Below are 131493 nucleotides of genomic sequence, written 5' to 3'. Positions count from 1 at the left end.
GGCGTAGCTCTCTCCGGTTATGTAAACCGGTCGGTGTTCGAAACCTTGGTTCTGCTCGATGAACTCCACGAGAGCTGCGTACAGCTGCTCTGCCACCTGTCTCTGATTTTTTGGTATGTCTTGTTTTGAAGCGGCGATGCTGAATCCTACTCCGATGGGGTTATCCAAGAAAAGTAAGCCGAATAAGCGGTTCCAGGCGCCAGGGTTGGGTTCTAGCTCGGTGGCGCGTGAAACTACTCGCCAAGGGCCAAGTTCGTAGAAGTTGCCAATCATGGAAGAGCAGCCTGGCCCACCTTGGAGCCAAATGAGAAGTGGAGTGTCGGTGAGAGTTGTAGTTGGCTTTTGGGCTTCGTAGAAGGTATAGAACATGGAGGAGCCTGGGGCGGGTTTAACCGGGAGGTAACCGGATTTAGTGGGTAGAGCTTCATCGGGAAAGAGTGGAGGCGGTAGAGACTCGACGGAGACGGCGAGGAGGAGAGTGGAGAGCAATAGGAAGAGTGTAGGGACGTGCTTCATTATTTGCCACTAGCTCGTGGCTTTACATAAAGATAGCTTTGTATTATTTGACTGCAATACTTACTTTTGTCGTTTTATGTGTGTCTTGTAACGTGGCTACCAACATTTTTAGTATTATTTTATAGCAACACGTGGTTACTGACCTTTTTTTTTTTTCCATCTGAAATTTAATCTCTACTAATAAAAGGGACCTTTTGAGGCTCCATAGAGAGTCCACATCAGCGGTAAAAACTTCTCCCAAAAAATGACACGTGGCATAAAATATAGTTTTATATTTTAATATTACTAATTTTCAAAAATTATAAATAACATGTAAACATACAGCATAAAAAATAGAAAAACTACATTAAACATATATAAGATTACCATTTTTCACTTAAAAAAAAACGGATTATCTTCATAATGTAACATTACCGTTTTATAAAAAAAAAAACATTATATATAATTTCAAAAATAATAAATATATGTAAACATACAACATAAAAAATGGAAATACTACATTAAACATATGTAAGATTACCATTTTACATTTTTATTTTAAAAAAATAATATGTAAACATTAAACATATGTAAGATTACCATCTTTCACTAAAAAAGACGGCTTATCTGCATAATGTAACATTACTATTTTGTAAAAAAAACATTATATATAATTTCGAAAATAATAAATAATATGTAAACATACATCATAAAAAATGGAAATACTACATTAAACATATGTATGATTACCATTTTACATTTAAAAATAAAATAATATGTAAACATACAACATGAAAAAAATGGAAAAACTACATTAAACATATGTAAAATTACTATTTTTCACTAAAAAAAAACAGTTTATCTCCATAATGTAACATTACCATTTTATAAAAAAAAAACATAAATATAACTATTTGACTATTTGTCCAAGTTTTTCTATAAAACATTGCCGTTTTACATTAAAAATGAAAAAATACATTAAGATTTAAACATCTATCTTAAAATATAAAATATAGATATTAATAAAATATAAAGTATAAGAAAGAGAAATACATAATATATAGAAAAATAAATAATAAGTAAATATTATAAATATATAAATATACGAATTATATATACAATAATAAGTAAATGCACAATTTTAAAAAAATGGAAAGAGTACATTAAATATTAAACATCTATCTTAAAATGTAAAATATAGATATTAAGTAAATAGAAAGTATAAGAAAAAGAAATACACAACTTAAAAACAATGGAAAAAATTATATTAAGATTTAAACATCTATCTTAAAATATAAAATATAGATATCACGCAAATAGAAAATATAACAAAAGGAAATACACAATTTAAAAAAATAGAAAAAGTACATTAGTATTTAAACATCTATCTTAAAATGTAAATCTATCTTAAAATATAAAATTATTAGTAAATAGAAAGTATAAGAAATAGAAATATACAATATAAATAAAAATAAATAATAAGTAAATATATAATATAAGTAAATACCCAATTTAAAAAAATGGAAAATTACATTAAGATTTAAAAATATATCTTAAAATTTAAAATATAGATATTACGTAAATAGAAAGTATAACAAATAGAAATATACTTTTTTTAAAAATGGAAAACGTACATTAAGATTTTAACATCTATCTTTAAAAGTAAAATAAAGATATTAAGTAAATAAAAAGTACAAGAAATGGAAATACATATACAGGAAAATAAATAATAAGTAAATATTTAAATCTATAATATATGAATTATATATATAATAATAAGTAAATACACAATTTTTTTTAAAAAAATGGAAAAAGTTTATTAAGCATTAAACATCTATCTTAAAATGTAAAATATATAATATAAGTAAATACACAATTTACAAAAAAATGAAAAAGTACATTAAGATTTAAATATCTATTTTAAAATATAAAATATAGATATTACGTAAATAAAAAATATAAGAAATGGAAATAAACATTTAAAAAAAATAGAAAAATACATTAAGATTTAAACATCTATCTTAAATGTACATATATCTTAAAATGGTAGTAAATTATATAAAAATGAAAATACCACATTAAACAAAACAAAAATTAAAATGTACTCCCTCCGTTTCAAAATAGATGATGTTTTAGAGAGTTTTTGATGTTTCAAAATAGATGATGTTTTCATATTTCAAGGTATCTTTTAACTTTATCAAAAACTGTGTAACCAATTATATTTTGTAGTATGTTTTGTGATTGGTTGAATAATTTTTAATTTATATTTTAGTGATACTTTTTAGATAAAAAACAAGTTTTTTAATATTTGTGTCCCAACCTAAAATTTCATGTATTTTGAAACAGAGGGAGTCAAGAAAGTCCATATAAAACTCATTATTCCATCAATATCAACCTCACACTATCAAAGAAAACTTCAAAGCACTCGAGCAAAAAAATGGTTCTACCATCAACTATTGCCGTCCCAAAAACCCTTAATGACTTTGAAGGAGATTTTTTATAACAACGAACTTTTTGTTAGGTGGATTCATTGTTGGAAAACCCACAACTTCCAAAAGCCAAACTTATTCATGGGAATTGAATTGCTTTTCATAGACTCAAAGGTATTCTTACAAATTTAAATTAATCTAATCCATCATTTTATTGTTAATATTCATACTAACTATTTCATGATCAAACTATTACAGTTAATAACCATTCAAGCATTTATCCCGAAACACTTCATTCCACGCCGAATCAGGTATTGGTTCATGTTGGTTTAGTATTGTTTTTGGTTTATTAACAGGTTTAGGATGGTCCTATTGTAAATATAATTTAAGTTAGTTTAGCATATATTATGCTTAAAATAACTTAAATTAAATAATAGTAATATTATGCTTAAAATATAATTTTAGAGAGTTTTCAAATATAGTTTATATAACATTATAGGTGATGAATTTAATTATTAAATTCGTTTATTACTTAAAACTAAGTTATTTTAAAAACATAGTGAGTTATAAATATCAATGATGGATTGGTGAGTATAACATGAAGACAAAAATATAAATATTTGATTTTCAAGATAAGAAATTCAGCTTTTACTCAGTTACTCAATATATAATATCTTAAATTATTTTTTAAAAAAATATACATAATTTATATATATAGATTAATCTTTCAAACTTAAACTATTATATTATATATGAATAATGTTTTTAAATAAAAATAATTTCTGATTTAAAAAAGAAAATAAAAAACAACAAATGGTTATTTTCAAATAATGGATATAATTTACATTATACTATCATTTAACAAGTATTAGATACGTTTTGATATATCATTATTTTCTATTTCCAGAAAACAATAAATTGTTAAACATCAATATCATCTAGATTAAGTATACGAACAACACAAATTCAAATATCACAAAAATATTTACATAAACATTATAATACAATAATTTGATCAAAAAATACAATTAAAACAATATTTAAAATAATAGTTATATACTTAATATCTGAAAATCAAAGATATTTTTGCTAAAATTGTACTTACATGGCCAAGGAGATCGACCATCTTTTTACGGATCGATTGATTGTTGAGCATGTGGTCGATCCGAAAATACTCTACAGTTTAATTTAATATCTAAAACATTTATGTTAACACTCAAGAGATAGTTTTGCTAAATATGATAATTAGATAGCCAACAAAATTACAAAAAATATTTAAATAGTAAAAAATATGTTAATTTAACATGTTAAAATTTAAAAATAAATTTTAATTATGACATGCATCTTAACATTTATATAAATATATATCATAACCTAAATATAAATAATTTAACAACTTAAATTAGAAAAAAATAAAAATCCCGGGCGTAGCCCGGGTTAATCCCTAGTAGATAACATAAGAAGGATACACTGAAGCCGGCGGAACAGAAAGACCTCCCCAGAAGCTAAACCCAAAAGACAGGGATCTAAAACCCAAACACATGGGTGACACATGAACAGCTGAGACATAAATTGGGTATGCTTTTCACAGTAAAAAATTAGTGACGCAATATAAAGAGGCTTCGTTAGGCCCACAAAGAAGCTGGACAAATAAAAGGCTTTACTAATTGTGATTGTGCTACTTTTAAGAATGTGATCACAACGTGTTCGATATAATACCTGAGAGAATTTCCACAGGTTACTTGGATGTGAGTTGGATTTTTCGAGGGTTAGGATGATGATTTTGGATGTATGCAATGAGATTCTAAAGATCCAGAAGCTACGACGGGTCGTCTCTTACGCTGGGTTCTACAGCTTCACTGCCGCTCTTACATTCTTCTATACAAACAACACGTAATAAACTTTTTCAAAGCGTAACCTCGGATCTCAATTTTCTTCATTTGGTTTGTTCTTTCTTTTAAATTTTGATTGTTTTGTAGGACAAGAGCAGGATTCTCAAGGGGCGATCAGTTCTATGCATCGTACCCTGCCGGTACCGAACTTCTGACCGACACAGCTAAGGTGAGTCCTCGTTTATTGACAGAGACATTTGACTTGTGTCTTTTCGAGTTGATTTGTTCTTAGTGATGGAAATTGATTTGCAATTGGTTTGGTGTTAAAGCTGTACAAAGCGGCGCTTGGGAACTGCTATGAATCTGAGGATTGGGGTCCTGTTGAGTTCCGTATAATGGCTAAGCATTTTGAGCGCCAGGGAAAGTCTCCATACGTTTACCACTCTGTATGTTTCTTAAATCTCTCTATGGTCTTAACTTGACTTCTTGACTTAGTTTATATAGTGCGGATGATGTTGTGTTTTGACTTTCTTGTGTGCCATGTGTTAATAGAAATGGTTGTTTGAATACAAAACCAAGTAAGTGATGAGTTCGTTGTTTGTAAATGCAGCAATACATGGCTCACCTTCTTTCTCAAGGCCAGCTCGATGGAAGTGGCTAGAGGGAGGCGCGTTGATGGATTATAAAACATCTCCGTTTTTCTGCTGTGTACGTAATCTTGTTATTGCAAAGTCCAACTCTTTTTCCTCTTTGAGTTTCCCACCAAGAAAGATAAGAATATGTCTTGGTGTATTGAGCATGGCATATACGCGCACCAATGTAATAAACACACTGTAAGATCAGACCTTGATTTGTTGTACAAGGCAAAAGCAGGCATACATTTTGATTGACTAAGAGTATACAATCCCCGACTGATTTTATATTTTCTTGTAGTAATTAGTACAAATCTAAAGGTTGTTTCTACTTATAAAATTATATACACAAGGAAAAAAGTTCATGTGCCAGCATTGAACTCCTGCCAACCAACTCCAACTCCATGATTAACTCCCTTTACTAAGTATTCCCCTCCCTTAATGATATTTCATCTATATCATCTAATCTGTTTATTTGCAAATGTTTCTATACATGATTCTGTCTCGTTGCCATTGATGGATTTCATCTCAACCAGATAATGTCTATAAATCCACATATAATTAGGAGTGGATTGAGCAAAAGGAGATGATAGTCGGAACTCAGGATTGAAACATAAATATCTTGAATCAGTGGGCATGATGGGCTTGCTGAGTCCGTTTTTATTTCATTCCATTACCAGTCATTGCAGCAATGGAAAGAACTTGGCTAGCAAGAAATGATCTAGGCCCATAAACTAATTACAGGCCCAAGAAGGTGCAAATAAACCCTAAACCCTTGGCTCTTTTTCTCCCAACCTGCTATCTAGAACATTCGGTCTTCCGTCTGCTTAAAAGCCCTAGAATTCCTCAGACTCAGCCCCAGAGAGAAGAAATGATGAAGCGTCTGATCCCAACGTTCAACCGCATCCTTGTGCAGAGAGTCATTCAGCCTGCTAAAACCGAGAGTGGCATCCTCCTCCCTGAGAAAGCCTCCAAGGTAATAATACTAGCGTTTATTTTTTTTTACCGATCTGATCTTCTGATTTTATTTGGATTTCAAGAGATGTTATAAACTATGAGCTTCTCTTGATGATTTACAGCTGAACTCAGGCAGGGTGATAGCAGTGGGACCTGGATCAAGGGATAAGGACGGGAAATTGATTCCGGTCTCTGTCAAGGAAGGTGACACTGTTCTTCTTCCAGAGTACGGCGGCACTCAGGTCAAGCTCGGCGAGAAGGAGTAAGTAAAAACAGCTTTCTTCTTAAATTGACATTGCAGATTGCTTTATCAGATCATTTTTAAATGTGATAACTGTTAAAAGCATCACTATGTCTGGTAGCTCAGTTGTCAGGGTAATTAGATATGAAAATATAGAGAATTTTCCAGTAACATCGTGAAAAATTTGGAAATTATGTTACTCGTATTGAGTAATTGAATGCCTGGTTAGTGGAAAATCTCGTGATCAGGAGAATAGAATGGCAATTACAGCTGCATATGTGCGAATTGAACTCAAAATTGTTGTTTCTTTGGGGATGGATGCAGGTACCATCTCTTCCGGGATGAGGACGTCTTGGGGACGCTGCACGAAGATTGAGAAAGGCTAAGCTAAGCTACGAGGGGGCGGTCTTGTCGGCGTTTTATGTTATGGGAAGAGAACAAACAAGTTATTTATAAGAGTTTAGTTTTATCTTTGAATGTGGTTGGACGTGTCATTGAAATTTTACCTTAAATGGACTATCTTAATCCCTTCCGAGTCTGTCGTTCCAGTTTTTTTCAACATTGTCGTCAATCTTAAGATGAATTAAACCTGACTGTTGCATCTTGTGATTCCAATCCTTTTGTGTTTTCTTCCGTGATCTGAATCTGATGATGGCTTACTTGATTGGGCCTCTATAAGGCTTATGTAATTGCTTGATTGTTTCTATAGCTTTCTTGCCGAGTTTACAAACTGGTGCCATTTGTGTTTTTTTTTACCTTCGCAAATCGCTTTCAAAAAGCAAAAGAATAGACAAAGGGTTTTGGTTGGTCATTTTGCTGTGTTATTGCTACAGTACGGAAATTATCTTTTGTCATTTGATGCATTAAATATGGACGTCTTTGTCCTAAGTGTTTTATTTTTTTTGGTTATGCAATACAAATTACCATAAGCAGAAAACCGATGCATTGAATTAGAGTTTTCCATTGAAAAGGAAATGAAAAGAATTGTAGAAAAAAAAGGAAAAAGAAGAGAATCGTAGAACTCAAAAACACAGATCAAAGTGCATGTGATTAAATCGACCACGCTTCCACCGCCCGAGTGTACATAAATAAATATATAAAAATAGTTAAATACAAGTCGATCAACATCACAGTTTCTCCCCCGCCGGAATGAATCTGCGTTTGCCACCTGGCCGCCATCGTTACAATGCAAGGATGTAAATGAGTGATTACAGCGTGACAAAGGAGGAGGGAAAGCTATGATCTCCCAGGCGGAGAGAGATCCGTCGATTCAAATCCGGCTCCCGGGAAGCGGCCGCTCTTCCCCTTCTCCGCCGCCGTCGCCTAGTCTCCTCCGGTCTAAATCGACCTCACAGGCGAATCAAACCTTCGTTCAACGAATCTCTTGGATCGTCTTATCGGTTATCCTCCGGCGTCGTCGGAGAATTCTACTCTTCGCTCCTGTAATATACATCTCCTGTATGCTCTTTCACATGCGCACGGCGTCGTTTGACGCGGGTCCCACCATCCATCGCCGTCCCGCCCCCGGATCTGTCTACAGGAGCCCTCAGGTTTACGCTAAGCTCCGCGCCGTGATTGACGCCGATAATGCCACGGCTGATGCGGTGAGGTTTGCCTCTGTTTTTTTTTTTGATTAGCTGATGTCTTCTCTGTTGCCATATTATTGTTATATATATAAGGTACTTGTTGTTATTGATATGCTATATCCCTTCCTAACTTTAGATGCCATTGTATTCATTCTAGATATCAACGATTTGGAAACGTTCGTATAAAGGCGTGGAGTGGAAGCCATGCGTGAACAAGTCTAATGGAGGTATTACATTGCTTTCCTTGTTCTATGTTATAATAAGTTTCAGCATTGAGAAGCATTTCATGTTATGGAAGACCTATATCACTGATGAAGCTCTGCCCGAAGAACAGAACTATACTGTCCTAATGAAGTTTTCTTCTTCTTTTTTTTTTTTTTGCGCCTGCTGGGGACAATTGTAGTTTTGCCTGAATCAAATGGTTTTATATTCATTGAGGCAAATGGAGGGTTGAATCAGCAGCGGACTTCGGTAGGTTTGTCTATCTTTTCATGTTATCAGTCAATCTGATTTGTTTCACCCTAGCCTTCTTGCATGTGTCTAGCGACCTTGTCTAAGGTAAAGTTATTGACTTAACTATGTTTTGCTTAGATATGCAATGCGGTTGCTGTGGCAGGCTACCTTAATGCGACCCTTGTGATTCCCAACTTTCACTATCACAGCATATGGAAAGATCCGAGGTTTCTGATATCAGTTTTTCTTATCTTCTCTTGGTCTTCTAAATTCAACAAAGTTGTCCCTTTTTCAACTACTTTCTGACAGAGGGCTTTTCTTGCAGTAAATTTGGGGACATCTACGATGAAGAATACTTTATCAGTACCTTAGCAAATGATGTCCGGGTGGTCGATTCGGTTCCTGAGTACTTAATGGAGCGTTTTGACTATAACTTGACAAATGTCTATAACTTCAGAGTTAAAGCTTGGGCACCCACTAGCTATTACCGGGACTCAGTCCTGCCAAAGCTGCTTGAAGAAAAGTGAGTCACACTGTGTTCTTCACTTATTAATGTTGGTTACTACCATAAGTCGCCTTGTTTTTTTTTGTGTAATATAGCTTTGATTCTGGTTTAGGACACAGGTTCTTGAAGTATTTGTTGTCTTTTCATGGCACAGGGTTATAAGGATTTCCCCATTTGCAAATAGACTTTCGTTTGATGCTCCAAGAGCTATTCAGAAATTTAGATGTTTGGCGAATAATGTAGCTTTGCGATTTGCAAAACCAATACTCACCCAAGGAGAAACACTGGTGAAGAAAATGAAGAAGCTTAGTGCAAACAACACTGGGAAGTACGTTTCTGTGCATCTTCGTTTTGAAGAGGTTTGTTACCTGTAAAGGAGAAACGCTTCATTATATCAAGTCTGTATATACTGAAAACAGATCTGTGTCTGAGGTGAAAGACTTGATATATCATAAGAACATGTTTGCAGGATATGGTAGCCTTCTCTTGCTGTGTATTTGATGGTGGCAACCAAGAAAAACAAGACATGATTGCTGCGAGAGAACGGGGTTGGAAAGGGAAATTCACAAAACCGGGCCGCGTCATACGACCAGGAGCTAACAGGCTCAATGGCAAATGCCCTTTAACTCCTTTAGAGGTAAGCATAAACTATACGAGAATATCACTGTATTCTTTCATCCCTAGAAACTACTGTGGAATAATCCGTAGATACCCTTGTGAGGAATGATGTGAGTAGTAGAGTAGCTTGTTCCTATTGGTTTAGTTGTCTTCCTTGTAAACCTATCAGGTGGGTTTGATACTTAGAGGAATGGGCTTCAACAAAAGCACATATATATACCTGGCCTCTGGGCCGATATATGGTGGGAACAGAACTATGGCTCCACTACTCGAGATGTTCCCTAATCTTCAGACGAAGGAGATGCTTGCGTCTGAAGAAGAACTGGCTCCTTTTAAGGTAGGCTTCTGGTTTCCATGATCTTCCATTGTTTGCTCATCCACGTGATGATTCTTTTCAGACTTATTAAATTATGTGTCTGCGTTCAGAGTTTCTCCTCGAGAATGGCTGCACTAGATTACACAGTGTGTCTCCACAGTGAGGTGTTTGTGACGACACAAGGAGGGAACTTCCCTCATTTCCTCATGGGGCATCGGAGGTATTTGTTTGGAGGACATTCAAAGACGATTCGGCCAGACAAGCGAAAGTTAGCAGTACTCTTTGACAATCCCAAGTTGAGGTAATGATGCTTACCTCTTCAACCTATACACATGCCTTTTGGTTTTATAATATCTTGTTGATCCCTCAATGACTCTTTCTGATCTCACCTTGCAGCTGGAGAAGTTTTAAACATCAAATGTTAAACATGAGGTCTCATAGCGACTCCAAGGGGTTTGAGCTGAAACGATCAAGTGACTCCATTTACATATTCCCTTGCCCTGACTGTATGTGCCGCAGGAACAAAACTACAGCAACCACCTGATACATTGTTGGTAGAGATTCTGGAATCTAGTCCCATTGTTTAGTTGCATTGTATTGGTAATTCTTTCAATTCTTTGGACACATCCGCATAACAGAGCGATAGAGAGAGGAGGACTAGCCTGCAACTTCAGGGCCTTCTCAAGCATTGTCCACGGGTGTGGGATTTTTTGACACGTTGAAGTCGATGTATCTAGACTGAGGAACTGAGACTAGCTCCCACCAAGAACCACCCCGTGCGTTTTGTACATTTAGTGTCTAGTGTTGGGTTGCCCACAAATAAATGTAGGTTAGGGGAGAACAAAGCTTTTGTACATTGACCGGTTCCTTTTTGTTTTATCTATTATAGATTCTTCGAAGTAAGCTTTTGAATTGTGCTGGGGGATTATAATGAGATACTTAATGGGATTGAGCATTCTAGTTTGGATTCATTTCATGACGCTATGGGGATGAGAGAGTTCCAGGAAGTGGTGCAGTATTGTTCCATGATAGATATGACATATCAGGGACTTCGTTTTACTTGGTGCAATAAAAGGGATAATGGAGTCATTTGTAAAAAGCTGGATCGCACATTGATGAATGAGGTATGGTGGAGAAAATATCCTCAATCATATTGTGTTTTTGAAGCGGGAGGTTGTTCGGATCATCAAAGGTGTAGGATCATTATAAAGAGTGAAGTTATGAAGCCAAGGAAGCCTTTTAAATTTGTCAACGCATTGGTGGAGATGCCAGAGTTTCTTAAGGTGATTGAAGATTTTTGGGCTGAGACAGAGCCTCTGTTTAACTCGACTTCAGCTTTATTCAGGTTGTCGAAGAAGCTTAAGGCCTTGAAACCGAGTTTGAAGAGATTGAGTAAGGAGAAAGTGGGTGATATAGTAAAGAAGACAAGAGAAGCTTATAAGACGCTTTGTGATAATCAGACGAGGACGTTAGAAGATCCCTCTCAGAGCAATATTGAAGCTGAATCTGTCTCGTATAGGCGATGGATTTTTCTTTCCGCAATAGAGGAAAAAGTCATCAGCCAAAGAGCAAAGATTCACTGGCTGGATGTGGGTGATGGTAACAATAAAAGTTTCCATACTGCAGCTAAAGTAAGGGAAATCAGGAACTCCATAAGAGAAATCAAACGTTCGGATGGAACTATTGCAGCTACTCAAGAGGATATAAAACAGGAAGCAGTGGATCATTTTCAAAAGTTTCTAACTCATATTCCCTCGGAGTATAGTGGGACAAATATAGAAGATATGAAAGCTCTTCTCAGTTTTGAGTGTTCTGAGGATGATAGAAGAATGCTTATGAAGGAAGTCACAGCAGAGGAAGTGAAGAAGGTTTTATTTTCTATGGCTGCGGATAAATCTCCTGGTCCAGATGAGTTTACGAGTGAGTTCTTTAAGGCTTCGTGGTCAGTTATTGGAGGAGATTTTGTGGTCGCCATTCAGTCTTTCTTCGATAAGGGATTTCTGCCAAAGGGGATTAATTCAACCATTTTAACACTTATTCCCAAGAAGAATGATGCAATCCTCATGAAAGACTATCGTCCAATCTCATGCTGCAATGTGTTATATAAGGTCATCTCAAAGCTTCTAGCAAACAGGATGAAAAGCTTACTTCCTCTCTTCATATCTTTGAATCAATCTGCCTTCGTCAAAGACAGATTACTTATGGAGAACGTTCTGTTGGCATCGGAGCTTGTGAAAAGTTACCATAAAGAATCAGTGACAGAGAGATGTGCAGTCAAGATAGATGTTTCAAAAGCTTTTGACTCTGTGCAGTGGTCTTTCCTGCTAACCGTGTTGGAAGCTTTAAATTTTCCGGTGAAGTTCATTGTGTGGATTCGAAAGTGCATTGAGCTCGCTTCTTTCTCAGTTCAGGTTAATGGAGAACTGGCGGGTTATTTTAATAGTAAGAGAGGTTTGCGCCAGGGATGTTCGCTATCTCCTTATTTGTTTGTAATCTGTATGCAAGTGCTCTCAACTCTTCTGGATAAAGCCGCTATTGAGAAGAAAATTGGTTATCATCCTTACTGTAAAGAGTTGCGCCTAACTCACATTTGTTTCGCTGATGATGTATTGGTCTTTACGGATGGGAGGAAGAGGTCTATTGAAGGGGTGCTGGAAGTGTTCAAGAAGTTTGCTGAAATTTCGGGACTCAATATTAGTCTTGAGAAATCTACTCTGTTTCTAGCAGGGGTTAAAGCAGAAGACAGTGAAGCTATTTTAGAGCAATTTCCCTTTGAAGCAGGGTCTCTCCCAGTTCGCTATCTTGGTCTCCCTCTTCTAACAAAGAAGATGAATGTACACGATTATAGCCCTCTAATTGCTAGAATCAGAAGCCGGATCTCTTCTTGGACAGTGAGACACTTAACTTTTGCGGGAAGGTTACAACTTGTTGGATCAGTCATCTACAGTATTACCAGTTTTTGGATGTCGGCTTATAGGCTTCCAAACAAGTGTATCCAGGAAATTAACAGCATATGTTCAGCTTTTCTGTGGTCGGGTCCTACCCTGTCAACTAGAAAAGCAAAGATTGCTTGGGATGATGTCTGTAAGCCAAAAGATGAAGGAGGTTTAGGCCTAAAAAACCTTGCCACTGCGAACAGAGTTTCAAGTTTAAAGCTCATATGGAGGATTTTATCAACTCGTGATTCTCTTTGGGTACGATGGATTTGGAAGTATCTCATTCGCAAAGGCTCTTTCTGGAGTGTGAAGGTGACAAGCAGTCTAGGTTCATGGATGTGGAAGAAATTGCTACGTCTCAGACCTTTGGCAATGCAGCTATCTAAAGTGGAGGTAAACAATGGCTCAAACTCTTCTTTTTGGTTTGATAAATGGTCGCCTTTGGGTAGATTGATCGAGATGACTGGAGACAGAGGAAGCATGGACCTTGGTATCCCTATACATACTACAGTTGAGAGAGCTATTCAGATATATAGGGCAAGGAGGCATAGAGTTAACACTCTACGGTTGATTGATCGAGAAATATTGGATTTAAGGAGTAGAGGTCTATCTGGAGGAGATGACATCTATCTATGGAAGCAGGAGAATGGGGATTTTAAGGAGATGTTCAGATCTTCTCAAACTTGGAATTTAATTCGGGATCGGTCCCTAAAGGTTCCTTGGGCAAAGGGGATTTGGTTTTCAGAAGCTACTCCAAAGTTTGCTTTTATTACTTGGTTGGCAATTCATAACAGGCTGGCTACAGGGGACAGGATTCTTAAATGGAATCCACAAGCTGAGTCAATTTGTTGGCTGTGTAAAGCAACAACAGAAACGAGGGATCACATATTTTTTTATTGTAGTTACTCTAAGGAAGTATGGTATGGGGTAGTGAAGGATTTGGCTGGCTCGAGGAGTGTTCACCAATGGGTTAATGCAGTTCAGCTGGTGATAACAGGGCTGCATGAAAAGAATTTGTCCATCCTGTTTCGATATTGTTTTCAAGCTGTGATATATGCACTTTGGTTTGAAAGGAATGTTAGGAGAGTGGGAGATCCAACAATGCCAGCTTTGTGTATGGTGAATCGACTTGATAAGCAAATCAGAAACAGGATAACCTCACTTAGAAGGAAAGGAAGTAAGTATGAGAAAACTATGGAGGTTTGGTTTGGAAGAAGATAACAGATTTTACACAGTTTGATATTCTTTTAAATGTTCCTTTGAATGAGTAGTCTTTGTATATGGTAGCAGTATAAACTCTGTACAAAGGTTTTTTTTTGAAATAAAATTTAAAATTTTTTCAAAAAAAAAAAAAGAAGTAAGCTTTTGAATTATTCTTTTTTTTTTTGCACAAATTCATTAAATCTTAAAAGAGGCCTCAGGCCCAAGATCCGGTCCGAACTGGGTCCAATACAAGAGAACAGCCTAAAGTGGTGCTGTTGGATATTTTTCACAATACCATAGATCTCTTTGCTCTGGTTGTCGTTGTTAATAGCTCTAACGAACGTTGAGTTGTCAGAGAGCATCTTGAGTGTTGGTAACTCAAGGTTCTCTGCGGTGATAAAGCCGGATTGAAGCGTTAGAGCCTCTGCTACCACCGGAGAGCGTACAGAGTCCTGCCGGGTTGATCCTCGGATGTATTGTCTTGTGAAGATCAAGGCCTTGGCTATGCTCCTAGAAAAGTTGGATTTGGCTATGCAGTCCATTAAATAAGCAAGACCAGCTGTAATACTGACAATGATAATCCGGGAGACTAGGTGAATCTCAACTGTGCCGGAAATCATATTGTTCAGCAAGGAAGACCGTGAGACGGTTGCATACGTGCGACTGAGGCTAGACAATGATGAGCTATGTATGCTGTCTTGGTTTGAAAGTTCCACGAGGGTGTCTTGGTCATAGAGAAATTCGCCCTGAACTCCAGTTCTAGAGCACTTGACTTCAATTCCCGGAGGTATATCTGATGGATAGGCGGTGGTTGAGTTCAAACAGGCACTCCATCCTCCAACATTACCTTGTCGGGTCCAGAGTTCTATGGCAACCAAACCTAGCCGCTTTTCATCATTCTTTATCAAGCTAGACATGAGAGACCAAGTACCTTGAAGTACAGAAGTTGCGGAGCTAAGGGCAGCGAAGTTGATGCGTTGTGTAGTGAAAGCTGAGGTCAGGCTGAGATAATTGCCACAATCATGGTAAGGTTGGAGCCATACGCTTCTGAATTATTCATTATAGATTGTTTTGGTTCCCCAGTGAATGTGATGCTTCTGCAAAATTTGGCTGGAGACTGATCTCTCTTTGTTTGGAAATGACTAACTCCTGAATTTGAATCTGTATAAGCTAACATTGTTACTATAACCATGATTTAGTAATCAGGACTTCAATAAAATACACTTCTTCTATCCTTTCCAGTGTGCTGTGTTGAAATACATCCACCACTTCAAAAGAATAATTTTATTGGACATCTTTGTTTGCTTTCTAAGCACATTTACATATGTGACTTTGGTGATCCTTTTGCATTCTACTGACTCATTGTTCAAAATCTCGTAGCTTGTTCCTAGAAATGCGGTCTAAAAAGTCTTGTTTATTAGTTGAAAATCTACAGTCTTTCTAATTCAAAAGTCAACTCCATATCACTATTTTCCCGAAAAAGTCGCATATAAGTTACTGAAGAATAAAAAGACAGTCTGTTGAACAAAAAAAAACCCCTGTTAATAACTCTAGCAGCCCACATCTAAATGTCCGGTTTAGCTCCATAATCAAGTCAAGGACGGCCTGATGGGCATGCCTGCACTGTATTCACCAGCACACATCTAAATGTCCTGTGCCGGTTTCGGTAATTGCCTGCGCAAGTCTTCATCCCATTCCAGCTTCATGTTCCAATTCGCGAGTAGCTTAGAAAGGAAAACTACATTCAACTTATTTATATTTTAAAATTATTATTATAACGATTGTCTACCATTGAACAGTTGACTTATCCTTTTAGGGAGATTTGTGTTAGTCAGCAAATGGCTGGCATCTTTTTCAATAAGATTTGGTGATATTGTAAACCGTCACTAATATCTTGGTTGATGTTTTTAAATGAATAATCAATTATTTATATCTTCGAACCACCTGGAGACAACGATTTGGGAAATGTTGTGAACGTATAGAAAGGACCGCATTATAGTTATGATAGAGTTACTTGGAAATTCGTAAGTGTTTAGAATAGTTACAACGTATAGAAAATGAAAAATTAAAATTGGTGATAAGATAGTTAGCTTTAATTTATTTTGAAGAAAAAATAATTTGATGTTTCTCCTCAATTACATGCTAGAAATTAAGTCAATCATATAGCACAATTATTAAAAGTGATGCACATATGCAGTGCTGTGCGAAGGCTATTAGGAGTCTAGGACAAAAATAATTTATTTTATATCAAATATGCGTATTAATTTTTTTAATACGAACCAAAAAATAAATTGTTTTCTTATTTTATATTTTAAAATTATTTTTAAGAAAAATTAATCTTATGAAAATTAATGACAAAATTTATATTTTGGTTACAACTGAAAATTATATATACAAACTCAAATTATACGTAGGAAAATGTTTTCGACATTCAAAATAAAAAGTATACAATAAAATTAATATTCACAACAACTAAGCAGAAATGATCATATTATTGAAAAATATTAAGAAATAATTATAGTTTTTTTATCATATTATCATATATTGATTATATGATTTATGAATATGAAGATCTTAAAATGTACTAATGTGGGAGGGGATGGGCCAATACTCCAAAATTGACAAGGTGAGCAGGGCTCTGCACATATGATATGATGACTATCTAATTTGAACCGTCAGACAATTTGAAAAGCCGTAAAAGAAAATCCTTATTAATGTCGTCGTTATTTGTTAATGCAATTATTAATGGTGTGTTTGTGTATATAAAAGGAAAGGGCGATAACAATCTCATCATCAAAATAAACAAAACACAGTTTAAAATAAAACAATCAAAAGCTAATCGATTCTCATCATTAATGGCGATGTCAGGAACATACGTGACAGATGTGCCTCTAAAGGGTACGGCAGAGAAACACTACAAGAGATGGAGGAGCGAGCATAACCTCTTCCCCGACGCCATTGGCCATCACATCCAAGGAGTCACCGTCCACGATGGCGATTGGGACTCTCACGGCACCATTAAAATCTGGAACTACACTCGTGGTTCGTATCTATACTCTCTTTCTCTATAGATAGGATTTGAATGCTGAACATATATAGGGCAAAGACTAAACTATACAGTTGTAATAATTAAAATACTAATCTATCTCACAACTAATTTTCTTGGAAGGATAAATACAACTATTAGTACATAAATTAAATCTTTGTTGCGTGTGTGACGAAGATGGGAAGGAGGAAATGTTCAAGGAGATGATAGAGATGGACGACGAAAAGATGGCCGTGACGATAAATGGGCTCGAGGGTCACGTGATGGAGGAGTTAAAGGTGTATGTTGTAACATTTCATTTCATCCCCGCGTCTGAGGAAGGTTGCATCTGCAAAGTCACTATGGTGTGGGAGAAGCGGAACGAAGACTCTCCTGAGCCTATCAACTACATGAAGTTCGTCGAGATGATGGTTGCTGACATGGATGACCACATCCTCCAGGACCAGGAATGATGATGCTTCATCATCATCACATCCTCTTTCGTTTATGTGTGTCAAATAAATTTGTGTGTTTGTTTCGTCCATGACACTTCCTACTATCATCATGGTGTTTTATGTCCAACTTTTATTTATATGAATAGTATTGTTCTTCGTTTATTGATATATCTGCTATATTGGATTGAAATATCATATAGGCTGCCACAATATCTGATCTGAGCCAAACGAAGTAGTCCAAACGTATATATGAATCCATACGAGTTTTTTCCCTTACAAATCAGTTTTAAGCAACACAAATATATTGTTATTTAAATCTTGGGAGAAATTTTACAAAAATTATAGCTTAATAGAGACTAAAAACTAAATCGTGTTAGGAATTGATCAACTATTTGACTCATTCTAGTTTTATATTATCAATAGTAATAATATAACACAAAATCACGCATAAATTTGCTTGAGAAGGTAAATGGGTTGCAAAGAAACCTTAAGTAAGGAGTGGAGATGATGACACATAGACCACATGTGTGGATTCACCAATACCACGCGATGACGTTGAGGAGCATTTTAAAAACCCTAAAACCCGTAGTTCCACCTACTTTTCCTCTCCATCTCTTTCGCCCAGGTATTTTTTTCTTTATGTTTTGAAGGTTACATTATTTAGACGTTACGTAAAAAAATATAATTAAAAGACAAACCAAATTCATCAGACCTCTACAATCAAAAACTTTACATCATAGTAAGATATTATTTAATAATCAAAAAATTGTTTCAATAATGAAATATATATACAAATTATATATGGTTTCTTGTAATCTTGTGAGGAGTTTATGTATATAAACGAAGGGCCATACTTTCATTTTTGCATCAACCATACAGAAAACAACAATTAAAAATACACTCTTACAAGGAAAAGTAACCAAAAGCTTTTTAGAAGCTTCAACATGGCGATGTCAGGAACATACTTGACAGAGGTTCCTCTTAAAGGGATCGGCTAAGAATCACTACGTTGTATATGAAGATGGGAAGCAAGAGGTGTTCAAGGAGGAGAGTTTGACGATGTGAAGATATACAAAATATTACTGATTAAATTTTAAAAATATTTAAACATTATGTAAATATAAATGGTAAATTTTTTTTTTGCCCGAGTCTGTTAAGCCGACCCTGCCTGGTTGAAATCTCAAAACATCAAGGAATCGTAAGCACATTACAACGTAGCCAAGATTTTATACATCTTACAAAGAGTGTTACAAACTCCACTACAACACAAGGAGACACTGACACACAAGCACACAGTACGTGGAAATACCTTATTCAATCCTTTCGCTTACCGTTTACACGTACAATGACAATTTCTAAAGTAGAGCCTTCTTTATTGACATATGACTATCTTTGTTACACTGGGACGTAGTAGAAGACATTATCAACTCACTTGGAGATAGGCTTGACATGGACTCCAACTTGGTGAAGTATGTCAGCACCTGCTTTGCCATGGAAACCAACGACCTTGTGACCGTCTTCTTTAAGTAGGACACTTTTAGCACCTTCAAGTCCAAAAGGTGGAGAGGTTCGCTTGTTTGTCATGAACTTAAGCATCGTTATGATCTCGGATTCAGTTCCAAATATGTTGTCGTAGTTAATCTCCACCGCAGTGATGTATTCGTTTGGATCAAGCACGAACTGCACAAAAGAAAGTAAACACAGATTTTTTTTTTTTTTGCTAACCGAAAGTAAACACAGATTTAACGTAAACAAGATATATATATTGCAATCTTTAGAGCTAACTGATTCTTATATTTATATATTTAACCTCTTCAGGTGCGAGTAGTGTCTTTTTTCCATGATCATTTCCAGGGACCTCCTTAGAGTCCTTCTCGTAGACAAACTTGACGTACGTTACACCAGATTCGCCTTGACCAACGTACACTTTCTTAACACCATCATGAGCACCATCGTCCCATGGGTTTCCCGCGTTACCACCTTTTGCCTCTAGTTTTTTGGCACTGGAAGCTGATCCAGCTGGTTGGCCACCAGCAGAAGCCGACGGTATGGGAGCAAAGTGGACGTCAATGGAGTTGAGAACATTGCTGCTAGTGCCTTGAAAACCAGCGACCTGGTTATCTTTGGGTGCCTGGATGGAGAACTGGTTCCCGGTCTTGTTTCCGAAAGGACCATATTCGGTTTTGTTGGTCCTAAAAGCCAACGCTGCTATAGCATCTTCGTTCCCCGTAGTTTTGTAGTAGCCAGTAACATCTGTTATGTACTCGTCAGGACTCAGGCTCACCTACAAAAATTAAAAATATTACAATTTATCAAAATAACACACTAAATAATAAAATATATGGTGAAAATGGTGAGTACTAACGCCGTCAGATTTTTTGCCAGGAGTGCCATGACGCTTAGGATTTTGGTCATCGTCATACACGGCCTCAATGGACTTGATAACATCTTCATATGTAAGCTGAACTCTCTTCACCCTCATGTGCTTCCCGTCGTCCCAAGACATTGTTGCGGCTGCCATTGTTGTATCTGACCATCATTATATACCAACAGTTATTTTTTCTTTATGGAAACATAACTTACGTACTTTTTACATATTTTTTTGTAAAAAAAAAGGTTAAATCCGGGTCTATTAAAGACACAGACCTAACCTCCGAGTGGGAGGTGCAATCCACAACAGGCCCTCTCCCGGGTTTTCATACGGACATATCCGCAGCCGTAGTGAGCAGCACAATGTGACTTAGTTTCTACAGCAGGAGAATCGAACCCGGAATGTGTTTACATCCAAATTCCATCCACTACCACTGGACCACAAGGCCCGCTCACTTTTTTTTTTTACATATCAGTTGGAACTTATATATAGTTTTCATAATAGTTAGAATTAACCAAAAACATGGACATTTACAAGCATTTGGAGAGAGAGAGAGAAATACCTCTGTTTTTTTATTTTATTTTTATAGATAACAGAAAGAGATAAGAGAGCTCGTGTGGTACTGATGAAGATGAATGCAAGTGCGTTTTATATACACAGAGATGCACATCTAGATAGGCGATAACTCAGAACCAAACTTGTGGTCCTAAGATCACACGTTACTCTATATGACAATTGTCCCACTTGTTGAAATGGGACACTAATAACCCTCCAGTGTCGAACACTTGGCCTTGATATCCACATGTGCTTCTAAAGATTCATACACTTAACCCTAACAGCCATATGTAAGAGACATTCGACATACACATATGAACTTACGCTGGAAAACGAGAAGACAGCAACAGACAAATGATCAGTCTGCGTGCAACAATGAGAGTGATAAGAGACATTTGGCCTTCCAAAACTCAATGTGCATGTAATAGTGTAACTAAGAAACTTAACGTCCACATGTACTTCTGAAGAATCATACACTTATCCTAACATCCAGCTGTAAGGAATATTCGACGTACACTTACTGACTTACGAATCTTACAGTCAGCTGAGAACAATCGAGAAGAAAACAATAGACAGGTGATCAATGTGCATGCAGTAGTAAGAGTAAAAAGGAGACATTTGGCCTTCAAAAACTCGTGTAATTAAGACACTTGGCGGCCTCCAAATACAATTTTCGGCTATAGATTTCATCACTCCATAGTTGCTACTTATATATGTGTGTATATTATAACGGCGATATTTCCCTTCTACCTATCGACTCCATTAACAATAGTGTTCCACTTATAGTTCTTAAACGTTTACCAAGAAACACACTCGTGAGGTTATACAAAAGATCAACAATGAAGATTCCTCTCTTGGGGTTACTTTTGCTCCTAAGTCTTGTTGGCTCTCCTACCAGGGCCGAGGAAGGACCTGTTTGCCCAAAAACTGAAACCCTTAGTCGTGCCAGTTTCCCGGAGGGCTTCATGTTTGGTACCGCAACCGCTTCCTATCAGGTATTTTGTTAGTGAAAACCTTCTGAAAGTCCATTATTTTTGTTAGGATTTTAGTTATTAGTTAGTGAAAATGTCACTTGAAATAAACATATAATAATAAAGCAACACTTACTTAGTTTATTATTTATAAGGGATTTATTCTTGGGTTCACCCCCTAGATTGAACCTCTAGGTTCACCAACCAATAGGATAATGTTATTTTAAATTTGATATCTTTTATAAAAGGAAACAAAATATTGTCAAGTTATATTATGTTTTTAAAATAAAAAAATAAAAAATATAAATAGTAGTAATTACAAAAAAAATATTTAGTTATTTCAAATCTGATATCTTTTAAAAAAGGAAACAAAATATAAATTATATTACGTTTTTAAAATTAAAAAAAAAGTATAAATAAATTAAAAAAAAAGTAGTTGCATAAAAAAAAGTTTTCAAAAAAAATTAATACGATAAACAAAACACTAAACTCTAAATCTAAACTCTAAACCCTAAACTCTTGGGTAAATCCTAAACCCTTGGGTAAACCCTAAACATTTGGATAAATCCGAAACTCTTGGATCAAATCTTAAATTTTAAGATTTATGATTTATTCAAGAGTTTAGGGTTTACCTAAAGATTTAGGGTTTAGAGTTTAATAATTGTTAGTAGCGTTAAAAATACTTTTGAAAAACAAATTCTTTTTTTTTGCGATTAAAATCTTCTTTTTTGATTAATACAATTTTTATTTTAAAAATATAATATAATTTGATAATATTTTGTTTCCTTTTTTAAAAGATACTAAATCTAAAATGACACAATCCTATTGGTTGGTGAACCTACAAATTCATCTAGGGGGTGAATCCAAAAATAAGTCATATTAAAAGCATGGGAGCATAAATACTATACGCTGCGCATGCTCAACTAATAAAAATAGACTTATTCTTAGGTCAACCCCCTAGGATGAACCTCTAGGTTCACCAACCAATAAGATTGTCTTATTTTATATTTGATATCTTTTAAAAAAGGAAACAAAATATTGTCAAATTATATTATGTTTTTAAAATTAAAAGGTAAAAAAAATAATAATAATTACAAAAAAAAAATTTTACGTCGTCAGCATAACATTAAACCCTAAACCCTAAATTCTAATCCCTAAACCTTTAATCATAAACCCTAAACCCTTGGATAAACCCTAAACTCTAGGATAAATCCTAAACTCTAGGATAAATCCTTAACTCTAAATCAAAATCACTATACACTAAAACATTCAAGCGTTTATGGTTTAGGGTTTTAGTCGTTTTTTATTTAGAGTTTAGGATTTATCCAAAGGTTTAGGGTTTACCCAATGGTTTAGGACTTACCCAAGGGTTTAGGGTTTACCCAGGAGTTTAGGGTTTAGGATTTAGAGTTTAGGGATTAGGATTTAGGGTTTAGTGTTTTGTTGACAACATTAAAAATATTTTTTTTTTAATTTTTTTTTCTGTAACTATTATCTTTTTTTACTTTTTTATTTTAAAAACATAATATAATTTGAGAATATTTTGTTTACTTTTTTAGAAGATATCGAATTTGAAATAATGAAATCCTATTGGTTGGTGAACCTCTAGGTTCACCTTACGGGGTGAACCCAAGAATGACTCATAAAAATATATACGTAGTCACTCTTTTCCGAAACACAAGTACTTATTAAAGATGTATTGTATCTGTGGTGAAAATAGGTTGAAGGCGCAGTAAATGAAGGTTGTAGAGGACCAAGCCTGTGGGATCTCTACACCAAGAAATTTCCACCTACGTCTCTCTCCTCTACCATTTATTTTTACTACGAAATATACAATATATAATACAATATATATTTTTTTTTTCTGCTTGGAGCCTGCCTAGTATTCAGAACTTGCTTTTGAGGGTTTTAATTAGAAAATAATGATATTTTTATTATATATTGTTAAATATTTAATTTTAGTTTTTTTTAGAAAAAACAACTTCACCATGAACATAAGGGCAACCCCAATGAAAAAACAAACAATTATGAAAAGTGGAAAGAAACAAAATAAAAAAGTTTTTTCAATATGAAACTGCAGATAGAGTTAAGAATCACATGAGGCCGTCGATTTCTACCATCGGTACAAGGTAATCTCTCTCTCTCTCTCTCTCTCTCTCTCTCTCTCTCTCTCTCTCTCTCTCTCTCTCTCTCTCTCTCTCTCTCTCTCTCTCTCTCTCTCTCTCTCTCTCTCTCTCTCTCCTTTGTAAATTCATTTATCGTAAAACTCAACAGGAGGATATCAAGTTGATGAAAAAGCTGAACACTGATGCTTTTAGACTATCCATTGCGTGGCCAAGAATATTTCCCCGTAAGTTAAAACTTAGAAGTTTTTAATACATAAAAATAGGGAGTAAAATTTTCCGAATTAGTTGTAATAACAGCTGGAAACTGATGAATATATAACAGATGGGAGGATGGAGAAAGGAATAAGCAAAGAAGGAGTTCAATTTTACCACGACCTTATAGACGAGCTCCTTAAAAATGGTCACATATGTTCTCACTATCTTGTTCATTTTGGTTTATTGTATCAACCTATAATGTAATTGGAAAAAACTAACTTTTCATTGTTGTTTTAGACATAACACCACTAGTAACGGTTTTCCACTGGGACATGCCCGCCGATTTGGAAGATGAGTATGGTGGCTTTTTGAGCGAGCGTGTAGTGTAAGCTTTTGTACCTAATTAGTATCTCAGTTACATTTACTTTTCTCTAATGTACGCAAACAACATCAGTTACGTAAACTCTTCTCCTAAATTGCAACTATATACAGGCCGGATTTTGTGGAGTACGCAAACTTCACGTTCCACGAATATGGGGGCAAAGTGAAAAACTGGATTACGTTCAACGAGCCATGGGTCTTTAGCCGTTCAGGCTACGACACTGGGAAGAAAGCACCGGGGCGTTGTTCTCCGTACATCAAAGATTTTGGACATCTTTGCCAAGATGGACGGTCAGGATTTGAGGCTTATGTCGTTAGTCACAATTTACTCATTAGTCACGCTGAAGCCGTTGACGCTTTCAGAAAGTGCGAAAAGGTAAAAGAGAAACCAAAAGTCCAAAACATAAAGAATGAGACAATTTGGTTGCATTTTGTTTTCTCATTTATTTTGGTTTATTCGATTCTTAAAAGTGCAAAGGTGGTAAAATTGGGATTGCTCATAGCCCGGCTTGGTTTGAACCAAAAGATGTGGAAGGAGGTCAACGTACTGTAGACCGTGTACTTGACTTCATCATGGGCTGGTAAAGGAACGATTGATTGTTTTATTCTCGATGTACATATTCATATTCATATTCGAATGGACGTATGAACTGCTCCGTAGGCATTTGGATCCTACCACGTACGGAGATTATCCTCAAAGTATGAAAGATGCGGTCGGAGCTCGATTGCCCAAATTTACAAAAGCCCAAAAGGCAAAACTGAAAGGCTCAGCAGACTTCGTGGGAATAAATTATTACAGTTCGTTCTATGCAAAGGCAAGCGAAAAGCCTGATTATCGGCAACCATCTTGGGCTACAGATTCTCTAGTGGAGTTTGAACGTAAGATTCATCATATTTATATACGTTCACGTATTCTAATTAATAGATTGCTATTTTGTGCTGTGTTCAAAAAAAAATTGCTATTTTGTGCTATATACTATCAACGTGTTAATAAATGTAACTGGAACAACGGATGTTATTAATCTATGGAGACCTATTTACGTATGTATGATTATTTTGTGAAAAATATATGCAGGTAAGAATAATATTCCTATTCTCATATAAATCAAGTGTAATGTTCATTCAACAAAAATAAATTAACATTTTGTTTGCTTTTCTTACATGTTTAGCCAAGACTGTTGATGGATCCGTTAAGATTGGTAGCCAGGTTACACAACTTCGTTCTTAATAACCTTAGTTAAATATCATGAATTGCGTTTTAATTGCTTTCGTCTTTCTTATTTTGTAGCCCAGCACTGCTAAGATGGCTGTATACGCAGCGGGTTTAAGGAAGCTTGTGAAATACATAAAAGACAGATATGGCAACCCTGAGATCATAATTACTGAGAATGGTTTGTCAATATTTAAAATGTTTTTCTCATAGTATAAATTTATTATTGTTTTTGTAATCCTTTTTTATAGGTTATGGGGAGGACCTTGGCGAGAAGGATACAGATCATAGCGTTGCTCTCAATGACCACAACAGAAAATACTATCACCAGAGGCATCTTCTGGCCCTGCATCAGGCTATTTGGTGAGATCAATTAAATCATTTGTGGTAGGCAATGATGTTTAATTAATTATACATGCTGTTCTCCCATTTACATATTATCCTTGTTGTATCTTGCAGTGAAGACAAGGTGAATGTTACATCTTATTTTGTGTGGTCATTAATGGACAACTTCGAGTGGCAAGACGGGTACACAGCTAGGTTTGGTCTCTACTACATCGATTTCAAGAACAACTTGACTCGTATGGAGAAAGAATCTGCAAAATGGTTCACTGAATTCCTCAAACCGGGCCTGAAGCAAAAATCATCCAAGTCGACGTTCAGCGAGGAGCTCTAAAGTCAAGTTTTCTACAAGATCTCAAGCTTTAGTCACGTGGGACAATAAAAGAAAGATGAGTTTGTGTTGAAGTTCTTCGTATTATGTTTAGTTTCTAGTGCAGTGTAGTTAGAAGTGTCTTCAATAAAAAAAAGGGTTACAATACCCAAATATGTGTGTACATGTAAAGCGCAGATGCTCTAAGTCCGAAATCTAACGTTTTTTCACGCTTACAAAAGTATATTGCTATTCCTCTCACTATCAGTACATCCACGTCTACTCACGTCATCTTATGATTCTCTATTTATCAATTATCATCATCTCTAACATATATTTTGTACTAATTACAAAATAAATTTGATTATGTGTCACTTGTTAGGATGTCAATTTGAGTAGCATAAGAACCAATTGAATAATTTGTAGGTCCAAAATTCAATTGCTAAGGAACATTATATTAACGCAAAATATAAGAAACGTGTTTCATTAAATTAAATCTCCAGTGTTAACTAATATGATTAACACAACTAATGATTATGAATAATAAAAATTTGATAACAATTTTTGTATCATTATTCATTTTTAAAAAAAAAATTATATTATTAAAAGATATTAAACAATCACATTAACCATATAATAAAAATTTTGATTTTTTTCTTATATGTTATATTATGAATTTTTTAAAACGACTTTAAATTACAAAAATAGTTCAAAATCCCTTTGAAAATTTTGTGATCAATGGCTTAATTATTTTTGTTATAACAAGATACAATGATCAAATATTGTATTAATATGATTTTTTTATTTAATAGTGTTTAAATTAAACTATGTACCATTTAAAAATACAAAAATATGTAATTTTGAAATTTGCCTTAAAAGATATCACATAAAAAAATTTGGGATTAATGGTTTAAATTTTTTTGTTACATCAAATGTACAAATATTAATAAAAACATATGAGTAGGAAGTCTCAATAATAACTATTTACATTAAATATACTATATATTTATGTCCATATCAGTGAAATATAATTATATATCATACAAAATAAATAAAATAATTGTTTTAATTTATTTACCATAAATATATTGAAAATAAACAAGAGTTATTTTATGTGATTACTCTAATCTCATATATATTAATTGAGAAACAATTCAGTATTAATTAATATTGTTCAAATTTTTTACAAGAGATCGATACAACAAAGATTTATTTAGAAGCTATTGAAATCACCTAGCGAGAACATGAATTGCACAAAAAATTATTTTCCTAACTCTAACCCTCTTTCTATCCGTCACAACACCGACATAGATTATTTAGAAGTGTTGATTGACAATTTGAAATGATAATTTTTTTAAGTTCAGCCAATTGTTTTCCTTAAATGAGCATAAAACAGTTTTTAATGATTAACAAAATGGGCCACATATATAGTAAAATGTTTTTGATTTAAAAATTATTGTATACCCAAAATCAATATGAACCATCATCAATTTCGTTAAAATTTTTGTCACAATAAAAATCTAGGGTTGGACAAAAAATGCGAATCCAAAAAAAGAACCAAAACCGATCAAAAAAATAGTACTGAACTTTAACCAAAATTGGTTAGATATCAAAATGGGTTCAAAATTTTGGTATCTAGAGAACTGGAACCGAACCCTATCTGAACCAAAATATTTCAGGTATCCGATTATATCTGAACCAAATTTATATACTTAATTATAGTAATTATTTTTCAATTTAATATCTAAAAGAATATACAAAATATAAAAAAAAATTTAAGTTGTCCAAAATACTTGGAAATATATACAAATAGTTATAAGTACATGTTTAAAATAGCTAAATGATACTTAAAATATTCATTGATTTTCTATCCAAGTATTAAAGGTAAACCAATTTTTCTGTTAAGTTTAAGTATTTTGGCATACATTATTAATATTTATATGTTATATATTATTTTTATTTTTAGATTTTGAAAATTTTAAATTAAATATGAACTTTAATTTTTGAAAAAATAAATAGGTTATCCGAATCCAAACCCGAACCAGATCTGCAAAGATTCGAACTGAACCAAACCAGCAAAGATCCGAATCGAACCAAATCAAATGGTACTCGAATACTCACCTCTAACCAAATATAAAAAAAATTATTGATAACAAAATGTATATTGTTTATGATATTTAAGTAAAATATATTTTTAAAAAATTCAACCGGAGCCATGTAGTATATTAAACTCACGGTACTAATCTTTCATAGAATATGCATCATGACCCATATTAATTTATATACCTAATTATTATTATTTTTACTTTTTCAAATTTTAATAGTATTTTACTTATTTTCTAATAATTTAATTCCCTATTAAAGGAGAAACACTTTTAAAACTTACTTTAAAAGCTTATTGGCAAGGAATGTGACATGGTGACGTGGCTTCACAAGAAGCTTTTATTTAGTTAAACGCTTAGGTGTCACGCATAGAACTTTTCTCACCAAAACTATGAATTTAATGCGTTCACACTAACATTCTTTTAAAAGAATTTCATACAATCTATACTTTTCTCGACGAACAGTATTACGTGATAAACCTTCAGCTTCAAGTTTAATTAGTTGATTTATCAATCCTCTCAATATAATCATAGCATCAATAAAGATTTCTTATTCCTCTATATGTTTCTATTAAAAATAGTAATCCATATGATATATCGCCATTAAGTCGACAGATCCGTAAAGACCACAAAGCGATGAAACTTTAGTAGGATGCCAAGTATTAATGAAAGAACCCTTTTTTCAATACATGCTTTCATATATTTAGCAGATCACTCACGTTCTTGAGAACCGCCTCTCATTGCTGAAAGATGACGTTGAAAATATATTTCTAGATAAATGTGACGTACTCGGTTTTGTTACTGCTCAATGAGGTGATCTTTGTTTCGAAGAGACTGAATCACTGTAAATCGTCTCGGTTTAGTGTATTAGTCTTCTCGAGCAAGCAATATAAACATGCGAGTGTCACCACCTTCGCCGTCATGAGAGCTATGCATTAGACGATCTTAAAGATGAGAAGAAACTTTCAGGAACGAACCACCAGCAAGTCTCACGTGCTGTTCGCATCTGGAACAATTAACTTTTACAATTAAGAGGGTCAAATAACTTCAATTTCTTTTATTATGCAACTATGTTTTCTGAATTTAAAGGAGCTATACTTTTTGTTTTTTTCACACAGTTATTATTTTGCTTATAATATGTTATTGATCCACTTTTTTCAATTTTATTTGTTAAACCTCTCAGTCCATAATTACTACAACATGATAGGCAAAATATAAAAAAAAAAGTTTCCAAAGCTTCCTCTGATAACTATCATACATTTAGTTCTATCTAACTATCTCTTAAAATTAGTGTTCTAAAATACGGTATAGGTGCCCGCCTAGACGGCGTTTAGGCGCTATACGGTAGCCAACCGTACTGTTTTATGTTATACAATATTTTATGCAGATTTATATAATTCGAGTGAATAACAGCGTTTTGGCGAACATTACGCGGTCTACACGGACACTTAGGCGGATTTTAAGCATTAATATTCAAAAATAAACTATTAATATTATTATTATATTTTATTAATGTTATTATTTTTATTATTTTTATTTATTTTATGTATCTATATGATTGTAGATATTAGTATAATTATTGCAAAATCATTTTAAATTTATCATCTTTATATATTTAAAATGGCTTTAATTTTTATAATTTTAAATTATTTATATATGTTAAACTATATACTTATACATAAAATTGGTTTTAAAATATATTTATGTTCAGTTTTTTTCAAAAATAATATATACATTAATCTTATACTTAAAAGTATATATCCATATATACCCCGTTTAGGCGTCTATCTATACGGCTAGGCGCTATACAATCATCTAACGCGTAATGAACGCATAGCGCGTTTTAGAACACTGCTTAAAATATATCTTATGTTATACATAATCATAATATATAACTTCAACATTAATATAGACATTTTATTCCGCGCAAAGCGCGGATTACTATCTAGTGCACTATTAAAGATCATTGAAACTCTTACAGAATCTCCAATGTATTACTTCATATTTTACTTTAAAATAGTGCAACAACAAAATGAAGTAAGATTTTACTCTAATGTATTACTCTATTTTTTATTCCAAAAATTAATATTTAAAATATTAAACTTTTATTTAATTAATAATTGTTGCTAACACCTTCCACTCACAAAAACTACCAATTAACCCTAAATATCTTATGTTTATAAAAGATCCACAATATATAATATATTGTATCAATAACACTGATATGGGAGAAACGCAACGAAGATACCCCAGAACCAGTCAACTATATGAAGTTTGTTAAGAGCTTTAGTTGCTGACATGGACGACCACATCCTCAAGAGCCAGAACGGTGTTTGAATACCATCCGTGGTCATCGTCGTACACCATCTTTATGCATATATGTGTCTGTTGTGTTTGTCTAGCTAGTACGTGCCTTATCAACCGCCTCTTTCTCCTTTGTACAATTTATGCTGATAATAATCGCGGTCTTATAGGCTTACGTATCATCTCTGTCCTTGATGTTTTTTTTTTTTTTTGTAAACTTAATCTCTCTGTCTTTGATGTTGTTGGTATGTTCGTAATATAATATGTATGTGTTTGTTAAAACTACGTAAGATATAAGAAATTTTTACCCTCAGAGACACATTTTATCTTTTCAATATCACTAAGAGACACATTGTGATACAACACACTTTCTTGTGGTCTTGAAAAGCCTAGGCCCGGCTCTGCCCTCAACTAGAGTCATCTTCACTTAGATAGAAATCATACCCAACTAGACCAATCTAGTTAACCAAAACCAAACAGATTCCTCATCTTTTACTTTTTACAAACCCTCCGTTTACCTTATCTTTTTCCTTTTTCACGGTTCTTGTTAATCTTCTCTTTCTCCAGGATACGCCGACGAACCCGATGAACCCTAATCCTGTCTCTTTCATTTTCTGACTCTCTTCTCCGATTACGCTTCTCTGTTTAACCCAATCATCGCGAGTTCGATTTCTCGACCCAGATGTTCTTGATTCATGTGTTCACATTTTCCAGTGTCCATAATTTTACCATCTACAATGTGTATGTTCATATCTAACTCGTCCACAACTTTTCGTGTCCACAAACACTTGACATGCAAGGTGCAATTTCTGCTTCAAAATCGAACCATTTTAGCTTTGTTTTGTTTCTAATGATATATCTCAACTTTCGTCTCTTTGTTCTAAAATTAGCAGAGAAGGAAGAAAAATAGTTTATTCCCTGTCAACTGTTCACCGTAATCACAACCATTGCGTCCATACATATCCATCTATAAGTATCTGTTAAGTGTCCACGTTTCTTGCGTCCACATTCTTTATGTCCATAAATTTTCTATTGATTGTGCTCGATGACTTTTCAGATTTACTTAATTTTTCTACTATATTTATGTACATATAACAAGTAAAAAGATAATTAAACAGATTTTAGTTTGCTTGTCCATAATTCTTGTTTCTACAACTTATTTGTAATTTACGTGTTCACAACTCATTAATCCACCTTTTTTTTTCTATCCACAATATAAATGTCCATCAATATAAATGTCCATATTTCATTTGTCCACAAATGCTTAATCCAAAAATCTGAGTTTACAACTATTTTTACTTTTTAGCTTCTTTCATTTATTCCAACCAGAAGGAATATTTGGTTTGGTTCTTTAAAGGGACATCCTCTTCTCATTCACGTTGGTTAACAAGCTGAGGGTATTTTTGTCCACCATAAAGACACATGTCCTAACAATGTGTGTCATATCCATTATGTATCTTTGAGCGTAAACAAAAGACACAAAGTGTCTCAGAGTGTAAACGTCTCAAGATATAAATCGCTATATGTTAGGATGTCCTCTCATTATCTATCACATACAATAAATTTCATAAAATTAATTAGAAGAAAAAACTCACAATGCAACAGATTGATTAACTAAAATCCTGCCTTACTTAAGAAATCAAATTATCAAAGACAAAGATGATTATTTGATGTTGTTATGGTCAGGCCTGGTTATGGTATTCGCAATATGCATATGATAATTCTGTGTCGGTTATACAATGTTTATGTAAAAGTGCATGGTGTTGTGATATTTAGTCTCATTATCTCCGACATAATTAAAATTTCAAGATCACGAGTTTAGTCCCATTTCCACCAGATGAACGTTGTTCAATATGTTAACTGTGAAGTCAACGAGATCTCATATATAAGGGTGTGCCGGTGTGCTTTGCACCAGACCAATAATTGGGCTTCAAAGATTTTAAGTCATCCCTAGGTAACGCCGACACTGCCAAAATTTATATTAAGATTTGGGGCAACAACTATTAATATAAGTTGGTTCATGATCCACTAGTTCTATATCTTGTTTTAAACATCTGAGGAATATTTCTCTCTCATGTTTTTGCTCTCACCGTTTCCTCTTTCTCATGTATAATCCTGTGTTTTCCCCATTCCCACCTCAAATTTGATCTCTTTTCTGCATTTGCCACACAACTTTCAATCATTTTTATTTGTTTCAATTTGAGTTTTCTGATTTATGTTTTTAAGTTGTACCAATGCCATCACATTTGATATTTAAGCTTTTTGACAGAATTGCATGTTTGTTCTATCAAATGTAATGAATTGTTCACTGAGGCCCATTAGCACTAGACTCAGCCCATTTTATGTTTGTTGTCACTTGTCACACCATGTTATGTATTAACGTTTTGAGTAACCAGAGCTTCACTACCCAACTCTGATCAATGTTTCTGTTCCCCACCAGTGTTGGTGGCGATGCTTTTCGACGACTTTTTTAGGGTAACATTAAGAAGCCTTTGCTTTTGAAAAAAGACAACCGTTAGGTCCCCTATTTAACACATATACATATATATATGTTTTTTTTTTTTTGTCAATACTTGTTTAGTATTGATCATGATATGATCTATGAGTAAAATTTTAAAATCAATGATATGCCACATTACTACCAAGTTTTTTTTTTTTAAAAAGGGTTAAAACCCGAGTCTATTAAAAACATATACATAACTTTCAGGTGGGAGGTGCAGACCACGACCGGCTTTCTCCCTAGTTTTCGTATCTGCAGCCGTAGTGAGCAGAACAATGTGACTTAGTTTCCGCGGCAGTAGAATCGAACCTATAATGTGTTTAGCATCCAAGATCCGTCCACTACCACTGAACGACAAGACCCGCTCAATTACTACCAACTTTTAATAGACGAATACATTTCCTCTTGTTGTTGATATTGTTAATAGCTTCCCATAAAACGTACAATTAATTAGTACAGTATTAATTCTAAATTTCACGATTTAAAATTGCAAGGAGTTATAAGAAGAAGAAAAAGTGTTGTCAGTTTATCACCGTTTTACGATTTTTGTAGACGTGAACATGCAAATATTATACAATTTAAATCTGGTTAAACGGAAAAATGCGTTGAAAAATCCTGACGGTACAATGTTATTCTAATAAGCTATTACAAAACATATCAAATCAGAAGCATCTGGTGAAATATTGCAAACATAGTTCTTAATAGTATTGATAGGATTTATGTTGCCAACGTTAAGATATGATTAATTCCGTTAGTTTAAGGTAGAATATTAGCAGAAAAGCAAGGTTTGAACCAGAAAATTAAACAATTCTAGTATATGTCATGAAGATGTACACATTGCTTTGACAATGATGAATTGCAGACCACCTAATAATAGAGAGAGGGACAAACTGATTCAAACTCGAGTTTCTATTAGTCTTCCTTCGCGTCTAAACTAATTTAAAACATTTTTTAAATCATGTGCATTAAGTAAAAAATGGATGATTATAAACATGATCAATTCAAATGTAAGTAAAAAGATAATCAAAAGACATATTAAAAATAAAAAGGATCACAAAATAAGCGGATTGATCAAACTATATTTTTAGCTGTCTTTGGTTTTTGATTATTTTGCGTTGTCTCTCTATAATTTTTTTCTATTTTCCAATTTATTTCGATCTACTTGACAATTTTTTTATATCTTTTTTGCCTTTGTTTTCTAATTGTTTTTGCTTTTAGATGGTTGTGGGCCTTGTGGCAAAGAGATTTTGGTCTCAGCTCCTTCATTTTTTCAAAATGTAGAGGTGTGTAGATATTAGAGGTCTCATCTAATAATATTTGGTGAGCCAAACTGCCAAAGGGTGCAGATATGTTTGGAGTTGGGCAATACGCTTTCTCACTTTGTTTCCAGCTTTTTTTTTTTGTTTTTTTGTTCGGAGCTCTTCGATGAAGTATTGTTTTGGATGCATGAATAAAGTATATTTTTTTTTTTATAAAGTATCTTAGTTTCGTTATTTGTCTTGGTTTTGTAGAAGGTTGCGTTTTCACATCCCCATGTTGGTTGGTTGGTTTGGGTTTCCATTCCCTGAGGTTCATCTTGTTTTAGCTTTCTTGTATCGAAGCATTGTATTTTTTGGGGTTTATGTCTCTCTAGAAGTTTAGAACCTGCCGGTTCCTCCATATTCCACCATGACAATTGTTATCAAAACAATGCTATTTTGTATTTTTTCCGTTTCATTAAGTGTTTTAGAAAAAAAAAATTGTTTCACAAAAATAACTTTTTTTTGTATTTTTTATGAAAAAAATTGTGATTTTCAAAAAAAAATTAATTAACTTTATTAAATTATTATTAATTAAAAATTAAAAATTACAGAAAACGATATATTTATTATAGTGGTTTAATATGTTTTTTAAATATTGAAAACAATTAAAAAGTCGTATCTTTGTGAAAAAAAAAGTATTTAGTTTTTATGATATTATATGAATGAAATTAAATGTTATAAAAAAGTATTTAGTTGATTATGTACGGAGAGAGAGGAAAGGATGGTTCCGGTATGATAAACGTTTATTTGAAAAGCCGGGTTTTGTGGAGACAGTTCATACAGTTTGGGAGCGCACTGGTACTATTGAGCTTTGGAATGAGAAACTGGCTTACTGTAGGGGGGAAATAGTCTGTTGGAAAAGGAGAAACCGTACTAACTCTTCAGTGATGATCCAAGAAATCAGGGATAAAATTGACAATGCTCTTCGAAACAGCTCTATATCCACTGAGCAGGTCAATGAATTCCGGCGAGATTTAAATAGAGCTTATTATGAGGAAGAGGAGTATTGGAGACTAAAGAGTCGGAATAGATGGCTAAACCTGGGTGATCGTAATTCCAGATTTTATCATGGATTAACAAAGGCTAAAAGGAAACATAGTACTATTAAAGGTATGTATGATCAGAATGGTATTCTTCATACAAAGGATGAAGCTATTGCTCACATAGCTGAAGATTACTTCAAAAATATGTTCTCCTCTTCGAATGTCATGATTGGTAATGATGTAATCCCACATATAAGGCGAAAAGTAACTCCGGAAATGAATCAAAGGTTGCTAGCTGTGGTATCAGAGGATGAGATTAAACGGGCAATGGATTTGATTGGTTCTGAACGAGCTCCGGGATCAGATGGTTTTACAGCTTCTTTTTACCACCAGTTTTGGGATGTGATGGGTCCAGAAGTATGCTGTATGGTAAAGCGTTTCTTTGAAACTGGAGTTATGGAGCCACGGATTAACCATACTAATATTTGTCTGATACTGAAGTTCCCGGGTGCATCTGATATGTGTAATTTTCGACCTATCAGTCTTTGTACAGTTGCGTATAAATTGATCTCTAAGATCATGTGTCTGAGACTTCAGCATTGTTTGAATGATATAATATCAGAATCTCAAGCTGCATTTGTTCCTGGAAGGCAAATATCTGATAATATTTTGGTAGCTCATGAATTGATCTCCGCGTTATCCTCGAAACAGGATTGCTCTCAGCAGTACATGGCGGTTAAAACTGATATAAGTAAGGCTTATGATCGAGTTGAATGGTCATTCCTTAAAGCTACTATGCTTCAGCTTGGTTTTGACCCTCAGTGGATAGAGCTGACTATGGAATGTGTGCAGACAGTTTCCTACTCAGTATTAATTAATGGTCTTCCGTATGGTAATTTTAGACCATCACGAGGCTTAAGACAGGGGGATGCGATGTCTCCTTATTTGTTCCTTTTATGTGTGGAGGTCCTAAGTCAGATGCTGGATAGAGCACAAGATTTGTGTAGGTTTCAAGGTATGCGATTGACTAGAAGATGCCCAAGGGTTTCGCATTTATTTTTGCGGATGACTCACTCTTTTTTGTCCGTGCAACTAAAGAAGATGTTGAGTGTCTAGCGTCTTTGTTTGCTCAGTATGAACAGATATCTGGTCAAAAGGTTAATTATGGAAAGTCTTCCATAATTTTTGGAAAATCGATTCCTGAAGAAGCACGATCACAGTTTCATCAAATTTTAAAAATTCATACGTTGGGTGGTGGTGGTAAATATTTGGGTCTCCCAGAGCAATTCAGTAGAAGTAAAGTATCGGATTTCCAAGGTGTTGTATCAATAGTCAAGAATCAAATATCTCCCTGGTATAACCAGTTTCTGTTGTCGGCTGGGAAGGAGGTTCTGATAAAGTCAGTTCTCCAGGCCAAACCTGTCTATCCAATGAGCTGTTTCTTGTTACCAAAATCTGTTTGTGATGATATTAATTCACAACTCTCAGGTTTTTGGTGGGGTCGAAATGATGGAAAACGCAAATTCTCATGGATCTCTTGGCAGAGATTATGCTTACCAAAGAATGAAGGAGGGATGGGTTTCTGTGATCTTCATGGTTTTAATGTTGCATTACTTGCAAAACAAGCCTGGAAGATTGAACAAAATCCTACGTCTTTACTGTCTAGAATCTACAAAGGAAGATACTACAACTCGTCGACATTCTTACAGTCGACAAGTTTAACAAGTTCATCTTATGGATGGAAATCTATCCAAGTGGGGAAAGATCTACTCAAGAAAGGTTTGGTAATGCAGATAGGGAATGGTCAGAATACTAATGTCTGGAATGATCAGTGGTTACAAACTAGTCTGCCAAGAAAGCTTATATCTCCTTGTTTATACCCAAATATGAAGGTTTCTGAGCTAATAAATCAATCATCTGCCAGTTGGAACGAAGCTATATTGGAGGAACTCTTTGTTCCTGAAGATATCATCGAGATCAAAAAAATCAGACTGTCAAGATTCAATCAATGTGATAGGTATGTTTGGCCTTTTACCTCTGATTGTAAATATTCTGTCAAGTCTGGCTACTGGACGAATACACATGTGTTCTCTGAAGATGATCCTATAGAGCCACCTCCTGGCTCGTTTCAGTTAAAGAATCAAATATGGGATTTGGAAATTCTCCCTAAAATTCAACATTTCTTTTGGAAGGCTGTGACTGGAGCTCTGGCTACCTTCGCTCAGTTGTGTTCTCGTGGTATAAATATAAATCCAATTTGTCAGCGTTGTGGTCTGGAGGAAGAAACTATTAACCATGTTCTCTTCTTATGTCCGCATGCATTAGCGACCTGGAGATGTTCTGGCTTACCATTAAATGGAATTCAATCTCATGATTTGGAACGGAACATCGCAGAATTGTTCTTTTTGCTTCACAGAAGAGATACTCCTAGTGCAGTCAGTAAACTTACATTTTGGTTACTTTGGTATATCTGGAAGTCAAGAAATGAGTTTTTGTTGGCGCAAAGAAACGTGCATCCTATGGAAGATGTGAAACGTGCTGTAGAAGGGAATGTCGAATGGAATAGTAATTTTGTGTCAGCTAAAGCAAATGGTGGGAGGCAGGTACGAAATTCAAAATGGGAACCTCCTCTGTTGGGTTGGCTAAAATGTAATTTCGATAGCAGTTTCCGAAAGGAGACTATGACTGCTGGAATAGGATGGATAGTGCGAGATGAAAATGGTCATTTTTTGAAAGCGGGCATGGTTATCCAAGAGAATGTTACGTCCCCTCTTCAGGCTGAGGCTCTTGCGTTTTTATATGCTTTACAGCAGGTTTGGATTAATGGATGGCGAAGGGTATGGTTTGAGGGAGATAGTTCCGAGCTTGCTAGAATCATTAATACGATGGAACAAGATCATGTTTCCTTGGGAAACATACTTTATGATATTCGACATTGGATGTCAAAGTTAACATGGTGCTCGCTGGAAAGTGTGCATAGGGAGCATAATATGGCTGCTGACGTTTTATCTAAAAACATAATGCGACTTAATGTGTCTGTAGTTGTTCTTAATTCACCACCTTGTTGGTTGGTTAACTATTTGTATTGGCCTTATACAGTTTAAACTTCAGTAATAAAATCTAGTTGATTAAAAAAAAAATTTTCTGTAAAAAAAAAACAAAATAAAAGTAATTAGTCAAACAACGAAAAAGAATAAAAAATAAAAAAAAAATATAAAAGGTGCCGAATCCAATCTTTCCTTTAATTTAGCTCCTTATCTTCCTTCTTCGAAGTTTCTTCTCTGTGCGTCAAAAGATTTTCTCTCAGAGGTTTTCTCGGGAAAGAAGTCATTAACATCTGATAAGATCCAAGAGAGAGAGAGATCTAAACCGCTTGGTCTCCGATGGGAACGCTTCAGTCATTCCGAAGAGCTTACGGAGCCCTAAAGGACACCACTAAAGTCGGCCTCGTCCGCGTCAACAGCGATTACGCCGTATCCACTCCTCTCACTCCTCCTTCGATTCTCGATTCAAATCTCTCATAGATTCGATTCTTTTTTTGCAGGATATAGAAGTGGCCATAGTCAAAGCCACTAACCACGTCGAGTGTCCTCCCAAGGATCGCCATCTCACGAGTTTGTGATTCCTTCTTTTTTTTTTTTCATTTAACTATTTTTATTTTTTACTTTTCCAGATCTGATTTATCTTCTGTTACCAGAGATCTTCATCGCCACGTCAGCAACTCGGCCTCGAGCAGATGTTGCTTACTGCATTCACACTCTCTCCCGGCGAGTGCACAAAACCAGAAACTGGACGGTATCGAAGAATCAACCTTATGATAATCTCACCGTTTAAATAATCAGATCGGTTACTGCTTTGTTTAGGTTTCTCAGATCTTTATATTTTGAATTACTCGTGATCCTTCACACAGGTTGCGTTAAAAGCATTGCTTGTTTTGCACCGGCTTGTAAGGGAAGGCGATCCCACGTTTAGAGAAGAGTTATTGAACTTTTCTAGAAAAGGACGTTTCTTGCAGCTTTCTAATTTCAAGGATGACTCATCCACCGCGGGTGAGTTCTTACTGTTACCTACAGCCATGGGTCTCCTAGAAGCAAATGAGATTCTTTTTAATGTTTCTGCAGAGAGAGTTATTTTGCTTTTTGCGTGTTACAGCATGGGATTGTTCTGTTTGGGTACGCGCTTATGCTTTGTTTCTCGAGGAACGGCTTCAATGCTTCAGAGTTTTGAAATATGATATCGAGGCTGAACGTCTTCCAAAAGTTTCCCCGGGGCAGGAGGAGAAGGTACCAACTTTTTTTGGTTTTTGTGGCCTCATGTACTTTAATGGTATTCTGTTTTGGGAATTTGATTGCCAGGGGTATAGCAAAACAAGGGATTTAGATGGTGAACAACTCTTGGAACAGTTGCCGGCTTTACAGCAGCTTCTGCATCGGCTCATGGGTTGTAAGGTGCTTCTTTGATGTCTTTTCTAGAGTCGTTCTTTAAAGTTTATTTTATTGTGAAATTGTATTGGAGCAGCTTTCTTTGACGAATGAACTGAGTTTTGCTATTTTGAGTTTTTTTTTCAGCCAGAAGGTGCTGCAAAGCACAATCATATCATACAGTATGCACTCGCTTTGGTATGTTAAACTAAGCCCGGCCACATAACTTCTATGTCGAGTATCTCATGTTATATCCGGAAAGAACAGGTTGAGTTAAGTTTTGAAATCTTTTAAAATTTCTATCTGCAGGTATTGAAGGAGAGCTTTAAAGTGTATTGTGCCATCAACGAAGGTATTATCAATCTAGTAGAAAAGGTAGGCTCAGTTTTTTTCTTCTCCATCAGAAGTTACTCGCTCTCTTCACGTGGTCTTTGCTTTTTCCCTGTCTCATATATATGCATATATTGCAGTTCTTTGAAATGCCAAGACATGATGCCATCAAGGCCCTTGATATATACAAGCGCGCGGGTTCGCAGGTAACTTTGTTGAGTTTTTTTCTTTCTCTATTGGGTCCATTTAGATTTCACTTAACGAGAGCTTGTCTATCTATGCAGGCTGGCAACCTTTCTCATTTCTACGAAGTATGCAAGGGATTAGAAATTGCTAGGAATTTCCAGTTTCCTATTTTAAGAGAGGTATCGGATAAGAACTTTTTTTGTTACATTTCAATATTTAAGGGCAGGGACAATATTATTACGGTATAACTGTGTTTTTGTTTTCTCAAGCCTCCACAATCTTTCCTTGCAACTATGGAGGAGTATATGAGAGACGCACCTCAAATGGTTGACGTCTCAGATGGGCCACTGGTATTGTCTATATTTTCATGTTTATGGTCCTACTGAAACCATTACTTTTCTCTTGTAACTTATTTTCTAAAATCTCTGTCAACATACAGCTTCTGACGTATAGGCCGGATGATGAACTTTCTGATGAACCTGCGCATGAAGAACATGAACCATCATTGCCTTCAGATAGTACTGTTATTCCCTCTGAGGAGACCCAACCTCCTGCTTCAGCAGAAACTCCACAGAATTTAATTGATACAGATGATCTACTGGTGATGTCTTATGATCTAGATTTTAGATCTTTTATGTCCTTGTCATTCTCCTGTCTCTGATTCTCTCCGTGTTGCGCAGGGTTTAAACAACGATGCACCTGATCCATTAGAAATCCTGGATCAAAATGCGCTTGCTTTGGCGTTAGTTTCTACTGATGGTCAGCTTCTTAAACTACACACTGGAGCGCTAAGTTCGCCTTTTGTTGTTTATCTTTCGCATTTCTGATTCAGTTTCTGTTTCCAGTTGAGTCTTCGTTCTTTGATTTGGGTCAAGTAAGAGACTCGGATCCGTCAGGATGGGAGCTTGCCTTGGTTACAACACCTAGCAGTGATATATCCGCAACCACAGAGAGGCAATTGGTAAGATAATATTCCTACGTTAACATGCATCATTAGTTGCCATTATCCTGTTTGGGGCTGGTATATTGAATTTGTGGCTTCTTAGTTATAACCGTTTTTGTCGAATGCTAGGCGGGTGGCTTAGACACGCTCACCCTGAACAGCCTATATGACGATGTAACCTACAGAGCAGCCCAACAGCCTGCTTACGGGGCGCCAGCTCCAAATCCGTTTGAGGTTCAAGACCCGTTTGGATTTTCCAACAGCGTTTCGGCCCCTTCAGCCGAAAGCAACCCATTCGGCCCCTACCAGCCAGCCTATCAGCAACAACAGCAGCAAGAGCTTCAGGTTGCACCAGGCGCTGCAAATCCTTTTGGTGACTTTGAAGAATATCCGGTAGTTGCACTTCCAGAACCGCAAAAGACCATCGGTTTTGGGCAATTTCCAGTTGTTTCAGAACCACAGATGACCACCGGTTTCGGGGGAAATCCAGTATTCGCTGTTTCAGAACCACAAGTGACCACCGGTTTTGGGGAATTTCCAGTAGCAACGGTTTCAGAACCGCAGATGATGACATCCGGTTTAGGGGAACTTCCAGTAGCGGCGGTTTCAGAACCACAAATGACCACCGGTTTTGGGGAATTTCCAGTAGTCAGCGTTTCAGAACCACAAATGACCACCGGTTTTGGAGAATTTCCAGTATTCGCTGTTTCAGAACCGCAAAAGACATCTGATTTTGGGGATTTCTCAGTAGCTGCGGTTTCAGAACCGCAGATGATGACATCCGGTTTTGGCGAATTTTCAGCATTCGCTGTTTCAGAACCGCAAAAGACATCTGGTTTTGGGGATTTCCCAGTAGCTGGGGTTTCAGAACCGCAAATGATGACATCCGGTTTTGGGGAATTTCCAGCATTCGCGGTTTCAGAACCGCAAAAGACATCCGGTCCAGTAGTCCCAGTTTCAGAAGAGCAAAAGAACTCCGGTTTGGGGGAATTCTCAGTAATCACGGCTTCAGAGCCGCAAAAGACCACTGGTTTCGGGGAATTTCCAGCTAATGCAGCAGGTGCTCATCAGCAATATAACAGCAGCAACCCTTTTGGTGGCATGTGATCGCAGCTTAAGGTAAATGCTTCGTTTGTCACAAGTTTGCGAGTTATTTGTAAAGAAAGACTCCGAGAAACACACATAATTGTAAAACTGTCTCTCTTTGGTTGGGGTGAGCAAAGAAAGAAATAAGGTATCTGTTATGCATTTAAACAAATACAATCACTCCTAGTTCGCAAGCATTGCTTTGTTTTGAATGCGATTTACAAGCTTTGCAAAAATCCTACGCTTGGTGTAAACTGTTAGAGAGCATCATTAGTACCCCTCACTTTCTGAATAAATGTCCAACGACATTTTTCACACAGACTTTTTTCACTGATTAAAAAAATTGTTGAAATATATGTAAATTGTTAATAGTTACATCTTTTTGACTAATATTATTTGAGATAAATAAAATTATTTATAAATTTAATGTATTTTGCAATTAATTTTCAGCTGAAATTGTAAAATGACACTTTTTGTTTAACAAAAAAAAATGTTAGACTAACAATTATTATGAAACAGAGTGAGTATTTAACGTATAGAATTATAATATTATTTCTTTTTGTAATCAAAGATTTCAACTAAAAGTATAGTAAACTAGCAGGGGAAAGGAACGTTTTAGACTTGGTTTTGAATATAATTAAACTTTGCTTAATGCAACACAAAACTCGGAGTTCCAACGCAGTAAACTCTAAGCACACTGATCACTATACTATTAAAAGGGAAATATTTTTTAAAAATCTACTTATAAAAGGTTGTTGGACCCTTTTAATTTTATTTTTTTGTATTCCTTATATATTATATGTTATCCCTATTTAATCTCACTTTGTTATCAGCAAAATAAATATTATTAATTGGGTTTTGGGCGTTTAACTTAAAAAGGATAATTTAACTCATACAACCCATTCAGAAAAGAAAATTATAAATCCAATTAACTTTTGTTACAGAAAAAAAAATTAACCAAATTAACTTTAGATCCATTTTTTTTACAAAATCCCAAATTATGAAGACCATTTTATACATAAATACATATAAATGTAACATTATTTAAATTGTATGGATTTCTAATAATAAAATATCTGTCGCAAACTGATTTTTTTTTTAAAAAAATTGATAATAGTTTGATAGAAAATTAAAAAAGAAAAAAAAAATACTTGCTTCAATATTTTGGTAGATTGATAATTAATATATTTATAAATAAACTTAACAATATTTGTTAAAAGAAATTTCTTATACAAGTCAAATGTATATTTATATATCAAAAATTTATAAAACAAAAAACAAATTATATTTTTCTCAGTGGGTTAATAACGGTCTTTTTAATTTTCAGATACTTTTACTATATTCATTTTATTATATTCTATCCCATTATATATGAGTTACTAGATCTTACGGTTCGACCACAAGTCTGATTTGGATATGAAAACTCAATGAAAACATTGTACCGGTCTAAAATAATAATAATATAACAACTTTTAAATATTTTAGATATCTAATAATTAATATAAATTCATTTAATATTTGAGTTTACGGTCACCAAAAAAATATCCGCGCTTTTAAAACGCGGGTCAAAATCTAGTACTTTATTATACAAAGTATTATAAATTCATATTAAGGCCTATAGTGCTAGGCTCCACTATTGGCGTATGTGTTGACTATAGCAAGCGCATTACTCGTGAACCTCTTTACGTCGGCGACTTTCTCGCAAACGGCGGTCTTCGTTTCTCCGTCTTCCATCTCCTCCGTTATCCCATCAGTACACGTCTCCTCGTCCGTCAACGCTGCACTCATCCACGTCTGCACGTTACTCATCTGAAACCTAAACGTCGGAGCTCCGGGACGACGGTGGTTCATCTCCCGGAGTTGACGGAGCGAGCCACGCATCTTCTCCATGGCGTCTCCCACGTTTGAAACGCAGTCGTGGACGGCGGCGGAAGCCGAGGCGCGTGAGAGTTTTGAGAGATAAGACGCCGTGTGTTTTGCGCGGGAAAGGGAAACGCCGACGGAGACCCTAGCTAGCCTCGCCGGGTTATATTGTACGGAGGAGGCGTAGCCAGCTAACGACGTGAAACACACGTCTGGGTAGAGCGTTGCGTTGCAGCTCGTACGGATGAAATCTAGGTCGTTAGTTGTTGTTGGTCCAGGAGGGAAGCGGACCGCTGAGATTGTTCGGAAGATGAAGAGTAAGGTGGCGAAGTGAAAAAAGGCTGACGTATAAAGCTGCCTTGCCATCTTTAAGACTTGTTTATGTTTTAAGGTTTTTGGTAGTTTACGAGAAAGATTGGAGGGTTTATGTAGGCATTGAGGAATGGAGATATCTGACATGTGTGCCCTTACAATGTTCATTGTAATCACATTATTGCCACTAATCATTTTGTCTGGTGCATTTTATTCATGGCTGGTGTGTAAAAGAAGGCTTGATAGTTTTCAACTCTTAGCCGTACCTCTAAAGAAACCCCCATACGTTTAGGTTTTAGAAAAATTATGGGTGTCTTTTTCAAAAACAAAAAATAATGGATGTGCACGTGAGTGAGATTTTGGATGGACATAACCAGTTGCAATTCGACCACGATAGAATCGAACGGTGAAGAATAAGATGATGGGATTCACCAAATTACGGAATGGACTATGTGGAGATTCGCCTACCCGCAATGTTTCTGCCCATATAAAAAAGTTGTCCAAGAAGAAAATGTACGCACGCGTAATTATTAAACATTTCTAAACTTTTTTTCAGAATGCTCCAACCAGTGTGGGATTAAGATACAATCATATAGGAGATCAAACTATTAGGAAAATTTCTTATTTACTTTGTAGTCTCAAGAGACTATCATCGATTTGATAATAGAAACTAATATAGTTCATATAAGCTGTTGGAATTATACACAAAAATCTATCGCTTTTAAGTTAGTGCGAAATTAAGATATATCATATATATATATATATATATGTGTGTGTGTGTGTGTGTGTGTGTGTGTGAGTGAAAAAACATGTTATGCCACCATCGTTTTAGTAAGTGAAAAATCTATCGCTTCTCACCATGTTGCTTAAGAGTAGAGTCCACTTAGAATGCCACCTCCGGAAAAATGAGTGTGTATAGCATGTAGATGTAGTGGGGAGGTAGCCGACATTACATATAGTATATTATAAAAGATCTGATTGGTAGTATTGTTTGAGGTAGGCTTACTTTTTGTGTAAATATTCAATAAGATGATGCAAAAAGTTTTTTAAAAAAGAAGATATTTTAAAGTCTGTGGTAGTACACAATTTTGATGTATATATTTCCAATATAGTGTCAATTGTTGGTCTTCTAGAGAAATCTATTATGTTGCTGACTTGAATGGAACTTGTCCAACGACAATAAGAAGATTGTAATGTATCAGAAATAGGGAAGACTTTAGCAAACGCTACTACACTAGGCAAGAATGTGGTATTATGAAAACATCCCTGAAAACAACAACAACACAACTCTAAGGCCCATTGCCACCAACCCTTTAGTTTTTATCATAACTAATTAACTATCATTGAAAGCCCGAAAGATGATTACTATGATGTTGTTAATCATTTTATGCTTCCTTGGCCATGTACAGCATGGATTAGCATTATGTCATTCCTCCACCTTCTACAAGTGATCCACCTTCCAGTATGTGAAGGAAATGATTTCGATATATATAATATGTTTCTTTTCATTTTTCGTGAGCAATTTATTTCTCCAGAACAAGAAATCAAAGTGATTTTCCTCTTTTTTTCCCAATAGTTCGACGGCCTTAGACCGTTGGGATATTTCGAATAAACTAGCATACAAATAAGATATACTAGTGCTAAAAACTTTTTTCAAGAGATCTTCCAAACTGTTGGTTCCTTGCTTTGGATGGTCTTCCCCTGGTGTGAAAGCAGTTGGTTCCAAAGTTTTAGAATTCTGATGATCCCAAGTATTACATCCCCATCATTGCATTTAAAAGACTGAAAAGTAATTAATTTATACCATCCCCATAGGGGTGTTCAATCCGGATATCGGTTCGATTTTTTCAGTTTTTGGTATTTCGGTTAGTAAAATATAACTACCATTCTAAATCCATATTTACTTCGGTTCGGTTCGGTTTATATACCGTCGGTTTTTGGTTTATTCGGTTTTATACCAAAAACATAATTATTTAGTTTGAGATCATATAAAATAAATTTTAGAGTCATATTGTCAACACAGTTATTTATTAAAAATATATTGCATGTTCAAATAAATGAACAAAAACGTAAAAATGCTTCTACCATCAAATAAAATCATCAAATCTATAATTAAAATCAGAGCCTGAAATTTTGAAAATAAAAATATGAAACAAAACAGAAACATGAAAGAAAAGTTTTTCCACTCTTTCATATTTAGTGTTCATTAAAGTCATGCTTTTTCGATTGAACATGAAACTCTGTTTGTTTATAGATAAGAAAAAAGTTGTGAAAAATTTTCATTAATTATTTTCCATCAAATTTACCATCTTCATATTAATTTAGTGAATACTAAAATAAAACAAAAAGGTAAAAAAAAGACTTAGAAAATAAGATGTATGAATTACGATGTATTGTTATTTAATTATAGTTTAAGTGTTTTACAAATTATATAAAGTTCTTTATTACTATAACATGATGGTAATACTTATTAACACAAATTTAACTTATATAACAAATAAATTTTCATGTATTGTTATAAAATAGATACATATTTACATGTTTCTACTTTTAATCGGTTTTGTTCGGTTTATTCGGTTTAATAGGTGATATACCAAACCATATCCAAATCCTACGGTTTTTATAAAATTATATCCATTCGGTTTATATGGTATATACCAAAACCAAACCATATTGTCTATTTCGGTTCGGTTCGGTTTTACCATATTGAACAGCCTACATCCCCATCATTGCATTTACGTGTTTTGGATTTTCTTGGTCATTTCTGAGTTTTCTGTCTAAACGAATTAAATTCCATACTATAATAAGAAGCATTCGTAATGAATTTTAAAATTAAACTTTTGCAAACCTTTTAAGTCATTGTTCAATTACTTTTTTTTGTTAAGATAAGGTTTTACAATAAGTTGTTGACAAACTGTAAAACCTAAGGTAATTGGTTCCACGGCAAAAAAGGTAAAAACCGTGGAAGCAAACGACAATCGGTAAAACCTAAAACTTCAACTTGTAAGCATCGGTAGAGAGTGATAGCGATAAACGAGCAAATTTCTATCTAAGGGTAACATGAGAGAGCAGCAAGGAAAAGATATGCACAACCGCAAAGAAGGCAAAAGGAATTTGTTTCATCTGGAAGCAATAGCGAAGTTCCTTTTGGGGACAAAACACCAAGACAACACAAACTAACAGAACTTAATACCAGGAGCTCAATCGCGAAATCGAGCCACATCTCCACTCCCAAATACTAACTATCAGTGCTTAATAGCAGGGCTCGCACCAACACAAGCCGCATCTCCACCTCCAAAACCAGATCAAAGGGAGCTTAATAGCAGAAGCTCACTCACAAAGACAAGCCGCATCTTCCTTTTGAAGCCTTACTACCTCCTCCAAAAGCTAAGCAAAGCGGTAAGCAAAACCAAAACCAAGAGGTCCCCAAAGTCCGCAAAGCTGAACCGAGAATACTCCATATATGAACAAAAAGCGGGTTCAAAAACGCTGCTGCATCGAGAGACCTAAGGACACATCAACCTTCACAAAGGATAATAGAGAGCTACTACCAACGGTTGCCAAGCGACCACACCGGTGGCACTGGGATGCAGCAACTCCAAAACAGTGGAGCCAACGAAGAGAAAGCAACAGACCCAACAAACTAGTCTCTAAGCCACTGCCGCCTTTGAGAACCAAAGAGCTGTTTCACAAAGCAAAGCTGAGCACCGAACCCTAAAAACCGACCATTGACTCAACAGTCACCACTCTTGACTCGCCTTGACACCAAAACGGAGGAAGAGACCACAGATCTACACCATCCCGAGCTGGAGGAGATGCCGGAGAGCTTCACACGCCCAGAACCAGAGACATATCGAAGAGAGAAGGTGAAAGGCAAGACAATAGCAAAGAGAACAAGAGGAAGGGTAAGAAGGAGCGCCTCTGGCACCGCCGACACCAAAGCAAGACGAAACGGAGGTTTGGGGGCTGGAGAGAAAAAGATTGGAGGAGAGAGAAAAGCTTGTTCATTCACTTCAATTACATTATGTTTTTAACCAATTCACTTCAATTACATTAATTTTGAGTTTTTTTTTCAGGTTAGTAAAGTGGTATTAACTAGGGGTGGGAAAAATAACCGAACCGAACTGAATGAAACCGAACCAACTGAACCGAAATCAATTCAAACCAAACTAAAGTCTATTTCAAACCATTCAGTTGAAGATTTTCTCAACTCGAATGGTTCGGTACGGTTTAAAACCGTACCGAACCGAGAAACCGATGTGTTTTGTAATTATTTAAATTAAAAATATTAGTAATACCAATATACTAAAATTTTAATACTAAACCACGTATTTTCTATTTTTATTCATTAACATATATTCTTCTAACCTAATATGTAATCATCAAACTATTTGATTTAAAATATTTCATTCATTCTAGGCTTTTTAATTTTAATGATATAAGAGACATTACTAATGATGTCATTGTTGTTTTTTTTACTTTAGTTAACTTTCATTTGTTTTAATACTTATATGCACTTTAGTGACTTTTTAAAGGTTTTTGTTTCAGTTTTATATTGAATTTAGTTCACATCGTTTATGTTTATAAAACATAATTTCTCTTCGAAAAGTTAAACTAAGAAGAATCTACTTAAACCGATTCAAAAAAAAAAACCGAACTGAATACAAACCATATCGAATATAAACCGAACCAAACTAACTATGGTTTACTTCAGTTGGAAATATAGTAGAACCAAACTAACCAAACCGAATCGAATCGAAAAAATAACCGAAATGCCCACCCCTAGTATTAACTTCGAACATATAGAAAGAAAGTCTACTATGGTTAAAACTTTAAGTTGAGCCGTTTATAACAGTGGTCGCTCTAGTGGTAAAGGGCTTACAGCTGTGAGTACCGCCACCTGAGTTCGAATCCCGGCCACTGGGAAATTAACATTTCGGTATCGTCAGGGACAGAGGACCGACACGTGGCAACACGTGACTAGTCTGGATCACTTCTGTGGAGCCAGGATACCTCTGTATAATTCAAAAAAAAAAAAACAGTGGTCGGTAGATCCGCAAAATTTAATTTGAAGTTTCATTCTCAAATCTTATATGGCGGCTCAATAAGCTCCACCAAAGACTTTAAAGTATATCAAAAGCAAAAGTCCACTTGAAATATTATCAAATAAATAACATCTTACATACATGGCGGGTCCTATATCTTACTGGAACATCTTACGTTTACTGATTTCAGGTTTTGCCCCTCTTCAATCTTGTATATACTCATACATAAACAGAATAAACTATCATTATGCAATGTTATTTTAGTTTCCATGATTAATTTTACCTTTTTATTCTACATAAGTATTTATTTTCCACATTATAACAAATTGAAGCCTTTATATTTATATTGTCTGAATGCTGGCGCGACTTCATCAATATCCTCCCGGCTCCACTGATCATGTTGTTATTACTTACTGATAGACATAAAAGGTGGCCAATGAGCTAGTATATGGTCCATGTTTAATAATGATACATACCATTGGTGGCCTATAAGATTAATGATACATACATCCACTTGATTATCCAACTGAAACATAAAAGTTGTATGGCTAATAAATTCAACCCGTCTACTTGTAATTCATCAATGCCCATTGATAGGAAGAAAAACAATACACAAGGTTTAACATGTTAGCTTAATTAGTGTTCTAATATTCTCTCTCTATATATATTCTCCTACTTTAGTAATATACAGATATTAAAAATATATATAGATAAATTGTCTGACACTAGTTTGCAAAATGATTGACGGGGACCTGGAAATAAAGATATTGGGTCAAAGATATGAAAATAGAAATAGTCACTTGTGTGCCATCAGACATCTTCTATATGATCCGGTCGTGATTTCCAACTAGAGAGAATATTGAAACCGTCGACGTGAATTATTCATTCGTAATAACATTTTGGAGCAAAAACTTTCATGAGTTTTTTTTTTTTCAAAAAGGGCTTAACTTTCATGAGTTCTCCCACATAGTTTTTTTTTTCTTTCTAAAATTCCCCAATTTTGATATTTTAGAGTCATGCATGCAGGATTTCTTAACACATGGATAATGTAGTAAATAACTAAAGCCTATCTACCATATTGATATTTCATGTGGATATCTATAGAAAAGAGAGAGAGAATTAGGTTTATTTTTATTTTCCAAAAAAATAGTTTATAACTATCAACTTTTCTATCACTCTGAAATAGTAAAACATACTTAAATAAATTAGAAAAGTCTTCTGATTAATTTCTTTTTCCCCAATGATACAGACTGTTTGGTTTAAAGACTTTACATATTCATAGTCATAGTTATCATTTCTAGCTCCATGTATCTAAATCTAAAATGATTTTTTCTGTTAGAGTTGATTGTTTTTATAAAAAGATATTATATATTTTAATAAAATGAGTAGAGTTTCAAAGAAGTGCCGTCATAGAAATGATTAAAAACAGTGTTATATGTGTGTGTCATCAATCATCATCATCCATTTTAAATAAAATGGATTCCTTAAAACAAAACCTTAGAAAAAAGGGTAATTAAAGTCAAGAAGATATTAAGTAATCGCGATGGCTATATACTTTCATTTTAACAAATATAACTTATTATAATTTGAAATAGTCGAGGTTAATCCTGACGAGTTAAAAAGATAATGAACTCTAGTGTCCTTATAAATACAAGCATCATCCTTCGTTTTTTATCAAGATATTAAACATATTTTTCGTTACAATCTATCTCTCTCTCTCTCTCTCTCTTTCGTGATGGAAGCTAAACACCTTCATGGCCAGCCTCAAGCTGAAGGAGAATGGTCCACAGGCTTCTGTGATTGCTTCTCCGACTGCGGAAACTGTAATAACAAAAATCCGGCCATTTTTATTTATTTACTTCCCTGTCTCTTTGAACATATATAATTGTACGTATGAAAAGATAATAAAGAACTATATGGTTGTTATCAGTCTACAGTTTATACTTTGATCTATTTTTAGTTAATTTGTCACTTGATACTTTATTATGAAAAAAAGAACCCAACAAAACTTACTATTGATCTTCCAAAATGAATGAACAGGTTGTATCACATGCTGGTGTCCATGTATTACATTTGGCCAAGTCGCTGAGATTGTTGATCAAGGATCAACCAGTAAGTTTAATTACTTAAATCTTAGACCATATAACAAGACATATATATAAAATATTGTCAAATTTAAAGAAAGGCAGCAAGCGATAGCGATAAATAAATTGCTGTTTTGGAAATTTCAGCGTGTGGTACGGCTGGAGCACTATACACGTTGATAAGTTTTTTCACGGGTTGCGGATGTCTCTACTCGTGTTTCTATCGTGGAAAGATGAGAGCTCAATACAATATTGGAGGCAATGATTGTGGAGATTGCCTTAAACATTTCTTCTGTGAACTCTGTGCTCTCACTCAACAATACCGTGAACTCAAGAACCGTGGCTACGATATGAAACTTGGTATTGATTTCTTTATACCTGAATTTTTCTTTTTCACTTTGTATAGTAATCTCAAAACATTCACATTCATTACATTAATGTGGTATTTTAGGATGGGCCGGGAACGCACAGTTGCAACAGAACCAAGGCGTGGCGATGGGTGCTCCAGTCTTCCAAGGCGGCATGACCCGCTAAGACTCATTCCTTTACATTATTTAGTCATATTATAAAGTGAGGTCTAATCTTCCGTGTGGATTTGTGTAATATGCTTGTTATGATTTATGAAAATGATTGTATATGTTTGTATAATACTCGGTCAAAGATATGTTACTTGGACTAACATGTCATTATACGTCTGTGATTTGGTTTGGTCGAGAATGTAATTGTGAGGTTGAATAGTCTACAAAAAAATTGCTTTTTTCTTTCAAAATTTATAGATTTGTTTATAGCTGTCGTTGATATTACCGTTCACTTTCTCCTTCAACATAGGAAAGGCAAGTTAACATCCAAGAATTATTGGGTACGCACCAATTTATTCGGATTTGGTTTAAGTGATTTGGTTTGGTTCGATTTGATTTGATCAGTGATTGATTCTGATGTATTTAACTCGGAGATGTGTAGAATTTGATAAAATCTATTCTATTAAAAAGGAAGCAGTTTTGAAAAATCTACTTATAAAAGTTGTTGGACCCCTTCTTTAATAATATGTTTTATTTAATATTTATTTTAATCAATCAAAATATATACTCCTAATTATAAGGAACATTATGTTAGTCCAAAAAGGAACATTATGTTAATTATTTTTATTAATAATTATTAACCAATTTAAAAGAAACACTACAACCAATCAATAATTAATCTGATACTAAATGGGATCTTACGAAACTAATCGATTTTTATTATAATATATACACTGTATATGAATTATATTATTTCTTAGAGTTCAACGAAAGAAGTACTATCACGATGCACATAGTATATTATATGTTTGAGCAACATAACTATATATACTTTTTACTACAACATAATTATTTATGCTTTTACCTTGCTTTTGTTTTTTGATATGGTATATAAATAAAATAATTATTATGCTACTACGATATTTGCAAAGATTAATTATTTTGTTTGCCTAAATAAAACATAATTACTTTTTTTTTTAACTTTAGAACTATTTCTTTTCAAAGATTACTATAGCTAGAATAGATATTTGCATAACGTGAATAAACCAATTCCAATATATTTTTTTGGACACAAAAAAAATTTCAATATATTCACTATTGTGAGTATATATAATATTATGATGGGATGATACTTTTACTAATTTCCTATGTATAATTTATTTATGCTAAAATAATCATATTATATAGTACGATATGAATATATTTTTAAAACAATAAAATAATTAATTTAATTTTGAAAAAATAGTTTTTTACGGGTTTTAAATTATATATTTTTTTAAAAACCATACCCAATTACATATTAGATTACTTGGTTTATCGGTTAGACTTCTGGTAATCATTTTAAATATATAGTAATAGAAGATTAAAAAATATTATTATTTAATATAAGTTTAAAAACTATATTAAAAACAGTATAAATCTATACTATTAAATTAGCTAGAATATATAAATTAATCTCAAGTCTTACCAATTTAACAAATGTAACTATTATAAAATGCAAACAAAATATAATCAGAAATAGAATAAGCATGGCCATCGAATTTTCGGGTTGGTACAGATCGGTTCATTTCGAGTTTGAGTCCTTCAGATCTTAGACATTTGAACATAATTAGGTATTTGATTTTGTTGGTTTGAGTTTAGATTGTTCCTTTTATGTTTGTATCCATAATTCAAATACCTGTAAAATACCTGTATTTTTAATAACAAGTCCAGATCAGTTCGAATATTTAATACTCGAAAAAGATTTGAAATACCCAAAAATCCAAAAAATATGCGAAAACTCAAAAAATACATGATATAAAAACGTACCCGAAAACTCAAACGAATACCCAAAAATATGTCATATCATACAACTTTGTAATATAATAATTTACAACAATTACAAAATACTATTTCCTATCAAAATTTATTTATAATCCAAAATAACCCGCGCTTTCAAAGCGCGGGTCAAAATCTAGTATTATAATTAAAATGTGATTAAGATTGAGAAGTAAGATCTGAATTAATTTTACACTTATTCAAGATGAATGATATAGTGTGTAGTATCTATCTATATTATTAAAACATAAATTATGACTTTTTCATGTGATATTTAAAAATAGACCATCCTCTATAATCCTCTATAATGTTTATCAAATTTTACATAATTTAATCATCATATCTTTTAATATCTTTATCTTTTATTTAAAATAGAAATAAATATTGTTTAAGAAAAATCAAAGAAAATCTTATTCAGAATCATTTTAAATTTTATTTTTGAAAATCAATTAATTTAAATTTTAACTATCAGAAAATATAACTATAATTTCAAATTAGATTTATTTTTGTTTAATGAACAAAAATTAAAATAATATAAAATATTTTAACTATATTTTAATGATAATAAAAATTTAAATTAATTGTCAGAACTACATTTTATAAAGATCTTAAAAAAGATTTTGTTAGAAATAATCAAATAAATATCCATTCATATTTCAAGTTTGTGTATTTCAAGTAATTTTTCAAATAAGATTTCTACTACAAAATTGTTTTGCATGTACAATATATTATAGTTTCTTTACAAAAATATATTTTTTGTTGTTTTTAACAATATCTCACAACATTTCTTCTCTATTATGTAGGTCCAAATTTAGTTTAACTTCCATATTACATTTCAAACTAAGAAAAAAATTAAAATTATGTAAAATAGTATTGTTACATAATAATGTTCTCAAAATAAATTTTGTTACAAAAATATATAGTAACAACAGTATAAGCCATTTAAATGTAGGCATTATAGAGTTATATAATACATATAAATCACATTAATTTAGTGATAGATTTTATTATATAAACTAAAATATTTTAGTATAAGAAGAGAAGTTCCGCACGGATGTGCGGGTCAAGATCTAGTTAAATTTTATAATTGAAAACATTCCCTCCTTTTATCTATTTTCGAAAAACAATTAATTACACCTACATGTGCCATTTAATGTACAAAAAAATAATAATTAAACACAATGTTGATTTTACAAAATGAAATATGTTGCATGCATCACATGTTGGTGCCCAATCGTTAATATTAGATTCAGATTTATTATGAGATTCTAACTTAAAACCAATTGGCGATTAGTGGATTGACCTTATTCTTTATGTATTATTTAATATCCCTTAGAATTTTCGATGTGGGATATATATCCATAATACCTCTCACCGAAATGATGGCTCCTATCAGTCATAAAATTTCGGAACCTTAGGACATTTATACTCGGTCAAACGAGTTTAACACGGTCTTTATACCCGGTCGGAAGGGTTAATCACGATCTTTATACCCGGTACCTGGAAAGGTAAATATTAATTAGGAGTTTAGGTATTTAAAATTTGGACTCTGATACCATGTTAAATTCATGTTTATTATGGGCTTTAAACTTAAAACCAATTGGCGATTAGTGGATTGATCTTAGCATTTGATATATTATTTAATGTTCATTAGAATTTTCGATGTGGGATATATATCCTAATAATTAACTACCTTTCGCCAAATAGAAATAACTATTGATCGCGAGTCCACCTGTAAATGATCTAGACACATTCCATTGTGAGATAAGATTCCACCGGTAAATGATCTAGACACATTCCATAGTGAGAGGGTTCTTTCAAGTTATTCTAAATGTGAGATATAGCAATAAGTAATAGCGGTTTGAAAACGCAGCGTTAAAGTTGGAGCCTTCTATGCGTGTATAAGCACAGTAACATGATGTATCTACTCATATTTGTACAGAGACAAAATGAGAGCTCAATACAATCTTCGTGGTGGTGATTTCGGAGATTCGTGTAGACATCTTTATGCAAGGTATGCGGCAGGCGCTTTAACTCAAGAATACCGCGACCGCAGGATCAGTATATCTTGTGGTATGTATTTTGCTCTTTCATGACCCTTTTTTAATGCATGCATTTTTTACATAGAAGTGTAAGAGGTTTAAATTTTTGATGCAAGCTTGGCTCCAGTATTTTCAGAAAAAAAAAAGCTTGGCTCCAGTAGGACTCTTTTAGATATTCTAGTAGGCCAATCTCTGTTTTTATTTCTTTTGGGCTCATATTGGCCTCTTGTCTACTTTTTGTAATGTTACAAAATACAAACCTTATCATTTGATAATGAAATTCACAAACTTATTTTAAGAAAGAACTACGGCATGACCTAGCAGTAGGCCGTTGCTAGATTTATTCATGCATTTTTACATAGCTATTTAGTATTTACTAATTTAAAAAAAAAAAGAAATTAACGACTAGTTTTTTATTATAAAAATTAACTTCAAAGCAAATAGGGTTGTAGGAGTCGCCTTGTTAATTTTACAAATTCCTCAACTTAAGATTTGGGTCGGTCTTACGTTATTGTGACCAACCTGAATCAGTTTTGAGTGGCAGACGGAACCGAGTTACTTTTTGCATGATCAGGAAGGTGTCAACAAAGAGTAGTGGGCCCGAAACAGTCGAATACTTCGTTTATCCCAATAAATCAATACTGTGTCTACGTTAACAACTACTAAGTTTAATAGAACTTGGATGATTTGGAAATTGTGGATGGCGTGTTTCGCACCGGATGGTTTTTTTTTTCTGTGTACCGACAAAGCGGATGACATTTAAGACGTGGAACATCCGAGTTTTCCACAATTTATAATAACAAAATCGCTGTTTAACTAGAAGACTTATAAGTATTTTTTGAACTTTTTTAGTTTTCATTAAAGTAGATGAAAAGTACCAATCAATGTAATATTTATTCAATGTTCTTGGCTGATGACACCTTCATGTAGTCGGGCAGAAACATGTTTATACTATATCTACAAATGGGAACGGAAGTTTTCCAAAAGATAAAGTCGAAGAAGCCAAATTTCAGTGGATGATCTCACCACGTGTAATACATCACCTTCGTCATGTCATCAATCATGTTCTTCATGTTAGTTCCATCGTGCGAACCTAATGTTACCGAATATTTGGTGGTATGTCTCTATTTAAACTAAAAATACCATTTTTAATAAAGATGATATTTTTTTTTCTATTGTTAACATATACTATTAAAAAGAAACATTAATTTTATATCATAAATCAAACATTTTTATGTTATTATCAGTTCTCAAGAAAATTTAATCGATGGTAAATCAATTAACTCAATTTTTTTTTTTAAAAATATTATATTATTATTATTAAATAATAAAAATAGATTAAAACACACAAAAAATAGCTTTGTGATTTTTTTTCTTTTTCAAAACGTTTATTTTGGAACAGATGTATCGCTTCTTATAGGTATGTTTTGGTTTTGCAAAAAAAAAAACCTTCACTTTATCATAAACATTATTTAAAAAAAAAACTATATGGTTACGAGTTTTTTTTTTTTTTGTCATCGACTTTTACAGACTCATATGGTTACGAGTTATATAGATAAACTTAGTGTATTAATTTTGGCAAAATTATTTCATTTTCTAACTAATTATTTGGTTCAAAAATAAAATTAATTGCATCGTTATAAAATCAAGAGAGATTTCTTGTGAAAAATTATGTTCTACACATTATTATCGTTATTAGTTTATTTAGATCATAGTTACATTGTAAAATGACTCAGATCAGAAGATGGGGAGAGATCCAAAGAGAGAAAAGATAACTATACAACTTTTTGTTTGCGGTCTCTACCTTTTTATAATCTTCTTCCTCCCATCTTAAGCAGTCGCACAAGCATTATATAACAATAATCACAAAACGTTTTTCTTTGGTAACAAACCGAAGTTCAAACTAACCCCATGTGGCCACGTATCTGTCGGTCGGTCGAGTTCACATGGTGTAGTCTTGCTTCAAGCACCTAAAAAACTACATTCTTCTCGTTGCTCTGGCATAAGATGTTACTAATAACCATGAGCACGTGAGAATGGTCTTTATTTCAGCAGGTGGAGATCAATTGAATCTTCGTATCTTCTTCCATTGGCTTCATTGATGGTGATGAAGAAAGTCTGTCGACCAAAGCATCCAAAGCTTCTTTCATCCACCAATCTCTACAAGCTTCTCTTGCTTCATCTACTTTCATCCACATTCTTTGACGAAGATGTTGTTCAGGCCAAAGCTCAAGCTCTTCTTTCACAAGCATCGGAAACATAAGTCCTTCATAGAATGTTCCTCTGCTTTTGCTCAAAAAATCCCATTTTCCAAGTTGTCTCTGCTCGAAAATTAACATTTAAGAACTTAGAAGATCATCCAAATAAAATAATACCAAAAAGGGTATATATAAAATGAGCAGCTTCAAGTTTACCTCAACGTTTCCAATAACTCCAGCTTCTTCCAGAGACTCTCTTGAAGCAGCTTCTTCTACAGATTCATCGAGCTCCCAACCACCCTGACATTATTCAAATAAATTAAAAGTACATAGTTAATACCCTGAAGACTAATAACCACAACTTAGGGTATTTTTGTACTTCTTGTTGGGTGTTGAAAGTTAAAATAGTTATTACCTTTGGGAACATCAGAGCATGACCCTTCTGTGATGAGATAACCAATACTTCAAATTCTTCGCTGATCGTGCCATCTGTTGAAATCTTGAGTCTATACGGAATACACCTACAGTTTCACCCAATCTTCAAAAATCAGAAACTTAAATCACACGAAAGTCAAACCCTAGATTAGTTAATTTATATGATTTCAGATCTGTCTACGTACCCTACGACTTGACGGCGTCCCTTGTTGTACCTTTGGAACTGACGACCAGTACGCGAAACCACGCACACCATTTTTTTTTAAACAAATGGCTTGAAGAATCTGAACCCAAACTTTTGGATTGTATAAAAGAAGAATGATCACGGTTTTGTCTGGACGGCTAAAACGGAAGATGAATCTGGACAAGAAAGAAGAACCCACGAATGTTTTTGCCGGTTTGGAGATCGAAGTTACAAAAACTGTTTTGAGTGTTATAAAAAAAAGAGTGGATAGGAGTTATGAAGTTATGATAGGTGAGTGAGAAACGATGTAGATGAGACAAAAGGCGTTGTCTCTAGCCTCTTGTGTGGCTTATCGTTTTTATAGAGAAACGGCCGATTTTCTAATCCATTTTAATTTTATTGTTTTTTATATTTGTCGTAATATTTTACTTTTAAAACATTTCTGTCGGTTTTCGATCGGATTTCGTTTTATTTGGTATTCTGTATTACCATGGTGGGGTAGATGTGTAGATTGTGTCAAGTGTAAATCTATTTAGAGAAAAAAGCAGGTGCAGTGAAAATTATGAATGCTGAATGACGTTACGTCGTTTCATCAACCATGCACATATACCTCAATGATTATGTTTTAGCACAAAATATTAAAATCAGTTGATAATGCATTTGTTGTTTTCAAAACCTAATTCGCTATTTCTATTTTCAGTATTTTTTTTTTTTGAACATAATTTCCATTTTTCAATATTTCTTGAGATATTTGGTGACTCTCTTTAAAAAAATCAAATGCAAATATGAACGTGAATAATATATAAAAAAATTGTTGACGTATATAGATTTTTTTTTCTTTTTCTTTTTGAAGTTTTGAACACTCGCTGACGTATATCGATTAAATGTGAATTACGAATTGAAACGTAAATATGATTTTTAAATAATGGAGGCCCATATAGTAAGGCATAAAAAATAAACAGAGGTATGCAAAAAATATTAATAATTTAGAGCTGATGAGGACATCAGATAATAAAGAACACCATCTTTCGGGACTAATCGATGAGACTTCTGCAGAAATTTTTTAAAAAAAATTAGACACCGCATGTAAATTTCTCTGTCGTTTCGTGGTTTAGGTTGATGCATTATGTGGGTATTTAATAATGAAATAGAGAGAGAGACATTATCACATTATGTAATCATAATCTTACAGAACAAAATAAAGAAAAGTCGCTATCCGTACGCGGCTCGTTAATGTTTACACCAGGGACGACATCGCCTCTTTTGCCGCATCTGCGTCTAAGTCTGTTTCCGTAGCACATGAAAAAGGAAATACTGTCGACATGGAACAATGGTTTCACCAACTAGTGACAAAAGTGAAAATGTCACTTTTCAAAAGGTCATCAGCTTCAAGATGTATTTCATTACGGTTTATTCGACAATTGTATACTAATAACAAGTTATCATTTAACCAGTTCACAGTAGTTAGAAAAGAGGTTAAATGGTTTGTCTTGAAAGTTGGAAGGGCCAAAGTTGGAATCATTCCACTATATATAACCCTAACCATGTTTTGATACTACTAGTGCCTTTGGATAAATAAGGCTATTTACAAAAGCCTAACTGATATAAGCAATCCATCTTGAATCATGTAAACAATCAATGTCAAATGAAAATTGAGAGGTATGTATGTCCGCTCAGGGCTGGGTATTGAGATTTTGGGAACTGACTTATTAAAGATTTCAATAATTTTTTAAAATAAATATTGTGAATCTTTTTCTACAATTTTGGGAATCTATGTCAACTTACTTTTTTCTCAAAAGAAAATTAGAGATCTTATACAAATGTTTCATCCGGCTTTGCCCGGGACCGGACGTACGTGTGTGTTGTTCAATGAGTTTTTAAGTCAGAATTACCAAAATGTAAAAATGATGATAAAGTAAGCTGTGAATACGAAACATATTATTTTCTTGCTGTTTTCAACTTTTAGCCACTCTTTTAGGAATCTTCATCCAAAATTGTTTCACTATCTTTCAAGTTTATATAAGATCTTGAATGATAAGATTCTATCTAAATACGACGACTCAAGAAATAACTACATGAAGTTTTGTAATATGTTAAAATGCTTTCAAAAATTGTTAACAAGATAAAAAACATGGGTTTAGGTTAGGTCAAATAAACTGGAGACGACATGGCCGTTAGTTCTTGAATCTTGAGAACACAAAATCACTTATATATTTTTTTTTGTTGTTACACAAATTTGATACGAACAATATTATATAATTTTCAAAAGAGAAAAACGAAATAACTTTTGTATCTTATTGACATGAAAACAAAAATATGCATAATAATGAGTGACATGCTATTTTTTTTACATGCTATTTATTTTGTTATATATTTGAAATGCATTTTTTTGCCAACTTTGAAATGCTTTTAACCATAGAACATTAGGAATATATGTGACGTTATTAGCCTATGATACATATATATATATATATATATATATATATATATATATATATTCCTATGACATATTAGTCCATGTTTATTTGTTGTCGAACTTTAATATTGTTTATGTAATATGATTTTTTTTGTCATTTTGTACCTAGATGCAAGAAGGTTCAATGAACTTCAGTTCTTTATTATGTTTAATCAGAATGATCAAATGTGAAAATTGTGTATAAGGTAAGTGTGGATACAAATTCTAATTCTTGTTTTCCACTGTACCGCCACTCATTTAGAAAATTTCATCCCAAAACTATTCACCAGCCCACAGAGTTTATATGAGGTAAGTGGTAACGAGTGATTTGTTGTTCAAAGAAAAAAAGCTAACGAGTGATAAAATCCTCTCGAGATACGGCAACTCACAACAAATGATGCATGAGATTTTAATTTAAATTGTTAGAATTCTACATCAAATTTGTTTACAAGTAAAAACCCAAAGTAATAAAGGCATTTGAACCTGGAAATATAATGCATCACATATATTCATAAACATAATACTTTAAATCTTTAATATAACCCAAAAATGCAAATGCCGACAAACTCCGAAGTAGCCACGAGCACACGAGGCTATCCTATGATTTAATATGGGCACTGCCATAACTGTATGTTTCTTGTCATTTATCATTGGTTGCTATAGTTTAATTTAATTATTTTCTATAAATCGTCAATGATTAATTACCCCGAAGGATCCTACTACTACTAAATTAAGAAAACTTGATACATGACTTTGTTTGGAAAATAAGTCAAACTAATTTAAGGCCATGTTAGTTAAGTGTTTGATCATCCTCCAACACGAATTAGGATTATGTAGCAATCATAACTAAAATATGATAATAAAAAAATGGTTAAGTGAGATTCAGTCCTGATTCTGCCGGTGAGGTTGTTCGTGCTTAAAACATGTGCACTGATAGACTGTCCCTAGACCAGTGACCAATGTGGGGCAATTTTGTTGAACCAATCAAACATCTATTTGAAAAGTATATTTACAACAAGTATTACTACATTATTACAACCAATCGGTTGGGGTCAATTAGCATTATATAAGAAGTTATGCATGGTCCCAAAATCATAATAATATAGCTACTTAATTTCCATCAAAATTCATCATTAGTTAAGTGACTAGTTGACGTCATATTTAACCAGTGAATATTAAGTTGTTAACACATACGTTTAAAACTACTTGGTGATTTTTTAGAAGAAGACTTTCATATTTACCTTTTCTAGATGGAGGAGAAATTAGAAGTCAGTATTTTTGGGCCTAACTTAGTTCAATTCAATTGTGAGCTGCTTAATAAACAAAGATCTTAAAAGAACCAACTATAGCTTAGGGCCCAGCCCAACACAGAGAGAAAATATTTCAGTCGAGAGAGGAGGAGAGAACCGGTGAGAGGAAAAACACTTCAAAATTCATAATATTTTTATTTATTTATTTTTAAAATCAAGTTTTTTTTATCAACTTTTAAAATCAAGTTTATAATGGCAAAACCATAAAGTAAAAAACATAGGAACATATACTAAGGGATAAAATCAACTTTATAATGGCAAAAACATAAAGTAAAAAACATAGGAACACATACTAAGGGATAAAAGAAAACATGTTGATATTGTAAGACCAATAGTTTAAATCAATCAAAAGAAAAGTAAAATCAAATAAAATTTACCCCAAAATAATGAGTAAGTAAGTATATCGATATGAAAATCAAATATTAAAAAATACAAGATGTTAAAGAAGATATAAAAATCAAATACATGATTGTGCATATACTAATTATTTCACTTCATACTCAATACATCATAAATACTATCTCTGTTTCATATTAAATGTTATTTTAACATATTTTTTTTGTTATATAAAAATTGTCGATCTACAATTCCAATGCAATCTATACTTATTTTTATTATTTATTGTAAAATAAATTGATTTTATAAACAAATATATTTATGTAAAATATTGGTTAAATAGATGAAATTAATGAAAATATAAATGTATTTGAATTAGTTTCTTAGTAGGTGTGAAAAATGTATAATTGACAGTTAAACAGAGGCAGCGGCCCAGATGGTCCAAGCAGCTCTCACTGCAAATGCAGAACGTCAAGTCCGAGAAGACGATTTGCCTACAACCGAGAGAATCCCTGCATCGCAGCGACTATCACTCCCGTCGTCTCAGGAGCGCATCCCAGTGTCTAAACGGCTTGGTTCTAGCGCCTCTTTAGCTCCTAGGCTGGACCATGGCGACTGTGAAATGGTAGAGATGCAGGAAAGCGAGGAGCGCATTCCAGCAACCTTAAGAATTGGCCACCCCCCGATTCCACAACAAGAAAATGAGCCAGGTGTTTCCTCTGCACCGGTAAAGAGAAAACCTGGAAGGCCCCCAGGAGTCAGAAAAGGGCCCGTGATAACAGGAACTATACCAAGTGTGACTGCTGCCTCCAATAGAAGAGTTCGGAAAGTGCCGGGTGGCAAACCTTCCCCAATCAGAAGACCATCTAAATCTTCTAAGGCGAAAGCAGCTGTAGGACCTCCCCGTGGGAAGAATCAAGCAGGCGCTTCTACAACAAGTTCTGAAAACATGCCCATTTGTAACATGATCCCAAGAACTTCTAGGAGAAGGATGGATTTTCGGATCCCATCCGCTCCGGGTCCTTAAAAATGGTGAGCTGGAACTGTCAAGGGTTAGGGAATCCCAAGACAGTTCGTCGTCTCAAGGAAATAGCGAAAAAATTCAGGCCGGACATCTGTTTCCTTATTGAGACTAAAAATCCCGACTCTGTGGTTCTTCAAAAATGTGATCAACTTGGCTACGAAGAACATTTCCTGGTAACTCCGACTGGCCATGGCGCAGGGGGGCTTGCCCTGCTGTGGAAGCAAGAAGTAAAATTACAAGTTCTGAATTCTAGCTCTAATGTAATAAACGCAAGCATTGAATACGAAGGCAAATTATTCTTTGCAAGTTTTGTCTATGGCAGCACTGATAGAATGCAAAGAAACAACCTGTGGGATTCCTTGTTAACATCAGCTGAAGCTAGAGACTCTCCTTGGTTCCTTACTGGGGACTTTAACGACCTACTCTGTAGTGACGAAAAGGTGGGCGGGCCTGACAGATCGGAAGGCTCCTTTGCTGATCTCAGAACTTTCTTTTCTGAAGGGGACTTGTATGACCTCCATCATTCAGGTGATCCACTTTCTTGGAGAGGACAAAGATGGAATCATTTTGTGAGATGCCGTCTGGATAGGGCAGTCGCAAATAGCTCGTGGGCTGAGAATTATCCAACAGCACGCTGTCAATACCTGGAATTTGAGGGCTCCGATCATAAACCCCTTCTCACCTGCCTTGATCCGACCAGCATGAAGCGCAGGAGTCTGTTTCGGTACGACCGACGGCTCAACTCTAATGAGGAAGCAAAGAAAGTTATTTGCGAGTCTTGGGCAAGTAATGATCATAGTAGAGTCTCAGAGCGGCTGGCCTCTACCAGAAGAGCTCTGTCGGAATGGAACAAAATTCAACAACAGAACAGCAAGATTCTTATTGAACAAAGCAAGCGAGAGTTGGAAGTGGCTCTTACTAGCACCGCTAATGATACTGTTCTGATTAAGGAGATCAGCGACAAATTGAATGAGGCTTACCTTGCGGAGGAATCTTTTTGGAAGCAACGAAGCCGTTTGTTATGGCTAAGCTTAGGTGACAGGAACTCCGGTTTCTTTCATGCCTCGACAAAAAACAGACGCAGAGCCAACGCTTTTACAGTGTTGGAGAATACAGAGGGGGCAATGGTGTATAAAGAAGCCGAGATAGCCAAGACGGTTATCGAGTATTTTAAAAACATGTTCACCTCAGAGCAAAGAGATCGGGGAGATACTGTTGTCTATGCCCTCCGACCTATTGTCACGCATGAAGATAACGAAGTTCTGATTGCGGTTCCGTCAGCGGGGGAGATCAAAGAAGCAATCCAGGACATTAATGGCGAGAAAGCGCCAGGCCCGGATGGGTTCTCCGCGAGTTTTTACCACACTCACTGGAATGAGATTGGGCCGGACTTGGTACAAGAAATCCAGGGTGCCTTCAGAGCAGGCACTCTACCTCACGGAATCAATGACACTCACATTCGCCTGATTCCGAAGATTAAAAGCCCGCAGCGAGTGTCTGATTATCGGCCTATTGCCTTATGCAATGTGTACTACAAAATCTATTCCAAGATCCTTCAGAAGCGGCTGCAACCCCTTTTGGGAAAAATCATTTCGGAAAATCAATCGGCCTTTGTCCCGGGAAGATTGATAGGGGATAATGTACTCATTACACATGAGGTACTACACACTTTGAAGACGTCCCGAGCAGAGAAAAGAGTGGCAATGGCAGTGAAGACGGACATGAGTAAAGCATACGATCGGCTTGAATGGGATTTCATAGCTGCAGTGCTAGAGAGACTCGGATTTCACCATCATTGGGTGGGTTTAATCATGCAGTGTATCTCGTCAGTTACATATTCCTTCCTCATCAACGGTTCGCCTAGAGGAAAGGTTCTACCGAGCAGAGGAATTCGCCAAGGCGATCCCCTCTCTCCCTACATATTCATACTATGTAGTGAAGTGCTCTCGGGTCTTTGTAGCAAAGCACAAGCGGAAGGACGTATCCAAGGCATTAGGGTTTCTCGGGGGAGTCCTCGGATTAACCATCTTCTTTTCGCGGATGATACTATGTTCTTCTTGAAAGCGGATAGAGAGTCGACTACAGCACTCAAAGATATTATGCACCGTTATGGGACAGCGTCTGGTCAATCAATTAATTTTGAAAAATCATCTGTAACTTTCTCACGCAGAGCCCCGGCTGAGTTGAAAAGGATGGTCCATACAGAGCTTCAAATCCACAAAGAAGGCGGGGTTGGAAAGTATCTCGGGCTTCCAGAGCTGTTCGGGAGAAAGAAGAAAGACATATTCTCGTCAGTAGTGGATCGAATAGCTCAGAAAGCTAGCAGTTGGTCTAACCGGTACCTTTCTGCAGCGGGTAAGATGGTAATGCTTCAGAGTGTTCTATCCCCTATACCATCCTACTCCATGACTTGTTTCAAATTGCCTATCTCCCTTTGCAATCGTATCCAATCGGCGTTAACACGTTTTTGGTGGGATGACAAGACGGGGAAGAGAAAAATGGCTTGGTTAGCTTGGGATAAAATGACTCTGTCTAAGAGTAATGGTGGTTTAGGCATACGGGATGTACAAGCTTTCAACGACGCCTTCTTGGCTAAAATTAGCTGGAGGCTAAAAGAGAACCCTGACTGTCTCCTGGGCAGGATATTATTGTCTAAGTACTGTCCGGAAGGAAATCTTCTAACTTGTACTGCCCCGCCAGCGGCTTCCCATGGGTGGCAGAGCATTATGGTGGGTAGAGATCTTCTAGTGAAAAATCTGGGCTGGATAGTTGGCGATGGAGCGTCGATCAAGATTTGGGATGATGCCTGGCTAAGTTTAGAAGCCCCGTGTAGACCTATGGGACCTGCTACCCAAGAAACGGCTTCTTTGTGCGTAAAAGATCTGATACAAGCAGGGAGTGGCGACTGGAACAGAGATTTGATTCAATCAGTGTTACCCTTTGAGGAGGAAAGAGTAAGGAGTATCGCCCCCAGTACGAAAGGAGCCTCGGACGTTCTTAAATGGCTAGGTACTAAATCAGGAGAGTACACTGTCAAAACAGGATACTATACGGCCATGGCCGAAGTTACTGATGAAATTCTGGAGGGAGAGGCTACCGCGGAGTTCGACTGGAGAAAAACTGTGTGGAACCTCAAGATTGCTCCAAAGGTTAAGATGTTCACCTGGAAGAGTCTGAAGGGAATTCTCCCGGCTGGAGAAGTTTTACTCGGCCGCCATATAAATGTCAATCCGGCCTGTAAGAGATGCGGGAACTCGGAATCTATCAATCATCTTATTTTCCATTGTCCGTTTGCTCGCGAAGTGTGGAAACTTGCTCCGCTGGATGGAAGCTTTGGAATTAGCGGATTGACAGATTTGAGAGCTGACTGGAACGACTTGCATAGGCTTGGTTGCCTTCCCCCGACAGGCCTAACGTCCTCGCCCCTGGTGCCCTGGATTCTTTGGGCTCTGTGGAAGGCTCGTAACAGACTTGTTTTTGAGAACTTTGCAGGGAGGCCGGCAGACGTTTTATCTCAAGCTATAGTGTTAGCTAAGGAATGGTCTGTAGCGCAGGACAAAAAAGAAGCAATCAGACAGATAATTCCCCAACCCCTCCCTCGTGTAGCTGAGACTGTCGCAAGGTCTGATGCTGCGTGGTCGGCGGTAACCAAGAGTGCGGGGCTTGGCTGGGTCGTGGTGACCCGAGAACAGAGGAATCTGTTGAAGCTAGGAATCTCCTTCACCCCATCAGCGCTCGTTGCTGAAGCCCTTGCCATGAAGGAAGCGATGATGACGTGCTGTAGGCTGGGTGTAAAGGACGTGAGATTTGAGTCAGACTCACGATTGCTGATTAATGCCATCATCGGCAAGGACCCTCTGTTGGAGATCTACGGAGTGGTGGAGGATATCCACATTCTTTCTAACGCTTTTGATGTGTTTAGTTTTGCTTGGTTGTCGCGAGAGAGAAATGGTGAGGCTGATATGTTAGCCAAAAATGCTTTAAGTTTGTATGAACAAGGGGTGGTTGTGGCTTCCTTAATGCCCCCACCAAACTAATTTATGAATGCATGTGTTTTGTGACAAAAAAAAAAAGACAGTTAAACAGAGAGAGTAATCCTTTTCTGATAATTTCATAGTTAGCAAATTTAGAAATAGAAAGCTTGACCCGACCCGGGAAGCAACAAAGTTCGACCCGAAAAACTTACCAGAAAAAAAAAAGGAAAGGCGAAGTTAGTCATAGTCATACCGAGAAGCCCTCCGTACTTAAATCATAAACCCTCTCTTACTCTGGGCTTTTGCTCGCACACACACACTCTCTCCCCCAATCGATTCTTTTCGCTCCGAGATTTGAACCAAAAAGTTCGAACCTTTTCTCTTCTTCCCGCTCTCTCAGGGAAGCCAAATTCGATCTAGGGTTCTGGGTCTCTCGCCCCCCCAAGTTATCCACTATCTCTACCCCAAAAACTCGATTCCTTTTCAGATTTCAATCAACATGTCGCAAGACGAGGAGATTGTGATGCGAGACGTGACCAACGCGGGTCTCTGCGTCGGTGACCGCATTGGCCGAGAAGCCGCATCTCAGCTCGACCTAGAAGAGGCTCTAGAAGCTTCCAGATACGCTAGTCATCCGTACTCCACTCATCCCAGAGAGGTGAACGACTCTACTCCCTCGTCTATGGTTTTAATTGAAGAAGCAATAATTAGCTTGGTTTCTTGAATTCGAGTAAAATTACAAGAAGGGGATGTATTTGAGTGTGTTTTATTTTGATGCAGTGGCCACCGTTGATCGAAGTGGGTGACACGTGGGAGTTGCCTTCTGTACTTATTGATAGGTATAATACAGCAGGCGGTGAAGGGACGGCCTTGTGTGGGATTTTCCCAGAGATTCGACGGGCTTGGGCCTCCGTTGACAACTCTCTCTTCTTGTGGCGTTTTGACAAAAGGTAATCCATTTGGAGTTTATGCCTTGTTTTCGTTGCTTTGTATTGATAAAGGAATGTAAATTAGGGATGGGCAGTGTCCTGAGTATAGCGGGGAAGAGCAGGCTATTTGTGCGGTTGGATTAGCTAAATGTAGACCTGGAGTTTTTGTTGAAGCTATTCAATATCTTTTGGTGTTAGCCACTCCTGTTGAGGTAGGTGACACTTTTTTTGTTGGTTTTGTGGTATTTTATATAATTTTTTGAGAGAAAAAACTGTACTTTCTTATCAGTTGGTTCTTGTTGGAGTTTGCTGCATTGAAGGACCTGATGGTAGAGATCCTTATGCTGAAATTTCAGTACAGCCTCTGCCTGACTATACAATATCGTCAGATGGGGTAGCCATGACATGCGTTTCATGTACTAATAAAGGGCGCATTTTCATGGCTGGACGTGATGGTCACATATATGAGCTTTTATATGCAACTGGCTCAGGGTGGCATAAACGTTGCCGTAAGGTGTGCCTTACTGCAGGTGTTGGTAGTATGATCTCGAGGTACCTATATTAGTTTTGTCTTTTCCCCCTTCTTTTTGTTCTCTTTGATTTATGGAATCTAGGACAAAAGCAAGATTCTAGCAATTATCTCTAACTCATTGTACTTCTGATCGTTTTTAAACATATATCTCTAATTCTGTCAATGTTAGGTGGGTTGTACCAAATGTATTCAAGTTTGGAGCTGTTGATCCTGTTGTGGAGATGGTAATTGATAATGAAAGGCATATTTTATATGCCCGTACTGAGGAGATGAAACTTCAAGCATATGTCTTTGGGCCGAATGGGGAAGGCCCTCTCAAGATGGTTGCAGAAGAAAGGAATCTGTTAAACCAGAAGGACGTGAGCCAGTCAGCAGCGGCAGGTCGAGCTAACAAGCCAACTATAGTCAGCCTTTCACCATTGTCCATGTTGGAATCCAAGTGGTTGCACCTTGTTGCTTCCTTATCAGATGGTAGGAGGATGTATCTCTCCACCTCTTCAAGTGGAAGTAGTTTCAGCGGGTTCAGCAACCACCGCCAGGCTCCGAACTGTTTAAAAGTCGTTTCAACTAGGCCATCTCCTCCATTGGGGGCCGGTGTTGGGCTTGGTTTTGGAGCTGCATCTCTTGCTGGTAGAACTCCGAATGAGGATCTCTCCATGAAGGTTGACACATCATTTTATTCTGTTGGAACCCTTGTCCTTTCAGATTCATCGCCACCTGCTATGTCTTCTCTTCTGGTTGTTAGCAAAGATTCAAGCGTGCATTCTCAGGTTGGCGGCACTTCAGGGTCAAGTTCAAGGAGTTCTCGGGCGTTACGTGAAGTAGTCTCCTCTCTACCCATTGAAGGCCGTATGCTTTTTGTAGCAGATGTGCTCCCCTCTCCCGACACTGCTGCTACTATTCAATCATTATATTCAGAACTTGAATACTGTGGACTCGAAGTCTCGGGAGAGTCTTATGAAAAGGCTTGCGGTAAACTCTGGGCCAGAGGTGATCTATCGACCCAGCATATTTTGCCAAGGAGAAAGATTGTCATTTTTACCACCATGGGTATGATGGAACTGATCTTTAACAGGCCTGTTGATATCTTGAGAAGACTTCTAGAATCTAACTCTCCAAGGTCCCTTCTGGAAGATTTCTTCACCCGCTTTGGAGCAGGCGAAGCAGCTGCAATGTGCTTGATGTTGGCTGCTCGGATAATAAATTTTGAAGATTTAATTAGTAACATTGTTGCCGATAAAGCAGCTGAGGCTTTTGAGGATCCGAGAATGGTAGGAATGCCACAATTTGATGGCAGTAGTGGATTGTCAAACACTAGAACAGCAACTGGAGGTTTCAGCATGGGCCAAGTTGTTCAAGAAGCTGAGCCCATTTTCTCAGGTGCTCATGAAGGGCTCTGCCTTTGTACGTCAAGATTACTTTTTCCCATATGGGAACTTTCTGTGATGTCTAAAAAACCCAGTTCTGATGCCATGTCTGGGGACGGTCTGGTGGTTTGTCGACTTTCTACCAGTGCTATGCATGTGCTGGAAAGCAAGATTCGATCTTTGGAGAAATTCTTAAGATCTAGAAGGAACCAGAGAAGGGGGCTTTATGGATATGTTGCTGGGCTAGGAGGTGTAAGTGGCTCTATTTTGTATGGTACTGGTACAGAGTTGGGAGCAAGTGAAAGGAATATGGTTAGGAGCTTGTTTGGAGCCTACTCCAATGGAGGCGAATCAGCAAATAAAAGACAGCGCTTGCCATATAGTCCTGCTGAATTGGCTGCCACGGAGGTAAGATTTGTTGAATTCTTAGAAATCTAGTGTACTTTCGTCCTCTTCAGCTGGTCCGTTTAGTAAGTCTTTAATTAGCCTTTCCCTCCTGCAGGTGAGGGCGATGGAGTGTATTAGGCAGTTGCTTCTCAGATCTGCAGAAGCCCTTTTCCTACTCCAACTTCTTTCTCAACATCATGTTGCTAGATTGGTTCAGGGCCTTGACGCAAACTTAAAGCAAGCTTTGGTTCAGTTGACATTCCATCAGTTAGTTTGTTCTGAAGAGGGTGACCAAATTACAACAAGGCTCATATCTGCCGTGATGGAGGTATCTCCCTTTATAATTTAAACTAGCCTTGGTGTCCCCCTCTTCTTAATTGTTTTGATTGTCTAACTTAAATCTGCTTCTATTGTTTGCCTCAGTATTATACTGGCTCTGATGGGAGAGGAACAGTCGACGATATTAGTGGGCGACTACGTGAAGGTTGCCCAAGCTACTTCAAGGAGTCGGATTACAAATTCTTCTTAGCTGTTGAACGCCTTGAAAGAGCGGCTTTAGCTGTAGATGCTGAGGAGAAAGAGAGTGTTGCTAGAGAGGCGTTCAGTTTCTTGAGTAAAGTCCCCGGATCTGCGGATCTCAGAACCGTCTGCAAACGTTTTGAGGAACTGAGGTTAGTTTCATTCAAGTAGATGCCCACACACTTGGTTAGTTTTAGTTTATGATCGTTAGTCGATAAACCTTAGTTTCCTTTTGCTTGTTAGAATTGTGTTAAAGCTTGTATTCTTAGTAGCAGTCAAAGGAAAGTTGAATCCTTTAAGCCCTTCTGAAACGAAGTTCAAAGAATATTCCAAAATTCTTTCTCAGTGACAGTCAAGCTAGCTTCTGATTAGAAAAAAATGTATTTGTAAAGATAGACAATGGAAGATAAATCTAGAAATTCGCAGTTAAGCATTCACACAAGAGTAGGGTATAAATCCTAAATCTAATTCATTGAGTTGAAACGGTCAGCTTAATGCAGATACATGATGCATGTTTTTTGCCTTTCTTCTAATATTTCATTTATTTGATATACACTTGAATCATTTTCTACAGGTTCTATGAAGCTGTTGTATGCTTGCCTTTGCAGAAAGCCCAAGCCCTTGATCCTGATGGCGATGCTTTCAACGACCAAATTGATGCTTCCATCAGAGAGCATGCTCTTGCCCAGCGAAAACAATGCTATGAAATTATTGCCAATGCCTTGCGATCTCTAGTCAGTTCCATGCTGGACGAGGCTTCACGTAGACAATATATATGCCAGATCGTTCATCTTGGTGTGCAATCAACTGACAAGGCATTCCGGGAGTACCTATACACGGCCATGATAGAACTCGGTCTTGAAAACGAGCTACTGGAGTACGGAGGTCCAGATTTGGTACCTTTTCTACAGAATGCTGGCAGTCCTTCTGCATCAGAGGTATGCTCTTTATACGCTAGCGGCTAGCTCTTTAAATTATTTCCAATGTTATATTGTCAGGATTCCTATCGAACTTTGTAAATAAACGAGGTATAGGCAACTGTTTTCGAGGAATTATTCATTTCTCTTCTTATGCCATAGGTCGGAGCTGTTTCTGGATCATCTCCGCTGGGTCACTCAGGGACACAGATTTCATCAAATCAAGCAAAATACTTTGATCTACTTGTGAAATACTATGTGTCGAAGAGACAGCATGTGCTTGCTGCTCATGTGTTTCTACGGCTTGCAGAAAGACGCGCAATTGTTTCAGGGGACAATCCTACTCTTGAACAAAGGTAAGCAATCTATCTCGAACGTTTCCCTAGGTCACACATTACCTTGATTCTTTTACCCTCCCTTCTTTTTCTATCTCTAATGGGTTGCTGCCTTGTGAAATTTAGGCGACAATACCTTAGTCACGCAGTTTTACAGGCCAAGAATGCAAGTAATAGCGATGGTCTAGCAGGTTCTGCTCAAGGTGGTTGTGATAGTGGGTTGCTTGATCTGCTTGAAGGCAAACTAGCAGTTCTTCAGTTCCAAATAAAAATCAGAGACAAACTTGAAGCTATTGCCTCCAGTTTTGAGTCCTCGGATGCCATGCAGGACTCTGAGCCAGTACTTAATGGTGATTCTAGTGATGATTCCAGCTTAGCAAATGCAGCAAATGAAAAGGCCTTGGAGCTCTCCGTGGAACTGAAAAGCATAACGCAGTTGTATAATGAATATGCTGTCCCGTTTGAGCTCTGGGAGGTAAGTTTACAAATCATAAACTATCGTCTTTCAATGTAGTTTTGGACCATGTTTCTGGTTAACTGGTTTTCGAGCACTAAGTTTTGGAACAGGGGAAGCCGATACTTCTCCATATCTTTAACTTAGCTAATATTCTCTTTTGGCAAAGACAATAGTGACTGTTTCAGTATCCTGGTTTTAAAATGGAAATCATAAGATCAAACTGTTTACATAGAAAGATTCAGTGCTAGTATCTTCGACTCTTTATGAAGGCTCTCTTTATATTGAATGTTTGCTTATCTGGCCTCATTCATATCATATGCAGATCTGTCTGGAAATGCTCTACTTTGCCAACTATTCTGGGGATGCTGATTCAAGCATAATAAGAGAAACGTGGTCTAGACTCATGGAGCAAGCTCTTTCACAAGGCGGGATAGCTGAAGCGTGTTCAGTTCTCAAGAGAGTGGGATCTCATGTATATCCTGGCGTTGGAGTTGTTTTACCGCTCGACGTTTTGTGCCTTCACCTCGAGAAAGCTGCACTTGTAAGCTTCTCTCTACTCGTTATGTCGTTGATTCTTTCCATCAGGTTAAGAAACTGGATTTGAATACCAAACTGTGGTGGGTTTTACAGGAGAGAGCAGAGAGGAATGAACTCGTAGGGGATGAAGACATAGCTCGAGCTCTACTAGCCGCCTGCAAAGGCGCAGCTGAACCTGTGCTCAACGCTTATGACCGTTTATTATCCAATGGAGCCATTGTATCATCTCCGAATCTAAGAATCCGTCTCCTAGGTTCGGTTCTGGTGGTGCTCCTGGAATGGGCAATGTCTGTATTGTCAGACAGAATGGGATCGAGTCCAGCCAGGTCTTCTCTGATACTAGGTGGCTCGTTTGCGCACGAGAACAAAGCCGTTGTTAACCAAGGGGCCCGTGATAAGATCGCAAGCGCCGCAAACAGGCAAGTTTCTCTCGCTTTCATCTTAAGTAGGTCTAGAGGCATTCACTCGTGTTACATATATATGTTCGGTGTTATCAGATGTAATTTTGCTTTTGGGATAATGGACAGGTACATGACAGAGGTTAGGAGACTGACTCTGCCACCGACGATGACGGAGAGTGTATACGCAGGTTTCAAAAAACTTGACGAGTCTCTTTTAAGTCCATTCTCATTCTGATCCATCCATCATCACTCTTGTTTTTTTCTCCCTCTCTATTTGCATCCAGTTTCTTCACTCTATATTAGGTGGCTTTTAGCAGCTTTCTTGTAACTTTAAAATCACTCCTGGGGGGAAAGTTCTCCCCTCTTTAGTTTGACTCTTGAGAGAGAATCAAAATACTAAAAGAGAAACAATATTATTCTCTAGTTCCTCTTAAAAATTTGAGGACTATTGTGTGTCATTTTTAAATCTGTATTCTGTAATTTGTTTATCGAGTGTTGTTGGTTATTAATGGCATACCGTACACTATTCAAGTGTTTAGTAAGTTTATTGTATTTGTGCTTACCTTCAAAAATAATGTATCAGAAGGTCTTTGCAAGTGCTAAGCACACTATTGTACACTTAATGAAATAATAATGATAAACAATTATTCCTAATAATGTTTAAAGGTATGCGATTCTCGCTCAGTGTCGTATAATATGTGGATTGAAGAACATTTACACATGCTCCAAAGTTAATCTAAAGCTTGATAACAAAAATCTGATTAGGAGTAAACCCGGAATGATGAAACATGATGGTCTCTAGTGATTTGTCGTACATGTGTTTGGACAGAATAGCAAAATGGTCCCTAATAATCTGACAACACATACAAAATCCAGATGGTCCCTAATCCTTCAATGTAATTATGCGAACACCATTGTTATTGATAAGCTATAAGATAATAAACTTTGATTAAACGTTTGCTAATCTGTGACCATTAAAACAAAACAAAATTCCTTTTCAGATAATTGTTCATTATGCAAAAAATAATAGTGGTGAAGCGGAAAGGACAAAATACTATTTCCCGCTAAACAAGCAGAAGGTACAATTAAAATGGTAGACACTAAAAGATTAAACGTAATTAACAGTGACACGCCTATCGTTGTCAACCTCTAAACCTCCTCATTTAAATCTCTCTTTACCTTTCACTTCACAAAACTAAAAACCAAAAGTGTTCTTTCTCTCCCGATTCTAAAAACCCTACTCTGCTTTGCGCCGATCTCCCTTCTTAATGGAGGAAAGAGGATTCATGTCACCTTCGTTGGCGTCTTATCGAGAAGGAGGAGGAGGAAGCAAGGGCATGTCTCGACGGAGGCCAATGAGGCCGAGCTTTGACGCTGATAACGAGTTCATAACTTTACTCCACGGCTCGGATCCCGTCAGAATTGAGTTGAATCGTCTCGAGAACGAACTCAGAGGTAACTAGAATTGAAATTGTTTTTTTTTTAGATTATGATTCTAGCAACGTGTTGTTGACTTGGTGTGTGTACAGACAAGGATAGAGAGTTGTCTGAAGCTCAAGCTGAGATCAAAGCATTGAAGTTGTCTGAACGGCAAAGAGAGAAGGCTGTTGAAGAGGTTCATCATCCCTGGCTTACTTAAAAAAGCTCAAAAAGCTCCCAACATTTTTTTTATTTTTTTTTTAATTTTGCATAATATTTACTTCACTTCCTATTGAAACTTATGATATTCATATTCACAGAAGATGGAGTAGTAGTAGTCATGTACAATTATTTGGATAGTGGACAACCATCATATAGAAGAGCTTATAAGATCATTTAATTCTTACAGTTGCGTCCGTGTACTGACCTCTCTCTCTCTCTTGTGTTTAATTTGTGTGTTGAAGCTCACGGATGAGCTGGGAAAGATGTCGGCAAAACTCAAGTTGATTGAAAATCTTCTTGAGACTAAAGTATGTTTCTTTATTCATCTCTTTCGTTCCTTCTCTTGGATTCTATGTTTAATCGTTTGTTGTCACAGAACCTTGAGATCAGGAAAATTAATGAAGAAAAGAAGGCTTCCATGGCAGCTCAGTTTGCAGCAGAAGCCTCTCTCCGTAGGGTGCACGCTGCTCAAAAGGATGATGACATGCCTCCTATTGAAGCCATTCTTGCTCCTTTAGAGGCTGAACTCAAGCTCGCAAGACAAGAGGTTTTTTCCTTTTTTTTAATGTATCTTTGCTTAGTTTGATTCAGTTAAGCCATGAGACACTTTTAAACAGCATTATCATCTGATTGGTAGATTGCTAAACTTCAAGACGACAACAAATCACTGGACCGCCTTACCAAATCAAAGGAAGCAGCTTTGCTAGACGCTGAAAGGACAGTTCAGTCTGCATTGGCAAAGGCTTCCATGGTTGATGATCTACAGAACAAGAACCAAGAGTTGATGAAACAAATCGAAATTTGTCAGGAAGAGAATAGGATTATTGACAAGATGCACAGACAGAAGGTTGCAGAAGTTGAGAAGCTTATGCAGAGTGTGCGGGAGTTAGAAGAAGCTGTTCTTGCTGGTGGTGCAGCCGCAAACGCAGTGAGAGATTACCAGAGGAAATTCCAAGAAATGAATGTAAACTAACAACTCGAACGCTTCTAAAGTGCCACGGTAACTGTTTATTTCTTCTTAGTTTGGTCTTGTCTTTGTTCCTTAGGAAGAGAGAAAAATTCTGGAACGGGAACTGGCCCGTGCTAAGGTCAATGCAAACAGAGTTGCTACTGTAGTAGCAAATGAATGGAAAGATTCTAACGACCAAGTGATGCCTGTAAGACAGTGGCTCGAGGAACGGAGATTCATGCAGGTGTTGTTTTCTGTTTCTTGCTTCTCTTGTTGCTTCGAGTAGTATAACATAATTAAGCAGCTCAAATCGGTTTAAGCCGTCTTAAATCGGTTATAAATAGATCTAAATTTGTGCAAATTTTAGTGTAAGTCCACAAAATTATCTGGTTTCGTTTTTTATATATCTAATTTTTATAATTTATTAAAATAATTTTCCCCTGAAATCTAAAAAACTTAGAATATCGAATTTAAACAAATAATTCATAGGCCTATACAAAGCACTTAGTTACAGTTACAGTCTAGCCATTTCTTGAACTTTGACTAAAACTATAGTCGTCTCCTGTTTTTGTCTTGACAGGGAGAAATGCAGCAACTACGTGACAAACTTGCCATAGCTGACCGAGCTGCAAAATCTGAAGCTCAGCTGAAGGTAGAAGAACTATAGCTAACGGCACATCTGTAGATTTCTTTTTTTTATACGGACTTAATTTGGGACTGCTAATTTTATTGCAGGAGAAATTTCTACTGCGGCTTAGAGTGTTAGAAGAGAGTCTAAAGAAGCCTAGCAACAGAGGCACGCCTGGTGTTAGAAGTTCAAGCAACGGGCCTACACGAAGACAATCCCTTGTTGGAGCCGAGACGAGTCCAAAATATTCATCATCAAATGGTTCTGTGGCCAAGAGCAGACCAAGTTCTCAGCCGAGATCATCAACCGCTAGTGCGAGCACTGTACTGAAGAATGCTAGAGGAACATCTTCATCGTTCGATGGGGGAACCAGATCATTGGATAGAAACAAGGTGCTAATGAATAGACCTGGATCAAAGTTTCCTTCGAACCACCAGTCTTCTGAAGGAGCTAGCAGAGTCGAGTCGCCCAGCTCAATAAAAGTGGAAGAATCAGATGACAAGTCAACGGATAACGATAGTGTCCCAGGTGTGTTGTACGATTTGCTGCAGAAAGAGGTGATAACATTAAGAAAAGCTGCTCATGAGAAAGATCAAAGCCTGAGAGACAAGGATGATGCTATTGAGGTTGCTTACTTTAGCCTTCTCCTAGCCTTTAACTGAAATGTTATCTAACGTATTTGGTGTTTGTGATGTGTTTTAGATGTTGGCGAAGAAGGTTGAAACATTAACAAAGGCGATGGAAGTTGAGGCAAAGAAGATGAGAAGAGAAGTCGCTGTAATGGGGAAAGAAGTTGCTGCCATGCGAGTGGATAAAGGACATCAAGATACTAAAACCAGACGTCCCTCCTCCATCTCTAAAGGATCTTCAAACACTGCTCAACTGCTTTCTGGAAGGTATGGTAATCATATACTATGAGCTTTTATATATATAAGATGATGTCATTTTGTTTTACGTGTTTTGATTCTTTCGCAGAGTGTCTGGACGAATTGGGATGACAAAGAGCACATAACAACAAGCTCAACCAATTCGATCAATAACCGGTTGATCTATGTTCTTGTACCAAATGTGATGAACCATCACTAGGAAGAGGGGTTGGATGTGAAAGCTGAAAGAGAAAAAACCGGTTTGGTTCTGTGTAAAAAGAAATTGGCTTTATATATATTTGCCTGATAAGAGAGGTAAGGAGTAAATTTTCTTATTTTGTTTTGTTGGTATAACCGTATAAGAGAGGTAAGGCTTTTGTATTATGTAACGTTTTAAGCTTTTAGCGTGTGATTGTTTGTCCCTTGTTCGGTTAGTCAAGTATTTGGTAGCCTTAATATTTTCTTCCTTTTTCTTAAGAACTGATAAAACCCAAAACCAAATCTGGCAAAATGAGAATTGGGTCACAATTTAACCGAACTTAACCACATAAATTGAACCGTTTCCGTATCATTTCACCGGTACGCGTATCCCGGTTGAGTCATATTGGAAGTAGCTCGCATTAAGATCTTTAAGATAAAGAAAGAATTTGAGCCGCGGTTTGTATACTAATTAAGATTGTGATAGTAAATGAAGAAGAGAGGAAGTTGGACTAGATGCCTTGCAGGAAGAATACTGTGGCCGAGCTAATCTCACACTCGCAGCACTCACTACAAGATGTTCTTCTTCCTCAATCTGCTCAAGGAATAAACAAATAAAAACAAATTTACTAATGCGTAACTCTTAATTTTTTGGACCATTTAAACATTCAAACACTAAGCCTTGGCGCCGTGCACATTATTTAATTTTCGTACTGATTTATTTACTTAATTTATTCTCTCATTATGTTTGAACTTTTCAACTAGTTTAAATTTCCAAAAGAAGCAATCAAACACGTTAGAGAGTGGATTTAGTAGTTAAGTCATTGAATAAATCGCAGCTGTGTAGTGATTATAATAATCTTCAAGGGAATCAAATAAAAGTCAAAATGATAGAGAGAGATTCAACTTCCAGCCTGTCTGTTTTTGCCGTGAACCGGGGTAAAGACACACGAGTACACAAATCCTCTGTCCGGTCTTTTTGATATTTTTCAGGCTTCTGTCAACATCACAAACATAAAAGCTATTTACTTTTCAACTGACTTATTCGTATGTGCGTACTAGGTCTAGTGTGTGTACATAAACATCCCAACACACAAAAGGCTGTCTCTCTTTCTCTCTCTCTCCCTCCCTCTTTATAATCTTTGCAGAAGCCTTTGAAGATCTGAGAGCCAAAAAGACAATGGATGAAAGTCAAGAACTTGCTTTGACCCAGTTGAGAACATTGGTCGAGAAACTCTCTTCTTCCACAGAGGTAATTAAAGTTGTTGGTGTTCTTTTAGCCATTCTAATCCATATCAGAAAATCTGATTGTTTTTTCATCTGTAAGGGATATGAGAAACTGACGTTGATGAGGTTCTTGGTGGCAAGATCAATGAACCCTGACAAGGCAGCAAAGATGTTTGTAGATTGTCAAAAATGGAGAGCCTCCATGGTTCCTCCAAATGGGATCCCAGACGAAGAAGTGAGGGATGAGTTGGAGTTCGGAAAGATCTGTCTTCAGGGTCCAACCAAATCCGGACACCCTTTGGTGCTTGTCTTATGCTCTAAGCATTTTCCTGCCAAGAATGCAGTGAACTTCAAGAGTAATCAATCACCTCTTACTCTATTTTTGAATATAACTGTTCATTGAGTAGATAAGTATTCTGTTTGGGAACCCTAGTAAGCTTTCATGTTCTCTTGTTATTGATAGTCTACAAATGCAGAAAGTTTAGAGTAATTGAATTAGTGAATTTTTAAAATTAGTATCTATGGACTAATCTTTTAATGTGTTTGGTGTTGCAGAGTTTGTTGTTTATGTACTAGACAAAACAATTGCAAGGTTAACACACATCACTTTAACCAAAAACATTTCAAAACGCTGATATTTCGGTTCCTTGATTGTATTACAACCTTTTTGGTTCGTATGTTTCAGTGGCATCAAAGACAAAGAAGTAGGAGATGAGAAGTTAGTAGCCGTTTTCGATCTTGCAAACATTACTTACAAGAACCTTGATGCTCGTGGACTAATCACCAGCTTTCAATTCTTACAAGTAACTATCTCATCTTCCTCTCTCTAAAAAAATTGTCGATCACAACCAAGAAAACTCAGCATCTTGTTTTTAAATCTTGAACATGTTTTGTCCAGTCTTACTACCCGGAACGCCTTGCAAAATGCTACATGTTGCATATGCCTGGATTCTTCGTGTCCGTTTGGAGATTCGTCTGCCGTTTTCTAGAGAAATCTACTCAAGAAAAGGTTTTGATCTCTACTCTTCTAATGATGATGATCTACATATCTCCACATATTCTTGAGCAAATCTTAAGAACGTTACCTTTTTGTTTTGTTGTTGTATAGATTGTGATAGTAACGGATGGAGAAGAAGAGATAAAGTTCAAGGAGGAGATCGGAGTAGATGCCTTGCCGGAAGAATACCGTGGCCGAGCTAAGCTCACACTAATCCAAGATGTTCTTCTTCCTAAGACTGCCCCAGAAATGTGATGTGAACAAGCAAAAAATAATCATGTTTTTAACTCTTCTTGGGAGCAATTATTAATTTCAGTACTGCTTTAACTCTTTTTGTTCTGTAATGACTAGAACAAAAATATCGTTACAACTTTTCAACTACTTAAAAGTTCTCAAAAGAACCAATGGAACACACATGAGAAAAAGTTGTGGAATATATAACTCTGTTGCTTACCACTTTCAAACATCCTACTGTTTCACTATTCCAGATATAAAAAGCGTGTTGTTCTCATTTACTATATTAAAAAAGCCTGATGTTTCATTATGAAAAAATGATTAGTACTCTAAAGTCTCAACCTTTCTTCTTCTATCATCGCCGCCGCCAAAACCTCTCTGTCTCTCTCCCACTTCTTCTTCCTCCTCCTCCTCCTCGCGACGGCGACAATGGCGACACTCACTCATCAAACCCCACAGACCCATTTCCTCTCCAACCTTCCTCTCAAGCCCAAACCCAGAGCCATCTCCGCAAGAGTCAAAATGTCTCTCCACGAATCCGCGCCCTCTCTCGCCGTCGTCGGCGTCACCGGCGCCGTCGGGCAAGAGTTCCTCTCCGTCTTATCCGACCGAGACTTCCCTTACAGCTCCGTCAAGATGCTTGCCTCCAAACGCTCCGCCGGGAAACGCGTCGCCTTCGACGGGCGCGAGTACACGGTGGAGGAGCTCACTGCGGAGAGCTTCAACGGCGTCGACATCGCGCTGTTCAGCGCCGGAGGATCAATAAGCAAGGCCTTTGGGCCACTGGCGGCTGAGAGAGGAACCATCGTCGTTGATAACAGCTCTGCTTTTCGTATGGTTGACGGCGTCCCGCTTGTGATACCTGAAGTGAACCCTGAGGCGATGAGAGGGATTAAAGTCGGAAGTGGTAAAGGGGCGTTGATTGCGAACCCTAATTGCTCCACCATTATCTGTTTGATGGCTGTTACGCCTCTTCATCGTCACGCCAAGGTTCGATTTTTTATGAACGCTGAATCAATGAAACGACGACGTTTTTGATGACAAAGTATGCGTCTTTGTGCTCTGTGTAATGATCTTATTGGTTTGTAACAGGTGAAGAGGATGGTGGTTAGTACGTATCAAGCAGCTAGTGGCGCAGGTGCTGCAGCTATGGAGGAGCTCGTGCAGCAGACTCGCGAGGTTTGGTTTCTATTTAGACATTTTATTGACTTTGGTCTTAACGGTTGTGGTGAGTAGTGATTCTGAAGAAAGATTCTTTTTTTGGGTTGGTGTTGTGTTAGGTTTTAGCGGGCAGACCGCCGACTTGTAACATCTTCGGACAGCAGGTGAATACTCCTCTTCAGTTTCGTTATAGAATTATGTTTCGAAATGTTTTGATTCTGAATTTGATGGTTGTATGTTTTCTACAGTATGCATTTAACCTGTTCTCACATAATGCTCCCATTACTGAGAATGGTTACAACGAAGAGGAGGTGAAACTTGTTAAAGAAACAAGGAAGATCTGGGTGAGTGTCTTTACATAAAGAGCTGGCTACATCTAAATATCCACTTCACTGTGATCTTTTGTTCAAAATGTTGGTTGTATTAAAGAGGCTTCTTACCTTTCTTGCACTTTCCCAGAATGATACAGAAGTAAAAGTAACAGCGACGTGTATACGTGTTCCGGTTATGCGTGCTCATGCAGAGAGTGTGAATCTCCAGTTTGAGAATCCCCTGGACGAGGTAATAATAATACACATCAAACCCTTTTTTGCTACTAAATTTGTTATTCAATAGTTATTTGAAGCATTGGTTTCTTTAAGATTGTAGACTTGGATAGTGTTCTCTGAAGTTGTTATTTGGGCTTTTATCTGCTAGCTTGCATGTTAAGACGCTAGTGAGTAAATAAGTTTTGTGATTCTTCTTGGCGGCAAAAGAATATTATGATCAGTTTTTTTTATTCGGGCTATAACGGTTTTTTGTAACTGTAAATTAACAGAACACAGCAAGAGAGCTGTTGAAGAAAGCACCTGGAGTTTATATCATAGACGACCGCGCTTCTAACACCTTCCCTACTCCACTTGATGTCTCTAACAAAGACGATGTCGCCGTTGGTAGGATCAGGCGAGACGTGTCTCAAGATGGCAATTACGGGTAAGTAAAAAAAGCTTCACTCTTTCTATTGAACCGGTTGAGATTTTTACCATTTGGTTATTACTTAATAATAATAATAAACTTTGTGAAATACAGGCTTGACATATTCGTATGTGGAGATCAAATACGCAAAGGAGCTGCTCTCAATGCTGTTCAGATCGCTGAGATGCTCTTTTGATTTCGATTCTCTCACTTGCCATGACATCTCTGTATGAGATTTGAGCGAAGACTTTGTCTCTTTTTTTTTTGTTTCCCTTTGACGAATTTTTGTTACTTTCTTATACACGAAGTTGTCTCTGAAAATTAATCCATCCCTACGCTTGAACCTTACCAGTTACCGGTTCGAACCAGTACCGGTTTGGTCAATGGAAGATTCAATTTAGCAGGTGGTCTTCAGAAGTTCAGATTGCTTTATAATAGGTCTAGCCACAGAGGATCAAATCTTATGGTCCCTCAATTATTCTACGCACTAACCAGTCACCAATAGGCCCACATTGTCCTTCCTTTTCGCTTTGTAGTTTAGTTAGCCCGTACGATTCCTGCGAAATATTTTATTTTTCTATTAAGATTGAATAAAGTGTTATCCAATACTGATCAACTCCTTCGCTAAGAAGGTTGGTTACTTTGTCGTTATATCATTACCCCACATCAGAAAAAAATGATGAATGAAAAACAGAAAGTAATATCGTGATTATGAAAACGAATATCTCTCTACTTTCTGTTTTAATTGGCTCTTTAAATATTTAACCTATCTCCTCTTCAAATCTATGTTTCCTTTATCCTTTTAAAAATTCCTTTTTTACTAAAAAAAAAAATCTTCTAAATTGCGTCCTATAAACGACGCTTAATTCACATCATTGAGAGTTCCCGACCGTCCGATTAAGTTTCTAATACGATGACGTCAGCAATCGGACATAAGCAATTCGGGATACTCGAAGCAGAGTATTGAAGCTCAAACTAGTGGGACCCTTGAAGACGACGACGAAGAAGACGAAAAATCAAAACACTGTCTTCGGTCAATTCAGTGTTTATAAATAAGAATAAAATAATTGAGAATCCTAAAGCGATCACTCATCATCTACTTACTCGGCGACTATATCGGACATAAGTGATCGTAGATCTCTCATCTTCGTCTGTGGTAAGTCCTCTGTTTCCTTTTCACTGTCGGAAACCGCACTCTGTAGGTCGCGTAGTGATATTAGATTGTTTAGTAACATCGAGTCACTTGTTGTTGTTGTTGTTAGGTTTAATTCTAGAATGGGGAAAACGATTCAAGTGTTTGGTTTCCCTAACGGCGTGAGCGCAGAGGAAGTCAAAAACTTCCTCGAAAGACTCACTGGCCCAGGCACGGTCTACGCAATCAAAGTCAGACAACCGAAAAAAGGCGGTCCTAGAGTCTACGCCATCGTTCAGTTCACATCCGAGAGACTCGCTAGGCATATCGTCACTCTAGCCAGCCAGCGTCTCGACTACGGAAGATCTTACCTCAAGGCCTTCGAAGTCGAACAAGACATCGTCCCCAAACCTAGAGCTTCGTTGCACAACATGCCGAATTTAAAAATGTACTTCGGATGCCAAGTCTCTCCCATGAAGCTTTCCGTTTTCTGGAGTGCTCAAAACGTCGCCGTATCGTACGGAACGGGGATGCGGAAATTCCACTTCTCATTGTCTTGGTGCGAGAAAGAGTATCGCCTCGAGCTTCCTTACGAAAACATATGGCATATCGATTTGCATTTCCCTCAAGGACGTAGAGACTCCAAGTTTCTTGTGATTCAGGTCATTGGTGCTCCGAAGATCTTCGAGAAAGAAGATCAACCTGTTAACCTCTTGTTCGGGTTGCTAGACTTCTACCGCGACGGGTCCGACGAGCAGTGGATAAGAACTACAGACTTCACTTCCTCTTCATGTATAAGCCAATCATCAGCCTTCTGTTTAGAGCTTCCCGTTCATCTCAACGTCTCTGACTTCAGAGAGAACTTCGCCAACTACGCGGAACACGAAGACAGCACTTTCGCCCTCGAATCCGGGCGTAGCTTCTCATCAAACGCGAACAAACTCGTCCCTGTTGTTGACCCTCCTCCAGGGTGTTACCTCCCTTTCGAGATCTTGTTCAAAGTCAACACACTGGTCCAAAACGCGTGCATCCCAGGGCCAGCTCTCGATCCCGCCTTCTATCAGCTCCTTAACCCGCAGAGATTCGATAGAGCTCTCATAGACCACTGCCTCGAGAAGCTTTTTCACCTTCCCGAATGTTGCTACGCTCCTGCTCGTTGGCTACGCGAAGAGTACTCAACATGGGTAACGAAAGGGAAGCTTCCACAGTCTCCTATGATATCTCTAGACGATGGACTCGTGTATATGTATCGGGTTCAAGTCACGCCTACAAGAGTCTATTTCTCTGGCCCCGAGGTGAACGTTTCGAACCGCGTGCTACGTCACTACTCAGACTACATCAACAACTTCCTCAGGATCTCGTTTGTTGACGAAGATCTTGAGAAAGTTCGCTCCATGGATCTCTCTCCACGCTCCTCTACCGTGAAAAGAACAAAGTTATACGAGAGGATTAACTCTGTTCTTAGGGACGGGATCGTCATCGGTGATAAGAGGTTCGAGTTTCTCGCATTCTCTTCCTCCCAGCTGAGGGAGAACTCCGCGTGGATGTTCGCGCCGGTCAACGGGATCACAGCAGCTAACATCAGAGCTTGGATGGGGGATTTCGACAATATACGAAACGTGGCTAAATACGCTGCGAGGCTAGGCCAGTCGTTTAGCTCGTCGAGGGAGACGCTTACTGTTAGGAGAGATGAGATTGAAGTGATTCCCGATGTCGAGATCAGATATTCTGACGTTCACTATGTGTTTTCCGACGGAATAGGGAAGATCTCAGCTGAGTTCGCTAGACGCGTAGCTAAGAAATGCGGCTTGACGGAGTTTTTCCCGTCTGCTTATCAAATCCGTTACGGCGGGTATAAAGGAGTGGTGGCTGTTGATCCGAACTCCTCGAAGAAACTGTCTTTGAGGAAGAGTATGAGCAAGTTCGAGTCGGAGAACACAAAGCTGGATGTGTTGGCGTGGAGTAAGTACCAACCTTGTTATATGAACAGACAGCTGATCACGCTGTTGTCTACTCTCGGAGTCGAAGACAATGTCTTCGAGAAGAAACAAAGAGAAGTTGTGAACCAGCTCGACGCGATCTTAACCGATCCTCTTGAGGCTTTTGAGGCTCTCGGTATGATGGCTCCAGGGGAGAACACGAAGATTCTCAAGGAGCTGATCTTGTGTGGTTACAAACCCGACGCCGAGCCTTTCCTCTCGATGATGCTTCAGAATTTCAGAGCGTCGAAACTGTTGGAACTGCGGACCAAAACTCGGGTTTTCATTCCTCGCGGAAGATCGATGATGGGATGCCTTGATGAGACCAGAACGCTTGAATACGGTCAAGTGGTGGTGCAGTATACGGATCCCACTAGGCCGGGAAGTAAATACATCGTCACGGGACTTGTTGTGGTTGCGAAAAACCCGTGTCTGCATCCCGGTGACGTGCGTGTTCTTCAAGCTGTCAACGTCCCAGCTTTGAGTCACATGGTGGATTGTGTTGTTTTCCCGCAGAAGGGCCCGCGGTAAACTCTTGTCTAATCTTGATTATAATTTTTGCCAAACTTCTTTAATAGTCTAGAACTTACATTGGAATCTGATGTTATTTTTGTGCATAGGCCACATCCGAATGAGTGTTCCGGGAGTGATTTAGATGGAGATATATACTTTGTATGTTGGGATCCTGAACTCATTCCACAAGGAACGTCTAACCCAATGGACTACACTCCTGAACCAGCTCAAATCTTGGATCATGATGTCACTATTGAGGTAAAAATATCTTTGATCGCTTGTTTATTTTATTTTATTTTTTGTTATTTTTGCATTTGGATAGTAATTTTGATATGCTAAACCTTTTTCCAGGAAATTGAAGAGTATTTCACGAACTACATTGTGAATGATAGTCTTGGAATCATCGCAAATGCTCATACCGCTTTCGCCGATAAGGAACCTCTCAAAGCATTCAGTGACCCGTGCATTGAGCTTGCACGAAAGTTCTCTATCGCTGTTGATTTCCCAAAAACAGGTGTTGCAGCTGAGATACCTCAGCATCTTTACGTGAAAGAGTATCCAGATTTTATGGAGAAGCCAGATAAACCAACGTACGAGTCGAAAAACGTGATTGGTAAGCTTTTCAGAGAGGTGAAAGAGCGAGCTCCTCCGTTGATCTCGATCAAATCGTTTACTCTTGATGTGGCCTCCAAGTCTTATGACAAAGACATGGAAGTCAACGGATTCGAGGAGTATGTTGACCAAGCTTTCTTCCACAAGGGAAATTATGATTACAAATTAGGTAATTTGATGGATTACTATGGGATTAAGACAGAGGCTGAGATACTTAGTGGCGGTATCATGAGGATGTCGAAGTCATTCACCAAGAGACGGGACGCGGAATCTATTGGAAGGGCGGTTCGGTCGCTTAGGAAAGAAGCTTTGTCGTGGTTCAATGCTTCTGAAGATGAAGAAGAGGTGGTTAATGAATCTGCAAAGGCCTCGGCTTGGTATCATGTGACGTACCACCGAAGTTACTGGGGAGTTTATAATGAGGGTTTGAACCGTGACCATTTCTTGAGCTTTGCGTGGTGCGTTTATGATAAGCTTGTGAGGATTAAGAAGGCTAATGTTGGGAGGCGTCAGCGGCAGGAGACTCTTGAGCGGTTAGGCCTCATGCGTTTGAGTTGATTCTTAGCCAGATTCTTTTAAGAACTTTTTTTTATCCTTTGGTTGGGTTTTTCTATGTACAAAATGTTTGGTGTGGAGTGCTCGTTGTACTAAATGTTTGGTTTGGACTTATAAATCGTAATTTTCGTATCATGCAATCAAATAAATTATGCTAATGACTAAGAATCTTTTTTTTATCACAAGACTAAGAATCTTATATATCTATAACATATAGCAGAAGACAAAAGCTTACTACAATAAATAACCTCATGAAAGCCTAAGTTACAAAAACAAAAAAAAATAACCCCTCAACATTATACGTACATGAACACTTTCTCTGGAATAGGCCAGGTCCATCAAACACGGACAAAACTTAGGTTCACCTCCTAAAATGAACCTTTAAATTCACCCTACCATTTATAACCAATCAAATTTCCACTTAGATTATTAATTAAAAAACATTAAAATAAACAAAAAATAGCTATAAAAAATAAAAATGATAATTTTAGCGACGCTAACGTTTCCAGCGAACCCTAAACCCTAAATTTTAAATTCTAAACCCTATACCCTAAATTCTAAACCTAAATCCAAACCCCTAAACCCAAACCCTATACCCTAAACCCTAATCCTAGACCCCTAAACCCAAACTCTATACCCTAAACCTTAATCCTAGACCCTAAACCCAAACTCTATACCCTAAACCCAAAAACTAGACTATAAACCTAAACTCTATACCCTAAACCCAAGTCCTAAACCCTAAACCCAAACCGTAAACCTTAAACCCAAATTATATACCCTAAACTCAAAACTTTAACCATAAGTCCAAACGGTAAATCCTAAACCCAAACCGTAAATCCTAAACCCAAAACCTATACCCTAAATCTAAATCTTAGACCTAAAATCCAACCGGTAAACTCTAAACCCAAACCCCAAACTTAGATGCTATAGGGTTTGGGTTAAGGTTTACGGTTTAGGTTTAGGGTCTAAGACTTGGATATAGGGTTTAGAGTTTAGGTTTATAGTCTATTTTTTGGGTTTAAGGTATATAATTTGGGTTTAGAGTCTAGAATTAGGGTTTAGGGTATATAGTTTGGGTTTAGGGTCTAGGATTAGGGTTTAGGGTATAAGGTTTGGGTTTAGGGGTTTGGATTTGGGTTTAGAATTTAGGGTATAGGGTTTAGAATTTAAAATTTAGGGTTTAGAGATTCGCTGGAAGCGTTAGCGTCGTTAAAATTAGCATTTTTATTTTTTGTAGCTATTTTTTGTTTATTTTAATGTTTTTTAATTTATAATCTAAGTGAAAATTTGATTGGTTATAAATGATGGGCTGAATTTAAAGGTTTACTCTAGGGGGTGAACGTCCATCAAACACGCATGCGCAGCCTCCACATATACACACATCAAAATCAATAAAGAGAACAAACAAAATTATTCTAATCTTTTTGATATTTTTTTTTGTCAAGAAGCGCCAAGAAGGCGTTGGTGATGTAGTAGAGCAAACTTGACATGCAAGCAAAGTTTCCCTTTATCCAAATAAAGCCTAACACCCGTGACTAACCAATGACCAGGACTGTTTTGAGGTCCTCGACACAACTGCGAAAGATCCACGAATTTCACGATCTTGTTATTCGCCGGCACAGGAGGTCCTCTTGGGTAGACACCAGAGTCCAAAACGACCTCGTTTTTGTCTTTGTTAGTGACCATATTATGATGAACACTCCCACTGGTCAACGGTAAGCTCATGGAAGAGAAGATTCCAGATCTTTGGGAAGTTCCAGGTCCATAGGCCCAATCTTTCTGAACGACGTAGTGATCAGAGACTCCGGTAAAACGGAGACGGAGATGGAGAACGGATTTTGAGCCGTGTCTCTTCACTTCGAGCTGAGCTCCGGTGACTATGTAAGCTACGTTGCTTGAGTGTTTGCTTGTTGTTGTTGTTGTGGTCCAGTTTGGGTCGTACTTCACTGGAGCTGTACACACGTGTGAAAATTTCTTACCGTTTAATGGTTCGAAGTAACGATTGCTATCAGATATTTCGTCGGAGCCTCTCCATCTATGATTGTCGGTGATCTTTTCACCAACCGTTGTCCTCGTATTTTCTAGATGTTGCAAGTGTATAGCCAGCCTGATGAACATAACACATTACTATATTATATCGACGATATATAGCTACGTATATGAAGAGATATTTAATTACAAATCGCCTCGTTACGCAAATGATCAAACCTAGTTTCTTTTTCTTTTTGATAACCAAAAGTTTCTAGACTTCAAGCCATATATATATTATCTTCTTTTTTTCTTTTTGACAACTGTTGAATTAGTTCCTTCTCTGCGGCTCTGCCTAGTTTATGTTTGGCCAGCCATATTATCTTCAATTTTTTTTTTTTTTGAACTGATATCATCTTCAAGTTTAGCTCTAGACTCTAGTTCTAGACTTGATTCTTGATAACCAAGAAGTTCTAGCCAGTCCCTTCTTTGCTTAATAATCACAGTAATTTTCTAAAAACAAATGTCAAGTTTAAGTTTGCTTTGGTTGACTTTTACCTATTGCATTTCTTGCCTTCGAGGAACATTCGCAATCCTGTTACTGGGTTCTTCTCCGTGGTCACCTATAATTAGTTAACAATGTGAGTGACATTGTGAAAGAACTAAAAAGAAATGCAAGCAAGAACTAGGGATGTAATTTATACGTACGGGAGTGGTATTAACGTATAGTTTGGGACCCATGAAGTTGATATGAAGAGCTGGATACGCGGAAGCCATATTTGGCGCCGCGCCAAACGGAAGGTCGTTATGAATGGGAGCCCACGTTCTAGGCCCAGAGAAGTCCAAAAAGTACTGTAGGTCCATTAACGGCGGCTTGTCTGTCAAAATTACCAAATTAACTCCTTCAAAACTACTACTCCCTTCAATAGTCAAGTATTAAGGTTAGAGTAGGTAAGTAAAGTTACATCTAAGGTAGAGGGACATGGCATGAGCTAAAAGACCAGAGCCAGGGACGTCTTTCAGCAGTGATGTGATCGGAATAAAGTTGAAATTGATGGCGTCGGGCTTTTCCGGAACTGTTATTAGCCATTCGCTATGGCTTTTTGCTCTTCCGTCGCCCCCTCTTTTGGCGCATATAACCGTTATCCCCTGAAAATGTAAATGGCTTTTTCTAGTGATGAAAATGTTCATCATACAATATGTTGTTTAGCTTCTGTGAAACTTACTTACATCTTTGGAGTTCATCGAGAAATTATTGAAAGCGACCGTTTCTTTGTCGTCAAAGACATTGAACGCCTCTGGAAACTGCAATACCAAACTCCAATAATGAACAACAAAAAAAATGTGTTGTGCTTAAGTTGACTTTATCGACAACTTAAAATTGTGCTGACCTTATTAGGCCGGCGAGCGGAGAGAAGACAAGAGCCTGTGAACAATTGGTCGCCGAGATCGTAGAGATGGTAACGGAGGAGGTCGGTATCGAGATCGGATGACTTGTCTTGTCTCACAACAACCACGTCTTGTCCTCCTACGCTCACCCCAGTTATTACGTGTGTCCCATATCTCTCTATAAATCTATTCCATTTTTTTTGTCAGCAAATCTTATTACATTTAAAAATTAATTATTTACTATTACGATAATGCTGACAAAAATATTTTAACAAAATTATATACAAAAACAAGCTAGTGGTGGTTATAGTTTACATTATCGTTTAAAAGTCTTCGCAAATACTAACATCCAGTTCCTTCAGTTTACAGTTATTCAAAGTTTAATTAGTTTCTTAACCAAGTTTCTTCCTGATTACTCGGTATGATCTTTAGTTGGAAACGTTGAATTTGAGTAGTGAAGTTGAAAAAATAATTGAAGAAATACAGATATATTCCACATTAAATTATAACATAGAATTAGTCAAAAATGTCCCAACTGTTCTATCAGAATTCAACCCAGAACTTGAAATGTGTGCTCTTAGCGTAATGTGCCACACCACACAATCGAATGGTAAAAAAAAAAGTTTTTAAAATAAGGAAAAATGCAATTATAATACCTGGCAAGTAACTGCGGGTTCCAGGAAGAAGGAACGGCGTTTCGAACGCGATCAGTGAGACGCAAACGATTGGGATTGTGGATGTGTAGATTAAAAAGCGTTACCATAGAAGCGTCAAGACCTAAAGATTTAACGTTTGCGGCGTCAGTTGCCCATGACCCACTTTGAAAACCGAACGTCGCGTTGAAATTTCCCGACGGTATTTTTCCGGTCACCGACGATCGCTGATTAAAATACTCCGACATCTGAACTCCAAAAACAACACACACACATAAAATATATATATACTAATAAGAGTTTGATAGTTTTATATTGATAAAAAAACATGATATGATCGAGGACCTTGTTGAAATCAAGAATGTCGGAACGAAACCGAGTGCGTTCTCCTTTGTCGCAGTTGATATCGGAGGAGACATTCTGAATAGCTCCGAAGCCAGGAACATGCAGTTCTCTGTTTTGAGTTTCGTCGAGGACAACCAATCTGTCATCTCCGGCGGCAGCGTCGCCTTCTTTGCAATATTTTAACCGGAAATCCGCCGTTAAGTCGAAACCTTTGCCAAGACTCTTGACCACAGTTTCGACCACATCCCCGCCGCCTCCTCTGTTCATTTCTGTTTCCTATGGTAGTTATTAAGCTGCGAGTCTTCTGTAGGAAAAAGGCATCATATATATATATAGACAGGACTAAATAATGGTTGATTGCTTGTAATGTTGGTTAATCATCTACTTAGTTATTATATATTATATAATCTTGAACATAAGAAGAAAAAGAACGTGATACTTTGATTTAAGTATGAAAACGACGAGAAACATCAGCGTTTACGAAGTCTTCGGAGGAACACGCAAATATTTAGATTACTTGCACCGGAGTAATTTCTAAAGTTATCATGATTTTGACTAGGTTAAATTGATTAGAGTGATGTTCAACTGAAAACCCTGATTAGTAAAGTTATTAACTTTTGCAAATTTGATTTTTATTTGATTGGTCATGCTTACTGAATCATAGGAATCAGACATAGAATTGTATAAATACTAAATTAATATACAACTAGATTCTGAAATTTAATAATTTATATTTGTGTTTTTTAGTCATATTTGTGTTTTTTATATAATATTTTTCTTAAATGATTAATAATTTTTTTAATAATTTTATTAAAATAGTTGGATCACACTTATATCAATAGGTTATGTTCTTGTTTTAATAAAATAGATCTACGCAGTTGTTATGGTTGATGATGTAAATCGTCAGTATCGCTGCTGATGCGGTTTAAATGACTGTAATCCGGTCTAGATACCAACAGTTCCGGGTAAAATTGTTTTGTCGTTAAGAAAAGAAACAAAATAAACAACTTTGACCCTAACCCGCGTCTCAAGAACAATGGAACTTTCAAAATCCTATCACATGTCAACTGATATCGGTTTAGCTTAAATTATACTATGTATAAACAATTCGTACATGAGCTTCACAACTAATCAAACAAGCTTACTGATTTTTTAGTCGATTCAAGTTCAATATGCGAGATTTGAACATTCCATTTTAGTTATGAACTAAAGTGAAAAACTGTAATTAAGCGCAACAATCATTCATCTGTAAGATATAGTATATAATTAGTATACTTAAGGGAGGAGTAGTCCGCACGGTCAGTTAACCCGATCCAATATAAGTTACAAAACACTTAAATGTAATCTGAACATGACTCTTATTCAAAAGAGATATGACTCTTATTTCAAAACTTGTTTGACTGTTTTGATGGATGTGGATAACAATGTCCAAGGTCGCTTTCTTGCGTAATAAAAGCATCTACAGAAAAAACATAAGAAGTTGCCTCCTATTCTTCTTTATGTACTTGTGCTTTCACACGACTATACAGAATCCCGTACACGCATTAAGGTACATATTATTATTGTTATGTCGGTATAAAGACCACTTCATTATTTACCTCTACTTAATATCATTTGGTCATCGGATATTTGTAGCATTTTAATATGTGGTTTTTGACGATGGGTCGTTTGTTTCGATGCGAGGTTACAGACAATTGAGAAACAGTAAAAAGAATATTTTTTTGTTTTTGAAAAAGGTGTCACAGACAGTGACAATAAACAAAAGGACACAAATGATTTGATACCAATCAGCTAATTTGCGTCTGTGTGAACGCGCAGCTAACGCGACGCGTCTTTTGTTGATTATATTTTAGTTTCTTTCCTTTTCATGCAGAATGGACTCCAACTAATGAGCCGGGCCTTTTTGAAATAATATTGTTATTTTGACATGGCCCTTTTACGGCCCAGTTGTCTCTTCGTCTTCAACTAATCGATTCGAACATGGTGACGAAGGCCGGAGAAGAAGCTCGCCGATTCAAAAGAAAAGTTTGAAATTCCAGGCGGGAGATTCGCGAATCAACAAATATCGGTTAGTAAATCGTCTCTCTTTGTGTGTGTTTTCGCTTCTTCTGCTCTAAATCTGCAAATTCTAGCGTTAATCAGTGATGTTGAATCTAGTTTACTGCATTGCTAGTCTCTATGCTTTTTCCATTTAGTAAGAATTGATCAGATTGTGATATTGGAACTTTGGAATTGAGAGTTTTAGGGGAAATTGCAGAATCGTGATGGATGACCATGGTGGAGCTTATGATTTGAGCCTTGAGGAACTGATGGATGAGTATGCTTCTCGACCTCCACAAGTAGCTGAATGGTTATGGTGTATCGAATACGTAGCCAAGTTCGTTAAGGATATACGTTGCATACTCGGTATAGCTTGAATCTTGAACCTTGCTTGTGGTTAGTGTGTATGGATAAGAGCAAGTTTTTTTTAAACATTAAATCTCTTTTTTGATTCAGATTTGATGAACATGGGGTATCAATACTCGGATGATTATGGGAGGAGGATTAATGAAGTTTTGTCTCTTAGAGTCTTGGAGTTCATGTTTGATCCAAGCAAGAATGATTCTAGTGGTGTTGCTTCTGCTTCAGAGGACAGAGTTGAGTTCGATTTGTCTTTGAGTAACGCTGATGTTCTTAGAGCGATTCTGAGAGAGGTGTGTGGAAGATGTAGATAAACTTGACTTGTAATATATAATTAGGATTCTGATTGTAGTCTTTTGTTTTTTCAAATGTTAGATTCCCGTATCGGAACTGCGAGCAGGCATGCCGGAGTTATCAAAGTTCAACGTTCTTCCGTTTATTGCTTACAAGAACATGTGCTTGCCACAGTGTGCACTGGAGAAGGTGATGAAGATTCCTTTTAACTTTATTCCTTTTGTTTCATGGATGCTTAATTAAGTGATTGAGATAGTGTGCGCTATTCTTTTTCTGTTTGGATTCGAGTAGCTGAGAGATTTGAGTTTAATGGAGAATGAGACAAGTGCAGCTCCTGAGATAGAAGCAAATGATCCTGTTTTTGGGGGTGATGGACCAGTGCACATGGATGCATGCGAGGAGGAGCCGATAGATGAGCAACAAGTGCATATTGGTTTGGATACAGTAACTCTCACCGACGATGAAGATGAGGGAGTGCACACAAACGGAAAAGATGAAGTCATTGTGATCGATGAAGATACAGATAATGATCAAGACACAGACAGTGAACGCATTAGCAACGATTATACTACTGGTAAGACATTTCCTACAAGCTCAAGAAGATGGCCAGAGGATGCACGTGTAAAATGTACAAAAGATGGAACCTGGTTAGTCAGTGTGAGCGATGATGATGATGAGTCAGATATGGTCAGAGATCCAGCACTAGACAAGAAGAATACAAACAATTACACAAACCTTCCTTCGAGCTCCTACACAAGACCCGAGAATGTATGCTGGAAATGTGGAAAAGAAGGAACGTTGTTGATATGTAGCAGAAGCGAGTGTGCATCAAAAGTTCACAAGGAATGCTTGAATTGTGCGGTTAACTTTGATGAAGACGGGAACTTTCACTGTCCTGTGTGCTGGTATGATGGAGTCGTTGCATATTACTTAGAATCTCAGAAGTTGATGAGCTCTGCCAAGAGAAGACTGATGAAGTTTATGCCTCTGCTTTCAACAAGAAGCAAGAGACTCAGGTGACTGTAATTAAATTTAAATCTCATCTCGTCTTTGAGGGTAACTAAGGTGGTCAATATTAGATCGTGGAATTATAGATGGCAGTGATTAAGTGTATGTGTTTTTTGTGCAGATCAATCAAAGCGATCTGAAACGCCCTTGTTCGTGGTGGATTTTGGTTAGGAGACGAGTTCTGTTTATATATGTGCTCTGGTGTAAAGAATTAAAGATATCAGGGTAATTAATTAGAAGTGAAAGTTAAGGGTGTGAATGGTTATTATTTAAAACTAGCGGGAAAAGGAGGAGTCTAACTAATCTAACTTTGACTGAAGTTTTTCTTATTTCATCAGTAAAGATAAAACACATAAATTGTTTGTTACAGAAAGCGAAGTCATCGGAAACTTAAGCTAATACTCGAGAACTTAAACTAAGGTTTATGGTAATGTTTTACACTGTATGGTTGATGGCCTACCAATTTAATTTTATTGAACACTACAGTGTGTTAAGTGTTCAATTCAATTCAATTTAATCAATTTGGAAGCTTATGCGCAGTTTAACTAGTTGGTGTTCTTTTGCTATCATAAAAACAAATAAAAAAAATCTAAACCGGATAAATGATAAAAACTCACTACTCCAAATTTTTAGACCAATTTGATGTAATTTCATCTCTAACAAAACATCACATTTGACATCATTACATCAAATTTGGTGTAATATGATTGTAACACTGTTCATCACACCAAATCTTTAAAATATATATTTTATTATGTTTTATTTAATAATATAGTTCAATTGCTATTAAATTTTTAATTAAAAATAATATATCATGTTATTTGTATTTAATTTATTTTCACATAATTAAAAAAGTAAATTTATTATATTTATTTTTATTTTCAAAATTAATCACTAAATGACTATTATTATCTATCATTTACAAATAATGAAATCTAAATAATAATCTAAATTTGAAAAAATAATTATTTATCAATTAAAAATAATAAAAATATATAATTTTAAAAACTGAAAACAACAAATAATATATAATATTATATTTGGTGTAAAATTTGGCGTCATTGTTAAAAATGACAAAAAAATTATAATATCAAAACATCAAATTTGATGTAATTTTAATAGTGAACTAGATTTTGACCCGCGCTTAAGAAGCACGGGTATTTTTTTGGTGACTGTAAACTCAAATATTAAATGAATTTATATTTATTATTAAATATCTAAAATATTTAAAAGCTGTTCTATTATTATTATTTCAGTCCGGTACAATGTTTTCATTGAGTTTTCATATCCGAATCAGACTTGTGGTCGAACCGTAAGATCTAGTAACTCATATATAGTGGGATAGAATATAATAAAATGAATATAGTAAAAGTATTTGAAAATCAAAAAGACCGTTATTAACCCACTGAGAAAAATATAATTTGTTTTTTGTTTTATAAATTTTTGATATATTAATATATATTTGACTTGTATAAGAAATTTCTTTTAACAAATATTTTTAAGTTTATTTATAAATATATTAATTATCAATCTACCAAAATAGTGAAGCAAGTATTATTTTTTTTCCTTTTTTAATTTTCTATCAAACTATTATCAATTTTTTTTTTAAAAAAAAATCAGTTTGTGCAGATATTTATTATTAGAAATCCATACAATTTAAATAATGTTACATTTATATGTATTTATGTATAAAATGGTCTTCATAATTTGGGATTTTGTAAAAAAAGGGTCTAAAGTTAATTTGGTTAATTTTTTTTTCTGTAACAAAAGTTAGTTGGATTTATAATTTTCTTTTCTGAATGGGTTGTATTAGTTAAATTATCTTTTTAAGTTAAACGTCCAAAGCCCAATTAATAATATTTATTTTGCTGATAACAAAGTGAGATTAAATAGGGATAACATATAATATATAAGGAAGACCAAAAAATAAAAAAAAAAGTAAAAGTCCAAACAACTTTTTAAGTAGATTTATTTAAAATCTTTCTCTTTTAATAGTGTTGATTTAGTGTTATTATTGGGGATACCCTTAAAAAAACAAAGTTAAAACAGTAATATATTAGTGGTTGGCTATTCAGGACGCAAAGGAGTGGGAAGCGGCGCAGGAAGTGGTTGCTTCAGCTGCACGTAACCAACCGAGCGATCTACCGATGCCACCAAGCGTGGAGAATGAAAAGCTGGTGTGTTTCGTCGATGCAGCCTGGGATGCTACCACTCAGAATTGTGGTATTGCGGGTGTCTTCAAAGGACAAGATCATAGGAGGCACCAAGGATTCAGAGAGTCACGAAGACATGTTGGTTCTGCGCTGGTTGCTGAGGCGCTGGCGGTTCGAAGGGCGGTGCTGGAGGCCTTTACTTCTAACGCAGACTCTCTTCGAGTTTTTTCGGACTCACAGACGCTGGTTAAGATCCTCAACGCCAAGAGCTCTTTAACAGAGCTGAACAACATTCTCATTGATGTTTACTATTTTAGCAACCGATTGAAGGTGTGCTCGTTTTCTCACATTTCTCGTTTGGGTAATGTAGAGGCTGACCTAGTGGCAAAGTCAGCTCTCTTAGATGTAAACTCATCCCTCCCTAGTGGAGGGTAAACTTTCCTTTAAGCAATGCAAGTTTATTTTGATCAAAAAAAAAAAAAAAAAAAAAAAAAAACAGTAATATATTAAATTTGACCCAAAAAAGAAACAGTAATATATCAATATATCCGATTTCAGCTTTTTTGTTCATCCAGTGTCAGACAAAGATATCCAAAAACCGAAACAGAACGTCAGTTAATTAAAGAGATATAGCTATTAATATTTAAGATGTACCTAAAAGCTACCCTCTCGATTATTAACACGAAGTTTCTTTTGGGCCTGTATTAATATTTGAAGTATTATTAGTAAATTTTTTTTGTTTTTTACTGGGAAAATGGGTGAATATACTTATTTTAATCTGTGTGAAAAAGAAGAAGAAAGTGGATAGTACGAAAGGTCGTTATCCAGAGATCAATAATAGGGTTTGGGGCTCCAAAACTGGCAAATACATTACTCATCAAAGATGGAACTGTCCCATTGATACAACAGTTGTATTCCTATTTATGATCTTCTCACTATTCACTCTTCTGATTCTCCTTCTTCTCCTTTTCTTTCTTTCTTTCCAGCTTCCTCTCTCTCTCTCTCTCTCTCTCTCTCTCTCTCTCTCTCTCTCTCTCTCTCTCTCTCTCTCTCTCTCTCTCTCTCTCTCTCTCTCTCTCTCTCTCTCTCTCTCTCTTCTCCAATATTCAAGATTATGCAAATCTTTAACATCTTATTACTTATAATCAAACACTAACTCACTGAATAAATCACACTCCTAGTCTAGATCACAGGATGACTAGATGAAGACAGCTCAATCGTTAGTTATTTCATTAATTATGTGTCTATTTTATTGTTTCGGCCATCATTATAAAGCGATTTGATTTCTATTAGCATACAAACACGCCAAATATGTCAATTATAGGTCGGGGTATTTTGGCCAAACAAGTATAACAGTATATATGTATGAAGGATTGTAAATTTCAGATTATTAAGTAGTAGCAACAACTTATAAGCTTGTAATATATAGATGCATGAATTTATAGAGGTAAGTGTCATAGCTGTTTTCATGTTTTGACATATACTAATTATATAAAATATTTCATGTGTGACGATTTATCAAATTGCATTTTTAAAATCATTTGAAAACTAAATATGGATAAATTATACAAACATTGTTTAATCTCCTTCGTTTTTTACATGTAATTTCCTATGAACCGAACTCATTATCAGCTATTATTAAGCAAAATTGAATTATTGGATGAAAACTGATGAAAACAAAAAAGGCAAAGATGGAAACAATGAAACTTGCGCATAATTCTATTTATCGACAGTCTGACTCAAAGTGCTTTCGTAAGCAACAACATAATGCTTCACCCTTTTCTTGATAATATTTTCTGCTTCCACTGTTCCTCCACTCTTCCCTCTCCTTTCACTTCATCTCGCCTTTTTCATTCTCATCCTTATTTATTTTCTTGATTAAGTATATCATGTGCTTAGTTTCATATGCAAACGAGTCTCAATCACATCTAATAACTTGTTTTTTCTAACTTGTTTGTTTTTTCTTTATATAAATAAACATACAATCGATTAATAATATGATATATATGTAACATTTTGACCATATATAGTATGACCATTGATCAGTGACTAATGTAATCGTGCCATCGTGATAATATATGTATGTACAATAAATATGTGTAACAGTAATAAGAGTCTCGTATACCGACAAACAGACCAAAAAGTAGTCTTAAACCCCTAGATTCACAAGCAGATTACATGTCTCTATACTATATATATACATGTTATATATTGTATGTACTAGTAGAGCTTCTGTAATTAACTAACGAAACATGGAAATGAAGAAAGACGAGAACAGTTTCTTACAAAACATGAAACACGAGATCAATCAGAAAACAAAAGAAGAAGAAGAAGAAGAAAACGAGATTCTAAAGAAGAGAATCTCAAGCCATCCTCTCTATGGGCTTCTTCTTCACTCACATCTCAGTTGTTTAAAGGTCCTCCTCTCTCTATCTTATTCAAATGGAATTTTATACACTATTTTAATTTCTAACGTATTTGGACCCATCAAAACCAGGTGTGTTCCGGCGACTTTGACTTGCCGGAGATGATAAACACGGTGGATGATCTTGCCCTAACTAAACTCTCTCTCCGCTCTGATTCTCTCCCCGATGCTACCTCTTCAGAGCTTGATCAATTCATGGTAATTCTCCCTTTATCTCCCTTTCTGTAAATTATAAACAATTTCAGCGAAAATGTAGTTCACAACAACAAACAACATTTTCACATGCCTTTTAAATTCACGCTTTTTTTTCACAATTCTGATTTTATATTGTAGAAAAAAATATATAATACATGTCAAAATTAATTCGCATATAGGAAGCTTACTGCTTGACTCTACGAGAGTTGAAGGAAGCAATGGAGAAGCCTATTATCGAAACCCACCGTTTTATGGATGCGGTGTACAATCAGCTAAACGACATTGTTCTCTCATCATCACCTCCTTAAAATAGGGAGAAACGTGACAACGGTATTCGGTGCTATTAATTATGTTAAACGCATTTCGCCAAGTTTGTGAAATTACTAGTTTACTCGTGTTTTATTATGCTTCGTTTTGTGGAGCGCTTTGTAGAATCATGCAACGACAATCGTAATTTGAGAATTAAAAGTTCTATAGCGCGCGCATGCCGTCCTGCTTTGCGTTTAAGAAAAATAAAACCAAAAGTTTATCGAAAATATTCACAGTTAACAACATATCTTTAGCAATTAGCATTGGAGAACGTGCATAAACCATTTAGATCATCTCTAATGTATTTTTCTATTTTTTTTTCTCTATAATAGAAGTGAGTTTTTCTCCAATATGTTTTTCTATTTTTTCCTCTAAAAAAGAATATTTTTAAGAGATTCTTATAAAATTTTACAATTAACACATTTTAACTTATAAATATTAAAAATTGACCTATTTATTATATCTTTTGGATTTTTTTCATAAAAGTGCAATATTATTTAATTTAAACAGTTTGTTACAAAAAACATTAAAAAAAATAATAAAACAAAGTATACATTATCTAACCATCATTATGGAGATCCGGAAGTAATTTACCATAATATTAAGGTGTTTTAATATGTTGTATTAATTAATATTTAAATAAATATGTAAAGTTTATGTAGATTTTTTTAGTAATTAAACTATAATTAATAATTTTAGTTTTAAATATAAAATTAAGTATTATTTGTTAAAAATTAGACTTTCACATAAAATAATATTATTATTTATTTATTTTATTTACTTATAACTGTAAAAATTAAAAATATTATGTAAACAAAAGATAATTGGGTTTTATATGTAAAATAATGTATTTCTACATAAACATGTATTTTCATTATAACCACAAAAAGTTAAAAGACTATTGTGTAAATAAAAAATTATGTCTCTATTATAGAGGAATGCTATTTTTTCCCCTAAATATAGAGGAGAAAATAATAATCTCTATTTTAGGGGAATAAATATAGGAGTGGGTTGGAGATCCTCTAAGAATGCATGTGCATCTACCTATGTTAGTAAAACAAAGTAATTAACGGTTGTTGTATAACTTATTTTTGGGTTACATAAACACACGATAATGCCTGTTAATGGATAAACCTATCTTAAGCATTATCAACAGTCTGTAAAAACACATACACATTGAGCGTTTGGGTCTCCGGGTTTATCACAGTAAGAGGAGGACACCTGTAGACCGTAAAAGTCAAGACACATCTTCTCGCATTTTTTAGCATCGCATGGAACCATTGGCCAGTACACGGGACAAGTTTTTTTCTCCTGATTCATTCGCATCTCTTTCGCACCTCAAACAATAAATAAAAATTCAGAATATTAATTAACCATAAGAATAAACACAATTTTGTGGTATAATGCACAAAGAACTAAACTTATAATTAGGTCATATTTCAGTTAGGTAGATCACCTCGTTTACATGTGCCAAAGTTTTTCAGAAGAGTCTATCACACAACCAAACCAATTGATTGATCTTATCAAACACATACAATAAATAAAGATCCAAGTAATTCTCAGCAATTATAACTATTTTGGTGTTAACCTTTACTTACGAGTAATTCATATACTTAAGATCAATTTAGTACCTGAAACAATGAAGATAGCCATGAAAAGAACAACAAAAAATTGGAGGTTCCTCATCCTTCTGCAGCTTTTGAAAAATACTAATCCAAACGTTATTGGGACCTTTAGGTGAAAGTGAAACTGATATATAGGGAAGATATAAGATATATATATATATTTTTTCGTTTAAAATATATCATAAACTTTTCTGTTGTAAGAATTGTTTATTTCGGAAAGTAATTAATTAATCTTTGGTCAAAGGGACTGGATCATTGACCTGATTAAATCAGAGTCCTTCAAATCTGTACATACCATATAATAAATCTTTTGATAACGTCGTAGTTATGAACTTACCAATTAAAGATTGAAATGGAGAGATATTCTGTAATGTATTTAAGTTTGGTTCGTATGCTGTAGTGTAATCCTAATCAGTTGAATGTAGATTTAAGTGGACTAAAATATCAGATTCAACTAAGGAGATTCACATTTTTGCCATCTTTGCTCCTTTTCAAAAAGGTTTTGGGCCCAAGTCTTATAAACTTAGGCCATTGAATTGAAACTAGCGCAATCAGTCGCTCGGAGGTTCCAAACCGAAATAAACCGGTTTGCAATTTAAACCAGTTCAAGTAATCATCAAACCGCATGAATTCAAACGCAAACGCTAGCGTCAAGGGTTGCGATTTTCGACAGCTAAAAAAAAACAGATGAAAATGACGTTCACGTGGACGCACTCGCAGGGTATAATAAAAACCTCTCTCACTCGCCACCATCTCTTCACACTCCTCTCTCTTTAACTTCCGTAACTGCATCCCACTAGTCTCTAAACGCAACGAACCATAACAAACTTCCATTTTCGAATTTCAAATTTTCGTCGAAAGCATGAAGGTGATCGCGTCGAGGAATTCAAAGCGTAAGGCTGAGGCGTCGCCGTTCGCCGGGAAGAAGCTTCGCTCACGCCAGAAGAGAGCTCAGATCTCTCCCTCACCTCTCCACCACAAGGAAGTAGGAGCACCCGCTGCTTCTGTAGATTCCTGCTCCAATTTGTTTTCTGCAGTCGACGACACTGTTTCATGCGGTTCTAGCGTAGTCGAGAAGAGCTCGACGCTGAAGAAGACTCGAATCGAAGAGGTAGAAGTTTCTGATCGTGTGATTGCTGATCCGAAGTTTCGGAGGATCACAAGATCATACTCTAAGCTAAACAGGGAGAAGGACGCAGAGGAGATCGAAGTAAGCGAATCGTCCTTCACGCGATCCGACGTGACGTTCGCCGAGCACGTCTCCGATAGCCGGAATTTGAATTTCGTTTCGGAGAGCGACGTCGTTTCGTTCATATCGGGTGTGGTCTCTTGCTCCAAGTTCGGGAGCGTAACTGGAGGAGGAGCCGATAACAACGAAGAAACTGAAATCTCCAAACCGAGCGGATTCGCGGAACTGAAGCCGGAGCTCGTGACAGTCGGACGCGTCTCCGATCTCGCTTGCACGGAGACGTTCTCCGGCGAAGAGGATGAATCGTCGGAGGCACGTTCCGAGACGCTTTCGCAGTACTCCTCCGACTTCGGTTTCTCGGATTACACTCCGTCGATGTTTCTCGATTCCGGCAGCGAATTCTCCGAGAAATCAAACTCCGACTCTCCCGTTTCGCATACTCGCTCTCTGTACCTCCAGTTCATGGCGCAGTTCTGTAGATCCACCGTTCCGAACGATCTCGAATCTTCTCGCCATGAACAACACCGTGGTATCCAGTCTGAAGTAAGTGTGGTTGATTGCTTGAGATTTACACTCGATTGCTACTCTAATTTGATTTGAGACTTGTTCTGCTATGTCTTTTAGCATTTGAGTCTGAATCGTGACTTTTCATTATGGTTGTAGCTGCTAAGGTTTGAAGATGAAGAGGTTGAAGAGAGCTATCAAAGGCTGAGGGAAAGGGAGAGAAGTCATGCATATTTGCGTGACTGTGCTAAGGCTTACTGCTCCACCATGGACCATACTGATCTCATCCCTCGTCTACGCTTGATCATGGTTCAATGGATTGTGCAGGTGAACATCATCATTATCTTCTTATATGCATTTGGCTATATAATTAGTGAACCCGAAGCTAATAAATATGTATGAGTGGAAATGCAGTTTCTAGATCGATTTAAGATAGTTACTGATGTTAAGAATGAATATTTTGAGATCTTGTTGCTGGCTTGTATGAAATCTATAGCTTATCTCAGAATCTTATACTGTGAATGGATGTATCAGTAAGCTATGGTATTCTTTTGTTGCTGATTGTCTTTTCGCTGACTATATGCAGCAATGTTCTGAAATGGAGCTTCAGCCAGAGACATTGTTTCTAGGAGTTAGTCTGCTGGATCGATTCCTGAGCAAGGGATCCTTCAACAACGAGAGGACTCTAGTACTAGTGGGGATCGCGAGTCTTACTCTGGCCACCAGAATTGAAGAAAATCAACCTTACAATAGGTACAAACCATTTTCGAGCTTCTTTATTCTGACTTCCAGTGTTCATTAGGTTGATTTTCTCAATAGGAAGAGTGCCATTTCAAGAAACTGAGTTTTACACTGAACAAATTCAGGGACTAATGATAGTGTAATACAAATCCTATATGGTTTCGATATTCACAAATCCTATATAGTCATGTTTGTTAAATATTTGATTCTGTTTCTCAAAAGCTCTTTTCTGTAAAAACCTTATGCTCGCCTGATACTTCCTCTATTTGATTAGCATCCGGAAAAGGAACTTCTACATCCAGAACCTAAAGTATAGCCGGCATGAAGTGGTGGCAATGGAGTGGCTGGTTCAAGAAGTCCTCAACTTCAAATGCTTCTCACCCACAATCTTTAGCTTCTTATGGTAAAATCCTCTGGTACTGTATGTTTTCTGTTCCAATACACATATACACACTGAAATATACAAATATCATTTGTGCATCTCAGGTTCTACCTAAAAGCTGCCCGAGCCAACCCAGAAGTTGAAAGGAAAGCCAAATCCTTGGCCGTTACCTCACTATCCGATCACACCCAACTCTGTTTTTGGCCCTCAACTGTAGCAGCCGGACTCGTAGTTCTCGCCTGCATTGAACACAACAAGATCTCAGCCTACCAACGAGTCATAAAGGTACCAAACTATTCAATACTTGAAAGGCTTTTTTATTTATTTCAAGAAAATACAGAATATTCACAATCCCATAACCTCTCTCTCTCTCTCTCTCTCTCTCTCTGCAGGTTCATGTTAGAACAGAAGATAACGAGCTGCCTGAATGCGTCAAGGTATGTATTAACATCACTCCCATCGTATGAGACCTTCTTTTATCTACGAAAAGGGTTTAGTGAATGTGTTTATAATTTATCTTTCTATATACAGAGCCTGGAATGGTTGCTTGAGCAGTAAGCAATCCACAACAACAAATACCCAACACCAGACCACACAGTATACTCAAACACGATCTCACAGGTTATTATTACAACTTACAAATATCATATATATGGTATATATAGCAATGCCTCTACAGCTTTATATACTTGATCTCTGGGCTTAATTACCTCTTGTTTTGGCATACTAATACCAATTACTAGACCACCATTTGTGTCGCCACACCCATTTTCTTCAACGAATATTTTTCGTGATCAGTATTTTTCCTCTTTCATAAAGTCTGATAGATTTATTCAGTTTCCTAATCGTCACTGTTTTTTAAGATCAAATGAGCCTTTTATCAGGTTCAGTGTGACTTTCTTTTTCCATGTAGTGGATGTATCGATATTTTTTTGGTTTATATTGTTTTCACCAGTCATAAGGCGTATTGCAATAATTTTGGATTCAAACATTTTCACTAATCGTGGTTCATGGCGCGAATACTTGTGATCCACGTGTTCACCAGTAATCACGAGATTGCCATCGCTTTGATAATGGGCCTTCGTTATTGCAGTTATCTTTTTTTTTTGTTCTTTTTTTTTTTTTTGTCGGATTAATTATGTTGTTACAAATTATGAGAAATATTACATAGACGATATTACAGCCGACAATTCTACCTGTCTTATGAGGATTCACGTCTGACTGCATCACTCTGAGTAGTCCTATGAGATCCATTCCTGACGGTATTCCTTGCGCCATGCTGAAGATCTCTTGTAAGCAGTTTCTCTAATTTTCTGCATAATTCGCCTTCTCCGGGAATTGAAACCCAGACCTCTTCCTGTAGAAATTGCATTGCTTGGGGTTTGAACCCCATACCTGGATGTAGAAGCCTTTAAACCTTGACCACTAGGCCACGGTGCTTCCACATCTTTTTTTTTTTGTTCAACTTCGTTATTGCATTTATCTTTTTTTTTTGTCGGAGATTTATTTAGATATTACAATTATGAGAAAGATTACAAAGACGATTCGATTACCGACAATACTACCTGCTTTATGAAGATCTACGTCTAACTGCCTCATTTGAGCCGTCCTATGAAGATCACGTCTGGCCGGATTTACTTGCACCATGTTGAGAAACTCTTGTAAGCCTTTCTTCCGTAATCGCATAATTGTTGAATAAATCGCTCGCTCCGGGAATTGAAACCTGGATTTCCTGTGCAATCTGCAAGAAATTGCATAGTCTGGGATTTGAACCCCAGACCTGGGTGTAGAAGCCTTTAAACCATAACCACTAGGCTACGGTGCTTCCACAAGTTATTGCATTTATCTAAAAGGGCAGAATCTTAGCTTGAGCTCAGTTACATTTACTGAATCAAGTAATAAAAAGTTAAAACCCCATGACCATAAATTGAGTTTTGTGTACGTATCTATAGTGATTATATTTATATCTAGTCATGCAATACATATCCAATAAAATAAGAATATGACAAGTGGGCATCAATAATACATAACGTGTTGACTTTTTAATCAAATTTATATATTTCGGGCCAGGTCCACTGTCCCATTATATTCTTGAGGCATACACCTCATAGTATTAGATTACAAGTTTGTTTTACCGATAATACAGTTAAAAATCTATTAATCAGCTAAGCCATTCAAGCTCTTACTTTATTCCTACGTCCGTCGATACTCGTATTCACCTTTTCTCGATCCCATTTATTTGTGTAGTGGAAATGATTATTAATTGTTTTCTGTAAACTTAGTTTTCTTTACAGCCTTGGATGGAAGTGGAACACATGTTTAATTCAATCAATTTTTTTCCGTTTTTTTTTCGTAGGTCTTAGATATAAATAAACGGCGTTATATTTTAAATGTATATTTTAGTATTTGTCAAAAATCATTATAATCTCTGGTCAAACAGACTAAAACATGGAAACTGTCAAAAAGAACAAATAAAATCAACGAATGTACTTGATCGTAGTAGCTAAAACATAACCACCAAAAGCTCTGTGTAAACTATGATTGAGTAGATGGAAATTATCGAAGGGAGGAAAACCCACAAGACATGACAAAAAAACCGCGTCTCGTGACCCGTGTGAAACACTTCGAACCAAAATTAAATTAAAACAGCCGTTAACTTTATTATGCTTGAAGTTGCTAAACGCTAATGACAATAACACCCTCGAGACTCTCACATTATTTCAGCTTCTTGCCATTGAGAGAGACGACCGAACTTTTCCCACCTTTTTACCCTCTCTCTCTCTCCGCATCATCGTAAAACTCACACACTCTCTCTCTCTCTCTTCGCCTCTGTTCATCCTCTCTTTCTCTCTCTTCATTCTCTCTCCATCACGATGAACGGAGAGAAAGATCTCGCCGGAGACGGAGAGTGCTCACGAACCAAAACCTCAAAGCCTCGATTCGCTCATCTCAACACCGACAACCAAGACGACAGAACCAACCAGTTTCAGAAAGGCGCCCGATCCAGCAACAACGTCGACGCGTTCTCCTCGAGATCATCGCCCAGATCCGGAAACGAGCTCACTCTCAGCTACCTCTGCGAGAACCGCGACCTCTCCGAGAGAATCGCCGAAAGTCAAAAGGGCAAAGAGGTCGTAACCTTCTCCGAGAATCCGACCCACCACCACGACAACGAGGAGGATGAGAAATGGATCGAGAGAGACTTCTTCAACCTCAGAGAACCCAATCCGAATCCTTCCAAGCGAAAGGCTCACGACGAGGTCAAACAAGAAGCGGACGAAGAAGAAGAGAAGAATAAAAACAAGATCGAGACTTTAAACCTCTCTCTAGCTTTACCCGACGTCTCTCTCTCGCTAACGGCCTCAAACGCCGTCAAAAGACCGAGGGTAAACAGCGAAAGAACAACGACGTCGTTTTCCAACGACTTCACGGCGACGACGGCGCCGTCGATGTCTTACTCCTACTCCCACCCTTTCTCCCACAACCTCAGCTGCTCCGCCGACTTCGACTGCTCCGTCGAGAAAGACGACCGCATCTGGTGCGCCGGCGAAGGAACCAACGGATCCGTTCACAGCCGGTTCAGACCCGTCGGCGACGGCGGCGTCGCGCTCGCCAGAACCCCAATCTCCGCCGCCAAACCGTCCTCCTCCTCCGACTACTCCTTCTTCCCTTCCGAGCTACCGGCTCGCCCGGGGATGGAGGTGACTCTCTCCGGCGACTCGAGGAAGAAGTTAGAAGAAAGCGATGACGTCAGATCTGAGAGGGTCCTATACGACATCGTTTCGAAGTCTATCTCCTCGGCAGCGTTGATTATTCAAGGGATGGCTGATGAGACACTCGAGTCAGCTAAAGAGTATTTAAGGAACCTGATCGATTCGCCTGAGAAGAAGGAGAGGCTGACGAGTCTTCAGAGCCAGATAGACAAAAGATCCGATCTTTGCAAAGAGACCTTGTCCAAATGCGTCAAGGATCAGTTAGACATCTTGGTCGCCGTGAGAACAGGGCTTAAGTACTTCCTCTCTGGTAAAATCCGTATCCCTATGAACGAGCTGGTGGAGATCTTTATGTTCCTGAGATGTAGGAACGTGAACTGCAAGTCTTTGTTGCCTGTTGATGACTGTGAGTGCAAGATCTGTTCCAACAACAAAGGCTTTTGTAGCTCGTGTATGTGTCCTGTCTGTTTGAAGTTTGATTCGGCTAGCAATACTTGTAGTTGGGTGGGATGTGATGTTTGTTCTCATTGGTGTCACGCTGCGTGTGGGATTCAGAAGAATCTTATCAAACCGGGACTTAGCTTGAAAAGTCCTCGGGGTAATAAGACGGAGATGCTGTTCCATTGCATTGGGTGCGCTCACAAGTCGGAGATGTTTGGTTTCGTTAAGGATGTGTTCGTGTGTTGCGCTAAGAATTGGGGACCTGAGACTCTGGTCAAGGAGCTTGATTGCGTTGGAAAGGTTTTCAGAGGGAGTGATGATGCTAAAGGCAAAACATTGCATCTCAAAGCTAATGAAATGGTCAAGAAGCTAGAGAGTAAACAGATTTCTCCTGCTGATGCATCTAACTTCATCATTCAGTTTTTCAACTGTAAGTTTCCACTCATCATGGTTCAGATCAGTGCTAAAAAAAATTTGTTAGACGGCAATTAGGCATTTTAAAAGAGATTATTGCTTAGGCGTACGTCTAGACCGATTTTTGTAAGGCCTACGGATTTATAAAAGGTCATTCTATAAAAGTTATAGAACTGTGTCATGCATAGACCGGTTAGAACACTGGTTCAGTTCAGAGATTAGCAACCTCAAGGCTTATGGATTCTATAGGTTAAAGTTTGACTTTTTCTTTCTTTTTCTTGTCACTTATTTTTTTTTTTTGATAAACTTTATATTACCAAAAGATCACGGTTACAAAAGCTATGTTAGCCTAAAACTTCTATGGCCCAAAGTTTGACTCTTTTTTTTCTTTCTCTTGTCACTAATTCTCGCAGATGCGGAGTCGGTATCAGAGTTTCCGGAACCTAAGGAGCAAACAGTTGTAACAGAGACAAGCTACAGAAAAGATGAAGCATCTGTGACGCCTTCAACATCCAAGGATCAAATTAAGAAGAGCTTTGCGTTGACCGATGCAATGATGAACAGTTTCGATAGTTTAGAGAGCATGGTGAGAATCAAGGAGGCTGAGACAAGAATGTTTCAGAAGAAAGCTGATGAGGCGAGGATAGAGGCAGAGAGTTTCAGGAGGATGATAGAAATGAAGACTGAGAAGATGGAGGAGGAGTACACAGAGAAGCTAGCGCGGCTGTGTCTGCAGGAGACGGAGGAGAGGAGGAGGAATAAGCTCGAGGAGTTGAAGAAGCTCGAGAACTCTCACTGTGATTACAGGAACATGAAGCTGAGGATGGAGGCTGAGATTGCAGGATTGTTGAAGAGAATGGAAAGTACAAGACAACAATTAGTATGAATGAATCTGAAATAACAGAGCTTTCTTAATTATCCATTTCTTTGTTTCTTGTTGTCTTTTTTTTTTTTGTCAAATGTTTCTTGTTGTCTTTTGTGGTAAAAATATCAGTGATAACTTCTTTATTTCTAAGGTTTTTTAAAATCTAAAACTTCAGTTATTTTACTAATAATAATTACACATAATTTTTATGTTTATATTTTCATATGATACATTTATTTTGTATAAAGTAAATCATATAAAAAAAATTTGAGTTAACTTACCGCGTAAAGAGATTTAAAAGTATTCTTTTGTTTCGTGGAACTTTGATTTTGTTTGTAAAGAAAAAATATTCTTTCGATAGAGAGTATAATATAGACAAGTGAATAATAGTGGCTGAATATTTTCTGGACCGTTGTAATTGCTTTATGACGTGGAAAATTAGCACTATAGTTAAAATATGCAAATAATAGCTTTTTTCGTAAGCATCAAAGATAAACAATATCAAGTTATCAACAAAAAACATACAAAAAGTAAAAAGAATCAAATATCAAGTAATCAACTCTCAGGGCCCAATCAGATATCACACCAACCACATTTTCACACCAGCACAAACGAGCAATAATTCATTGAATGATACAATAAAGAAAGATTTATTAAACGGTAGACTAATTAATAGAGGAATCCATCAATTATAACGGCCAAGAGCGACGGAGAAGTCGACTGAAACGCCAAAGAGTAGAATAGCTAAACCGGTGAAGTTAATGAGGCGTGACTCAGCGTTTGTGCTCTGACCAAGCATCGTGGCTCTCTGCGCGAGTCCTGTAAGTGCTGCGACAATACCCATATAAAGTAGAGCTCGACCACCTAAGACGTGCGACGGCATCATCCTCGTTCTTGTCCCTGATGAAGATTGTGGCGCAAGGAATGTGAACGCCCCGAGCAGCCACTATAAGATTACCACAATTTTTAATAATTTATGGTTTAGTTAACGTTATGATCCATATTCTATGAATTTAAGCTAACCTGGAGGCCGAGGAGGATGAAAGTGGTGAGACCGATCCAGGAGTGAAGAGAGACCATGTTTTTAAGGTTTAATTTATCGTGGAATCTAAAGGCGGCGCAGATTCCGACAATACCTAGAACTAATCCTATTAAGTGAAGTCCACCGTGAACCATTTTCTGTACTTGGTGCGAGGCATACGCCGTTTTGTACATCATCATCGCTGCACAATTGTTATTTTATGATTAACTCAGCATAAGTACGAATGTAACCCTTTTTTGGCAACGTGAATCATACCATTGATTACACTAAACCAAAAAAATATTAAATACTCGAACCATCCGTATACGAAATTAAATTGCATTCGCCATAAACCATAATTATACCTTCAATATTTCTTTTTGTTGTTTCTTAGGCAGTGATAAAAAATTACCTTGGCCCACGAGGAAGAGAAAACCACAGTACATGAGAAATGGATGCACCTATATATCAACCATTTCCGAACCCAAAAAAGACTAATTAGAAATATGTTAACTCAGTTAAAACATGATTAAGTATATATGCATACATACATGTACACAAAATTTAACAACAGAAACTTACATTTAAAACCTTAAGGGGATTGTCGGAGCCATACTCAATACCTTCACGGTAATGAAGAAGCCATATGAGCATTAGAATAACGGCTAAGATGCCAAAGAAATGAGCCACAAGTGTAGAAAGCGACGAGTGACGCTTAAAAGTTGTTCGATCTGCTGAGTGGTCCATTGTCTGATTTTAGTTTTGACTCAGACCACTTCTTGTGTCAAGAAGATGATGACTCCAATCAATGGTGGGAGAGAATGGAAGAGAAGAGAATGTGCTAGATTGTGTAGTACCTGCTCGGGTAAGGATGATATCTTAGAGGGTACTTTATACTATAATAATTGAGGTGTCAAAACAATCCGAAACTATATAAAACTAGAATTTTAGCAAAAAAAACCTATATAAAAATAGAAACATAAATTCGCACGTAAGTGTTTATGCCACATATATAATCTAATATACATTCCAAGACACTCTAACCAATGGCGTTGTTAAAGTTGGTCCGGCCGGTACGATTGATTTGACCACAATCCGGATAAAAGCTCAGTTAAAGCTGTGGTTTTAGATGAACAATCTTACCAGTCACACGATGCTTATTTTTCCTTGAAGGAAATAATAATATTTTAAAATTTTTAGTTCATAATTTGGTTCAAGAAAGTAACCAACAAATCAGCCAATTATACGAGAACAAAATGAAAAGATGACACATTTATTTTGCATTTTCACTATACAACAACAACTATACATACAAGTACATAAAACTGATTCGACCAGTACTGACCTACAACGCTACAATTACTATGACTGACTGACATAAAATATAACTTAATTCAGCTTTGATACTGTTTTGACTTTTGAGATTATTATTTGTTCCTAGCACTTTTTAATTAGTGTGACTATTCATGCAATATATTGGTCAACAAATGGATGAGTTGCTTACGTACAAGGGTTTGGAATATAAATGAAGGAGTTTCTATAGGGAAGACAGCTAAGGGTTTAAATCTTTTCGTAAACTTCCGTACGTTTGATTCTAATCTCATCTATCTACCTCACTTTGGCCCTACGTTCTGTTGCCTTTTTCTAAGATTGTAATCTTAATTGTTTTATGTAAGATACTGTTATTTATCTATAAGCTGTATAAAGAGAGAGCTCGGAGACGGGAAAATAGAGGTGTATTGTTTATTCTTGTGAGCTGAGAGGTGGGGAAGAATTAAAAGAGGAAAGAAACAAGGCTGGTGATCGCTTTTTGAACATAAAGAACTGCGTAATGATTAATCTTAAAGATGGATTCAAGTTTCAAGCAGGGTGATCAGGCAAGGCAAGTATCAGCAACCAAATCATTCCTAACGTTTTTCTATATGATAGTGAAAAAATGACTAAACGTCAGGCTGGCTTGGACACGCAAGAAAAAGTTAGAATTCGAGCCGAGTGTTTTCTTCTAGATTAAATTCCGAAGCAAAGTGAAAGAAAACGCCGAGCTATGATTTAATACGTTATCCACGTCCACGCTAACATTATTTTATGTGTCGACTGTCGAGTACAAGATCTGAATTATGTAAAGTTTCATTTAGCATAACGAAACTTTGAAATAGGTCTCGGTATATAAACCGAGAACCAAAAACCGTATCTAAAAACTTAAATCCAAAATCAAACCGAAATTCACAACTAACCGAACGGTTTCTAAAATTTTTAGAATTGAAAAATCAAAACCAAACCGAATAGATACCCAAATATCCGAAATACATTTTATATTCCTAAACTTATTAGTTATATTTAACTTTAGCATTACCAAGTATTCTGAAAACATTATTTATACACCAAACAACCCGAAAAATCTAGATTACCAAATATATTTTTTATCTAAAATATTTAAAATTATTCAAATTACTCTTAAGAACTGAATCACTTGAATAATTGTCAATTAAACTATTAAAATTTATCTGAATTGCCCAATTTTTGGTCTGAAAAACCAAAAATTTTGTTCTTTTCATCCGAATTATCCAAATTAACCAAATATCCGGAACTGAACCGTAACCGAATTAGAACTAAAAGTTTATCAAATATTAGCCGATTCTTATAATTGTTACCCGAACTAAACTGAAAACCAAAATAATGAAAGCGAGACCGAACTAAATTTCATAAATAATCTAACGGTTCTTATATCTCCAGAATAAAAAAAAAAAACAAAAACTGAAATAACCAAACCGGATCCGAACTGAAAGCCGAACGCCCAGGTTTGAAACAACCCAAACGTAAATGTGGAATCTTGTAAGCCCATATGTTGATCTATATAATGTGTCATAAGACCCATTTGATAAAAAATAACATCATGCGGAATCTCGATTTCGTTACAACTACACTAAATATTGTTGGGAAATTAGGTGACATGTCCATAGCACAAAGAAAATTAAGTTTATAACCATTACTTCTTTGTGGCTATGATACGTTATATATTATGGTGATGTTTGACAAAAAGACCCTTGTTTGCGCGTAAAAAGGGAACCATGATTTTGTCTTTACACAGTAAATGAATCATCATCTTCACTTCTCACCCTTTTGCAAGATCGATGTATACCATGTTTGTTGGTGAATGTGAAGTTGTATTTTCCTGATATTTTTAGCATATATAATTTTGTTGTCATGCATATAGATGTATGCATGCACAGTTAACAGATGTTAGTTAGAAGATGTAGGTGTAAGCTTGAGTGGGTTTGATGGTTTTGAAAGCTCAGGCTATACTATGTGTGGAATGTTTGTAGTATAGTCAAAGAACTGTATTGTGCCTGCAAATATATACTTGGAATTGTATGGTGTATGCGCTAAACCATGTTGGTAGATTATTGTAAAGTAGTTGTGTTGCAATTGTTCTTTTGCATAATCCCAATAACATACTGAAGGAGTTAGGGTTGCCCGAGCGTTTGTATCAAATAGAGTTCAAACATACTGAACGGAAAAGAACCAACAATTACTTCAATTTGTGATGGATAAAAACATTAAAGTAGCTCTTTCAGATGCTCAGGAGGAGCAATAACTCTATTTGCTATGGTTCAATAACTCTTATTACATACACTGAATTCCTTTGAACGTGGAGGTCTATGGTTTTTAACGATCTGTCCATACTACACTGAATATAGTATTGTCTCATTTCCGGTACGATTGATTTGACCACAATCCGGATAAAAGCTCAGTTAAAGCTGTGGTTTTAGATGAACAATCTTACCAGTCACACGATGCTTATTTTTCCTTGAAGGAAATAATAATATTTTAAAATTTTTAGTTCATAATTTGGTTCAAGAAAGTAACCAACAAATCAGCCAATTATACGAGAACAAAATGAAAAGATGACACATTTATTTTGCATTTTCACTATACAACAACAACTATACATACAAGTACATAAAACTGATTCGACCAGTACTGACCTACAACGCTACAATTACTATGACTGACTGACATAAAATATAACTTAATTCAGCTTTGATACTGTTTTGACTTTTGAGATTATTATTTGTTCCTAGCACTTTTTAATTAGTGTGACTATTCATGCAATATATTGGTCAACAAATGGATGAGTTGCTTACGTACAAGGGTTTGGAATATAAATGAAGGAGTTTCTATAGGGAAGACAGCTAAGGGTTTAAATCTTTTCGTAAACTTTCGTACGTTTGATTCTAATCTCATCTATCTACCTCACTTTGGCCCTACGTTCTGTTGCCTTTTTCTAAGATTGTAATCTTAATTGTTTTATGTAAGATACTGTTATTTATCTATAAGCTGTATAAAGAGAGAGCTCGGAGACGGGAAAATAGAGGTGTATTGTTTATTCTTGTGAGCTGAGAGGTGGGGAAGAATTAAAAGAGGAAAGAAACAAGGCTGGTGATCGCTTTTTGAACATAAAGAACTGCGTAATGATTAATCTTAAAGATAGTGAAAAAATGACTAAACGTCAGGCTGGCTTGGACACGCAAGAAAAAGTTAGAATTCGAGCCGAGTGTTTTCTTCTAGATTAAATTCCGAAGCAAAGTGAAAGAAAACGCCGAGCTATGATTTAATACGTTATCCACGTCCACGCTAACATTATTTTATGTGTCGACTGTCGAGTACAAGATCTGAATTATGTAAAGTTTCATTTAGCATAACGAAACTTTGAAATAGGTCTCGGTATATAAACCGAGAACCAAAAACCGTATCTAAAACCTTAAATCCAAAATCAAACCGAAATTCACAACTAACCGAACGGTTTCTAAAATTTTTAGAATTGAAAAATCAAAACCAAACCGAATAGATACCCAAATATCCGAAATACATTTTATATTCCTAAACTTATTAGTTATATTTAACTTTAGCATTACCAAGTATTCTGAAAACATTATTTATACACCAAACAACCCGAAAAATCTAGATTACCAAATATATTTTTTTATCTAAAATATTTAAAATTATTCAAATTACTCTTAAGAACTGAATCACTTGAATAATTGTCAATTAAACTATTAAAATTTATCTGAATTGCCCAATTTTTGGTCTGAAAAACCAAAAATTTTGTTCTTTTCATCCGAATTATCCAAATTAACCAAATATCCGGAACTGAACCGTAACCGAATTAGAACTAAAAGTTTATCAAATATTAGCCGATTCTTATAATTGTTACCCGAACTAAACTGAAAACCAAAATAATGAAAGCGAGACCGAACTAAATTTCATAAATAATCTAACGGTTCTTATATCTCCAGAATAAAAAAAAAAAACAAAAACTGAAATAACCAAACCGGATCCGAACTGAAAGCCGAACGCCCAGGTTTGAAACAACCCAAACGTAAATGTGGAATCTTGTAAGCCCATATGTTGATCTATATAATGTGTCATAAGACCCATTTGATAAAAAATAACATCATGCGGAATCTCGATTTCGTTACAACTACACTAAATATTGTTGGGAAATTAGGTGACATGTCCATAGCACAAAGAAAATTAAGTTTATAACCATTACTTCTTTGTGGCTATGATACGTTATATATTATGGTGATGTTTGACAAAAAGACCCTTGTTTGCGCGTAAAAAGGGAACCATGATTTTGTCTTTACACAGTAAATGAATCATCATCTTCACTTCTCACCCTTTTGCAAGATCGATGTATACCATGTTTGTTGGTGAATGTGAAGTTGTATTTTCCTGATATTTTTAGCATATATAATTTTGTTGTCATGCATATAGATGTATGCATGCACAGTTAACAGATGTTAGTTAGAAGATGTAGGTGTAAGCTTGAGTGGGTTTGATGGTTTTGAAAGCTCAGGCTATACTATGTGTGGAATGTTTGTAGTATAGTCAAAGAACTGTATTGTGCCTGCAAATATATACTTGGAATTGTATGGTGTATGCGCTAAACCATGTTGGTAGATTATTGTAAAGTAGTTGTGTTGCAATTGTTCTTTTGCATAATCCCAATAACATACTGAAGGAGTTAGGGTTGCCCGAGCGTTTGTATCAAATAGAGTTCAAACATACTGAACGGAAAAGAACCAACAATTACTTCAATTTGTGATGGATAAAAACATTAAAGTAGCTCTTTCAGATGCTCAGGAGGAGCAATAACTCTATTTGCTATGGTTCAATAACTCTTATTACATACACTGAATTCCTTTGAACGTGGAGGTCTATGGTTTTTAACGATCTGTCCATACTACACTGAATATAGTATTGTCTCATTTCCGTGTATTCCACCAACATAAATGCTGACATATATGTTGTGGTGCCTCCCGCGGCCACCATATTTCTAGTTTCGTTGCACATGTAACTTATGTTTGTTATGCTTCCTTTTGAACCCAACCTTATGCATTTTCCTTTTGTACCATATTTTCCTTTTAACTTCACCAATTATACCATATTTTCCTTTTGAAATCAGTGTAGAACTTGTATCAAACTGTACGTTACTATACTATACAACATATAGTATAGTCTGAAACAGCAACCATGTGTTTTTGCTTCCAGAGCCATCTCACGCGCACGCGCTAGGAGGGAGAAAACGGGAAAAATTAGGCTTTAGTTGTCACATCCATCATACGTTACTGTAGCATGGACATATTCTTAATTCTTTGTCTCTTATGAATATTCAGCAAAATCACCCAATATTGTTCTTTTTACTTTTTAAAAGAACTGTAACAACTTGCGTAATTATCGACAATGAATTAGCACAAGAATTTTCATAGAAAAGAACTAAATAGAATTGAGACAGATCTGAGGTGTGATCTACGGATCACCTTGCCTAATGCCTTGTTCCGGTCTTATAAATCCATGGGAATTTCTATTCAACAGTACCGAGAAAGACACAATCAACACACAAGCCATGATCCAACGAATCCATACTCTGTCAAACCCCATCTTTTCCATAAGAACTTCTAAGAAATTTCAGTCAACCCGATCACATGCTTTGGACATATCGTTTTTAATGGCCATACATTCCTCAGATACCTTCTGGTTAGTGCGCAAACCATGAAACATCTCGTGTGCGATTATAATTTTGTCCGATATCAGACGACCATAAACGAAAGCTCCCTGTGTATCTGATATAATCTTAGGAAAGATGACTTTGAGGCGGTTGCACAAAATTTTAGAGATAATCTTATACTGAACATAACATAAACTTATAGGTCTCATCTCTATCATGCGCGAAGGATTCAAGATCTTAGGAAGAAGACTTAGCGGAGTGTGGTTCCAGCCATCAAGAAGGATCGAAGTTGCAAAGAAATTCTGAATTTTCAGTGTTAACCGAGGGCCAACAATGTGCCAAAACTCTTGGTAGAACATTCCAGTAAGACCATTTTCACCTGGAGCACTGCTACCTTTTACCGTAATAGCTGCGCGTTTTATCTCTTCAGCAGTAACCGATGCAGTGAGGTGTAAGTTCATCTCTGGTGTAACCCTACTATTTGATATTGTTTTGACTTTTGAGATTATTATTTGCTCCTAGCACTTTTTAAAATAGTGTGACTATTCATGCAATATATTGGTCAACAAATGGATGAGTTGCTTATGTACAAGGATTTGGAATATAAGTGAAGGAGTTGCCTTTTTCTAAGATTGCAATCTTAATTATTTTGTGTAAGATATTATTTATATATAAGCTGTTTTGAAAGCTCATGTTTGAAACAACCCGTGGACTCTATTAACATATTACAATAAAAAAGCAAAACCCCTATAAATTATCTTGTAAGCCCATATGTTAGATCTATATACTGGGTCATAAGGCCTATTTGATAAAATAGCATCATTTAAAAGATGCGGAATCTCGATTTTGTTCCAGTTACCCTAAATATTGTTCATTTTACTTTTCAAAAGAACTTGCGTAATCAACGAAAAGGAATTAACACAAGAATTTCATGGAAAAGAAAAAAAAATGAGAATTGAGAAACAACAGATCTGAGGTGTGATCTATCTTATAAGCCACCGTTTTAGACTCTTGAAAACGGATGATGCGTCTTAACTAAGCCAACACTTTCCTCCTAAAAACCCTAGATCTCTCTCCTCTTTTCTCTCTCGTCTTGCCTTTAAGGAAGCTTCCCTTTAATCTATACATACATCACTTAACTCTTTCCTTTATTCAATCAGCGTCACCTTGAAGACGTGCTTACGCGTTTCCCCCTCAGATCTATACTGCTCCACTCTCTTCATTAAAACCTTCACATTCTTCGTGGATTCTTTTGTGAGTTTTCAATTTTCATTTCATCCGAAAAAATTCATCTACTTTCCTTCTGGGTTTTGTTTGAAATTACATTCAATTCGAGTTTTTTTTTTTTAATTTTGATTCTGCAGATCTGTTCAAAGGTCTTGTCTGATATCAAGACAGAACACAAACACAAAAAACACTTTTTTTTTGTTCTGTTACTCGAGATCGTTGCTTCTTTTTCTTCCCTTTATTGTTGCCACCACCAATGGCAATGCCACCTGGAAACGTTGCTCCTCCGTCTGATAAACTCCAGTTTACACCACCCATCGCCGTCGCCGGAAGCTGGATCCCCGACGAGAGAGACGTGTATATCTCGTGGATGCGCGGGGAGTTCGCCGCGGCTAACGCCATCATCGACACGCTCTGCCAACATCTGCAAGCAATCGGGGATCAAAGCCAATACGACGCCGTCATCTCAGCCATCCAACACCGTCAGTCAAGCTGGTCTCAAGCTATCTATATGCAGCCTTATTACACGATTGCTGATATTTACAAGGCTCTTCAGCACGCTGCTTGGCGGTGGAAACTGAAAACGCCTCAACAACAACAACAACAGCCTCAAAGGCATTACAATGCTGCTGATCAGAATTTGAAGTTTGGAGGAAAGAGATCAGGTTATGGATTTAACAAGCATCATCATGGTGGTGGTGGTGGTTACAGAGGAGCTGAATCTTTGGCGAGAAACGGGCATCACTTGAATTCAGATTCCCACAACGTTGAAGCTAAGCTAGCAAGTGATGTTAAGGGGTTGTCTATTGCTGAGGAGAAGAGAGGTAACGAAATAGTATTTTTTGGCTTGCTTGTTTGCTTGTAATAAAAGTTAACTACTTGGCTGCTAAATCTTGTTTAAGATAGGTGCAATGTGTACTGTAGTCTCTAGACTATTTTGTTGGTTTATATGTAAGTGGGGATGTAATGTACATCTATATCTGTTTGTGGGACAGATGGTAGCGAGAAACCAAAGAGTGATCGTAAAGATCTGGAAGAATCTGAGTCTGCTGGTGGTGAAACTCAAGCGGAGATAGTGAACCATGATTCTAAAGGTACTTTGGAAAACATGTTTCTTTGATATTTCACCTGATGTGTTAGACTTTCTTGATTCTGTGTTGTTTTTTTCTTTCAGATAACAATCTCTGTTCTGAGGAAAAGCAGGACGAGAAAGATAAAGAGTGTACTGCAAGCATGGCTAAGACTTTTGTTGTTGAAGAGATGTATGAAGCGAAAGTGGTGAGTTGATCTTCTTTAATTTCTACTTATAAATTTAAACCTACAACACTAAAAATCTGATTTTTTTTTTTTCCTTATGTGTAGGTTAATGTCGTGGAAGGACTGAGGCTATATGAGAATATGGTTGACGCAAAGGAAGTTTCTCAACTCGTTTCTCTTGTAAACAATCTGAGAACCGCTGGAAGAAGAGGTCAACTTCAAAGTAAGAATCCTTTTTTTCTTCTTGTTATTATTAAGTCATGTCTTAAAACCGCTGTTTCATGGCAAAACAGCTGAGGCCTATGTGGGTTATAAACGTCCCAATAGAGGACATGGACGCGAGATGATCCAACTCGGTCTCCCCATAGCTGATACCATGCCTGATGATGAGAGTATCAAAGGCAAGTTCTTTGAAAAATGTTACTTTACTTTATAAGTTTCTGTATATTGGTTAACATTAAGCTATGAGTTTTAAGCAGGTCGAAGAATAGAGCCAATCCCGTCGTTTCTTTCGGACATCATTGAACGTCTGGTCACAAAACAAATCATACCTGTGAAACCAGACGCATGCATCATCGACTTCTTCAACGAGGTAAATTAGTTTAGTGTTCTTAACTAATTAATCTGTTTCTTTAACTAAGTAAAAGTCTTCTTTTGGAACTATAATAGGGAGATCACTCGCAGCCGCATATGTTAGCTCCATGGTTTGGAAGACCAGTTGGGATCTTGTCCTTGTCGGAATGTGATTTCACATTTGGCAGAGTCATTGTCTCTGATCATCCCGGTGACTACAAGGGCTCTCTCAAGCTTTCTCTCACTCCCGGGTAAGCGTTTCTCATCTTTCTCTCAAACACCTGAGATCATCATTCAAGTCAGTTAATCATCACATTGATGGTTTTGAACAGATCGGTTCTTCTGGTGGAAGGCAAATCAGCAGATCTTGCTAAGTTTGCAATTCACTCAATCCCAAAGCAGCGGATTCTCATCACCTTCACCAAATCTCAGCCTAGAAACTCCATAACCGGTTCTAACTGGGCTCCACCACCTAGCAGATCTCCACCGAATCAACACCACAACCGTCACCCAACCGCCCCACCTAAACATTATCCTGTCATCCCGACCACTGGTGTCTTCCCACCAAACGGAGCTGTTCAACCGATTTTCATAGCCCCTTCTCCTCCTCTTCCCCCTCAAATGCCTTTCCCAGGCGGTGTCCTTCCCGGGGCAACGGTCTGGCCTCATCCACGACATCAGCCACCACCACAGCCTAGACTGCCTGTTCCTGGCACCGGTGTGTTTCTCCCACCCGGTTCAGCACAAGAACAGGTGTTAAAAGGCTCCACGGAGAAATCCAACGGAAGCAACGCAGCAGAAGGAAAGTTGGAAATGAAGACTAAAGAAGAAGAAGCTGACAATAGCGGTAGCGGTGACGGTAAACAAAGCAATTAGCTAAAAGAAGAGAAGATACATAGAGAGACATCTTGGGAGATGAAATCTTGAACCTGCAGTTTGTAGAAACTGTGAACAGAGCGGCAAGAGTTCCACCAAACCCTGTCCTTTTTGCCACTTCAGACATTGTTTTTAGGAGAGAGACTAGCAAAATGTTACCACGTTTTGGCGTTTTATACTCTCTATAATCATTTTTATCTATCAATTTCCATTAAAATTATAATTATCTCCCTCGTGTCGCTTACACTTGACTAAAATATACATATACTAGAGAATTAAATCGTATCATAACCTATATAATTCTGTAACTATATGTATTTGGTTGAAACCGAAAAGAATGGAATGTGAAAGATAATACAAATTTAGAAAAACCAACAAAATAGAAGAATTCCCCTAGAAAAAACAAAAATGAGATTTCTTATTTTAGCTTATCCTTTATCTAATTTGTTTTAAAAACAAGCGAATACTTTTTTTTATTGGTTTTAAAAACCAGCAAATATTTCGAACTTATAAAGACTAAAAGAAAAAAGAAAAGTTTTAAAAAACCAAAAGCGAGGGAGATGAATATATGGAAACGAGCTTCCGTAGCTCTCAAGGACGGAACTAGCCTCATCGCGGCGGACGACCTCCTCAAGGCAGCCGTCGTCAAAGCCACAAACCACGACGAGTACTCCATCGATCCAGAGAACGCTCTCTTCATCTACCGCCAAGTCCGCGCCACCCCGGCCAGCCTCAAGCCTCTCATCAGCGCCATCTCCTCCCGCGTCACGCGCACGCGTAGCTGGGTGGTGGCGCTGAAAGGCTTGATGCTGATGCACGGCTTCTTCCTCTCCAAAACTACCGCCGCGGAGTCGATCGGACGGTTACCGTTCGATCTCTCCGCGTTCGGTAGAGAAGGAAACTCGCGCACTACCAGCAGCAGATCCGGCGGGTTCAACCTCTTCGTGCGCGCGTACTTCGCGTTCCTCGACAGGCGCTCGATCCTCTTCCACGACGGGAACCGTCACCGGTACGACGAGGAGTCGTCGGTTATGATAAGGCTCGTGATCATACGTAAGATGCAAGTTATCATCGATTCGTTGATTCGGATCAAACCTATCGGGGAGAGCGTGAGGATACCTGTGATCAACGAGGCGATGGAGAACGTGATCAGCGAGATTCTGGAGATCTACGGTTGGATCTGTCGCCGGATCGCGGAGGTGTTGCCGAATGTTAACTCGAAGTCGGGGAAACGGCAGGCTGACGTGGCGTTGAAGATTGTGGCGAAGTCGATGACGCAGGGGGAGGAGCTTGTGAAGTATTTCGTGTTCTGCAGAGATCTTGGAGTGGCGAATGCTCAGGAGATTCCGAATTTCGTGAGGATTCCGGTGGATGATGTGATTCATCTGCATGAGATCGTGTGGACGGATAAAGAAGAGGAGCAAGGGGGAGAGGAGGAGACGGATGAGGGTGAGAATGGTGAGGAGAGGACGAAGGGTTTAGAAGAAGGAGAAGAGGAGGAGGAGATGGAGCGTGAACTGATTCCTGAGATTGATGATTTGATTAAACTTGATGATGATGAAGCCAAGGAGGATGACGAGCCCTCAACTGCTCCTCCGGTAGTTAATGTTCCTGACTTAATTAGCCTCTAATTATGTTTATATTCTCTGTGTTAATTAACTTGGACTGGTTATTATATTTGTTTATATGGTCCAAAAACTATAATTAATTTCATGATTCTACGATAATATAATGTTGTTGAACACGCATTGATTTTTTCAGTTTTTTTTACAAATCAAATATATTGACGACAAAAACAATTTTATTACAACCACTAATTCAAATATAGATAATTCCAATAAAACAGTGGAGAATAACCAAACTTTCTTAAAGAAATCACAAATTAATATTTTTTGTTTGAATAAATGTAACCAACGTCAATATCAATATAGGAAAATTTAATTCAATGTATTGCTGATAATCTGAGAAATAGAAAGATTTAATTAAAAGAATATCTGTTACAACTTACAAGTCAGTGAAATGTTTATAACGATAACAAAAGGAGGGAAAAATCAAACTTCATTTTCTTAGTCACCTTCTTCCCTCAGACAAACAAACAAACAAACAGACTCCAGCAAATGGTTGTTACCTGAAACCAGAATCAAACTCAGATTGCAGACAGAACTCAACAGGTCACGGACATCAGATTTGTTCTAGCATATACACGATCATTGACAGTCCCGGAAGAGATCTCTCCTTTTTTCCTTCTTTTTACTAATTAACAAGAAGAAAGAAACTAAATCATCTGATCGTGACAAACTTGTTAGTCCCATGTCTAGCCCAATGGCTCTTAAGATCAATCGGATTCCCAAAGTTAAACCCATCAGACGCAAGTTTCTCAAGCACCTTCTTAAACGCGCCTTGGCTCATCTTCCTCCCCGAGATCCTCGCTCCACGACGTTTAGTACTCATCGGTAACGGATGCATCGATATGTTTGTGGTGCAACACGCAGATTGCCAACCTCCACAGCCCCAACGGTAACACTGCTGAGGAGCTCCAGTGCAAGTGCAGACCGGTACAGGTAGACCCGAAATGTCCATGTTCACTCCGTTAATAACGAAGTCTACACTTTTCTTAGCCGGTTTCGCTTTAATGCTCTTGTCACTCTCCTCCTTCGGTTTCCGAGGCTTCTTAGCCTTAGTTGTGGCGCCAGGTTTAGTATTAGGCTTTCTCTTCTTATTGGTCTGAACAATCTCTTCTACTTGTTCGTGTGTACCTGGGTATTCATCGGTGGTTTGATGATGACGCATCGACGGGGCTGATGAAGTTTCGGGAAGGATGTTTCCGTAATTAGGAGTTGTTGTTACAGGCAACATGTTGAAGAACTTATCCTTGTGTTGGTTAATCCAATTGTAGCTCATGTTGATAGGAGGCTCAGGGTGGTGGTGGTACGGTCCGTTTTGGCCGATCATTAGATTCGGGTCACGACCGGTTAAAAACGGTTTAGTGTTCCGATCAATGCTTGGCATTAGCTGCAAACCGAGATTACCTTTGAATGTAGCAGCTGCTGGTTCGTAGTAACCCCAGTTGCGAAACCCATCATCATCCATTTCAAAGATCTACAAAAATTGTCATTACAAAAACCCCAAAGATATTAAAAACAATTTCAGACAATCAGAGATTTTCAGACAAGACTGTTAATCTATGTTCGAATGCAAAATTCGAATTAGCCAAACTCGTAATATTTTTTTTTATATTCACGGACAATGCAAATCATTAGAGTTGCATAGATAAACAACAGATCAGATCTTGGAGATGACCAGAAAACAAAATTAGAGTGTGTAAATCATGAGATTCACATATGAAATTCCGACAGCTTTTTGACATTTATTCCAGGAAACAAGCATGCATATGCAATAGAGCTTCTAGATCTGGAGAAACCAGAGCTAGATCTATGGAAGCTGGGCATGGATCGAGTAATTTCCCCAGCTGAATTCTAAGAAACCGTAATATATATGGTTCGATGGAGAGAGGTCTGAAAAAAAAAGGCGTAGGTACAGTACACAAAAAGGTCCAATTGTAAATTTTCAAAGGCGAGGAAAAGAGAGAGAGAGAGAGATGGAAATCGATTAGGAGAGAGAAAACTTACATGAGGATTGGGTTAAACGAACGGGGCTCTTTTAGGGAATTTTTTGCCTTGCTGAAGAGAGAGGAGAGAGAATTCTGAGAGAGATTGAGGAAAGAGAAGGAAGAGAGAGAAATATTTTATGAAAGAAGATAAGAAAGAAAGAGAGAGGAGAGAGATCTGAAGAAAGGGAAAGATATTAAAAAAAAATTGAGTGGAACAGAGACAGCCCTAAAAATGAAAACAATTTTCTAATTTAAAATAAATAAATAGCCTTATTCTAAACTAAATAAATATCTAAAATGGCTTTTCCCATGCCATGAAGAAGACTATTTTCTAATGCTTGGTCAGTGTACATACAAAAAGATTAAAGCCATTTGTGAAAAAGACAAACCAAAGCCCACACTTCAAATCTTTGTTTGACTTCTTTTCAAAACGTATTTTAAAGGCAACAACGAGATTGTTCTTGAAAAAGGAAGAGGAGATTAGAAATTCATTTGAATGAAACATATTCTTACTAAAATCTTCTTGTTCATTAAACTCTGAATGTTACCATATGGATCGTGGATGTAACTAGGACATGTTATTAAAGACAATATATTAAAAAAATACATTTCCAAATCCATTTGTGTAGTTTTGGCAACATATAAAATTGTATGTTCAGTGTAGTTTCATCTGTTACAATCTCATATTTTTATACATATTGCTTGTAGTCAGAGATTGTCCCTCAAAACAATCCATCTCTAAACAATTAACTTCAATTCGTCACTAATCTCCAAAGATATCAAATCAGGTTCAAATAAATACATTGCAAAATGTATCATTCACTACACTACCTTATAAATCGTTGATAGATCCTGGGCTGCTGCTGCTCATCATCTTAGGACTCTTTCTCTTCTTGGACTTGCTTCTCTCTGCAGAACACTGTAGATAGCCACTACCACTACTACATTGCTTCAACAGCTTTCGGTTCTCTTCATCTAGCTCCCTGTTTTGCTCGCACACAATCTCAACTTCATGCTCCGCTTTCGCGAGATTCAAGATGAGGCATTCTTTCTCCTTTTCAATCCTCTTCACCATCGAAACCAAAGACACAGCCTTTCGCGTCGACGGCTTCAACTCCTCCCATCTGCTCAACAAAGACTGGTCTTGAATGTTCGCCTCCAAGAACACACGCCCGAACTTAATCTCCTCTTCGCTAACAAACGATGCCAAAACTGAATCAACCAAACGTTCCTCTTCTTCTAACTTCTTCTCAGATTCCACTTTACTCTTCTTCATTACATCGGACATCGTTCTCACTTGTTCCTCTAATTCCCGAACCTTAGATTCACTTTCTCTCGCCCTCTCGTCCGATTCGTTCCCGAAATCCATCAAAGCTTCACGGTCTTGATGGTAAAGAAAGCACTCTCTTTCCCATTTCTTACACTGCTTCACCAAATCCTCGCACTCGCCGCTCAGTTTCCGATTCTCTTCGACGAATTTCTTGACGGCCTGCGCGTTGATGCTCGATTCCGATCTCGCGAGTTCGATTACTTGTTCTTTCTCCTTCAACCTGGAGACTAGAGACGAGTACTGTTCGCGAAGACGACGCTGAGACTCTTGAGCCGCGGAGAGTTTGTTCTGGAGAGCGTCGATGGAGATCGGGATCCCTAAAGAGTGGTCGATCGTGTCCTTGATGTAGTCGTCGACGTCTCGCGGAAGATCCATTGTCGCTTGATCCAAAAGATATCTCGAGAAATCGCACACAGAGTTAGTTCGCCGAAGGATTCTAGGGTTCCTAAAGGAGGATCTGTAAATTCAAAATTGAAGAGGTTCTGTTTGCGAATCTATTTACTCGAAGAACCTTTTACTATTGGGCCGAAATTAAGTTTATTATTGGGCCAAAATTAAAAGCGCATACAGTTTTATTTCAATTTAAATAAGTTAATGACATTTGTTATTAGATTTTACTACTGGCAAATTTGGTAACTCTTTCATCAAAACTTTCAATTAGTAATTGTATAGAGAGAGAGAGAGAGAGAGAGAGAGACTCACCTAAAGTTAAGTCTCTAGAAGAGATGCTTTTCTCAGACAATAATCAGACATTTGTCTTTGTGTTTTCTCTCTTTTTTCTAACAACCAACCTTTCTGTCTTCTTTGTTCTAGCAAAATTCTTGAGGCAAAAGAAGGAAGATAGACTTCTTCTTACTCGCATTTGATCGACCGGTAAATGTGACGAACAAAGAGAAGTGCTGCGCGGAAGCCAGCAGGCAATTAAAAGAATCTGTAGCAAATGCAAACCACGTATCCGAAAAAGAACGAGGTTTGCATAAAACCTGACATGTCAGATCGTGCGTAGTAATAGTATAAGCAGTACGCGTAGATAAACAAACCAGTCGATCCACCACATAGGAATGATCTGCAAAATCGTTATTCAATAGCATCAGTCTCAGGTTATATTAATAAAGATAGAGACAAATAGACATAGTTTTAACGAACCTTCACCACCACTGGTGATCTTCAGCAACGAGCTGGAAATAAGTCAAGACAACGGCTATAAAGTCGTGACGATGATGAGGATGATGAACACGATGAAGAGGAGACTGTATATGGTGTAGATCCGATGACCCCACACGCTAGCGAATATGTAGTAAAGCTCGATGTAGATGGCGCTGAAAGGAAGGAAATCAGCCATCGCCATCTGAGGAAGAGCGCTTCTGTACCAAGGGAGCGGCAGAACCTCGCGTGGGTATTTGATCGTGCGGCACGGTGCTTTGACCTCGGATTTACTGTTTTTACCGGCGATGCCACTTAAGACGAGGAGAGGAGACGTGACTAGTGTCCATATGCTAAGGTCCCTCTTCAAAGCTTAAAGAGATTGTAATAACACAAGTACTCAAGATATTTGTTGGTAGATAAGTCTACCTTTTTCTGGGTTTTTCATTAGCTTAAATAAGAAAACAAATGGAGTCATGACTCCTTACAATACGTGAATGAGGGAAAGTGGAAGTACTCAACTTCCTATAAAACAGGAATGCAACAAAGTGGAGAACTATCTCCTCAAGACTAGGTCTTTTATTGAATAAGAAATAACAAAATGAAATACTCCTTCCTTATTCCACGTATCTTCTTGTTGGTACCTTTGCTCTAGTTGACTTACGTAGGACCATCTTGTCAACTCTGTTCTCAACTCCACCGTGTGTTATCCTATCAACACTCCCGCTGTCCAAAAGAACCTTGTCCTCAAGGTTCGAGACAAAGAAGGGAAAGCTCGCCACCAGTTGATCATATTCCTCCCAAGTTGCTTCCTCAATTGGCATGTTCTTCCACTTAATCAATGCTTCCTGAACTTCCTTAGTACCATGTTGAACTCGGCGCACAGACAATACTTCCACTGGTTCCAAGTGAAAAAATCCATCAGCTCGCAGCGGAGGTAACTCTACCGTCGACGGCTCATCTTCGCCTAAACGCTTTTTCAACAATGAAACATGAAACACAGGATGTATCTTGGCTCCCTCTGGTAACTTAAGACGGTAGGCTACCTGACCAATACGTTTCTCAATCTGAAAAGGACCAAAGTACCTGTTGGATAACTTCTGCGAAGATCGCCTGAAAACTGTTTTCTGCCGGTACGGTTGCAGACGCAAGAACACCCACTCCCCTTCTGTGAACTCAACATCTCTTCTCTTACGGTCAGCTATCTGTTTCATGCGGTTATTGGCTGATGCAAGGTGCAACTTCAGGTCTGTGAGTAGCTCGTCACGAGCTTGCAGCTGTTCATCAATTTCTTCTACTAAGGAAGATCCGAGCTCATACCGCGGCATCAGCGGCGGTTTGCGACCATACAAAGCTTCAAAAGGGCTCATCCCCGTAGGGACATGGAAGGTGGTATTGTACCAGTACTCAGCCCAAGGTAAGAAGACACTCCACTGCTTTGGTCGGCTCTGCACAAAGCACCGCAAGTACTGTTCAATACAGCGATTGACCACCTCTGTCTGTCCGTCCGATTGGGGGTGATAGGCTGTTGATCGTCGCAGTTTGGTGCCAGACAATTTCCACAACTCCGACCAAAAATTGCTGAGAAATATGGCATCGCGATCACTGAGGATTGATCTTGGGATTCCGTGAAGGCGAACCACCATGTCCACGAAGTGCTTAGCAACCTGAGATGCCGTATATGGGTGAGTAAGAGGCAAAAGATGTGCAGACTTACTGAGGCGATCCACCACAACCAAGATCGATGAGTATCCATTGGAGCGAGGCAAGCCATCCACGAAATCAAGTGATATATCTTCCCAGACTTGATCAGGCACTGGCAGTGGCTGCAAGAGTCCAGCAGGAGACATGGTCTGCGTTTTAGCTCGCTGGCAAGTGTCACAGCTTGATACGTATTCCAAGACAACCCGATGCATCGATGGCCAGTAGAACTGCCGAGATAAGCGCTTGAAGGTTCTGAGAATCCCGGAATGACCTCCCATCGTTGTGTTGTGATGCTCATAGATAAGTTGTTTGACGAGATGAGATGTTGGTGGAATGACTATGCGATTGTTGTAGCACAACAATCCATCTTTCCAAGCGTATGGCTTTCCTGGATTTGCTGTTGCTGCCTTTCCAATACGAAGCAAGTAAGGATCTGTTTGTGCTAGTTGGCGTAGTTCCTCCCATATCGTGACTGAAGGAGCAGAAAGAGTGTTGAGGACAGGGCTATCTGGTCGTCGTGACAATGCATCTGCTGCAGCGTTAGCTTTTCCCGGCTTGTAAACAATCTCATAATCATAGCCCACCAGCTTCCCCATCCATTTTTGTTGTTCGGGGGTGAGGATACGTTGCTCCAGGAGATAACGCAGGCTGCGTTGATCGGTCTGAATGATGAATCTGCGGCCAAGGATGTATGGTCTCCAGGTACGAATGGCCACAATGATAGCTAGCATTTCCCGAGCATAGGTTGACCAACTCTTCTTTGCCACACCCAATGATCTGCTCATGAAGGCGATGGGTTGAT

At 36.8% G+C, this 131493-nt stretch overlaps 27 protein-coding genes across 42 annotated transcripts in view; 18 read left to right on the top strand and 9 right to left on the bottom strand.

Moving 5' to 3' along the window:
* Nucleotides 1–647, bottom strand: part of LOC103872291 (serine carboxypeptidase-like 50) — a 1622-nt gene extending 975 nt beyond the window's left edge. Inside the window, exon 1 of the mRNA XM_009150639.3 lies at nt 1–647. This exon is cut by the window's left edge and continues 975 nt beyond it. Within this exon, the coding sequence (XP_009148887.1) occupies nt 1–516 (516 nt within the window). The 5' untranslated portion in view covers nt 517–647.
* Nucleotides 648–4376: 3729 nt separating this feature from the next.
* On the top strand, nt 4377–5702 carry LOC103872290. 2 transcript variants are annotated; one of them, XM_018659754.2, is made up of 5 exons: nt 4377–4500; nt 4662–4817; nt 4904–4985; nt 5086–5202; nt 5367–5702. In XM_018659754.2, exons 2-5 carry the CDS (start codon nt 4699–4701, stop codon nt 5415–5417), a joined length of 369 nt encoding a protein of 122 aa, XP_018515270.1. In that variant the 5' UTR covers nt 4377–4500; nt 4662–4698; the 3' UTR covers nt 5418–5702. The 2 variants fall into 2 exon arrangements, with proteins under 2 accessions (XP_018515270.1, XP_009148885.1); XM_009150637.3 differs by lacking the exon at nt 4377–4500 and having other exon boundaries at nt 4553–4817.
* Nucleotides 5703–6154: 452 nt separating this feature from the next.
* Nucleotides 6155–7250, top strand: LOC103872289 (10 kDa chaperonin). The gene is made up of 3 exons (XM_009150636.3): nt 6155–6364; nt 6468–6607; nt 6911–7250. The coding sequence occupies exons 1-3, from the start codon at nt 6260–6262 to the stop codon at nt 6960–6962; spliced, it is 297 nt and encodes a 98-aa protein (XP_009148884.1). The 5' UTR covers nt 6155–6259; the 3' UTR covers nt 6963–7250.
* A 574-nt stretch (nt 7251–7824) lies between these two features.
* LOC103872287 (O-fucosyltransferase 4) lies at nt 7825–10967 on the top strand. Its single transcript, XM_033274017.1, has 11 exons — nt 7825–8190; nt 8330–8399; nt 8576–8643; nt 8764–8852; nt 8951–9148; nt 9285–9489; nt 9600–9767; nt 9918–10085; nt 10175–10365; nt 10461–10618; nt 10703–10967. Exons 1-10 carry the CDS (start codon nt 7825–7827, stop codon nt 10606–10608), a joined length of 1671 nt encoding a protein of 556 aa, XP_033129908.1. The 3' UTR covers nt 10609–10618; nt 10703–10967.
* A 5722-nt stretch (nt 10968–16689) lies between these two features.
* LOC103872286 (MLP-like protein 328) lies at nt 16690–17853 on the top strand. Its single transcript, XM_009150632.3, has 2 exons — nt 16690–17245; nt 17427–17853. The coding sequence occupies exons 1-2, from the start codon at nt 16918–16920 to the stop codon at nt 17699–17701; spliced, it is 603 nt and encodes a 200-aa protein (XP_009148880.1). The 5' UTR covers nt 16690–16917; the 3' UTR covers nt 17702–17853.
* A 1026-nt stretch (nt 17854–18879) lies between these two features.
* LOC103872285 (jacalin-related lectin 36) lies at nt 18880–20751 on the bottom strand. Of its 3 annotated transcripts, none has more exons than XM_009150631.3 (4): nt 20617–20751; nt 20049–20212; nt 19494–19967; nt 18880–19363 (listed from the first exon to the last, which is right to left on the bottom strand). In XM_009150631.3, exons 2-4 carry the CDS (start codon nt 20202–20204, stop codon nt 19112–19114), a joined length of 882 nt encoding a protein of 293 aa, XP_009148879.1. In that variant the 5' UTR covers nt 20205–20212; nt 20617–20751; the 3' UTR covers nt 18880–19111. The 3 variants fall into 3 exon arrangements, with proteins under 3 accessions (XP_009148879.1, XP_033129910.1, XP_033129909.1); XM_033274019.1 differs by having other exon boundaries at nt 20330–20668; XM_033274018.1 differs by having other exon boundaries at nt 20335–20668.
* A 570-nt stretch (nt 20752–21321) lies between these two features.
* Nucleotides 21322–26388, top strand: LOC103872284 (beta-glucosidase 19-like). The gene is given in 13 exon segments (XM_018659543.2): nt 21322–21604; nt 23301–23374; nt 23661–23709; nt 23855–23930; nt 24029–24106; nt 24199–24286; nt 24394–24658; nt 24754–24863; nt 24944–25161; nt 25452–25489; nt 25571–25673; nt 25744–25855; nt 25952–26388. Coding segments are annotated over 13 exon segments (1710 nt in total). The 5' UTR covers nt 21322; the 3' UTR covers nt 26169–26388.
* A 12147-nt stretch (nt 26389–38535) lies between these two features.
* LOC103872283 (putative clathrin assembly protein At1g14910) lies at nt 38536–42521 on the top strand. 2 transcript variants are annotated; one of them, XM_009150629.3, is made up of 15 exons: nt 38544–38807; nt 38879–38948; nt 39032–39129; nt 39245–39383; nt 39487–39617; nt 39690–39782; nt 39903–39953; nt 40065–40130; nt 40226–40291; nt 40370–40450; nt 40541–40621; nt 40711–40872; nt 40952–41030; nt 41117–41232; nt 41344–42521. In XM_009150629.3, the coding sequence occupies exons 1-15, from the start codon at nt 38718–38720 to the stop codon at nt 42319–42321; spliced, it is 2301 nt and encodes a 766-aa protein (XP_009148877.1). In that variant the 5' UTR covers nt 38544–38717; the 3' UTR covers nt 42322–42521. The 2 variants fall into 2 exon arrangements, with proteins under 2 accessions (XP_033129907.1, XP_009148877.1); XM_033274016.1 differs by having other exon boundaries at nt 38536–38807; nt 39487–39782.
* Nucleotides 42522–42902: 381 nt separating this feature from the next.
* Nucleotides 42903–44746, bottom strand: LOC103872282 (21 kDa protein). Its single transcript, XM_009150628.3, has 2 exons — nt 43877–44746; nt 42903–43004 (listed from the first exon to the last, which is right to left on the bottom strand). The coding sequence occupies exon 1, from the start codon at nt 44668–44670 to the stop codon at nt 43924–43926; it is 747 nt and encodes a 248-aa protein (XP_009148876.2). The 5' UTR covers nt 44671–44746; the 3' UTR covers nt 42903–43004; nt 43877–43923.
* Nucleotides 44747–47216: 2470 nt separating this feature from the next.
* LOC103872281 (protein PLANT CADMIUM RESISTANCE 2) lies at nt 47217–56120 on the top strand. Of its 2 annotated transcripts, XM_009150627.3 has the most exons (4): nt 47232–51343; nt 51561–51632; nt 51752–51964; nt 52056–56120. In XM_009150627.3, exons 1-4 carry the CDS (start codon nt 51256–51258, stop codon nt 52136–52138), a joined length of 456 nt encoding a protein of 151 aa, XP_009148875.1. In that variant the 5' UTR covers nt 47232–51255; the 3' UTR covers nt 52139–56120. The 2 variants fall into 2 exon arrangements, with proteins under 2 accessions (XP_033129912.1, XP_009148875.1); XM_033274021.1 differs by having other exon boundaries at nt 47217–51343; nt 51752–56120.
* Nucleotides 56121–57624: 1504 nt separating this feature from the next.
* LOC103872280 (nudix hydrolase 18, mitochondrial) lies at nt 57625–62695 on the bottom strand. The gene is made up of 4 exons (XM_009150625.3): nt 58801–62695; nt 58596–58701; nt 58397–58480; nt 57625–58303 (listed from the first exon to the last, which is right to left on the bottom strand). Exons 1-4 carry the CDS (start codon nt 58869–58871, stop codon nt 58031–58033), a joined length of 534 nt encoding a protein of 177 aa, XP_009148873.1. The 5' UTR covers nt 58872–62695; the 3' UTR covers nt 57625–58030.
* A 5462-nt stretch (nt 62696–68157) lies between these two features.
* On the top strand, nt 68158–74821 carry LOC103872279 (nuclear pore complex protein NUP155). The gene is made up of 14 exons (XM_018659978.2): nt 68158–68330; nt 68370–68556; nt 68679–68848; nt 68913–69039; nt 69117–69379; nt 69529–71134; nt 71229–71441; nt 71537–71784; nt 72207–72570; nt 72712–72905; nt 73011–73359; nt 73664–73882; nt 73972–74297; nt 74406–74821. Exons 2-14 carry the CDS (start codon nt 68398–68400, stop codon nt 74512–74514), a joined length of 4347 nt encoding a protein of 1448 aa, XP_018515494.2. The 5' UTR covers nt 68158–68330; nt 68370–68397; the 3' UTR covers nt 74515–74821.
* A 634-nt stretch (nt 74822–75455) lies between these two features.
* LOC103872278 (microtubule-associated protein 70-4) lies at nt 75456–78821 on the top strand. Its single transcript, XM_009150623.3, has 10 exons — nt 75456–75734; nt 75809–75894; nt 76163–76228; nt 76297–76467; nt 76558–76884; nt 76967–77113; nt 77450–77521; nt 77605–78123; nt 78200–78393; nt 78473–78821. The coding sequence occupies exons 1-10, from the start codon at nt 75548–75550 to the stop codon at nt 78507–78509; spliced, it is 1806 nt and encodes a 601-aa protein (XP_009148871.1). The 5' UTR covers nt 75456–75547; the 3' UTR covers nt 78510–78821.
* Nucleotides 78822–79599: 778 nt separating this feature from the next.
* Nucleotides 79600–81166, top strand: LOC103872276 (CRAL-TRIO domain-containing protein YKL091C). The gene is made up of 6 exons (XM_009150622.3): nt 79600–79813; nt 79889–80144; nt 80344–80380; nt 80474–80591; nt 80687–80797; nt 80897–81166. Exons 1-6 carry the CDS (start codon nt 79742–79744, stop codon nt 81038–81040), a joined length of 738 nt encoding a protein of 245 aa, XP_009148870.1. The 5' UTR covers nt 79600–79741; the 3' UTR covers nt 81041–81166.
* A 172-nt stretch (nt 81167–81338) lies between these two features.
* On the top strand, nt 81339–83537 carry LOC103872275 (aspartate-semialdehyde dehydrogenase). Its single transcript, XM_009150621.3, has 7 exons — nt 81339–82009; nt 82112–82198; nt 82300–82344; nt 82429–82524; nt 82640–82741; nt 82998–83152; nt 83249–83537. The coding sequence occupies exons 1-7, from the start codon at nt 81449–81451 to the stop codon at nt 83328–83330; spliced, it is 1128 nt and encodes a 375-aa protein (XP_009148869.1). The 5' UTR covers nt 81339–81448; the 3' UTR covers nt 83331–83537.
* Nucleotides 83538–83791: 254 nt separating this feature from the next.
* Nucleotides 83792–88083, top strand: LOC103872274 (RNA-dependent RNA polymerase 1). Of its 2 annotated transcripts, XM_009150620.2 has the most exons (4): nt 83792–84290; nt 84397–86772; nt 86866–87016; nt 87110–87928. In XM_009150620.2, exons 2-4 carry the CDS (start codon nt 84410–84412, stop codon nt 87926–87928), a joined length of 3333 nt encoding a protein of 1110 aa, XP_009148868.1. In that variant the 5' UTR covers nt 83792–84290; nt 84397–84409. The 2 variants fall into 2 exon arrangements, with proteins under 2 accessions (XP_009148868.1, XP_033130018.1); XM_033274127.1 differs by lacking the exon at nt 83792–84290 and having other exon boundaries at nt 84410–86772; nt 87110–88083.
* A 1147-nt stretch (nt 88084–89230) lies between these two features.
* LOC103872273 (MACPF domain-containing protein At1g14780) lies at nt 89231–92607 on the bottom strand. The gene is made up of 8 exons (XM_009150619.3): nt 92281–92607; nt 91939–92183; nt 91285–91468; nt 91124–91198; nt 90859–91042; nt 90602–90771; nt 90452–90516; nt 89231–90032 (listed from the first exon to the last, which is right to left on the bottom strand). Exons 1-8 carry the CDS (start codon nt 92545–92547, stop codon nt 89366–89368), a joined length of 1857 nt encoding a protein of 618 aa, XP_009148867.1. The 5' UTR covers nt 92548–92607; the 3' UTR covers nt 89231–89365.
* A 1627-nt stretch (nt 92608–94234) lies between these two features.
* Nucleotides 94235–97025, top strand: LOC103872272. Of its 7 annotated transcripts, none has more exons than XM_009150612.3 (6): nt 94275–94348; nt 94526–94686; nt 94777–94973; nt 95056–95163; nt 95266–95990; nt 96104–97025. In XM_009150612.3, the coding sequence occupies exons 2-6, from the start codon at nt 94545–94547 to the stop codon at nt 96120–96122; spliced, it is 1191 nt and encodes a 396-aa protein (XP_009148860.1). In that variant the 5' UTR covers nt 94275–94348; nt 94526–94544; the 3' UTR covers nt 96123–97025. The 7 variants fall into 7 exon arrangements, with proteins under 7 accessions (XP_009148865.1, XP_033130020.1, XP_009148860.1 ...); XM_033274130.1 differs by having other exon boundaries at nt 94279–94348; nt 94539–94657; XM_009150614.3 differs by having other exon boundaries at nt 94283–94348; nt 94538–94686.
* A 2205-nt stretch (nt 97026–99230) lies between these two features.
* On the top strand, nt 99231–101244 carry LOC103872271 (protein KNATM). The gene is made up of 3 exons (XM_009150611.3): nt 99231–100552; nt 100633–100758; nt 100935–101244. The coding sequence occupies exons 1-3, from the start codon at nt 100388–100390 to the stop codon at nt 101061–101063; spliced, it is 420 nt and encodes a 139-aa protein (XP_009148859.1). The 5' UTR covers nt 99231–100387; the 3' UTR covers nt 101064–101244.
* Nucleotides 101245–102124: 880 nt separating this feature from the next.
* LOC103849129 (defensin-like protein 201) lies at nt 102125–102987 on the bottom strand. Its single transcript, XM_018656009.2, has 2 exons — nt 102696–102987; nt 102125–102401 (listed from the first exon to the last, which is right to left on the bottom strand). Exons 1-2 carry the CDS (start codon nt 102748–102750, stop codon nt 102214–102216), a joined length of 243 nt encoding a protein of 80 aa, XP_018511525.1. The 5' UTR covers nt 102751–102987; the 3' UTR covers nt 102125–102213.
* Nucleotides 102988–103211: 224 nt separating this feature from the next.
* Nucleotides 103212–110701, top strand: LOC103872270 (cyclin-SDS). 2 transcript variants are annotated; one of them, XM_033274200.1, is made up of 8 exons: nt 103212–103410; nt 103551–104421; nt 104542–104709; nt 104969–105135; nt 105398–105526; nt 105610–105790; nt 105898–105942; nt 106037–106323. In XM_033274200.1, exons 2-8 carry the CDS (start codon nt 103552–103554, stop codon nt 106061–106063), a joined length of 1587 nt encoding a protein of 528 aa, XP_033130091.1. In that variant the 5' UTR covers nt 103212–103410; nt 103551; the 3' UTR covers nt 106064–106323. The 2 variants fall into 2 exon arrangements, 1 of the variants encoding a protein (XP_033130091.1); XR_004448862.1 differs by adding an exon at nt 110487–110701 and having other exon boundaries at nt 103267–104421; nt 106037–106126.
* On the top strand, nt 108257–111153 carry LOC103872269 (protein OBERON 3). The gene is made up of 2 exons (XM_009150609.3): nt 108257–110089; nt 110487–111153. The coding sequence occupies exons 1-2, from the start codon at nt 108379–108381 to the stop codon at nt 110957–110959; spliced, it is 2184 nt and encodes a 727-aa protein (XP_009148857.1). The 5' UTR covers nt 108257–108378; the 3' UTR covers nt 110960–111153.
* A 235-nt stretch (nt 111154–111388) lies between these two features.
* LOC103872268 (probable transmembrane ascorbate ferrireductase 3) lies at nt 111389–113373 on the bottom strand. Its single transcript, XM_009150608.3, has 4 exons — nt 112542–113373; nt 112372–112420; nt 111962–112161; nt 111389–111884 (listed from the first exon to the last, which is right to left on the bottom strand). The coding sequence occupies exons 1-4, from the start codon at nt 112704–112706 to the stop codon at nt 111624–111626; spliced, it is 675 nt and encodes a 224-aa protein (XP_009148856.1). The 5' UTR covers nt 112707–113373; the 3' UTR covers nt 111389–111623.
* Nucleotides 113374–119855: 6482 nt separating this feature from the next.
* LOC103872267 (RNA demethylase ALKBH10B) lies at nt 119856–123134 on the top strand. 2 transcript variants are annotated; one of them, XM_033274198.1, is made up of 9 exons: nt 119856–120225; nt 120336–121022; nt 121194–121292; nt 121373–121476; nt 121561–121678; nt 121749–121856; nt 121935–122047; nt 122125–122279; nt 122361–123134. In XM_033274198.1, the coding sequence occupies exons 2-9, from the start codon at nt 120455–120457 to the stop codon at nt 122902–122904; spliced, it is 1809 nt and encodes a 602-aa protein (XP_033130089.1). In that variant the 5' UTR covers nt 119856–120225; nt 120336–120454; the 3' UTR covers nt 122905–123134. The 2 variants fall into 2 exon arrangements, with proteins under 2 accessions (XP_033130089.1, XP_033130090.1); XM_033274199.1 differs by having other exon boundaries at nt 119856–121022.
* Nucleotides 123135–123374: 240 nt separating this feature from the next.
* On the top strand, nt 123375–124939 carry LOC103872266 (putative clathrin assembly protein At1g14686). The gene has a single exon (XM_009150606.3). The coding sequence runs from the start codon at nt 123465–123467 to the stop codon at nt 124533–124535; it is 1071 nt and encodes a 356-aa protein (XP_009148854.1). The 5' UTR covers nt 123375–123464; the 3' UTR covers nt 124536–124939.
* LOC103872265 (protein BASIC PENTACYSTEINE2) lies at nt 124867–126756 on the bottom strand. Of its 2 annotated transcripts, none has more exons than XM_009150604.3 (2): nt 126534–126756; nt 124867–126003 (listed from the first exon to the last, which is right to left on the bottom strand). In XM_009150604.3, the coding sequence occupies exon 2, from the start codon at nt 125992–125994 to the stop codon at nt 125185–125187; it is 810 nt and encodes a 269-aa protein (XP_009148852.1). In that variant the 5' UTR covers nt 125995–126003; nt 126534–126756; the 3' UTR covers nt 124867–125184. The 2 variants fall into 2 exon arrangements, with proteins under 2 accessions (XP_009148852.1, XP_009148851.1); XM_009150603.3 differs by lacking the exon at nt 126534–126756 and adding an exon at nt 126278–126519.
* A 356-nt stretch (nt 126757–127112) lies between these two features.
* On the bottom strand, nt 127113–128447 carry LOC103872264 (girdin). The gene has a single exon (XM_018652619.2). The coding sequence runs from the start codon at nt 128217–128219 to the stop codon at nt 127347–127349; it is 873 nt and encodes a 290-aa protein (XP_018508135.1). The 5' UTR covers nt 128220–128447; the 3' UTR covers nt 127113–127346.
* Between the last annotated feature and the right edge of the window lie 3046 nt (nt 128448–131493).

Source organism: Brassica rapa, chromosome A06, assembly GCF_000309985.2.
Source record: "Brassica rapa cultivar Chiifu-401-42 chromosome A06, CAAS_Brap_v3.01, whole genome shotgun sequence".
NCBI classification, from domain to species: domain Eukaryota; kingdom Viridiplantae; phylum Streptophyta; class Magnoliopsida; order Brassicales; family Brassicaceae; genus Brassica; species Brassica rapa.
Note: the sequence above shows the minus strand (reverse complement) of the source record. Positions and strands in the feature narration are given on the sequence as shown.

What these genes read in the sequence shown, in the direction of transcription:
- LOC103872290 (XM_018659754.2), top strand. Translation starts at nt 4,699, where the DNA reads ATGATGATTTTGGATGTATGCAATGAGATTCTAAAGATCCAGAAGCTA. An exon ending in TTCTTCTATACAAACAACAC is followed by an intron (nt 4,818 to 4,903) that starts GTAATAAACTTT and finishes ATTGTTTTGTAG; the next exon opens with GACAAGAGCAGGATTCTCAA. An exon ending in TTCTGACCGACACAGCTAAG is followed by an intron (nt 4,986 to 5,085) that starts GTGAGTCCTCGT and finishes TTGGTGTTAAAG; the next exon opens with CTGTACAAAGCGGCGCTTGG.
- LOC103872289 (XM_009150636.3), top strand. Translation starts at nt 6,260, where the DNA reads ATGATGAAGCGTCTGATCCCAACGTTCAACCGCATCCTTGTGCAGAGA. An exon ending in TCCCTGAGAAAGCCTCCAAG is followed by an intron (nt 6,365 to 6,467) that starts GTAATAATACTA and finishes GATGATTTACAG; the next exon opens with CTGAACTCAGGCAGGGTGAT. An exon ending in GTCAAGCTCGGCGAGAAGGA is followed by an intron (nt 6,608 to 6,910) that starts GTAAGTAAAAAC and finishes GGATGGATGCAG; the next exon opens with GTACCATCTCTTCCGGGATG.
- LOC103872287 (XM_033274017.1), top strand. Translation starts at nt 7,825, where the DNA reads ATGATCTCCCAGGCGGAGAGAGATCCGTCGATTCAAATCCGGCTCCCG. An exon ending in TGCATCTTCGTTTTGAAGAG is followed by an intron (nt 9,490 to 9,599) that starts GTTTGTTACCTG and finishes ACATGTTTGCAG; the next exon opens with GATATGGTAGCCTTCTCTTG. An exon ending in GCCCTTTAACTCCTTTAGAG is followed by an intron (nt 9,768 to 9,917) that starts GTAAGCATAAAC and finishes TAAACCTATCAG; the next exon opens with GTGGGTTTGATACTTAGAGG.
- LOC103872286 (XM_009150632.3), top strand. Translation starts at nt 16,918, where the DNA reads ATGTCGTCGTTATTTGTTAATGCAATTATTAATGGTGTGTTTGTGTAT. An exon ending in AATCTGGAACTACACTCGTG is followed by an intron (nt 17,246 to 17,426) that starts GTTCGTATCTAT and finishes TGTGTGACGAAG; the next exon opens with ATGGGAAGGAGGAAATGTTC.
- LOC103872285 (XM_033274018.1), bottom strand. Translation starts at nt 20,383, where the DNA reads ATGAAAACCCGGGAGAGGGCCTGTTGTGGATTGCACCTCCCACTCGGA. An exon ending in ATTGCACCTCCCACTCGGAG is followed by an intron (nt 20,213 to 20,334) that starts GTTAGGTCTGTG and finishes AATGATGGTCAG; the next exon opens with ATACAACAATGGCAGCCGCA. An exon ending in CACTACTCGCACCTGAAGAG is followed by an intron (nt 19,364 to 19,493) that starts GTTAAATATATA and finishes TCTTTTGTGCAG; the next exon opens with TTCGTGCTTGATCCAAACGA.
- LOC103872283 (XM_033274016.1), top strand. Translation starts at nt 38,718, where the DNA reads ATGGGAACGCTTCAGTCATTCCGAAGAGCTTACGGAGCCCTAAAGGAC. An exon ending in TTATCAATCTAGTAGAAAAG is followed by an intron (nt 40,131 to 40,225) that starts GTAGGCTCAGTT and finishes CATATATTGCAG; the next exon opens with TTCTTTGAAATGCCAAGACA. An exon ending in CAACCACAGAGAGGCAATTG is followed by an intron (nt 41,233 to 41,343) that starts GTAAGATAATAT and finishes GTCGAATGCTAG; the next exon opens with GCGGGTGGCTTAGACACGCT.
- LOC103872282 (XM_009150628.3), bottom strand. Translation starts at nt 44,670, where the DNA reads ATGATTAGTGGCAATAATGTGATTACAATGAACATTGTAAGGGCACAC.
- LOC103872281 (XM_033274021.1), top strand. Translation starts at nt 51,256, where the DNA reads ATGGAAGCTAAACACCTTCATGGCCAGCCTCAAGCTGAAGGAGAATGG. An exon ending in CTTCTCCGACTGCGGAAACT is followed by an intron (nt 51,344 to 51,560) that starts GTAATAACAAAA and finishes ATGAATGAACAG; the next exon opens with GTTGTATCACATGCTGGTGT. An exon ending in TGTTGATCAAGGATCAACCA is followed by an intron (nt 51,633 to 51,751) that starts GTAAGTTTAATT and finishes TGGAAATTTCAG; the next exon opens with CGTGTGGTACGGCTGGAGCA.
- LOC103872280 (XM_009150625.3), bottom strand. Translation starts at nt 58,871, where the DNA reads ATGGTGTGCGTGGTTTCGCGTACTGGTCGTCAGTTCCAAAGGTACAAC. An exon ending in GGACGCCGTCAAGTCGTAGG is followed by an intron (nt 58,702 to 58,800) that starts GTACGTAGACAG and finishes GTGAAACTGTAG; the next exon opens with GTGTATTCCGTATAGACTCA. An exon ending in ATGCTCTGATGTTCCCAAAG is followed by an intron (nt 58,481 to 58,595) that starts GTAATAACTATT and finishes GAATAATGTCAG; the next exon opens with GGTGGTTGGGAGCTCGATGA.
- LOC103872279 (XM_018659978.2), top strand. Translation starts at nt 68,398, where the DNA reads ATGTCGCAAGACGAGGAGATTGTGATGCGAGACGTGACCAACGCGGGT. An exon ending in TGTTAGCCACTCCTGTTGAG is followed by an intron (nt 69,040 to 69,116) that starts GTAGGTGACACT and finishes CTTTCTTATCAG; the next exon opens with TTGGTTCTTGTTGGAGTTTG. An exon ending in ACCTCGAGAAAGCTGCACTT is followed by an intron (nt 73,883 to 73,971) that starts GTAAGCTTCTCT and finishes TGGGTTTTACAG; the next exon opens with GAGAGAGCAGAGAGGAATGA.
- LOC103872278 (XM_009150623.3), top strand. Translation starts at nt 75,548, where the DNA reads ATGGAGGAAAGAGGATTCATGTCACCTTCGTTGGCGTCTTATCGAGAA. An exon ending in GAGAGAAGGCTGTTGAAGAG is followed by an intron (nt 75,895 to 76,162) that starts GTTCATCATCCC and finishes TGTGTGTTGAAG; the next exon opens with CTCACGGATGAGCTGGGAAA. An exon ending in AAAATCTTCTTGAGACTAAA is followed by an intron (nt 76,229 to 76,296) that starts GTATGTTTCTTT and finishes TTGTTGTCACAG; the next exon opens with AACCTTGAGATCAGGAAAAT.
- LOC103872276 (XM_009150622.3), top strand. Translation starts at nt 79,742, where the DNA reads ATGGATGAAAGTCAAGAACTTGCTTTGACCCAGTTGAGAACATTGGTC. An exon ending in AACTCTCTTCTTCCACAGAG is followed by an intron (nt 79,814 to 79,888) that starts GTAATTAAAGTT and finishes TTCATCTGTAAG; the next exon opens with GGATATGAGAAACTGACGTT. An exon ending in AGAAATCTACTCAAGAAAAG is followed by an intron (nt 80,798 to 80,896) that starts GTTTTGATCTCT and finishes GTTGTTGTATAG; the next exon opens with ATTGTGATAGTAACGGATGG.
- LOC103872275 (XM_009150621.3), top strand. Translation starts at nt 81,449, where the DNA reads ATGGCGACACTCACTCATCAAACCCCACAGACCCATTTCCTCTCCAAC. An exon ending in GTAACATCTTCGGACAGCAG is followed by an intron (nt 82,345 to 82,428) that starts GTGAATACTCCT and finishes TGTTTTCTACAG; the next exon opens with TATGCATTTAACCTGTTCTC. An exon ending in TCTCAAGATGGCAATTACGG is followed by an intron (nt 83,153 to 83,248) that starts GTAAGTAAAAAA and finishes TGTGAAATACAG; the next exon opens with GCTTGACATATTCGTATGTG.
- LOC103872274 (XM_033274127.1), top strand. Translation starts at nt 84,410, where the DNA reads ATGGGGAAAACGATTCAAGTGTTTGGTTTCCCTAACGGCGTGAGCGCA. An exon ending in TTCCCGCAGAAGGGCCCGCG is followed by an intron (nt 86,773 to 86,865) that starts GTAAACTCTTGT and finishes TTTTGTGCATAG; the next exon opens with GCCACATCCGAATGAGTGTT. An exon ending in ATCATGATGTCACTATTGAG is followed by an intron (nt 87,017 to 87,109) that starts GTAAAAATATCT and finishes ACCTTTTTCCAG; the next exon opens with GAAATTGAAGAGTATTTCAC.
- LOC103872273 (XM_009150619.3), bottom strand. Translation starts at nt 92,547, where the DNA reads ATGAACAGAGGAGGCGGCGGGGATGTGGTCGAAACTGTGGTCAAGAGT. An exon ending in CATGTCCCTCTACCTTAGAT is followed by an intron (nt 90,772 to 90,858) that starts GTAACTTTACTT and finishes TAATTTTGACAG; the next exon opens with ACAAGCCGCCGTTAATGGAC. An exon ending in TATACGTTAATACCACTCCC is followed by an intron (nt 90,517 to 90,601) that starts GTACGTATAAAT and finishes AACTAATTATAG; the next exon opens with GTGACCACGGAGAAGAACCC.
- LOC103872272 (XM_009150612.3), top strand. Translation starts at nt 94,545, where the DNA reads ATGGATGACCATGGTGGAGCTTATGATTTGAGCCTTGAGGAACTGATG. An exon ending in GGATATACGTTGCATACTCG is followed by an intron (nt 94,687 to 94,776) that starts GTATAGCTTGAA and finishes TTTTTGATTCAG; the next exon opens with ATTTGATGAACATGGGGTAT. An exon ending in CACAGTGTGCACTGGAGAAG is followed by an intron (nt 95,164 to 95,265) that starts GTGATGAAGATT and finishes GGATTCGAGTAG; the next exon opens with CTGAGAGATTTGAGTTTAAT.
- LOC103872271 (XM_009150611.3), top strand. Translation starts at nt 100,388, where the DNA reads ATGGAAATGAAGAAAGACGAGAACAGTTTCTTACAAAACATGAAACAC. An exon ending in CACATCTCAGTTGTTTAAAG is followed by an intron (nt 100,553 to 100,632) that starts GTCCTCCTCTCT and finishes CATCAAAACCAG; the next exon opens with GTGTGTTCCGGCGACTTTGA. An exon ending in CAGAGCTTGATCAATTCATG is followed by an intron (nt 100,759 to 100,934) that starts GTAATTCTCCCT and finishes ATTCGCATATAG; the next exon opens with GAAGCTTACTGCTTGACTCT.
- LOC103849129 (XM_018656009.2), bottom strand. Translation starts at nt 102,750, where the DNA reads ATGAGGAACCTCCAATTTTTTGTTGTTCTTTTCATGGCTATCTTCATT. An exon ending in GGCTATCTTCATTGTTTCAG is followed by an intron (nt 102,402 to 102,695) that starts GTACTAAATTGA and finishes TTATTGTTTGAG; the next exon opens with GTGCGAAAGAGATGCGAATG.
- LOC103872270 (XM_033274200.1), top strand. Translation starts at nt 103,552, where the DNA reads ATGAAGGTGATCGCGTCGAGGAATTCAAAGCGTAAGGCTGAGGCGTCG. An exon ending in ACCGTGGTATCCAGTCTGAA is followed by an intron (nt 104,422 to 104,541) that starts GTAAGTGTGGTT and finishes TTATGGTTGTAG; the next exon opens with CTGCTAAGGTTTGAAGATGA. An exon ending in TGGTTCAATGGATTGTGCAG is followed by an intron (nt 104,710 to 104,968) that starts GTGAACATCATC and finishes GACTATATGCAG; the next exon opens with CAATGTTCTGAAATGGAGCT.
- LOC103872269 (XM_009150609.3), top strand. Translation starts at nt 108,379, where the DNA reads ATGAACGGAGAGAAAGATCTCGCCGGAGACGGAGAGTGCTCACGAACC. An exon ending in CATCATTCAGTTTTTCAACT is followed by an intron (nt 110,090 to 110,486) that starts GTAAGTTTCCAC and finishes TAATTCTCGCAG; the next exon opens with ATGCGGAGTCGGTATCAGAG.
- LOC103872268 (XM_009150608.3), bottom strand. Translation starts at nt 112,706, where the DNA reads ATGGACCACTCAGCAGATCGAACAACTTTTAAGCGTCACTCGTCGCTT. An exon ending in ATCCCCTTAAGGTTTTAAAT is followed by an intron (nt 112,421 to 112,541) that starts GTAAGTTTCTGT and finishes GTTGATATATAG; the next exon opens with GTGCATCCATTTCTCATGTA. An exon ending in TCATCCTCCTCGGCCTCCAG is followed by an intron (nt 111,885 to 111,961) that starts GTTAGCTTAAAT and finishes GTAATCTTATAG; the next exon opens with TGGCTGCTCGGGGCGTTCAC.
- LOC103872267 (XM_033274198.1), top strand. Translation starts at nt 120,455, where the DNA reads ATGGCAATGCCACCTGGAAACGTTGCTCCTCCGTCTGATAAACTCCAG. An exon ending in TCATCGACTTCTTCAACGAG is followed by an intron (nt 122,048 to 122,124) that starts GTAAATTAGTTT and finishes GAACTATAATAG; the next exon opens with GGAGATCACTCGCAGCCGCA. An exon ending in AAGCTTTCTCTCACTCCCGG is followed by an intron (nt 122,280 to 122,360) that starts GTAAGCGTTTCT and finishes GGTTTTGAACAG; the next exon opens with ATCGGTTCTTCTGGTGGAAG.
- LOC103872266 (XM_009150606.3), top strand. Translation starts at nt 123,465, where the DNA reads ATGAATATATGGAAACGAGCTTCCGTAGCTCTCAAGGACGGAACTAGC.
- LOC103872264 (XM_018652619.2), bottom strand. Translation starts at nt 128,219, where the DNA reads ATGGATCTTCCGCGAGACGTCGACGACTACATCAAGGACACGATCGAC.